The sequence below is a fragment of the Phoca vitulina genome, unplaced genomic scaffold, assembly GCF_004348235.1.
Source record: "Phoca vitulina isolate PV1807 unplaced genomic scaffold, GSC_HSeal_1.0 scaffold32, whole genome shotgun sequence".
Lineage (NCBI taxonomy): Eukaryota > Metazoa > Chordata > Mammalia > Carnivora > Phocidae > Phoca > Phoca vitulina.
Genome location: NW_022589735.1, coordinates 21,874,819 through 22,018,997, shown reverse-complemented (window position 1 = coordinate 22,018,997; position 144,179 = coordinate 21,874,819). Strand labels below are relative to the sequence as shown.

General features: G+C 39.3%; 3 protein-coding genes across 7 annotated transcripts; 1 reads left to right on the top strand and 2 right to left on the bottom strand.

Annotated features, from left to right (window-relative positions):
- Positions 1-12,482: 12,482 nt before the first annotated feature.
- On the bottom strand, positions 12,483-23,858 carry CDO1 (cysteine dioxygenase type 1). The gene is made up of 5 exons (XM_032425355.1): positions 23,154-23,858; positions 20,128-20,205; positions 18,450-18,604; positions 13,665-13,834; positions 12,483-12,700 (listed from the first exon to the last, which is right to left on the bottom strand). The coding sequence occupies exons 1-5, from the start codon at positions 23,321-23,323 to the stop codon at positions 12,671-12,673; spliced, it is 603 nt and encodes a 200-aa protein (XP_032281246.1). The 5' UTR covers positions 23,324-23,858; the 3' UTR covers positions 12,483-12,670.
- A 6,463-nt stretch (positions 23,859-30,321) lies between these two features.
- On the bottom strand, positions 30,322-43,465 carry ATG12 (autophagy related 12). The gene is made up of 4 exons (XM_032425059.1): positions 43,033-43,465; positions 39,268-39,404; positions 32,502-32,564; positions 30,322-31,694 (listed from the first exon to the last, which is right to left on the bottom strand). Exons 1-4 carry the CDS (start codon positions 43,193-43,195, stop codon positions 31,635-31,637), a joined length of 423 nt encoding a protein of 140 aa, XP_032280950.1. The 5' UTR covers positions 43,196-43,465; the 3' UTR covers positions 30,322-31,634.
- Positions 43,466-43,552: 87 nt separating this feature from the next.
- AP3S1 (adaptor related protein complex 3 subunit sigma 1) lies at positions 43,553-116,212 on the top strand. Of its 5 annotated transcripts, XR_004301902.1 has the most exons (8): positions 43,553-43,745; positions 67,633-67,724; positions 71,253-71,364; positions 91,101-91,172; positions 106,356-106,463; positions 109,578-109,618; positions 114,256-114,303; positions 115,590-115,610. XR_004301902.1 is itself a non-coding variant. In XM_032425058.1 (7 exons), exons 1-7 carry the CDS (start codon positions 43,677-43,679, stop codon positions 115,716-115,718), a joined length of 630 nt encoding a protein of 209 aa, XP_032280949.1. In that variant the 5' UTR covers positions 43,553-43,676; the 3' UTR covers positions 115,719-116,212. The 5 variants fall into 5 exon arrangements, 4 of the variants coding, with proteins under 4 accessions (XP_032280949.1, XP_032280946.1, XP_032280945.1 ...); XM_032425058.1 differs by lacking the exon at positions 109,578-109,618 and having other exon boundaries at positions 115,590-116,212; XM_032425055.1 differs by lacking the exon at positions 114,256-114,303 and having other exon boundaries at positions 115,590-115,734.
- Positions 116,213-144,179: the final 27,967 nt, after the last annotated feature.

Here is a 144,179-nt window from a genome sequence, read left to right as displayed (position 1 = left end):
ACTGTCTGAAATATTTTTCCAAGAACAAAGAGTTCGTTTTTCCCAAAAGTCATTCAGAAAGGGCTTACAACTTTATTTTTTTGTTTAAGGGTTTTATTTATTTGAGAGAGAGAGAGAGCACAAGCAGGGAGGAGGGGTAGAGGGGGAAGCAGGCTCCCTGCTGAGCAGGGAGCCCAATGCGTGGCTCAATCCCAGGACCCTGTGATCATGATCTGAGCCAAAGGCAGACGCTTAACCCACTGAGCCACCCAGGCGCCCAATGGCTTACAACTTTAAATCATACTTTTTCCCAATTTTTTTGTCATCAAAGTTCTAAAAAATCCCAGGGCACCCCGTAACATTTATTCATCTCCTACCTGAGAAAAATTGGAAGGCTTCCATGTGTCACACGTTTATAGGAAGTATTTAACCATTGTGGTTATTTGTGGATGATGATGATGTGCATTTGGAACCTCTGGCAAGTGCCTGCTGCCTGCCAAGGACCAAGAATGACTATTTTATGAGCTGCCATAATGCAAAATGCACACTTGCAGATGGAAGCCAAAGTGCATCTCTCAGCTCCACAGCTTGCAGGGGCTTACCTGATCCCTGAATGACACCATCCTCTATTCTTTTTTTTTTTTATGCTATGTTAATCACCATACAGTACATCATTAGTTTTTGATGTAGTGTTCCATGATTCATTATTTGCGTATAACACCCAGTGCTCCATGAAGAACTTGCCTTCTTTAATACCCATCACCAGACTAACCCATCCTCCCACCCCCCTCCCCTCTAGAACCCTCAGTTTGTTTTTCAGAGTCCATCGTCTCTCATGGCTCATCTCCCCCTCTGATTTCCCCCCTTCATTCTGCCCCTCCTGCTATCTTTTACTTCTTCTTCTTTTTTTTTTAACATATAATGTATTATTTGTTTCAGAGGTACAGGTCTGTGATTCAACAGTCTTACACAATTCACAGCGCTCACCATAGCACATACCCTCCCCAATGTCTATTACCCAGCCACCCCATCCCTCCCACCCCCCACCACTCCAGCAACCCTCAGTTTGTTTCCTGAGATTAAGAATTCCTCATATCAGTGAGGTCATATGATACATGTCTTTCTCTGATTGACTTATTTCACTCAGCATAATACCCTCCAGTTCCATCCACGTCGTTGCAAATGGCAAGATTTCATTCCTTTTGATGGCTGCATAATATTCCATTGTGTATATATACCACATCTTCTTTATCCATTCATCTGTCGATGGACATCTTGGCTCTTTCCACAGTTTGGCTATTGTGGACATTGCTGCTATAAACAGTGGGGTGCACGTACCCCTTCGGATCATCCTCTATTCTTATACTATCTGTCTGCACTCTTTTGCTCATGACTTGAACTTTTTCTGGATTAGAAACTGAGGTGCTCTTAGCAGATTCTTACCCTGGGGTCCAGTGCAGTGCAAGTTGATGAATCTGATCCCAGTTTAGAGAAAATTCCTTTTGATTCAGCATTCGGTTCAATAGCCAAGATCTTAGCTAACATTGAAAGCTGTATTATTTTATTTTTCTATAGATCAAATGAATTCCAACTCTTGGCCAATATCCTACCAGGCTTTTAATTTTTATTAGAGGGAGCTCTCTTCCCTCTCAGGATGACAGAAGAATTCAAGAATGTGAATGCTGACGGACTAAGTATCTCTAGGCTTCAGTTCATCTTGGTTGTCACTGATAGGCTTATTGCTTAAATCTGTATAGTCCCAGGAATGATCCTGCTTTGTGCCATGGCTGGAGACACTAGTTCCTAGAGAATGGCCTTTTTAGGTGCACCAAAGACCTACTCTTTTTTGAAGTACTTCTAGGGAATGAAGCACAGGTCCTACCCCTGTAAAGAAACCACATCTTTTTTTTTTTTTTTAATGGGAAGATATTTGCAAATGACATATCTTTTTTAAAATTTTCTTATTATTAACATATAATGTATTATTTGTTTCAGGGGTACAGGTCTGTGATTCATTAGTTTTATGCCATACACAGCGCTCACCATAGCACATACCCTCCCCAATGTCCATCACCCAGCTACCCCATCCCTCCCCTCCAGCAACCCTCAGCTCGTTTCCTGAGATTAAGAATCTCTTATGGTCTGTCTCCCTCTCTGGTTTCATCTTGTTTCATTTTTCCCTCCTGTCCCCTATGATCCTCTGCCTTGTTTCTCAAATTCCTCATATCAGTGAGATCATATGACTGTCTTTCTCTGATTGACTTATTTCACTTAGCATAATACCCTCTAGGTCTATCCACACCATTGCAAATGGAAAGATTTCATTTTTTTGATGGCTGCATAATATTCCATTGTATATATGAACCACATCTTCTTTATTCATTCATCTGTCAATGGATTTCTGGGCTCTTTCCATAGTTTGGCTATTGTGGACATTGCTGCTATAAACATTGGGGTGCAGGTGCCCCTTCGGATCACTACATTTGTATCTTTGGGGTAAATACCCAGTAGTGCAATTCCTGGGTCATAGGGTAGCTCTATTTTCAACTTTTTGAGGAACCTCCAAACTGTTTTCCAGAGAACCACATCCTTTCCATTCAGCTACCAGCCACAAAGCACTTCTAAAGAGCCTGCCTCCCCAACCTACCCTACCCCTGAACACACACCATCATCTCTTCAATTGGTTTAGGCTTTAGGGGGAGAAAAAGGCCAAGAGGAGAGGTTGTTCAGAAGCTACTTCTTTAGCCCCTGAGGCAAGAGTTTTCAAAGGCAACTGCTTTCTTGGAATGAGGGAGGGAAAATACAATCAGAAAACAAAACAAAACAAAACAGTGCCTGGTATTCTTTCTGATTTCTCTAAAGTAGCATAAGTAAGACACAAATTAATATTCTAAAAAAAAATTGTCTTGCTACAACTCAATACAAGAAGAACAAGCTGGGGTCCACTGAATAAGGCTCTGCCTTAGGGGCTGTCCAGCCCTCAGGAGCCTTTTATCTGGTAGTAGATCAAACACAAATTCCTGTAGCAGAGCTGAACGTTCAACAGCTACCAGAAAGTGAAAGTGAAATTCTATGGAATCCCAGAGATGGAGAGATTCCCTCCCATGGGGGGACCTTCTGGAAGACATGATCCTTGAACAGGGGAGTATCAACTTGGAGAGGAGTTGCTATTTCTCCCAGAAGGCAGGGTACTGGGGCAAGGTGCATTTCAGGCAAGGGACAGGAGAACAAAGCCAGTGAGGTAGGAAAGTGTGATCTGGCCAAAGCTCAGGGATGCCTGAGATCTGAATGGAAGGCTCCGTTCTATTGTGGGTGGGTGAGGGGCAAGTGTGGTCACAACAGGAGCTGGGATGTGTTTCTTCTCTTTCTTCTTCTTTCTTTTTCTTTCTTTCTTTCTTTCTTCCTTTCTTTTTAAAAGATTTTATTTATTTAACAGAGAGAGTGAGCACAAGCAGGGGAGCAGCAGAGGGAGAGGGAGAAGCAGACTCCCCACTGAGCAAGGAGCCGACGTAGGGCTTGATCCCAGGACCCTGAGATCATGGCCTGAGCTGAAGGCAGACATGTTTCTAACAGCCTTATTGCAGTCCTAGTTTGGGAATGAATATTCCCAAAGAACATTGAATATTCCAATGAACATTCCCAAGAGTGCTTTGACCAATTCACAATGGCAGTATAAAGACTCCCAGCTCCTCTGCCTTATTTTATGTAGACTGGGGAGTAGATGGGATAGGGTTGTGCTAGGACAGCAGGATCTGCCAACCCGGACAAGCTTTGAACAGAAATGCCTGACCCCAACCTCTTAGTGACTTGTGTCTGTCCTCTTTAGAATATGAAGGTACTTGATACCTTTTGTTTTCAGCCTTAAGACTTAGCCGGATTCTGGGACAATGGAAAAAAGCCCACTTACCTCCTATTACACAAGACTGTAATTCTGGTGGAATAATTTTGCTATGGGCTTGATGGAAGATATTTAGATATTGCAGCTTTCTTTGGAAAACACCCATGAGTCTATTTGCAAAGTCCTCTGTTTTGGAGCGATGGAGTGTTTTCTAAGTTTCACCAGGAAAAGAAGAGAAAGAAAAACGACTAGTCTTGCATTGTTTAAAATGGTATTATCGGGGGTAAAAAGGTGATGATGATTTAGTAGCTGTGATCTTTCATTCATTCTTACATTCATAAATTCAACACATATTTATCGAGCTCCTATGTGGTGGAAATCTGTTGATTTTCTGCCTACCATGTAGTCTCCTCTTCCTTCTTTCTTCTCATAACAGAATTCTAATTTTCTTTGGTGACCTCAACCCCCACACCAATGCATTTGATTTTGTGACTCCAGCCTTGACTCCAGAGGCAAACACATGACTCAAGCCAGGGCAGAGATCATACCCTAGCAAATGGGTCAGGGATGGGCATATGATGCAATCAGAGCCCATGTAGCTGGATCCCTTAACTACTACAGAGAGACTATGAAGAAATAACCCTTTATCCTACCGAAATTGAAATTGAAGTTGTAAGCCTGGAGATATTAATGCCACAAGGGTAGACTTAAGAGTTAAAAAATAGAGAGTGCAAAATAGAGAGTGCAAAACAGAGTCCTAAAAATCAGTTTGGATCCCTTGATCCACCCTTGCCTGAATACCCCCTGGACTTCACAGTTACATGACCTTGTTTTATTCAAGTCTGTGTGGGTTACATTTAGGAATTGCATTTGAACGAGTCTTATTTATTTATATATTTAGTCATTTATTATTATTTTTTTACTTTTTGTGTTTGAACGAGTCTTAATGGAAACAACCTGGAATCCTGATCTGGTGCCATAGGGTCTCATTATGAACATAGCCCTAAAAATTCTAACCCTAAATAAGAATAAAGCACAGCCCAGTCCCAACTTTGCTATGACATAATAACTCATTGGATCCACTTGGGACAGAGAAGACCCTTCACTGGCCCATCCAGACTAAGCACCTCAACAGCATTTTTTTTTTTTTAAACTACGACATCACAACCAGTTAACAGATTTCAGACAGGAAAGTCATAGGGTCACCATTGCGTGGGGCACCTTGTTGATTTTCTGTCCTTGCTCAATAGTTTTTCTCTTTTGCCAGAGGTCCAACGTGTCCTGAGCAGAACCGTCTGTTTTAGTTTTTCCATTACCTAGCTGTGCGTCCTTGGGCAAAATATTTCATCTCCGTTGTGCCTAAACGTCCTCATCTCTGAAATGGGGTGGGGAGAAACAATATTCCTGCCTTACCTTAAAGGATTTCTCTGAAGTGAAAATAATGTTTGATTTAAACATTTAAACGCAATTTAAAAATTTAAAAGTGCAATAAAAACAAAAAGGTGAAAATGTATACTTACATAGTCCAGGCAAAACTTGTCTTTATTCTGAATTGGCTGAACGACGTTAGATACAGTGGTATGTCAGCAAATGTTGAACAGGGTCTCTGGGGGAAGAGAACTACCCTGATTTATGGCACTGACAGATTCCCACAGTGTAAACACTCCCGTTTTGATCGGTTTTCATCTACCAATCAGCTTACAGAATTCCTGAGTCTCAGCTCCCATGTGTGGACCTGCACAAGCACGACATTGCTCGGGCATACTGGTCAACCTTAACCTCACCTGCTTGGTTTCATTTATAATAAGACTTGTTTGGACAAATGCTCACTGCAGTACATTTTATCTTCGTGATGGCACGATCTCATTATTTTATATTTATCAGTTAGATGAATCCTGCATAAACTTACAAGCATACAAGAGCCGTCTTTTTGAAAGGTGCATTGCGGTGATCTATAGCTGTAATGACACTTTTTGTCTTAGGTATGGCATGGCTGGGAGGGCTCTTGGCATTGAAGGCTGACCAGTCCTCAACTGCATTAATTTCTAGTTCTATAATATTTCGACCACTCCCGTGCAAGGAATTTTTCTGATCGCACTTTTGGGTAAACATCATACATATCACTATAGTGTATGGATACATAAATATAAATATTTTAAACAATCACTTCCTGAGCTTGTTTAAGGATGTCCCTCAGACCACTGATTTAGGCTTAAATCAGTGTTTGGAACCACATTCAGTAGATCTCAGTCTCTCACAGTTCCTTTATGTCTTTTTGTGAATTACTTGAAAAACAAACAAAATGCCCCCCATTAAGCATCTGTGAGGCATGTTTCGAAGCTACCACATCTTCTCCCATCTTCACTACCCAAAAAGCTCAGTGACAACAAGGACAACATCAGGAAAGCATCAGCTCTCCTGTGGAGCAGGAGCAGAATTCTAAATTGACCGTGACTAGATCATTCATTTTTCTCAGGAACACGTGGGTTTTCCCTGGGCTTTCTTGCATGTGATAAGTAATCTCTGTGAGCATCAAGCTTCTGGAAGCACTAGAGGCTTCCCATGAATGCATCTGACCAATGAACAGGGCGGAAACACTAAAATGAAAAGCGGTGACATCAGGTGACAGGTCCTGCACGGGAGGGTTACTCTTCAGCCAGCGCAGTTGACCCTGACCTTGTGCTGTTCCATCATTTCCGGGGGGCTGAGTTATCTTGTTGGTCTTGTAAAAACAAAATGTGTCAACTGATACTTGTGAAATGACATTCTGCACATGGTTATTCATTGGAATTGTTGGTAACTGTAGAAGTCTGGAAATCATATCAAAATCCACCAACGATGAGCTAAACTATGGTACATTCATACAATAGAAAACCATGACCCCATCAGTAGGAAAGAAAGAAGGAAGTGTTGGCATTCTTATATGGAAAGCTCTCCTTGTAAGTGCACAGCCTGGACTTCAGACTGTTACCCTACTTATAAATGATAAAAATAAATAAATAAGCAAACACAGAGAGTGGTAACATAGGTTACTTTTAGAAAGGGAAAGAGAGAGCCTGGGGGCAGGAATGGGAAGAATGGTCTTTACCATATGCTTTTTATGTTGTTTGTGTTTTCTATGACAGTATGTTTCATCTCTTCACACACACACACACACACACGTACACATCCCCCCCCCCCCCCCTTTGGTTTATTTTTTAAGATATTGGAGCTTTCAGAGAAAGACAAATACCCTATGATTTCACTCATATGTGGAATTTAAGAAACAAAACAGATGAACATAGGGAAGGGAAGGAAAAATAAAATAAGACAAAGCAGAGAGGGAGGCAAAGTATAAGAAACTCTTGATTACAGGAAACAAACTGAGGATTGCTGGAGGGGAGGGGGGTGTAGGGATGAGGTAACTGGGGGATGGGCACTAAGGAGGGCACGTGATGTGATGAGCACTGATGCAACTGATGAATTGCTCTACTCCTGAAACTAATACTCCACTGTATGTGAACTAACTTGAATTTAAATAAAATCTTGAATGAAAAAAAAATATTGCAGCTTTCCTTGGGAAACACCCATGAGTCTATCTGTAAAGTTTTCTATCTTTGAAGTGATGGGTTTTTTAAAATTCAAGAAGAGGGGCACCTGGCTGGCTTAGTCAGTAGAGCATGCGACTCGACTTTGGGGTTGTGAGTTTGAGCCCCAAGTTGGGTCTAGAGATTATTTAAAAATAAAATCTTTAAAAAAATTCAAAAAAAATTCAAGTATAAAAAATAATAAAAATAATTTAAAAATTAAAAAATCAGTATAATTAACATATAGTTCAGTATAGTCAAATATAACTAACATAGTTTCTGGTGTACAATACAATGATTGACAATTCTATACATTACTCAGTGCTCATCATGATAAGTGTAACTTTTTTTTAAAAACCCACTCCTTCATTGTCTTCTCCCCAGCAACAACCTCTCCACTGTCTGCCATGATAAGTATACTCTTTTTTGTTTGTTTCAAGTTTTTACTTAAATTCTAGTTAGTTGACATACAGTGTAGTACAGGTTTCAGGAGACTTTAGTGATTCATCACTTACATACAACATCCAGTGCTCATTGTAACAAGTGTCCTCCTTAATGCCCATCCCCCATCTAGCCCATCCCCCTACCCTCCTCCCTCCATCAACCCTCAGTTTGTTCTCTACAGTCAACACTCTCTTTTGGTTTGCCTTCCTCTCTTTTTCTGTTTTTCCCCCTTCCACTATGTTCATCTGTTCTGTTTCATGATAAGTATACTCTTACTCCCCTTCCCCTATTTCATGATGGGGCATTTTATAAGTTTTGCCAGGAAAAATATTCGGAATTATGGAAAAATATATATAATATTTATCATTTTAACCATTCACAAATGTGCAATTTAGTGACACCAGATACAACATTCACAATGTTGTATACCCATCACCACTATCTACACTCAAATCATTTTCATGACCTCCAACTCTACACCCACGGAACACTAACTCTCCCTCTCCCCTCCTCCCTTCCCCTGGGATCTCCAGTCTACTTTCTGTCTCTATGAATTGGCCTAGTCTAGGTACCTTACATAACAGTGGAATCATACAATATTTGTTGTGTGTCTGTCTTCTTTCACTATCCCGTATCCCTTTTTAATTTTTTAAAAATTTTTATTTATGTATTATTTTCCCATACACACTTTCTAAAGGACACACCTACCAACTGGATCCGTAAAGTTGTGAAAGTCTGAAGTGTCCTTTGTGTTGTTAGAAACACAGAGAACAGACCTTGTGAAATAGGTGGACATGCCTGGGACAAGGTAGCACCAGTTTCTGACGTTTCCTGGAAACCCCTTTGTAACTTTTAAAAGGTTAACTAATAGCCTAGCTTGCTAATGCCCTTCCCGCTCCAAAAATGACCTGAAATGGCCACCACTGTCCATGTGCTTTGGCTCACATAAGACAGGGTTCTTTAACCGGGGCTCCCAGGGGCCTTGGGAGGGTCCAGAAGTCTTTTCTGAAATTGTATGCCAATTTGTGGTGTGCTGGCCTTGAACTTGAGCATTCCGATTTTCAAAGTGCTCTTTGAGCCAGTAAAAAAAAAAAAAAAAAAAAGTCTTAAGCACCATTGCTAAATGGAATCATTAATGCTGCCCCCTCCCACAAAACACATATAAAAGCTCTTCCTTCATCAACTGGTCTGTCTACATACGTGATGAATGAATCCACACCAAAAGACAAGCCACTGACATGGGCCCGATGAAAGAAGTCTCTGGCTTAAAAACATGATCCTCAGAATTTCCATACTTAATATAAAATAATATGACACATGTGATTTGGTGACAAGGGAAAAGGACCACAGCACAAAGGTACATGAATGTAGAATTGTCACATGAGGAGATTGAGAGCTTTTCTCATTCACTTCATAAATCGGTACCGAGGACCTGCTCTGTTCAGGTCTAAGTGCTCAGGATAAGGCTGTGAATGAAACAATGTCTCCACCCTATGGGGCTCCCATCCTATTGGTAAGATTTAGACAACTAAGGAGTGAAAAGAGGTAGGACCCTTTTCAGATACTCCTAAATGCTTCAGTGAAATCGGATGGAGAGTGGCCGGATGTTTGCTTTTCTATAAGGTGGTTGGGGAATTCCTTTCTGGGGATAACACTTGAGCTGACTCCTGAAGGCCAAGAAGAGGCAGCCATGGAAAGAGTGGGGACAAGGGCACACTGGGCAGAGGGGACAGGCCATGCAGCACCTCAAGCTGCCAAGGAGATGGGAGGTCCTGAACGCTGAGGGTGTCCACGGGCCCAACAGCCAGCCCTGCCTTTCATGGACTCCTCACACAGGGCTTCTTCCTCTTCCTCTTCAACACTAAAGTCCTTACTGTCTTCATATCCCATCATCTTTCAGCAACCAGCACGACTCCAGCCGTCAATGTTCCTTCTCTTCCTACAAAGTCCTTTTGGGCCCTTGATGGCCTCACTGCCTCACCATCTGGGTCAACATGTCATCGAGCCAAGAGAACTTGGAGCTCCCGGAGGAGAAGCATGTCTGCTCCTTCTTAATGGTCGTGGATGACAGACAACTAGGCAAACCTCAGCGATCAGGGTGGGCAGGACGCCCACGACGGCCACAGACGCCAGAGTGGCCTTTTTGACTGAGCCTCAGATGCATAACGATCCTCAAATTTAGATGTGGCCATTATTTGCCGCACACTGTGTGTTAAAACTACTATCTATTAAACACTTATATCATATATATAAAATATTTACCACCTTTTTTCTTTTAATACAGTAGGAAACACAAAAATTGGATGTGGCCCAGATTGCTCTTACCTGAAAGACCTAAGTATAAAGAGAACGAGTTCTAAAGGAAGTTGCTTGGGGTCAAATCCTAGGTTCATTTATTCTTGGCCAGATAAATTTGGTAAGTGCTTAACAGTTCTAAATATGGGGAACAACGGTGTCTCAGATGGATTATAATAGAGCCTTACCCATACCTAACTTAAATGAGGAGACTTGAGACTTCTTGAGTTGAGATTTGGGCAAAATTTTGGACTTTCAGTTGACACTGTGGTGGAAACTTTGGGGACCTTGGGGTGGGGTCAATCTACTTTGCATATGGGATGGACCTGGCTCTCTGGGAGCAAGAGGGTAGACGGTGGTAGAATGACCCCCACAGACATCCTCATCCTGACCCCCAGAACCTACGGATATATTAGCTCACACGCCACGAGACTTTACAGATCGAAGCGTAGAGTGTAGAGACACAGATGGTTTCTAGTTGCTTGAGTCCTTCCGAGGAGCAAAGAGAAGCAAAGATCAGCTCCGAGTGCAGACATACAGGACTCAGCCTGCCATTGCTGGCTTGAAGATGGACAAGGGGATCCCGAGCCAGGAATGTGGGCAGTCTCCAGAAGCTAGGGAAAGCGCCTGGGTGGCTCAGTTGTTAAGCGTCTGCCTTCAGGTCGGGTCATGATCCCAAGGTCCTGGGATTGAGCCCCGCATCGGGCTCCCTGCTCGGCGGGAAGCCTGCTTCTCTGTCTCCCACTCCCCACCTGCTTGTGTTCCCTCTCTCACTGTCAAATAAATAAATAAAATCTTAAAAAAAAAGAAAACACCCAAAAAACCAGATTCGACACAGAACTCACAGAAAGGAAATGCAGGCCTGCCGACATCTTGATTTTAATGCTGTGAAACGGACTTCTGACCCATGGAGCTCCAGGAAAATCAATCTGTGTTGCTTTAAGCCACTAAGTCTGTGGTAAAAGGTGTTAAAGCAGCAGTATGTAAAGGAGCACCAACACATGACCTAATGCATGAAGAAATTTCCCAGAAGTTAGTACCTCTAAACAACTTGTAACAATGCCTACCATGTAGTAAGCACTCAGTAAGTGGTTAACATCCTTCTCAAAGATGAGAGGGAAACAAAGATGTCATAAAGATATAAATAATTCTACAAGATGGTGTCAACAACCAAGCAACGATCTACATAGAACCATCTTCAAAGGACTTTACTTTCTGAGTAAGTTTCTGGAAATAATCAATTCCAAGATTATGACAGGTATTCCTAAAATGACTGCCGGAAGTCGGAGCAGCAAACTCAAAATACATATGTGGTCTTTGTAGGTAACATCAACAGGACAAACCAGCAAGCTGGACGGTGGGCCAGACCGGAGCGGTAGCCCCATTGGAAGGGGCAGATCTGAGCCCAGCTGACATCAATGAAAATGCAATGCAGGGACGTCAAATTTTCAAGAAGCTAGAAATCTACACATTGTTCTATGAAATCTCTTATTTTTAAATGCTGGGAACCAATTCCCATTGAAACACAGACAGACCCACACATTATTTTCAGGCAAAACTGCTCATATTGGCCAACCACACGGGGGCCAGAGGCCCTGGACTTGGTATCTCTGGCCATTTAGTGAATGTATGTGAAGCACAAAAAGGTAAGCTGCTTTGAATGCTTTTTTTTTTTTTTTTTGGCCCTCTCAACACCTTATCTCATAAAAGCATCTTTTGCAGTGTTTTTGGTACCCCACTGAAATCTAAGAAAGTATGAATTAAATGAAATTCCAATCAAGTTAAACAGAAAGACAACTTTGAATTGTATTCAAATCCAGTTTTATTAAAATTATTTGGCAATTTTAGTGGTTATACAAAGTCTTTGACTAGGACCACTGCACACATTAGACATGAGTTTGTGTTTTTGGTTCGGCCTGGGTTTAGGGGTACAGGTACTTTCCTAAAATCTTCTGCCCTCCCTTTCATTACCAAATGGCAAAGTGCCTTGAGTTTCTCTGTCTACAATATCCTGCTACTTATCGGACGGGAATTTGTCAAGTAAGACTGAAAAAATAAAATCCATAGATTCAAAAAATTCTCTGCAAATATTAAGAACATACAAAGGATACGAAAGACACCTACATTTAGTCCTCCAAGTAACAAGGCAAGCATCTGATGTCTGTGGTTTCTTGTTTTTATTTATTGCTAATTACAATTCAGAGACCAAAGGGTTTCCAGAAGCTCTAAAAATCTTCATTGAATTGTTGACATTCATTGACATTCCCCCCATACAGTTCCACTGAATTCAGAGGATAAAACCAGGAGAGCACTTGAATTGGCCTTTAAAATTACGAGCCCGTTTTTCCTTTAGTGTGTGATTTTTCTTCTGCAGTAGCTTGGAGTACTATCTGCTTGCTCAGTGCTTGACAATTAGCATCTGCCTTGCGGGAGATCTAAGTATTGGCTTCGTAAAGTGTATTATGGACAGCAGCTGCTGGAGGCATCCCTGTCCAGGGCAAAACTTTTAGCAGACCTTAAGCTAAAACCTTAGAGGATTTGGTGCTCCTTAGTTGTTCTCCAGGGATCCTGAAGCTGTCTATAAGAGACAAAGAAAGTTGTGTAAGAATCTTTACACAAGAACTTTCAGCTGGTTCCTAAGGAGTCCTTGCTTTTCTAGCCATGTATGAAAACTTGGCTTTGGCCGGGAAGCCCTGTTGTTTTGTTCCTGTGATAAGACTATCTCTTGGGGATTGGAATGCAGACAACGAGGCTGGGCAATCACTTGAGAAAATTCTGCCCTCGCTTCCCTCCGAGGTGGTACTTTCTTAAGATTTGTGAGGATAGTTTCCAGTACTGGTTTTCAGGCATTGTCTATTTCTGGACATTCTCGTTATGAATTCCAGACCGTTCCCCTGAATGGCCAATGTATTTCACCAGCGGGAGAAGACTGTTCATACCCAATCACTGTTGGCTGCCTAATTATTTTCAGGAGGAAACACTTACTCCTCCAGGAGAACACATTACCAGAGTCTACTCTCACGGATTTGTGGCCTAAACAATAGCACTGCTCCAAGAAAAAGCAGCCTGGCACTCAAAACAGGTGAATGTATTTATATCATCAGAATAGGGCCTTGACTTTGGGAAGGTTAACTATGCGAGTGATTTGTGTTGTCCTAGTTCATAGGCCTGTGAACATTAAGTCACAGCAGAAGCAGTGAACATCAAATAATAGTTTTTATTCTTATTTCTCTAAGAAGTGAAGGAACATTTTCTTTAGGAAAGAGCATACACTTTTAAGTTTCGCCACACATAATTCTTTGCATCTAATTTATGTTTTTAAAAAAATATAAGTGGAAAATAACCTCTCCCAAATTAAAGAAAAGACTTAGGATATAAGGGTCCCCTCCCCCACATTAAAGTTCATCTCATTCTTCACTTCAAGAATACTTACCGCGAGACATTCGAATAGTATCTGGGACAAAAAAGAAAAATCAATGCATACAGGGTCACGTTGCCGACCCACAAAGCACTTAATCCCAGGAGAGAGAACTTCTACTTACAAATGGAGTCCTGATTCCAAATTTGCTATGGAATGTCATGGTGACTTTGTTTTTATGTCCTGTTCTTTGATCAAAGGCATGGCACGTATCAAACGGTGGGCTGTACAAGTGAAGGCTCACGGCGGGTTCCGTGTGGCTAATGTTCTCTACTCGATGTAAGCCAATGGAATCTACATGATACCCAAGAAGGAGAAGTGGATAAAGGAGCTGAGATGACTGACAGGTGCCGGTTAAAGTTTTGCCAACCACGTGAGATCATAAATCAATCTGATACAGACAAGCAGTCACTTCGAAGGGACTTTCCAGTTAAAGATCGTAAGCAATGTGTCCTTTACTCTTTCCCGAAACCCCCCTACAATTGTATTAGAACAATTTTAAAAAGGCATCAACCCACAAAGGCCAAAAAAAAAAAAAAAAAACCCAACACCAATGGGAAAATAGAAAACATCAATGAAAGCATAAAAGTTTGAGAGCTTGAAAGTAGATGAATGGCTTTGCCAAGGACAGAAAGCTCAATCCTTAGCTCCCTGTGAGGAGAGCCCAAAATTAACCTGACTTCCATCTTGATATCATATCTGTATCTACATATCAACAGCTCAGGGATGGCAGCTTCTGGAAATGAGGATGAAGATGGGGCGAAAAATCCAAGAACTGGTTGCAAGCCTATTAAGTAGAGGCTCAGATCCCTTTTACCACTTCTCTCCCTCATTCCCCTGAGTACAAGTCTGAGATCTATACTCTAGAAAGAGTCTAACACATGAACTCAGGACCGGTGGATACCAGGTGAAAAACAGGTGACGTTACCAGGTGACGTAAGTGATCATTTACCTACTGAATGGTACAATCCCTGCTTTCTTCCCCACCTAGCTGCCAGAATGCTGCCAGACAGGATTCCCCCCCACCCCACCACCCCTCCACCCTCCTCCCCAGCCTGACAGGAGATGGGAAGCACCTTCTCAGGGGATCTGATCGGCTCTAGAACAAAGCTCTTCAAGATATCGCTACTGGTTGTTCCTCAAGGAGAAATGTCTGCCAGATTATCCTGGAGGGAAGTCTAGTTGACACACAACATCCATGTGTTCAGAGCTACCAGTTAACTTTTTTTTTGTCCCCAGTTTCAAATATTAGCATACAGCCAAGGCCACGAGACAACTGAGCAAGGCCTCTAGTAGTAAAGACAGGGTGCAGAGCACCCCCCGCCCCCACCAAAATGCAGACCCTTGAAATAGACACTGCTCAGGAGACTTAAAAAAATTTTTATGATTAATATCCTCAGAGAGAGAAGCTCAATACCACAAAAAGGACCAGAGAACAAAAGGAGCTTTCAGAAACAAAAAGAAATAGCTGAAACAAAAACCTGAATAGAAAGGTTGGAAGAAAAACTGAGGAAGCTAGAAAAGACTCAAAGAACAGAGGAATAAAAAGAGAAAATAGGAAAGAAAAAAAAATCAGACGGCTAGTTCAGGAGGTTTCATAACTGAGCAATAAGAGGTTCAGAAACAGAACCAAAACACCAAAACCAAACAAAACCCCAAAGAAATAACTTGAGAATATTTTCTTGACTAGAAGGACACAGATTTCCAGAATGAAAGAACCCACAGACTACCCAACACAATGAATGAGCGTCATGAATCAAGGTACAGGACTGTAATACTGGGGATAGGAAAAGATACCAAAAGAGAACATTCCGAAGTTTCTAGAAAGAAAAAATAATTACACAGAAAGATTCAAGAATCAGAATGGCACCAGGCTTTCAAAAAGAAGACAGACTGGAAACGAAAAGTCAAGGGATTACCTTCATAGTTCTGAGAGAAGATCCTAGGCCCTAATTCCATATCAGGCTAACTTATCAATCAAGTTGCGAGGGTGGAATAGAGATTTTTAGATATATGAGGTCTCAAAAACTTACTTTCCATGAACCCTTTCTTTCTCATAGAGCCAATGAAGATATCTTCCACCAAAATAAGAGCACAAACCAAGAAGGAAGCAGACAAGCGATCAGGAAAAAAGGGGATCAGTAATGGGAAGGAGCACAGGGAAAGCCTGCATGATGTGAGGGGACCCCAGGATGGCAGATGAGCCCTGGCTGAGAGACTGATCAATTCACATTGAAGTAAGTCTAAGGGCCCTGGGGGAAAGGAAGGAAGGAAGGAAGGAAGGAGGGGAGGGAGGGAAGAGAGGAAAGAGAAAATACTCAAAAATATGTTGAGAAAAAATTTCTCGTTAGGAGAGAGTTTGAGGTGTAATCAAGGAAGGAATTCAGTGTTAATTAGTGTAGTTAAGGTAGGCACCAAATTATGATTTATACTTTATGATCTGGCTCCATGAGCTCGTATAAGACAAAAGCAAAGCCTAGAAGGTGAAGACTGAGGTTCTATCCCAGCTATAGTTAGACCACCTTCCAACAACTCACAACTTCTGGGATCTTTAGCCGTTTTCCTCATTTCCCAAAATGGGACGTAATTCTCGGATAAGCAGACTTTTTGGTTCTATAGCTTACTGCTCATAATAGACCGGCTTAAGCACAATTTTGAACCTAAGTTCTACATTCTTAAGAGATGGCCACCCTTACACAAATTATTGGTTTCTCCAGTTGCAAGCGCATACACTGCCCAATGCCTGCCGCACAATCCTGCAGGCACAGACCCCACAAAACCTAGTCATCGTCCTTCAGAGAAGCCCCTGAAACTCTTGTCTGGTATCTACAGTTAATAATCCCAGCATCCATCCATCCATCCACCCACCCGTCCATCCATCCATTCATCCGTCCATCCATCCGTCTTTGCCTCCTTTCCTTATGCCCGTGGTGTACCATCTCTCACGATAACCTTGGACCTTTCTTGGTGATACTTACAGATGCCAGTTTGTTTTAGGCATGTCTACCATTTGCCTTTATGTAATTTGGTCTCCTTGTCTCAACTTTCTTTTTTCTCCACCCCGTGTTGCACACTGCTACGGAATCCATCAAGATACTCCCAATAAAACTCTACTGACCAGAGCAAGCTCTTACTTTCAGCTGGTTTTGGAGGCCCCAGGCCCTCATCTCACTCTACTCTCTTCCTACTCCTGCCCAAGCCCATTCTCCCTTGTCTCTAGCAAGACCATTCCGGAACTTTTCATTCTTTGTAATGATTGTGACTTCCCTTCCCTCACATTCTTCCCTGTACTCGAAACACCCTTCCCACCATCAGTACCCATCTGCACCCCTCCCGCATCGGTAAAAATCAAGAGTTGAACTCTCGAGGCTTTTCATCTTATGGGCAATTCGTCTACAGAAATTCAGCTTTTCCCACCCAATATTTTACTGACTGGCAAAATTTCCCAGAAAAATCAGAATTTCCCACTTTGGTGGAAAAGGAATTTGAACCATGTGGCTGGAACTGAGTGGCCATCACTGTCCCCCTTAGACAGCGTGGCCTGCCCACACCAAGACCCACAGCCCTATTCTTGGCCTGTATGACTCACTTACCTTACCTGCTTGGCTCCTATAGGTTTTGCACTGAAGACCCTTGAAAAAAAGCTTACCTCCTCTTTAAGACCTAATCTAGTTTCACAAAGACTCTGGGACTCTAGCTGAAAGCAATTATTCTGAAAGGCTTTTTGGCTTCACTGGGAGGAATACAGGCAACAAAATTGTTCCAGGAGATTTGGTATGTCTTATATATACCAACCCTCAGATAAAAGCTTCCCGCCACATAAGAAATGGACCCCTTTGTGTTTTGTGAATGGGGGAGAAAATTTCCCATACTAACTGACCTTTGCAAGTGGCTTACATTCTTAAACTAATGAACAAATTCAGGCCAAGTGTCAAAACTAATATGGGACTTTAAGATACAAGAAAAAAGTTGCATGGCCAGAAAAAAATCTCTGTAATATTTTATTTTACATCAATGGGATGGCATCCCAATTAAGAGTATGGGCTTTGGAATCAAATGGCTTGAGTTCAAATCCTGACGGGCACTTAAAAGCTGAGTGACCTCAGACGAGTTATTTATTGTTCCTGTATGTTGGCAATGTCATCTATAAATGGGAATCAAAAATGATCTCCCACCACCTTTAACAGGCTTTTTGGAAAGTTACTATCTCCTTTAGAAATACAGATGTTAATCACAGCCTCTTCTGAAAAGCATCTGGCTCTCCCAGATCACATTTAGGAGAAAGAATGAATTCTTGGTAGAGATCTATAAATCATTGGTAAATAATGTGCTCTACAAAGATTCCCTTGAGAACATGCTTTTAAGTATGCTGTATGTATTTTATAAAAACAGGGACTAGCCAGCATTCTTAATCATTTCCAGAACATTTCCTTACATTTTCTAACACAAAGACTAATATTTCCAACCTGGCCTCACTCCCTTATTAAGAGAATCTACTTTTGGGGTGCCTGGCTGGCTCAGGCCACAGAGCGTGCAACTCTTGACCTCAGGGTTGTGGGTTTGAGCCCCATGTTGAGTGTAGAGATCACTCAAAAATAAAATCTTTAACAAAAATAAAAATAAAAGAATCTACTTTTGTAAATTCATATTCGATGCTAACTGTCCTCAGACTTGGCAGGAAATGACTTTTCAGTGCATCTACTGCACGTATTTTGAATAAAGTGATTCTAACTCAGATGCAAAGCTTAAAAAAACCAAAACCTACTGCTTTTAGATCATTTTCCAAGTATCTGAAACCATGACTCCATGAACCAAAGTCTGCTGGACGTGGGCAAGTAAGCAGTATTTCAGAAGGGAGTTCAAGGCTTTTCCCACTTGCCCTTAGAAAAAGGTATTCGATGTTAGTTACCGTTGATGTAGGCACACTGGTTTTCTCTCAAGATTCTTTCAGACTTCTTGATCATCTCGTTGGATTTTTTGTCAGGCCAGGCAAATAAGGTCTCCTTTAGATTTCCCTGCAGCATCTTCAGAAAGCAGTGGGAGTCGGTGTGGTCATGGATACTGCTACACATAGACACAAAAAGACAACGGACTCAGTGGATGGCCCAGCAGCACCCAGAGCCGCGTAACACTCTGCCCAGAGCTGATTCCTGCTGCATACTGTCGAGAGGACGGGTCACAAACCATTTCAGCTGGCTTTGTAAATGTCATCGATTTGTAATTAACAGCGTTCAGGGCAACACGTAACATACTATGTCTTCCGTATCAGTGCATATACGGGGTGCAATGCTGATGCACGACCGAAGTATAGAACAGTGCGTTTTTAAAAACCGGGTTGTATGACTACTTTGATAACAGAAAGACAAAACCAGCAACCTTTTATCTTCTGCAAGACACAGCTTTCAAGAACTCAATTAAGCTGGGCTACAACTCGATTATAAAACCTCAGAGAAATTTGAGAAAGGATAAAGATAATCATCTCTCATAACTGCATCACACTTGTAAGATCACTTTATAATGGGTTTTTTTGCCCCCCAGGCCTTTTCTCTTTTCTCCTGCCTTTGGGGGACAAAAGGTATGTGTATGTGTGTTAACACCCAGACGTTTTACTGCCATCATGTTAATATTTTGTAGATTTAGAGTACCCCACCTGTGATTAACTCCCAACAATGGAGGGAGAATGGAAGTATATTGGATTTGCAGAAAATATTTATTCATGTAACCTTAGGCTAATAAAAGGTATGAACCTGTATGTTATTAGCATTTATCTTCTATGTTGAATGCATAAAACCATAAGAACTCATTTCCTAAACCCACAGAGCCTAGTCCTACTCTTGACATAATCTGCTTTCAAAAAATATTGAGAGAATGAATGAAAACAATGCCATTCTGTATGAGTAAAATCCTCTATAGACCTAACTCCCCCCAAATCTCATAAATTCAGGTCTCCTCTCTCCCATCAAAAACGGGTCTGCCAGTATTGTTTTTACCATTCTCAAAAGCCCGAGAAGGATCTGTTTACAGAGATAACAATACTCACAAGTGTATGAACTAGGGACAAATTAAGGAACCAAGTTTCAAAGAAATGGTATTAGTTTAAGCTGCCTTGCCCTCTACATAAAAAAACTAAAAAGAAAGTAAAAAAAGGCAAAGACAGTAAACGACTTGAAGTAGCAAGAAATTTTCTGAATTTGTGAATTGCTCTTCTGGGTCTAAATGTGGACCCTTTGGTCTTTGGTCCCGTAACTGTTTACAGACTTCAAAGCACCACAAAGGTCAAGTTTTAGCAAAATTCCGTATACATTTAACTCTACAGGAGACACACAGAGAGAGAGAGATTAAGTTAAACTGGTTACTACCTCCTTCGATTTACTACTCATTTGGGGGGCTGGTTTTGATATACATGGTGTATGCCTAAACCCCTGATGTTAATTCCCATGAGAATTTCTGTTGGGACATTTTGAACAAATAACTGTAACATGAAATCTGTTAATGCTCCCAAGACCTGTAGCCATTCTGGTACTGGCCTTTTCTTAGGCTGGACTAGATCATCGACTAAGCATCTGCAAATGAATTAACTGTATTACCTGCCATGTCCTTCACCCCAACACAGAATCATTAGGTTGAATTTTCCATTTCCTTCATCCACAAGATTTCGAGTATACCTGAAAGGAAGGTATTCAGAAGTTTGAATCTGGTTGATGAAATATGCATTGGGAAAAAGAAGTGTGTCACAAAGTATGGCTCACTTACAAAAGTGAACATTTCTACCTCTAAACAACTTTAAATGTGGTTTTCTAATTAGAAAAATCCAGCACAAATGAAAACAAGTCATTTTTTCAGGTCATTTTGGACATTTTTGTATTTTGTATCACCACGTTTGTAACTGCTCTGTTTTAATTAATGGCACAAAAAAGGTAACGGGGGAAAAAAAGCAAATTCCTTGATTCTCCTCGTGACAGCCTCAAACTGATAAAAAGAATAAGTTTCTTACAGAGGTATTTACAAAGTACATTACCGTTCTAGGCAAGAATGTTGCTATTGTTTTTTTTTTTTTTTTCTTCCTCCCTGTAGCTAAACCAGAACGTAAGAAACAAGGTTTCATTAAATAGCTGTTTCTAGAATTCTCCTTAGTATTTGCTATAACCCAGACACAAACCACATTCAAAAGCACTCATAATGGAAAATTCCTCCACAAATAGGGTGGGGATTGACTTAAGTATACAACAAAGGACACTCCATAGGGAAGTAAATAACACTCTAAACCTTTTCCAGGAGAAACCAGTAACTGGCCACAAAAAATCCCAAATCGAAAGGACCACAAGCACACCATCAGTAAAACAAAAACCAAAACCCACTTTTAAAGTTTCTCTTGGTCGAAAAGGTACCATCCACACCATCTAATTAGCAAAGTTTGATATAAATCATGACATTCACTTAGATTTTTTAAGACAAGGAATCTTTCTCCCATATTTGGGGGAGTGTTTGATCACACAGTCATCTGTTCATTTATGTCCTGAATGCCCCTTCCTCCCTTTTCCTCCCCAGGCAGGAGGCCAGGTGCTGGCAGAGCGGGAGCACGGAGAGAAAGGTGATTAGTAAGTGCTTTTTAGATGTCAGTCATCCTTACTTGGTAGCCCTTGATGACCTCGCAAGGGGCTGTGCACACAGCCTTTAATTCCCAATAAACTCCACTTTTGGTGTCAGGATACTCTTTTTCTCCCTCTACCAGTCTTGCGGTCACCCCCCTTGCCTCTCTGGAGCTATTTCCAGAGACGTTACCATCTGGCTCACACTAGAACATTCTGTCTTGGTTTGTCTGCACTGGCTTTCCCAAGGTCAGAGATCAGAGTCCTTTGCAGTGCTGGACACCTATGCCATGCAAAAAAAATACTATCAAAATGATTTGCACTGTCCTACATCTCTCCCTCCACACTGCCCCAGCTGCCCACCCAGGACTGCATCATTATTTTAGTTGCACTTCCGGATGCCTGTGCATAGATCAACACAAATGCTTGCATTTCAAGTGACTCAGAGCTTATCAATCAAGAGGAACTGAAAGCCCCTGGAAATGCCATTGTTCTAAAGATTCAGAGCCCTTCCAGCCTACCGTGGTTGGTGAATTTCACTTGGTCAATGATCTATCTAGGCTGAGGGCAAACTCATGGTGCCACGCATCAGCTGGAAGGTTAGTGGTTGTTTGGAGTGAGGACTCGGAATAATGATGCTAATTTGACTCTCAGGGCTGCTACCTGATAGAAGTCTGACCCAGTGCAGGTAATCCAACCTTTTTATTGCCTACCATTCCTCATCTGTAAAACAGCTGGATAAGAATTGTACCTATCTCACAGAGGTGTCATGAGATAAATGAGTTAATATGGTGTATTAAACTGCCTGGAAGAGTACCTGGCCCAGAATAAGCCCTCACTTGGAGCTAGCCGCAAAATTAAAAAGTGAACTCTGCTAGCTTTACTGGTAGCCACAGAAGGATAGGAACCAAAGGAATTTCCTGGAGCCACGTACAAGTGGAAAATGGGATCTTAAGCAGGCTTCGCTGTTGTATTTCAAATCCTAAAATACAGAGGAAACAGCCCTTGCCGACAAACACACTTACCTATATTTAGGTAGGGTGACTAAAAGGAACTGCTCCCAAGGAAAACAATCTCTGCTTATTCTTATCTTTCAAGTATTTTCCTCTGCCTACCCTCAGCCCAACCAGCCATAAAGACTGAATCGCTAGCTGCCCTTCAGAACAGAAAACCCTCACCCTTCAGGGGGGGATCAGGTTTTACTTCCGGTGCTAGAGGACTGGTAGAGAGATTCATTGAAGCCAGAGCTGCAAAGGACCATCTCACTCCAGCACATCTGGGAAGCAGCGGTCTCCCATTTACATTCCAGAGCCTCAGAACTAAGGATTTGAGAAAGCATATTGCCTGGGGGCTGAAAGGGAAGCACTCCTTGAATTCACAACCCTGAGAGTGGGTGGAAATAACCCCACAGCCCGGCAAGTTAAATGGGTCTGGGAGGGTCAGCATGAGCTGAAAGCAGCTATTTTATCGTGGCAAAAATGCCTGTTGGCAGGTGCCCGGCCGCGGGCGACCGACTGATGGAGAACTGGCTCGGGGGACTGTGTCCTCCACCGCCACCCCTTTCTCGGGATGGCTGATGGAGTTCTCTCCAGGGAGCACGCTCCGTCCCCCAGGGGCGGCGGGCCGGGGAAAGCCCAAGCGCGTGGGGCCACCGCGGGGGGCGGGGGGGTCTCCCCGCACCGCCGCGCCCGAGGCGAGCGAGCAAGCCGGAGGGAAGAGCACAGCTCCCGAAGCCGAGAGAAGGAGCGGAGGTTTGGAAGCGTCCGGGTGGACCGGCGAGAAGAGGACAAAACACCTTGCAGCGGTGCAGTGGCCTCCGCGCCCGGAGCCTTCCGCAGTCTCCGGCCAGGCCGGGATGCTCCGCCTTTGGGCCAAAGCGCCGAGCGCCAGCCCTGCGGCTCGAGGGCGAGAAGGCGCAGCGCGGGGGTGCGGGAAAAAGGCTGGCGAGCGGCCGGAGGGTGGGCGCCGCGGGGCGTCGGAGACCTGCGCCCGAGCTCTCGGGGCCGGGGCTAGGGCGCGCTCACCGGTACTGGTCGAACTTGGCGTACGCCGCCCACTCGGCGGGGTCGCTCTCGTAGGCTTCCAGGACTGCCTGCACCTCCTCCACGTTGACCTCCTCGCCGGCGAAGAGCTGGTGCAGGATGCGGATCAGATCCTCCAGGGTCCGCGGCTTGAGCACCTCGGTCTGCTCCATCCCTCGCGGGGCTGGCGGCGCGCGCGGCTCTCTGCTGGGCTGAGCGCGGGGGAGCTGGGGGCGAGGGACCTCAGCTGCTGGCTGCACAGCTGCGCGCGCGGGCGCACACACACACACACACACACACAACCCCCAGACTCTCGAGCGCCACAGCTAAAGAGCCCCCCACCAAGATATCAAGAGGCACCCCCAGGTCCCCCAGCAGCGTGGCGGATCCGGGCTCGCGGTAGAAGTCGCCGCGCGCACAAATCAGGATCGAGTCGGCTGGGTCCGGCGGCCCGGCCCTTTTTAAGCTCTCGGAGTCGGCGGGACTGTACCAACGGCCCTCGGGGGGTGGGGAGAGGCGGGGAGCGACCTGGGGACCGTGGCGGAGGCGGCGGGAGCGTGCGGACAAGGTCCACGCACGCCGCCCCGGGTCCCCTCCTCCCTCCCCACCCCCCGGCACGGCGGCGCTCCCGGGGACCCCGGCTCCGCGTCCCCGCCTCCTCGGTGGGCTTCTTGCGGTCCCCCGCCCACCTCGGCGCGGCGCATTGTGTCCGCCCATCCTGGCCGCTCGGCTCCGCGGCCCCCTCCACTCCCCCGTCGCCGCCGCCCCGGGAGGCTCCCCGCAGCGCCGGTCGGCGATGCGGGGAGGTAGACCGCAGGGGGTCAGGAGAAGGCTGGGGCGGGGGGGCGCTGAGGAGAGGGGAGGGAGGGGCCCTCCCTTCCGAATAGAAGTGGGAACTGAGAATTGCTTGCGAAGGTTGACGAGGGCGTCCACTCCCTAGCTGGAGAGCTTCTGTGTCGTCGACTGAAAGTATCCAGAACATGTTCCAGGCTAGGTGGAGAAAAAAAAGTGGAAGTCTTTCTTGGAAAAAACATCTAAATGTACTGTACCGAAAATACAATTTTCACAAAGGACACTCGGGTCTCGAGCAAGACGAGGGAGACGTTGGGAGGCCAGGGACCCCCTCTTCAGTTTTAAAATCAAACATTGCCTTTAAAATAATGTATTCGGTGCAGAGACCGGATGTATCATTAATCTAAAGCAGTAATTTAAAGGGTTCTAAGGAGGCTATTAAAATCAAATCGAGGAGTGCACTTGAAAGAGCCTACTGGTTAGGGAAACGTGTTTCTATGCTGTGCAGGGCACTCAGCACGGTTTGTGAAGGACACGAAGTATGAATGAAAATAAGTATGAGGGACAGAAGAATTGCAAGTATAGATTCATTCTGTCTCATTATAAACGGACCCAGGGAATAATTCGGATTCAAGGTTATTGGAAGCCTAAATTTCTCAAAGACCAGTCTTTCCCCACTCCCCCACCCGCATTTTGCTTCAATGTATGTCTACATATCTACATTTACTTGTGCCATCCAAAGTCTTATTTTAAACATCTCTGTTTTAAACTGATTGCACTGTAAGTATTCTAATAATGTTGTTAGGGAGTAAAAATGACAGTGCAATCACCATTGTTCAAAAAGAGGTAGAGAGCGCCTCAGAAGCCAACCTTTTGTGATATAGGTTGCTGAGAGGTGGTTAACTGAAGTATTCTGGGACAGAGTACTTTGTGCACTTTTTATTGTTTACTCGAAAAAATTTATTCTTATGTTTTCTATTGAGTCTCCGAATTACTTCATTTTAGCTATCCTAATCTACTTTCACTGGCTCTTCTTGACCTTCAAAGACTTCAAGAATCCTAATATAGCTGCATTCACACATTCATATTCATTGCCTCTCTTCTCTACATCTTCCCACAAACACAGTTTCATTGGTCATTTCTATGTGGATGCCTCCCACTTCTCCTTAATTTTATATACTGAGAGCAAGTTCTATTTAACACGGTTTGGCACCTAAAATGCAACATATTTGAAACTCCTTTCAAGTGTGCTTTTCAACTCCAGGAGTTTCTATTTCTGCAGAGAGGCTACCTAGGCTCAAAAACCACATCCACCATGGTCTACCCCTTTCCTTGCTTCATTCTCAAACCCTTCTACCAAATGCCAATTTTTGTACCTCTGTATCCTTTATGATTTCCTGCTTTTCTATTCCTATTGCTACTACACATGCTCAAGCGTCTATTTTGGATAGATTATTGTAGACCTCCTAAACTGGACTCCTTGGTTCCAGCAACCCCCCACCCCCCACCGACCTTGGGGTGAATCCTTTATTCACAGCCACTAGATTCATTATCCTAAGGCAACAACTAATGATGTCATTTCATAGGTATTTTCAGTAACTCTTATTTCTAATACACAATGTCAGTCTGGCATTGGAAGTTTTCCACCTTTTGCCATTTTTTTTTTAAACAAATATTATCTTCCAGTGAATTAGTGACTCTCTCTTGTGTTTACCCAATCCATTCTTTTGCTTAAGCTTTTCCTTGTGACTAGACTCTAGAAGGCCATTTCCATATATCCAAATCTTACCTTAAGTCTTAGCTCAAATGCTTTTCTCTCAAGTGAGCTAGCTGTATCTCACCCTGAAAAGGGGCGATAATCAGTATCCTTCTTAGGGCACTTACTACGTCAGAGCATGTAATGCTGTTGCTTACGTGAATCGTAACATGACACGCACAACATTTAGGACAGGCTCTGCTTACATTTTATTTTTAGATCCCCGTCAGTGCCCGGCACACTGTGCCTTGTGTATGCATGAATGACAAAGTTAGGAAAAACAGAGGTAATTGGCTAATTTGACTGCTAGCTAGGTTTTCTTTAGGGATCCTGGGGTAGTGAGTTCAAATCCAGCAGACTTCTCTCAATTGCTTTTGGTTTCTGTGCAAAGGACACCTGAATTCTTCCCAGAACAGTTACACTGCTGAAAAGGAGGAGGAGGAGGAAGAGGAAGAAGTTAGAAGAAGAGGAAAATAATTGACATTGCAGGCTCTATTAACGTAAATAGAACACCTGGATCAGGGAAGTAGTATTTCCACAGTACTTGGCATTGCCCAGGGCAATGATTAGCACATTTTCAGACACTGACATAGGGTAGACATCCACAGCAGGGAACAAGAGTTACTAAAGGTCTGGAAGTAATGGTCTATCCATCCATTCAACACGTTTTTAAAAAAAGCATGTGCTATATGCCAAGAATTCTTCACAAAATGAAGTCTCTGCCCTTACAGGGCTTATGCTCTTAGGAGGTGTGGGGGTGGGGGTGAGGAAGGTAGACACCCAACAAATATTATAGTATGCAGGGAGAAATGGGCACGTAATGCACACAAATATATAATGGAGACAAATACAGCAGGAGAAGCTGGATGGAGAGGGTGGTGAGGAATTGTCATTTTAGGGGAGTTCAGGGGAACACTTTTCTGATGAAATATTTCAGCAGGGACTGAAGGAAGTTAGTGAGACTTGTAGGTGGGGGGGGGGGGTTTACAAGTAAACAGTTAAATGCAAAAGCCCTGGGAGGAAATACTAAGTGCTTGATGAACGTGGATGTGGGCAGCGGGGCGTGGAAGTAGGGACTACAAATCAAATACACCCTCACAGAACAATGGAAGCCACTGAGGGATTTTGGCCAGAGAGCAAGCAGATCAAGGGAAGCCAATTAGTTGGCTATTAAACAATAATCTGAGTGAGATAACAGTGGCTTTGGCCAGAGTAGGGGCAGAAGAGAGGAGAAATGGTTGCTTTTCTAACAGGTTTTGAAGGTAAAGGTGTCAGAATTTGCAGAGATTTGGAAGTGCGCTGTTAGAGAGGGATCCAGAATGAGTCACGATGGGGCGCCTGAGGGGTGGGTGGGGGGACTCAGGTCGTGATCCTGGAGTCCCAGGATAGAGCCTCCAGCCCCCTTCCTGCTCATCGGGGAGTCTGCTTCTCCCTCTCCCTTTGCCCCCCCAACCCCTCGTGTTCTCTCTCTTGCTCGCTCACTGTCTCAAATAAAGTCTTAAAAAAAAAAGGAGTCCCAACGACTGGAAGGAACAGATTTGCCATTGACTGAGAGAAGATTTAGCATGACTGGGGGTGGGGATGAGGCAAAAGATAAGCTTTAAAGATCTAGGTAGTAGAACAAACAGTAAATAGTTGGCAGAGGCGGGAGGAAGACAGGAAGACAGTTGTGTAAGGAATAGAGCCATCTCAGAACGATGGGGCCTTCTTTATGTCGATGGCCACACGCTTCCTGTGTATCCGCTGTGAGGACAGAGAAGGAACTGCGGATCTATAAGGACTCTCCTAACTTGCTCGAACATACATGTTTTGTTTTTCATTAACTTTAGATAAGAAAACAGAGGTACATCTAGTATCTGGTACCAAATCTTTTTACTTTCCATTATTTCTAAAAACTCAAGTTAAAAACATTCAAGTTCAGTTTAAATCTAAAAACCTGCCTAATTAGAGCAAAAGTGCCGAGAATAGGGATCTTGTCTTATACCAAAGCTGAGGGCATAAAAGGCACTTAGTATGTGAGTCAACAAATGGAAGGTACAAGTAAGAGTTGTTTCAAGGCTTTCGATAGGTTTGGCCTAACTGCCCCTTGAAGATGTAGTGTCCATTCATATTTCATGCACCAAGAATATGACAGTACTTATTTCCCCACAAATTTGCCAATATTGACAGTCACCGTGCTTTCCACTACTGCTACTGTGGTAGGTGACAAATAGCATCTCATATTTATTTGGGTAAGTAATGGGGTTCTGCACTTTTTGTGCTTTATTAGGCATGTTATTATAAATTTTTTTAAAATTTGAATTCCAGTATAGTTAACAGTGGTATGTTAGTTTCAGGCGTACAAAACAGTGATTCAACAATTCCATACATCCCCTGGTGCTCATCACAAGTGCTTTCCTTAAATCACCATCACTACTTCACCCATCCCCCCACCCACCTTTTTTCTTTTATGAATTGCATTTTAATATTTTTGCTCAGTTTTCAGGGTTTTTTTTTCTTTCTCCAACTGAAATGAGTTCTTCATACACACTGGGTATTAAAACCATACATACGTTGTAAATATTTTCCTTTATCTTCCACCATATAAAAATTTAAGATTTATTTCCTTTAATGTTGCTTTGCCACATTATCTTGCAAGTCACATTTAAAAAGTTCATTCAATATATAATGAATTACTGATTATATATAAGAAAATGTACTAAATATTATGTGTGGGTACCAAATAAAAAACCAAAAAGCATCCTATTTTCAGGCACATTACAATCACGAAAGGTTGTTATATGCACATTTATAATACAGTATGCAGTAGGGCTGTAATAGTGGAAGTTCGCTGTGAGTGCTCTTATGAGGGAGAGAGTATCCTGAATGATTTAGACAGGCTTTAAGGAAAAGTTAAAATCAGAATTAGGCAGAGAGGTAAGATTTGAAGCGGGGGAAGTCTACGCAAGTGAATGCATGAGCAGATGTAAGACGCCAAGCACGAGGCGCATTCAGGGAGCAGTGGATAGTCCAGCGTGGGTTGGCTAATGTTGTAGAGAAAGAGAATGACTACACCTGCTGGACTGTTCTGAATACTTTCCCATCCGTTATGTGGTCTGTAGCTGACTCCCCCAGTGCCAGAAGTGGTAATTACCCAGAATAGTAGAATGCTTGGGAAATGAAACAGAAGCTGTAGGAAGGGCGATTTTCATTTTCATACCCCTTGCACACCAAAGACCAGCCCACTTTGGGTTCTGCACAGATGAATCAGGTTGCCTAAGGCCCTATAATCTAAGGCATAGTCTGCACTTTCAGTTCTCTAAACTAAGTAGGTATTTAAGGTCCCCTGAGGGTTAAAACATCTAGGAAATCATAGATGCCACGAAGTATCAAAACTTATTTGGATCACTGATAAACATTCTCAGCTTACCTTACACCCTAAATATGGGTAACTCTTGATGAAATCCTTGGCACGGATACCGTCAAAAGCGGAAGCACAGTTCTCATTATAGATGTTCCGTGGGCTCTGGGTCACCATTGCACAGTAGGACAAAGCATGACATTGCAGACATCGATTTTCTCATAAACACTGGAAACTTAGGGCGCCTGGGTGGCTCAGTTGGTTAAGCGATTGCCTTCGGCTCAGGTCATGATCCTGGAGTCCCAGGATCGAGTCCGGCATCGGGCTTCCTGCTCAGCAGGGAGTCTGCTTCTCCCTCTGGCCCTCCCCCCTCTCATGCTCTCTCTCTCAAATAAATAAATAAAATCTTTAAAAAAACAAAAAACACAGGAAACTTAAAATATAACTGGAAGGGTTCAGTGCCCCCCAACGCCCGGGTTCAATTGCAATTAAGACAGTTTAAACCAGGTAACTGCAAAAATATATGTGAACTGTATTTTAGTTTCTAGTCACTCAATAACTTGTGAGATCCAGGCTTAAAAGTAAATGTTGCAAAGTCAGCATGGAATGATTAAATCCTTTGGGTAAGGATTTAAGAGATAATAGTGTAAATAAGATTTGAAAAAAATGTAGCGAAGTCCTATATATTCTTCAAGGTTATTAGAGATGCAAACAGGTAAGGTGTGGGGGCACCTGGCTCAGTCAGTTAGTCTCCCTTCGGCTCAGGTCATGATCCCAGGGTCCTGGGATCGAGCCCAGCATCAGGCTCCTTGATCAGTGGGGAGTCTGCTTCTCCCTCTGCCTCTGCTCATGCTCTTTTGCTCTAATAAATAAATTCAAACTCAAGCAGTTCTGATTGCTGAGGTAGTATCCTATCCCTTGAAACCTTAGTGGCAAATTTAATATAATTTAAACACATTTTTGCTACATGTTAAATATATATATGCATATAAATAAATAAATATATTCACACCCTTCAATAAACTGTAAGTGGACAAAGCTGGAGAACAGATCTTTTCTATATCCAACTTATTTGACTCAAAATATACTTCACAGCTCTCAACCTATATACAAATTTCTTACCTAGTTTTACAAGATTAATTTGCAGAATTCGACCTGTATTATTCCAGTGCTAACTACTAGCTATACTGATTTATTACACAGGGTCATCGGCATAAGGGAACTTAAGAATTCATTCTGGATACACTGTATGTTAACTAATTGAATTTAAATTAAAAAATAAAAAATTCATAAAAAAATTCATTCTTGGGCAGAAAAATGAGAACTGAACAGTGATTTCATCACTGTAAACTGAATTGTTCCTTAGCATACACTAAGGCTAATATAGGGCAGATCATTAACCATAAAGTACATTGTGGGATTAAAGGGACAAGAGTGTAGTTCAAAGTCTTTTGACAAAATCATACATTCCTATTACCTTTGAAAATAAACACTAATAATTCTTGTATACATTTTAGTTCCTGTTTGGACATTCCATTCAATTTATTGGAATGCTTTTTGAAATGCTACATTACCATTATAATAGAGAATGATACAATACAGAATCTCACTTCAAACAATTACCAGCCGAATAGTATCAGGGAAAATGGGACTTTCAGTCACAGCATGAAATACATGTAGACTCTAAGGCTATCCTATTATTCGAGTGTTTTCAAGTTAGAAAACAGATTATAAAAAACTCAAAAGAGGTCGCCAGGTTTACTGAGTGCTTCTGACACTGTAAAAGTAAGACACAAAATAACACCACAGTTACAACCATTAGGGCTCACAATCATTTAAATGATGGGACTGAAAAGAGTTTATGACTCAATTGTCCAGAAGTTGTAAAATTCCTTCTGTTTCTCAATAAAATAATTCTAAACGACACACATTCTCTAAAGCAGCTTTCCAGTGTGTCAACATGCATGCTCTCTTGGCTAGATGTTTGCCAGAAATGAGCAGGAATCTCTATTTTCCTCCATTATCATCTGGCAAAGTTGTAAAACCAAACTGCTTAACTTCTTCTGCCAGCTAGGCTGCCCCCTACTGGACTGTGTAGGACATAAAGCCAGCAGATCAACGGGACTAAGTTCCCTAACACTGTAGATCTAACTGTACACCCCATACCTCAGACAGACTGAACTTCCCTGAATACGCACAAAAAGAATCCTTTAGAAAACTGACTTTCACAGTGGGGAAAAAAAGCAGCAGAGTGTTCTGTCTACAAGTAAACAGTTTCAGTCACTGAGAACTGGTAACAAAGAAGTTTTCTACAGTCTTAGGCTCCTTTTTCAACTCCTTGGTGGCTGATCTGGAACAATAGTTCTAGTAATGGGTATACTGTAAAGCCAATCTTTTATGATGATTTGTGTATTAATACAAATCACATTTTTGTAAGTCCATCTGCTCTATGGATTTCTTTATGCATAAACATGATTCATAGTAGATACATGCTGTGTAGACCACATACACAAGTCTCTTGTCACAAGTATCAACTTTTTCCAGAGCTGTTTGCTTTGTCAAGATTCATCTGGTTAGCAAGAGCTTTCTCTGTACTTCATCCCCATGCCTGAGATTTGCAGTAATGTAGGACCAGTTTACCATCACTGCCAAAGCACTACAAAAAGGAAAAAAAAAATGCAATAAATTAAACTCCATATAATTTCTATTATTCCTAGATGAAACTAAGGAAAAAAATGTTACATATATCATAAATATCCTCATCCATGTAAGTTATCTACAAGACTCTTTCAACAGATCCAGGTTACTCTTGGACACATCAGTAACCATAAATGTTTAATAAAATCTAGCATTTTGGGGCACCTGGGTGGCTCAGTCATTAAGCGTCTGCCTTGGGCTCAGGTCATGATCCCAGGGTCCTGGGATCGAGCCCCGCGTTGGGCTCCCTGCTCCGCGGGAAGCCTGCTTCTCCCTCTCCCACTCCCCCTGCTTGTGTTCCGTCTCTCGCTGTGTCTCTGTCAAATAAATAAAATCTTTAAAACAACAACAAAAAACTAGCATTTTAGGAATGGGTGGGCTTGTCCCCTTCCTACATCTCTGATGACAAGGTATGTACTGTTTTCTAGCAGCGGTGCTAGTGTGTACACTCAAATGATTATGGCCACTAAACTGTAAGAATGTTGAATAAAGTCATTCTTATTATGTAGCCCTTCCTTTTCAACATCTTGGGAGGCAGATCTGGATTACTGTACTTCAAAGTCATCTTCTGTTGGTATTATTCATTTGTTAATTCTTCCATCACTGTAATTTGAGATCCAACTATGTTCTAAGTGTTAGATATAACAAAGTAATCTCTTCTTTCATGACAGCTAAGAATGGCATATCATCTCTTAAAATGTTGAGTTTATGATGACATAACACAGATGTGCATACTCCATTAGAAAACAAAGTACTGATGTATTACCTCATAGAGGGTTCCAACTTCCTGGTCTGGGGAGGGGGCAAAGGACTGATTCACATAAATAAACTGCAAGAAAGAAAAAAAGATGATTCATTTTTAATGGTATCCTGATTAATCTGCACTCTTCTGGGTTGTCAGCTATTTCAATTTGTCTTCAGAACTGAAAAAAAGCTTCCCCAGACTCCTTCTAATTCTAATAACTTACTCAACTAATGAGATCTCTCAAAGCTCAATCATATCTTTCCTATGGAGGACTAAAAGTAACAGAATTTCTGGTCCTAGAACAGTGGTTCCTAACTTTTTATAACTAAGAAACTTTTAAATATTGTCTTTACAAATAGCATTTGGAGGTTTATTCAAGAAAGTAATTATTGGAAATATTAATTTTTCCACTTACTCATAATAACGACAGAATTTCTCCTAATGAAATTCTACACATAGTCCAAAATCAAGAAATTTAATATTTGAGCTACTTGTGCATTTTTTTGGAGGGGGGGTGAATGACACAAATGGTTGGAGATATATATATATATATATATTTTAATCTTTATCACCTTTGGGTTTTTTGAGACTTTTATTTATTTATTTGACAGAGAGACACAGCGAGAGAGGGAACACAAGCAGGGGGAGTGGGAGAGGGAGAAGCAGGCTTCCAGTGGAGCAGGGAGCCCGATGCGGGGCTCGATCCCAGGACCCTGGGACCATGACCTGAGCCGAAGGCAGACGCTTAACTACTGAGCCACCTGGGCGCCCCTACCTTTATCACCTTTGAAAACTCTCAAAGGGACTGAACTTCAGGCAGAGTACCACTACTAAGTCACTTTCAGCCATGTGAGGTCAAAAAAAAACAAAGTAACATAAATGAAGTAAAAAAGTAACAAAGCCTTATTCTTCAAAGGATTCACTGTTCAATGTTTCAGTTTAGTCTATTTTTACTAAAACATTTCTAGTACTTAAAACATTTCTGGGGACACCTGGGTGGCTCAGTCATTAAGCGTCTGCCTTCTGCTCAGGTCATGATACCAGAGTCCTGGGATTGAGCCCCGCAATTGGGCTCCCTGCTCAGTGGGAAGCCTGCTTCTCCCTCTCCCACTCCCCCTGCTTGTGTTCCCTCTCTCGCTGTGTCTGTCAAATGAATCTTAAAAAAAAACAAAAACAAAAAAACCCCCCATATTTCTGGGGGTGCCTGGGTGGCTCAGTTGGTTAAGCATCTGCCTTTGTTTAGCTCAGGTCATGATCTTAGGGTCCTAGGATCAAGTCCCACATGGGGCTCCCTGCTCAGCGGGGAGTTAGCTTCTCCCTTTCCCTCTGCCCCTCCAACTGCTTGTGCACTCTCTCTCTCAAATAAATAAAATCTTTAAAAAACCCAAAAATCATTTCTGAAGATCCTGAAACAAAAGGCCACAGTGTCAAAGTGGCTTTTGATAATTTTCTTTTTAGAAAACAAAAAAACATTATTTGCAGGTAACATTCAATTTTCCTTTGTAATCAATTTCTAAGACTAAAATTTCCTGGGCTTAACATAGTCTTAAAAGAAAAAAAACTGTATTCCAATAGTTAGTTGAGAGATACTACGCGGGTCACCAGCTATTACAAGAATAAATATTGCTTCCATTTTTCCCCGAGGCAATACAGTGTGGTAATTAAGAATAGAAGCTCTACTGAGATAGATCTAGGTTTGAATCTTGGCTCCAAATACAAATAACCTTTCTCACTCTGTTTCCTTATTTATAAGTGTACAAAATAACAGTACCTGTGCTTCATGGGGCTGCTGGGAAAGATAAAATGAGATTACGACACGTCATGTATCAGTGCCTGGTATATGTACTCAATAGACACTAGTTATTACTTTATTTCAAAATAGTCCATGCTTAATTATCAATTCATTGTTAAGACTGAGTAATGTTCTAACACAAAAACTCAGAACAGAAATCAGTGTGCATTTTAATGTGAATTTCCTATAATACATAATAATTTGTGTTTAGTTCCTGGCACTTTGAGTGGACAGAGATTTTACTCCTGGTACATTTTAAATTAGGATGAAGACTCTCAATGACAGTTTACTTCAGCAAATAGTCAACGAGTGTCTCCTATGTGCTAGGAACTGCACAAAGTGTGGAACTATGAAAATTATTATGATCTCTTCCCTCAATGAGCTGTTGATCTAACGGAGAGGCAGACACACCAACAGAGAAGAATACAGATGGGACAAGTGCACATAACAAGGTGTACAGTACACAGAGATGTGGCATTCGTTCAGCCTAGCATAAGGGTCAGAGAAGTTTCCTGGAGGAGATACCTGAGAAATAAACAGGATTTAACTAGGTGAAGAGAGTAATAAGGGCTCTGGAGGCAAATGGGGCAAAAGTAAGGAGTGTGAGTGTAGAGTAGATGTAGAGAACTACAGGAACTCAACGTGGTTCGTGTAACAGGAGTTAGCAATTGAAAGCAACTAATAAAAAAAGCAATACACCTAATTTAAAATTCCATGAAAGTAAAATGTTCACAATGCAATCTTTTGCTGAACGCTACAACTCGGGAAGATAAAATTATTTTAAAAAATGATTTTGTTTTTAAACCGCTGGTCTTTACTTTCATCGTTATGAAGCTCTTTCTGTAGTAGCTTCCTCAGGAAAGGTTCATGGGAACAATTCCAAGTTCTTGCACATTGCTAATAGTTTATGTCTATTAAAATCAGTTTTTGGGGTGCCTGTGTGGCTCTGTCAGTTAAGCATCCAACTCTTGGTTTTGGCTCAGGTCATGATCTCAGGATCTTGCTATCAGCTCTGAGTTGGGCTCTGTGCTCCAGTGTGGAGTCTGCTTGAGATCTCTCCTTCTCCCTCCCCCTGTGCATTTCCCGGGCTCGCATGCACACGCCCTCTCTCTCTCAAATAAACTTTAAAAGTCAGCTTTGTTGAATATAAAATTCTTATCTCACAATTTCTTTCCTTATAACTTTGCTATCAACATTTGATGATAATCTAATTTTCTTTCAAAGTCATGTCCTCTTTTTTTCCCCTATATGTCCAAAGAAGTTTTTTCTTTTTATTTCAAGCCTAGTTAATCTTACCAGAGTATTTCTTGGTGCTTGTTATTCTTTGTTGATATTCTCAAGTAACTTTTCAATATGTAGTTTCAAATTTTATTAAGAAATTTCCCTTGATTTATACTTTTGTCTTGTTCCTTTGCTTTTTCAGGAACTCCTGTTATCCGTATGTTCACTTTCCTTTGTTCATACTCAATTATTTGCTTCCGTTTCTGAAATCTTTTTTTACCTTTCTTTTTGATTAAAAAAAATTGGCCTTTACTGGGCTCCTGTGTGGCTCAGTCAATTAAGTGTCTGACTCTTGATTTCATCTCAGTGTTGTGGTATCGATCCCTGTGTGGGGCTCCGCACTGGGCGTGGAGACTGCTTAAAATTCTCTCTCCCTCTCCCTCTGCCTCTCTCCTAAAAAAAAAAAAAATTAGGTTTTTTGCCTTCTATTTTTCCTAAGGCATTCTCGGTTATTTGCTCTTATGCTTCTCCTACTTGAATCTCTTTTTTTTTTTTTTTAAAGATTTTATTTATTTATTTGACAGATAGCACAAGTAGGCAGAGGGAGAGTGAGAAGCAGGCTCCCCACTGAGCAGGGAGCCTGACGTGGGGCTCGATCCCAGGACCCCGGGATCATGACCTGAGCCGAAGGCAGCCGCCTAACCGACTGAGCCACCCAGGTGCCCCTCGAATCTCCATTTCTGAAATAACTTTTATTTATAATTCCTTCCCTGAGCTCTGTCACTTCAATTGAGTTTTTCTAATGCTGATTTCTGTTGTTCTTTTACATCTTGTATCATTTTCTTACTGTCTTTTAGCTCGTTTTGAAATATTAAGTTACAGTTACTGACCTGTACCACAGGCACATCTTGCTGGCATGCCTTCATTGTCTTTAGAAATGTTATTTTTCTTTCTTGTAACATTGTATGGGATTTAACACTCTACTTCTCCATTTTTTTTTTTTTTTAAAGATTTACTTATTTATTTGAGAGACTGAGAGCACGAGTGGGAGGGTCTGAGGAAGAGAGAGGAAGAATCTCAAGCAGACTCTGTGCCAAGGGCAGAGCCTGACATGGGGCTCGATCTCACGACCCTGAGATCGGGACCCAAGCAGAAACCAAGAGTCAGACGCTTAACCAGCTGTGCTACCCTGGAGGCCCTCCGTTGCTTATTTTTATATGTAATTAGTTTTCTTCAACTTTAGCTTTCCACCCTGTTCCCCTCCACTTTATCTGGTCTTTCTCTCTCCTTCTTCTCTCATGTTCCTAACCCTGTTCAATTTTGTTTCACTTCCAGAAGTTCCTCCTCAGTGTGGGGTCTTGTCCTGCAAGGAGCCCTACTGAGTCTGTTTGGAGAACCCTCTGGGGCTAGACTGCTCCAGCCCCTTCAGTCCTCCTTGCGGCAGATGCATTGTAAACACCTGCTACCAGAGAGCAGCAAACCCTCTCATTTTCAGCTACCATACTTAAATTGGCCTGCTCTACTTCCCAGTGAATACCGGCTGGCTATATTCGGTTCTCCTTCTCTCAGTGCTGCCGGGTGCCAATCCTGTTGCTTTTTTCAGTACATTTGGTGATACCATGCATTTTAGGGTTCATGAGGATACTCCCTTATCTAGGTTTGTTATAAATACTGATCAACTGTTTTTTGGTTTTGCTGTCTAGTCAAATACATTTTTGTGGGAATCTGAAGATCCAATCATGTCTCTGACACCACTGCTATCTTCACAGAATCCCTAGCATTATATTTTCCTTAACATCCATTTTGCTTAAAATACTGTGGGGTACAGCTAGATGAAAGTCAGATGTGAGTTCTAGTTCAGTCTAGGAAAGTGACAAAATGATTCTACTTTTGTTTGTTTCTTATTGCTTAAACGGAAAGAACTAATCAGATTCACTACAAAGGTTTAAAGTTGAACCACATGAGTGACTCCTCATGTCGGTTAAGCATCTGCCTTCAGCTCAGGTCATGGTCCCAGAGTCCTGGAATCGAGCCCCGCATCGGGCTCCCTGCTCAGTGGGGAGCCTGCTTCTCCCTCTCCCTCTGCTGCTCATGCTCTCTCACTCTCTATCTCAAATAAATAAATAAAATCTTAAAAAAAAAAAATCCCATTAAAAAAATAAAGTTGAACCACATGAAATTGCTATTTTGCTATGTTATAATGGTTGACTGATGGCAATTTTACATGGTTCAACCTAATACAAATTGCTATCCATCAAGTCCTTTCAGACTACGGAATATAGGCAACACAAAGAGTCAAGGCTCTTAACATTAACAGAGGACAGACCATCGTTTCATCTTCTTTTCATAAATTTCTTACAGTACTGCCTTAATTCTGTGGTACTCTTCTGGTTTTCTGTTTCACCAACTCTTCAGGCTGCACCCTTAGTACAGATGGCCTCCACTCATTCCTCTCAAGTCTATGTCTTCAGTCCCCTAACTCTTCCATCTAGACTTGGATGCTAGTCAAGTCCTCTGCTCCTGAGCTTTTAGCTACCATATGCATCCATCTCTGGCATTTCTTTAATTAAATTCTATATGGCACACTTATAAAACATGATTTTCTCACTCTGGTTGATCACAAAGGCAACTTCCTCTGGAGCAATCTTTGGCTCTATGCGACTCCCGCCTCAAATACCTTCTAGTGATTGACCTACCAGGCACTTACTTTTGTACCTATAATCCTTTCAGGAGAGCCACTTATAGCCAAACTCTTAGGTCAGTTTCTTCCTCCTCAATGACAGAAAGAAACAAATTCCAACACATACCACTTTAATAAATTAATTCACTCATTTTATGCATTCTTACTTCTAAGTTCATAAGCAACTATATCCCTCCCCAACACTAATACATACAAATCTTAATTTGTATTTTAAAAATACTTAATGATTCTTCATTACCTAACTACTCATATACTACCCATGTTAGTACTGACCAAGATTGTGATCTGCAGATAAAGGTGTCTGATATATTACTTATAACACGTGACAAAAAAAATACCAAATACATGTAGCCATTTAAAATTCTGTAGTAAAATACCAAGATAAAAACCAGTGGCATTTAAAACATTAATCCTTACAAACACCACCACAAAGTGCTTACCATGTACTGTACTATGAAATAGGCATCTCTCTTAGTTCTTCCATGACGTTGCAAAAGATATATTGCTTACCTCAAGAATACTGGAAAGGAACACTGATAGCAAAACAAATTTTAAAAATCCCAGAACTTCTCGGGCGCCTGGGTGGCTCAGATGGTTAAGCGTCTGCTTTCGGCTCAGGTCATGATCCCGGAGTCCTGGGATCGAGTCCCGCATCCGGCTCCCTGCTGAGCTCCCTGCTTCTCCCTCTGCCTCTGCCTGTCTCTCTCTCTCTCTCCCTGTCTTTCATGAATAAATAAATAAAATCTTTAAAAAAAAAAAAAAAATCCCAGAACTTCTCTGTACCAATGTTTTATGAGAGATCTTTCTGCATGGTCAGTCAATGAGAAAAAAACAAACCAATACAGTAGGTAAAAAAGTGGTTTGCACCATAAAAGTGCATCTAAAAATCATTTCATTTCAGAGTTCCACAGAGAATTCAATAAAGTACAGAAATCCCATCAACAAAAGAAATACAGACATTACTAAAGGAACATATGTGGCCCCATACTCATTTCTGTGTACAACAATTATTCATAGTTGCCTAGGAACCACTGTGAATTTATGCAGGGAAATGATCACCGCTGCTTTCATACCAACTGTTCAGAGGCCACAAGCTTAAGGAATTTTTTGATGAAGTCAATGAGTCCTTGAATGGTTCGGGTTCGCTCTACAGCCCACTTCTTTGTTTTCATTATAGGGGTGTCTCCCACAGCCTTCAACAGGACATCAACTGTCAAAGAAAAAAACACTGGCAATTACAATGAACCATCCAAAGAAAATGTGATATAAAAGACTTCAGAAAACTTAAACCTTTAATCGATATACAGTTTATGTATTTATGATACTGGAAGCATGTCCAAGATGTAGACATGTTAGGTAATATGCTTTCTCATGCTTTTGTGGATTTTTTCCCTTGATTCTACAGTCCCACAAAGGTCTCCCCATGAAACTGACCTTTAAAATGCATTTGGACATAACAGGCAATTCCAAAGAAATAAAGATAGAAGAAGAAAAGATAGTAAAAAGAAAATAAGAAAGAAAAATACATAAGATAATGTTATGTTCTTTTTCAATGGCCAAACTAGTAAAATTACAAGGGTATAGACAGTATTACTGTTGGGAGGGGCGCCTGGGTGGCTCAGTCAGTTAAGCATCTGCCTTCAGCTCAGGTCATGATCCCAGGGTCCTGGGATCGAGCCCCATGTTGGGCTCCCTGCTCAATCGGGACCCTGCTTCTCCCTGTCCCCTCCCCCACTGCTTGTGCTCTCTCTTGTTATCCCTCTCTCTCTCAAATAAATAAAATCTTAAAAAAAAAAATATTACTGTTGGGAAAGCACAACTGTATGTATACCCTTTCTGGAGAACATTATGGTAATAGATATCCAAATACTTCAAGATATACTTTGGCTCAATAACACTTCTAGGAATCTAGTCTAAGAAAATATGAGATGTGAAGAGAAGGATTTTCACCTTTGTTGAAGATTTTATTTTTACAGGAAAAAAAACAAAGAACAAAAAAACAAAACCTTGGTAAACCTAAATACCCAGCAAGGATATTCAGAAGATTGGTTAAATAAAGGATATTACACTCTATGACAGAATTTATGTAATATAGTAAAGCACAAAATTCTAAATTCCCTGGGTTCAAAATCCTGCTTCTATCACTTGCTAGGGATATATATAGGGACAAGCTTTTAATCACCCTGTGCCAGTTTCTCCATTTGTAAAATGAGGATATCACCTACCTCACAAGGCTGTTGTGAGGATTAAATTAGTTAATACATGTAAAGTACTTAGAATAGTATCAGCTAATAACTCATACTTACTGAACCCTAAGATTATTAAGCTGCCACTAGAGAAACATACTATAAAAGCATACTTAACAGTATGACTAAGTTATCAACATGTACTAAATACAAAACATCAATGTACAATAGGATATCAATTTCATTAAAACCACCACAAACACATGTTCACAGAAATGTGGAATATGAACCAAAATGCTACTTCTCAGTAGTGACATTATAGACGATCACTTGATTTTATTTGTGCTTTTTGTAACCACCAAGTTTTCTACAATAAACTTAATATTATGTAATAAAAAGTATTAAAAAGAAAATACAACTAGGAGCCAAAAGATATCAGACAGAGAAATCAAGTTTCAATAATCCAGACAGGGATGCCTAGGTGGCTCAGGTGGTTAAGCGTCTGCCTTTGGCTCAGGTCATGATTCCAGGGTCCTGGGATCAAGTCCCACATCCGGCTCCCTGCTCAGCGGGGAGCCTGCTTCTCCCTCTGCCTGCCGCTCCCTCTGCTTGTGCTCTCTCTGACAAATAAATAAAATCTTAAAAAAAAAAAAATCAGACATCTACAATCAAAAGTAACACTGAAAGCAAAATAGTGTACTGCTGCCCCCTAAAGTTAGCTCCATGCTACTACATCTTCCTTGTTTCGTTCGTTGGTATTAAAAATTGAGATTCCCACCAGGTCAGTGCAATCAATTTATTTAAGTTTGCCCCTGGAATGAAGGTACCTAGGACACAGGACACATGCAATTTATCTTCCTGAAAGTTTATCTTCCTTTCTCCATTTAATAATTATAGCTTCAGTTATTTAAATATGAATGAACTGGGAGATAAGAGATGATTTTGGTTGACTCAGCTTCCGTACCTCCCTTAATCCCTTGGGACCTGGGTATTTCAGCAAGTGAGGCAGAAAATATTGTGAGTTATATATACACTGAGGGAGAAGAGCGGGAAGGCAAGAAGCTAGAGAAGGAAAGTTACTTACTGTAGTTATAGATGTAACTTTTTTTTTAATTCTAAAGGTGATTTGCTTAGAGTTCTCAACTACTGCTATACATCAGAATTAACATTTACAAGAATACAGGTATCCACATCAATTACATTAGAATCTTCTGGAAGTAGTGCATCGGTAAGGTCGAAAGTTCTCCCAAGGAATCCTAATTAGTTCCTAAGGACCAACAACCTGGTCAGCTTCAGGAATCTTTGTTCTTCTGTAGCTTAAACTAAAGGTGGAGCATATGAAATATTGAAGCTTCTTCCATCAGAAGAGGTCCTCAAAAAAGGACAGTAACTTCAGGGAAGAAATTCAATGGCTAGAAACTAAGTTTTTCATCACAGAGGCAAACTCAAATGCCCAAGGGCCAAAAAATGAAAATACTATTTTTCAATGGTGGTTTAAGGAAAAAGAAAACTACGCAGACCAAAGAAAACACGCCACATAACCTGAGGCCGTATCTGGGTTATGGGCCATTACTTTTTTGCCTGTTTTACTCAGCTATCTTCAGGGTCAAGTAGTAAGCTTTTGACTAAGGCTGTCAAAGCCAACCCCCCCCCCCCCCCGCCAAAAAACGAACAAACAAAAAAACCCTCAACAACAAAAAACCCTGGAAAAGTCTGTTTCTGCTTATAGTAAAATGAGGGAAAAAAGAGAGCAAGAATCTGTAAAAATCATGGAATTCTTCAGAAAGACTCTAGTGCTTCTTTACAGAAATAATCACAAGTTTCTGTTACTCTTCTAGGGCATCATGTGGAAATGGCAGAATAAGTTTCCCCCAAAGGTAGAGAGTGCCATACCCGTACTTTAAAACTCTGTACTGAGGAAAACCGAGGCCTGGGGTCAACCAATCCGAATCGTAATCGCTGATGTGAGGATCACAGAATGCCCAAGGACAAGTGACCTCCTTAGGATTCTCCATATTTTACGATGGCGAACCAATTCTCAAGCAATGAGGGATTGAGGACTAACTCCAGCAATGAAATGGCTCGCTTATAAAGGTTCCAAGTGGTTTGGGGTAGGGCGGAGAAGGCGATACCTATGCCTTTGGTTTTCTCTTACCACTCTTCATACTTGGTCAAATTTCAGGGGTTTTTTTTTGGTACAAGGAGTGAATTCACACGCAGTTCATGTCAGAAACAGCGAACTTGCCGGAAGGCGTGGATTCTAACCCAGTCTCGCTACCGACCACCCCTAACACCTTAAGTCATTAATCACATAATTACGTCCCATATTAAGTCCCTGGAGCCCCCCGAGATCCCACTCAGCTCCCACCTTCAAAGAGCCCGCAGTCGTGGAATGCAGTCTAACAAGTACTGCGGCGGCCAAGGACCCGCGCCACACCGCGAAGGTGCGTCCAGAGACGGCTCCCCTGCGAGGCTCTCAACTCAAAGGTCCCGAAAGCCGAAAACTACACTTCCTCTCTCCTCACTGGTCGAAAGCCACGACTGGGACCAGCCCTCCTCTAAATTTTGCTCCTTTATTGGCCGCCAGGGGCCTAGTCGGACGCAATCTAAACCTCCCGCCTCTGCCTAGAAAGAAACTGCTCTCAAAATTACTTTTTTTCTTGGTGTCACCGGCAGGTTCCTCTGTCCCCGGGGAGACCGCGGCGGAAGAAGGGGGCTCCGGAGTGGCTGTTTCTGGGGAGACCTCTGCAGGTCCTTCGCCATCAGCAGCAGTTGAGGGAGGTAGCTGCAACGCGGACTCCGGCTCCTCAGCCATCTTGCTCAGTGGAAGGCGAGGGCGGAAGTGGTGGCTCGGCGTGTTCAACAGTGGGCGGGCTTTACGCCGGCGGCGTCGCTAAGGAGGTGCCGGAGTGGTGGTGGGGGGAAGCCAACCCAACGGTGAAAGCTGGGAGTTGTCGGTTGGTCCTCTACGTGGAACCTGTCGCAGAGCCCTGACTGCTAATACCGCAACTACGCTTTTGCACAGCAACAATCCTCCGGAAGAAGTCTGCGAACCACGTACCCGCGCGCCGCCAAGTGCGCATGCGCCTCTCTGACTAGCGGGCTCGGGGCTGGAGATGTTTCCGCTTCCCTTCGCGCCGGCCCGGGCCCGGCCCCGCCCCGCGGCTCGGGAGCGCGCGCGCGCGCGTGCGGGAGGGGGCGGGTGGGGAAGGATCGCCGGCGAGATCCCGAGGCGAGGCTCGCGCGCCCGCCCCCGCCCTGGCCCCCAGCGCCCACCCGGTCGGCCCGGCTCAGCCATGATCAAGGCGATCCTCATCTTCAACAACCACGGGAAGCCGAGGCTCTCCAAGTTCTACCAGCCCTACGTGAGTATCCCGGCGCTGCCGATCCGCGCGAGGGGGAGTCGGTGGCGGCTGGCAGCGCCCTCAGGGCGACCCCCTCAGGCGCGCCGCGGCCCTCCGCGCGCCCCCGGCCGCCTCGCGCTCCCGGGCTGTCAGCCTCCCGCCGGGGGCAAGCGGGATGCCCACCTCCCGCCGCGCTTCTGTCCTCCGACGTGGCTCTGCCCCGGCGGCTCCTGCGCCCGTCTGTGGGCTGGGCGGCTTCCCCGCGGAGCGGGCGAGGCCCTGGGGACTTCCCGGGGCCGGGGGCCCTCGGCGGTCGGGCGGCCGCAGCCCACCTGCGCCCGCGAGCCCACCGGGCGCTCCGGCCTGCCCGCCGCCCGCGGCTCGGTGCGCGCCGAGCGGCCGGGGCTCGCCGCCCCACCTCCCCGACTCGCAGCCTCTCCCGGCCGACTTCTTTCTCTCCTGCTGTGGACAGATGGGCTGCTGTTTTTCCCGGTAGTCCTCTCGTCGCGCAGGAACTTGGGCTTCCTGCTTTCGCCTGAGCGCTCGCTCTGCACGGTCTCTCCTGGGTGCTGCCGTCACAGCCGTCGGCCGCCCAGTGTGACTTTCAGGTGTCTCCTTATTAGAGAAAAAGATCAGGGAGGACCGAACATTGTTTTATGGGGCTTTTCCCCTAGTGGCCGTGAAGGAGGTCCTGCAGTAATAACTGGCGACGTTTGACCCGTGACAGCTGCGACTGTCCCTACCTGAAAGTTAGGATGGCAGCCGCTGGTTTGGCGTTTCTCTCCCTAAGGGAATGGGGTCTCGTTTGTAGCTGTTCTTCTACTTACGAAGAATGGTCATATTCGTAAAACTCTCTGTGGAGTGTAAATGGTGTTGCAAAAAAAAAAAAAAAAATGCAGGAGGTTTTAAGAGGGGGGTAAAGATAAGTCATTTCTCAACGACTGAGGGAGGGTTACAGACACAGGTGTCTGTCTGAAGGCAAAATTCACCACTAGGTAAGACGTAAAATTGAGCTGTCGGTGTTAAGGATTCATGTAGAGGTATTAACTATTGGGTCGTATCGGGGCATTTTGCTTATAGTCAGAAATGAACTTTCAGTTAAATATTGAAATTGTGCCAAGGCTAGCACTTCTGTGCGGATGAACCCCACGTGGAAACGATGCCTGCCGTTACAAATTAAATGTGAAAATGTCACTTCGCTTAAAATGATAATGCAGTCTGTGGAGGTGTTAGCTGAAGTGAGAAATCTTGAGCTTATTCCTCATTTCCTTAATAGTTTTGCTTCTGCTGGTGATAAAGAATATTTTCTTCTGTTCCTGTTTGGTTTTAGTATAGTATAATTCAAACACTAATGCTCTTGTTTACGAACTCGATATCATTTTTTCACCCAGAATAAAATCATAGTTGATCCTTCTGAGTGGGAAAAAAAAAATGCCCTTCGCTGTACATCGTTACCCATTTGCCTAAAATACAGTATTGGTCTTTATTGGAGGAATCTTTTTCTTAAAACCGTATTCCCTAGGTCATCTGTTGGCAGTATAGAAAAGGTATTTTGCAATACTGAAACAGAAATCAAAGATGTGTTTTTTCATAGCTACACTTAATAACAGTATTCAAAATAGTAAGTTTCCTGGCTAATTCATGATATCAATGTAACCATTCAAGTAGTGTAGAATTTAAGCATCTACAGAAAGATGTATTTAATTTGGAAATCCAGGAATACATCTTTCTCTTGTCCAGAAATGGGAGTAGAAGTACCTTTTACCTTTGCTTAGAGGTAGCAGTGAAGGTTGTTGTGGGAAGGCACTGACTGGTGCCTGGCATCACTGGCAATTCTCGTGTCATTTTTGGCCATTGCGTTAGTGACAGTGTTACTGGGGACAGGGAGCTAAGAGGTGTAAAAAGAAGAATCTAGTGCTCACTGGACATGTAGAAGTGGGAATGCCAGGAACTGTATCTGTGCATTAGTCTTTCCTAAATTGGGTTTTGCCAACTATATATTTGTTTTTGTTGGTCAAGAGTACTGTAACATAACTTATTTCAGGGCAGAAATCTTTTCCATTCCTTTATGCCATCAGCCAGTTTGTCAGCATATATTCATTTCATGCTTACCATGTCCAGGCAGTGTTTTAAAAATCTAGAAATGAAAAACATAACTTCTGCTCTTTCAGCAGGGGGATGGACAAAGCTAATAAGTAAAAAATATATATACCATGTCAGATAGTAAGTAGTAAGTGCTGTGGAAAAAATAAAGTGGGGTAGGGTGACAAGGGAATGTGAGGATGACAATTTAAAATAGGATAGTCAAGTAAGTCCTCACTGAAAAGGTGACATATGAGCAAAGACTTGAAGTAGGTTAAGAAAGCTAGCCTTGCAGGGATCTGAGGGTAGATCATTCCAGGCAGAGGGAGCAGCAGATGCAAAGGCCCTGAGGATGGAATGGCTATTTGCAGATCCTGTCCTGTTTGAAGAACACCAAGAAACAGCATGGCCAAAGCAGACTATGTAAGGAAAGAGTATTTGGAAATGAGGTCTGTTTGTATAGGGCTTCAGAGTTATTCTATTCTCACTGCCTGGAATGTCCTTCCCTTGCATTGCCAAATGTCCAGATTTGACCTCTTCCACATTTAACTCAAAGATCACTTAAGCATTTCCTGAAGCTTTTTATCTTGCTGGATGACTCCTCTTGGTTCTTAGGATTTTATTTTTATCTTTATTATGGTACAGTATTCGGTTTCGTATCCTGTAATTCCTTGGGGCATCCTATAGATTCCTTGAGAGGAGGTATCAGGTTTTAGATATACTTGTGTCACCCCTCACAATCAGCATTTGAATTTTGAAGATAGAAAGCTCTCAAAAGTCTTTGCTTAATGTATTCATTAGATTCTCCTAGCCTAATTAATGGAGTTTGGGTTAAAAGTGACTTCCTAAGGCTCCTTCCACCTTTTAAAATTTTGTCCTTCATTAACTGGAGGTTTTAAGAATTCATGCCTTCAGGATAAAAGCAATGGTGGAATAGCTGTTACTTCAGCTGTTTCTGTTTTAAGTTGAAGAAGTTTCTAAGAAGTATGTATTCAACAAGACTGACAGTTTTGAATGTAATTTATTAAGCAGCCCCTAAGGGTGTGGTCCTGATAAGATGCTGAGATTTGATTCCAACAATAATGGTTTAGCACTAAGCAATTTGAAAACTGTTGAACCATTTGCCAACCAGTTGCCCTTATTGCATTGGATTTCCATTCCTCATTTATCCTTCTTTTTAAAAAAGAGTTTATTTATTATTTATTTTTTAGTAATCTCTACACCCAACATGGGGCTACAACTCACAACCTGAGATCAAGAATCATGTGGTCTTCCAACTGAGCCAGCCAGGCGCCCCGTCCTTCCTCTTAATACAACAATTTATATGTTCACCTTTACCCTTTAATAAGTGCAGATTTCTGTTAACTGCTGTAATAGATTATTAGATTTTTTAGATTTGATTGTGCCTTCCAGCTGCTGTGAGGTGTGATATATATGAAGTCACACATCTGTTTTGCTAAACTGAAGTGTTTGGTTCATTCTGCTAGAGTCAGATATTAAGAATTCAAGGGTGGACTCAGAATGTTGTCACCTCTTGTTTTTGCCCTCTATTTCCTTGAGCTATGACTGCAGAAGTTCAGGTGTTTTTTCTTGGTTTAATTGTTTCTTTAATTGTTGGTTAGCCCCAGCAACTTGGCAACAATAAACTTTAGTCTTTTAATATTTGCTTGGCAATATTTGTGTATTACAATAAAGAACTAATGAGATGTATAGTTAATAAGCCAGATTTATTTTTACATAGCCATCAAACAAAACCCTTGGGTTTTGATTCCTTTGTTATTAATAAACCATGACATGTCACTATAAATAAAGTGAACATGTTTTTCTTTTATATGAATTATAGTAGTTGTTTCCACAGATACGAAAGATTGTGCGTGTATAAAATGCACTCTTCATACATGAGTTACAAACTGTTATATATATGAATTGCCTCAATTTTCTTATAAACTAAATCTGATTATTATTGTCAATTAAATGCAAGCCCTAGAAGGGACCGAAGATTTTCTTTCCTTTTTTGAATTTGTTGACATAAAAAGCAAAATTTATAAATATATGTAAGTTTTTTTTCCTTTTTAAATTTTTAAGAAAGATGCATCCATGTATACTGATATCTTTTCTTAGTGACTCTTGAGACTGTGGCAGATGGGATAGTTAAACTTCTTTTTATGATCAAAATATAATTATAAACAGTTCTAAGCATTAAGGTGTTAACACATGTTAACATATACTATTTGAGCTGTTTTGTTAAGAAGAGAATTCCAAATGATTGATTTCTTTCCATATTAATTAGGATGCTTTTGACTGCATAAATAAGGTTTTACGTAGCCTCACTTAAATTTGCTTGAGGGGCGCCTGGGTGGCTCAGTCGGTTGGGCGACTGCCTTTGGCTCAGGTCATGATCCCAGAGTCCTGGGATCGAGCCCCGCATCAGGCTCCCTGCTCGGCGGGACGCCTCCTTCTCCCTCTCCCACTCCCCCTGCTTGTGTTCCCTCTGTCGCTGTCTCTCTCTGTGTCAAATAAATAAATAAAATCTTTAAAAAAAAAAAAATTTGCTTGAAAAGAACCATATTAGGATACATAATAGGAAGTGCAGAATAGTAGATTCCAAAATTATTTGAGTCAGCAAATTAATGACTTCATCACAGATCCAGTTTCTTTCTCTGCCTTGCTCTTCCCAAAGTTGTTATTCAGAGGCTGGTTTCCTCCTTGAAATTAGTGGTAACCAATTCAGTCTATAAGCAGGGTGTGATCTGTTCCTGCCATCCTAGAGTATATCTTCCCCTTCAGTCTGGTTAGTTCTACCCAAGATTAAATAACAGCTTACACTAATCAGGACCCACCCTTGGAGCTGAGGGTGGACACGTGAATGAATTTAGTATTCTGTTGGAAAGGTATAAGAGAGGAGTGGATGTTGGGTAGGCAAAGAGGTGTCCCTGTTCCCTCTTGAGTAGTGCACATTATTTCTTTTGAATAGATACTATTATTTCTTCTCCCATAATTTTACATTGCTTCTGAGGTGGTTAATACCAGGAAAGACATATTGATAATATGTGGTTCTGAACATGTACCACAAAAGATCTTAGTTCAAGGTATTCCTTATATCAAAGGGTCATTGAAAAATTCAAATTCTAATATAATCATAATTTTTGTAGGAAGTATCCTTGAAGTCTTGCTTTTAAAAAATTAATATTAAACCTGTTGAAAATTGTAAAGAAGGAAATAAAATGTTTGGAATTACAGTGATTTTCGATTTTCATGGAAAGGTTATAAATAAGACAATATTAGAGGTCATTCCTCTGCCTTTCAAAGAAGCAGAAGGCCTTGTGTAGGGTGGCTGTATTATGTTTCTTTAGTAAAGTTGTCGACTTTAAATTACTTAATTTTTAAATACATTTCCTTTTTTGTGATTATGTGGAAAATATTTAAGTATTAAGATTGCTAAGGTCATCTTAATTTCACCATTCATAGTTAACTATTAACATTTATTGTATTTCCTCCCATAATGCCCCAGTGAAGAATATACACCTTTTAGACATTAATAGCATAAAATTAATGCATTGAAAATATTGGTGGATTTATAGAACATTTGTGGCTTTAAGATAACCAAATATGGGGGCACCTGGGTGGCTCAGTCGGTTGGGCGTCTGCCTTTGGCTCAGGTTATGGTCCTGGAGTCCTGGGATCGCGCCCCATGTCTGGCTCCTTGCTCAGCGGGAAGCCTGCTTCTCCCTCTCTCTCTGCTCCCCTGCTCCTGCTCTCTCTCTCTGTCAAAAACAAAAACAAAACAAAACAAAACAAAACAAATATGGTAATGTCTGGCTATTCTGTTGTTAAAATGTTTAAAAATACATTAATGTAAATAGCATTTAGTAATTTGCATTCATTGTTTTCTCTGTGTATGTCTTTCTTTTTACAAAATTGAACTTATATATGTGACCTGAGTGTATGAGGGCCCTTCCGTTTTCTCATCCCGAAGGGAAATCTTTGCTAATTTTCTTTGGGAAGTCAAAGAATTCTTTCTTGTCTGGAGCACTTGGAGTTGTCTTTGTCCTTGTGAGTTGTGGATGTCTTCACCATTGCTGCTAAACCAAGGTGATTGTGAGTTGTAGTCCACCTAGACGAGCCAGTCTTCTTCCAGCCTCTTGTCACATAAAACGCTCACTTTGGGATAAATTATACTTGTTCTTTCCTTGCCCATTCTGCCTTATCAGCCTTCCCCTTACCAAATCCTTTGAACTGACGTATAGATACACAAATTTTTTTTTTACAGAAAGATCACACAACCCTCAGAAGGCTATTGCAGGGTAGGAGGAATGAAGGTCAGCATTCTGGCTAATAGATGGGAAGTTCTGAGACTTCAAGCGGAGGCACTTCTAGACAGGGCTTTGAGAGGAGGGGGGGTCTTTTTGGATACTCCCTGACCTGTCCGTTGTACTCTCCTTTCTCTCGTGCCCAGCCCGTATTTCTTCCACAAATATTTGTTGTTTGTGTGGCCCTGTTCTAAAGCACAGGTAATGTTGTGATGACTAAGACAGATAACATCCCTGCACTACAAGTTTTACATTCTAGTGATAGGACATAGACAATAAACAAACTATGTATAAATTGTGACTAGCCTGAAGAAAAATGAAACAGTGATGGGGGAGAGAAACTATTAGATAAGCACATCAAGGAAAGCCTCTTTCAGGACGTGACATTTAAGAAAAGAACCGAATGAGGTAAGGGAGTGTATGAGAACTGCTGAGGAAAGAATATTTCAGGCAGAAAATGGTGCAGGATCCCTCCAATGGGACCAAAGTAGGTGTTGAGGAATAGCAAGAAGACAAGCTGAGTGATCACAGGGCAGAGTGGTAAGAGATGAGGCTGGAGAGAAGGACAGGGCCAGCCCCTTTCTCATCTCTCTCAGTCTGATGACATCATCCCCAACATAGTTTGCACAATTGAACAGTGCTTCTGGCCTCTACAGGGTAGGCACTGGTGCTTTCTTCTGCTCAATCATTTTCTTCTCTACCCCAGTTATCGTTAGGCTCCCCAGAGTGGGAGTGCTAGCCCAGCAAATGAAGGTAAAGTGACTACCCCACTTCTGTGCAGCCTCGGTACTAAGGAGACCTGTGATCAAGCTGGTTCCATTTCCTAAGTCACCTGTGAAATCACGAAGAAAAGCATTTATTTTTCTCAGACATCTCACAACCTTAATTATAGGTGAGCACAGTTTATATGAAGCCCAGTAGACCACCTCTATTATTGTGCTGAGAAGCGTTTACATCTTTCCTGCCTTGTTTGAAGCCTGGTGTAATTCAAGAATCACTGGCTGTCAGTCATTGTTCTCTTTGTTACCCAGGAGGAAAGGGCTCTTTTTCAAGGTGTCAGACCCATTGAATTGTTTTGATTTCTGTGTGCTATCTAATTAAATGGGGAAGAGTACCAGTTCATCCCACCACACATACTTTATTTCCTGTCATTAGTATGTCTTAGTGTGACAGTTCCAGGTTTTTTAAGATGGAAAAATATACATAAAATTTAGCATTTTAAGCATACAGTTCTGTGGCATTATGTACATTCACATGGTTGTACAACTGACACCACTATCCACATCTGGAACATCTTCATCTTTACGAATTGAAACTTGGTACACATTAAACACTGACTCTCATTCTCCCCTTCTCCCACCCGGTGGTTGGCTGGCAACCACTGTTCTATTTTTTGTCTCAATTTGACGACTCTAGGAATGTCATAAAAGAGAATCATAAAAGAGGAATTATACGGTATTTGTCCTTTTGTGACTAGCTTATTTCACTTAGTAGAACGTCTTCAAGATATACCGATGTTGTAGCATGTGTCAGAATTTCCTTACTTTTTAAGACTGGATGGTTCATTATATGTATGTGTGCACTACATATTGTTTACTTGGATGGCTTTAACTTTTTGGCTGTTATGAATAATCCTGCTACGAATATGGGTCATTAGGTATACATGGGAACATAAACGTACAAGTATCTGTTTAAGCCCCTGCTTTTCCTTCTTTTTCCACCCAGCAGTGGAATTGCTGGATCTTAGGGTACTTCTGTGTTTAATTTTTTTGAGGATGTGCTGTACCATTTTCCATAGTAGCTGCACCATTTTACATTCCCACCAGCAATGCACAAGGGTTCTAATTTTTCCACATCCTTGCTGATACTTGTTATTTTCAATTTTTTTATTACAGCTGTGAAGTAGTATCTCATTGTGATTTTCTTTTACATTTGTGTAATGACAGTGATGTTGAGCATCTTTTCACGTGCTTACTGATTATATATCTTTGAGGAAATGTATATTAAGTTCTTTGTCCATTTTTTACCTGGTTGTTTTGTTGTTGTTGTTGTTGAGTTGTAGGAGTTCTTCATATATCCTTGATACCAGTCCCTTATCAGATACATGATTTGCAGATATTTTCTCCCAATCCATGGGCTGCCTTTTCACCCAAGCGATGGCATCTTTTTTCAAAGGATAATGTCCTTTGATGCATGAAAGTTTTTAATTTTGGTAAGGTCCAGCTTATCTTTTTTTTTGGTCTCTGGTGCTTTTGGTGTCATATCCAGAAAATAATTTGTAATGATTGCATAATAGTTCATTGTATAATGTATCATAATTTATCTAGCTAGCCTACTACTGTGGACTTTTATTTTGAGTAAGGTGGGTTTTTTTCCGATGACGATTAAATAAGAAAATACTTACTGACAGATAATACAGACTAATAACAAAATTAATAATAACAGTTACCTTTATTATTACTACTACTTTCTACTTCCTGCTGTTGGTTGAAAGATTATGTAGCCAAGGAATTGTAGAATATTCCAGAGATTGTTCTTAGGTATCTTTTGCATTTCTGCAGAATAAATTATCCCTTTGTAGGCTTTGTTTTGGAATGAACTTCTTTCTTATTACAGAATACAAAGTCCTCCAAAATTCTTCTGAGAACAGTTTCATAAGGAGACTTTTTAGGAGAAAGTTAGTTATAAAACTTGCCCTAGCTTTTTTTTTTTGAAGAATGACCTAGTCTTTAAAAGATACAATTCATGGGACACCTGGGTGGCTCAGTTGTTAAGCGTCTGCCTTCGGCTCCAGTCATGATCCCGGGGTCCTGGGATCGAGCCCCGCATCCGGCTCCCCGCTCTGCGGGAAGCCCGCTTCTCCCTCTCCCACTCCCCCTGCTTGTGTTCCCTCTCTCGCTGTGTCTCTCTCTGTCAAATAAATTTTAAAAATCTTTAAAAAAATAAAATAAAAGATAAAATTCACCCATTGAAAGTGTACAGTTCAGTACAGTGTATTGTATTCACAGTTGTGCATATGACCATCACCATAATCTAAATTTAGAACATTTTCATCAAACCAGTTGAAACCTAGTACCCATTAACAGTCACTCCCCAGGTCCCACTACTCCCTATTCCCTGGCAACCAGTAATCTAGTTTTCTGTGTCTAGAGGTTTGTTTATTCTGGATGTCTCATATAAATGAAATCATGAAATGTGTAGTCTTTTTTTTTTTTTAAGATTTTATTTACTTATTTGACAGAGAGAGACACAGCAAGAGAGGGAACACAAGCAGGGAGAGTGGAGAGGGAGAAGCAGGCTTCCTGCTGAGCAGGGAGCCCTATGCGGGGCTTGATCCTAGGACCCCGGGATCACGACCCGAGCCAAAGGCAGATGCTTAATGACTGAGCCACCTGGGCACCCCTGAAATATGTAGTCTTTTGTGACTTGCTTTTTTCACTTAGAACGATGCTTTTAAGATTCACTGTGTTATACAGCATGTATCAGTACTGCATTCCTTTGAATGGCCAAATAATATTCAGTTGTATAGATAGACCACCTTTTATTTATCTCTTTGTTATGTGATGGATGTTTGGGTTGTTTCCACTTTTGACTACTATGAATAATGCTGTGAACATTACATTCGTATACAAATATTTGTGTGGACATTTGTTTTCATTTCTCTTGGGCATATATCTAGGTGTGGAATTGCTATGATAACTCTATCTTTAGTTGTCTGAAGAGCTGTCAGAGTGTTTTCCAAATTGTCTGTACCATCTCACGTTCTCATCAGAAACGTATGATGGTTCCAGTTTCCCCATATCCTCATTAACTAACTCTTGTTATTGTTCCTTTTTTGATTCTGACCATCCTGGGGGATGTCAGGTGGCATCTGCTGTGATTTTGATTTGTATTTTCCTAATGATGAATGATGTTGAGCATCTTTTCATGTGATTATTGGCTATTTGCATATCTTCCTTGAAAAAAAGTCTTTTCAAATCCTTTGCCCATTTATAAGTTGGGTTGTGTTTTTATTACTGAGTTGTAAGAGTCCTTTATGTATTCTGGATGCAAGTGCCTTATCAGGTATATGATTTGCTTATATTTCTTTCTATTCTGGTTGTTGCCATTTTCCTGCTGATATCATTTGTAGCACAAAGATTCTTAATTTTGGTGTCCAGTTTATTTTCTTTACTCGTGCTTTTGGTGCTATATCTAAGAAAGGTTTGTGTAATCCAAGGTCATGAAGATTAATACCTGTGTTTCCTTCCAAGAGTTTTGTAGTTTTAGTTCTTACATTTAGGTCTATGATCCATTTTGAGTTAGTTTTATATATGACCTGAGGTAGGGGTCTAACTTCATCCTTTTGCCTGTGGCTAATTTTCCCAGCACCATTTGTTGAAAAGATGACTGTTCTTTACTCATTGAGTTGTCTTGGTCTCTTACTCTAGCTACCTGCCCCCCCCTCCAATTTTTCCTTGTTCTTGAGTTCTCAGAGCTTTCAGCTGCCACCATGGTTCAGACTCTCTCTTTAAATATTTTAAACTCTGTCACCTTCTCAGCTATGTGTTCTTTAAATTAAAAAAAAAAAATAGGGTCTTTGCCACTTAAACTGGGAGATAGTATAGTGGGTGGTAGTTTTAGAGTGTTAATAATAGCTACCATTTATTGAGCACTTTATTGTGCTAAGCGGCTTTAATACATTTTTATACATTGTGAGGGAAGATACCAGAGGGTTTTTCTCTAAAGAAATTTAATGAAGGATCTGGGCCAAGTACTAATACTCTTTCCGCCGCGTTTGGGATTTAAGGTAGCCCCATTCTCATTGCTTGTTCTTTATGCACTCCGGCTAACGTGAGGCCTACTCACAGAGCACGAAGTCTCTGTGCAGACTTCCTGCTTGGGAATCTGGCAGAAAACCCACACTTGCTGAATTTTCTTTGCTGGGACCTTTTCTTTTTCATGATTTCTAAATGTTGGGGTGTTCTGAGGCTTAGCCTTCATACCTCTCTTACTTTTAATGAAAAGTTAACTAATTGTTTCTCATATATGCACCTTGCTGTCCTGATCCCATGCTTTTGCCTAGTTTTTTTTTTCCAGCTTTGAATGCCATCCAACTTCATATTCTCTATTCTTTGAATTTGTAAATTCTACTTATTCTGTCTCTTTCTAGACAATCTGTCTCTTCTTTGAAGATGATGATCTTGCTATTGAAAATCATTGTTCCCCTTTACTTCTTGTAGTATGTTATTTGTATAATTCTTACGTCAGGAATTAATTGCTCTCTAACTTTTATTACAATGCATCTATTTCTCTTTGGGAATATTAAAAAAGGCAAGATACAGAACACTAAATAAAAGTTTTAAATGGTTATATTCATTTTATTTCTTGTTTTAAGCTCTCAGAGAAAAGGATCTGTTTCTCTTTCATCTTGGAAATCCTTGATATTCTAGCATCTAGCAGAGACAGTGAGTGCATTTTTAGAAAAAATTCTCCGAGTGTGTGTGGGAAGGAGGGAGGAGGATTATGACATATTTACTATTTGACTAGAGGGACGTTTTGGTTTTAAAGTTGCCTTTATGACATATGTATAAGAACAGGGAAGGAGGGGCACCTGGGTGGCTTCTGCCTTCGGCTCCGGTCATGATCTCAGGGTCCTGGGATTGAGCCCCCACTTCAGGGTCCGTGCTGGGCGGGAGCCTGCTTCTCCCTCTCCCACTCCCCCTGCTTGTGTTCCTACTCTCGCTCTCTCTCTCTGTCAAATAAATAAAATCTTAAAAAAAAAAAACAAACAGGAAAGGAACATAGGAAAAAAAGTTTTGTTAGTGGGTTACGGAGTGTTTAAAAAAATTAATTTTCATTAATACTTTAAGAGAAGTATTTATTCATTTATTTTTAAGAGAAGTATTTAAAACAGTAAAAGTTGTTGCCTTTATGTAACTCTAGTTGTCTTTAGACTGATGTAATCTAGGCGTTGTGACCAACTGAAATGTGTCTGTTGACTTCTGTGATGAAGCTATAGTGTTAGGAAATCGGTTCTGCCTGAAGCGAACTCCAGGCTTCTTTATGAGAGCTATTAAATTAAATTGATTAATAAAGAAAGGGAAATTGTCTTATGTCAGCAGAGACTTGATTTGTTTAATCTTAGACTTTGGATGTTTGATTAATATTGTAAGGCATTCTTTCTGATAGTGATTTTCTTAGATGAGTATTGCTGGCATTTTAAGAAGGATGATTATGAGCGGCAGTCTTGAAGTTTATGTGAGAAATTATTTTCACTGATAAAATAATAAAACATAGTTAAGGTTTAGTTTACATAATCTGTAATTTGTTTATAAACAATAACAGTGCAAAAAGGATAACTTTCCTTAAAAAAAAACTCCTTATAAGATCTTTACACCTGTCATTAGAATTCTAGAGCTTATTTTATAGACAATCCCAAAAATAGATGTTTTAAGTAAGGCATTGTTAATCCATGCTTATTATGTGCCAGGTATTGTTTTTAAGAGCTTTATGTATTTGAACTCAGTCCTCCCAACAACTGTTTGAGGTAGATATTATGTTATTCATGCTATAAATGTTATGTTATTCAGGCACAGAGAAGGTAAGTAACTTGTTCAAAGTCACAAATTTAATAAAGAGCATATCCAGGAACAGACCCATATAGTCTGGTTGCAGGTTCCATACTCTCCTCCCTTCCTTCTTTATTTTTACTTTGTTTAACAAAGTTATACAGACACATAGCTTAAAGGATCTAACAGTTTTTCTGTAAGGCTTATTATGAAAAATAACATTCTTTCATTTCCCCCTTCCCACAGGTAAGTACTTTTAGCTGATTACTCAGTATTTACATATCTCTAAATAATGTGCTTATTTTGCTGCCTGATTTATTTCAGTTGCTGGCATAATCTATTGACTTCTGCTATTGAAAATGTTTATTTAGCTCCTCACCCTCTCCCCCCCAACATCTATATCCTTCCCAGTCTTCTCACTGTTATTTCATAATATTGGTTAGAGCAGTACCTGGTGTTTTCATTAATTTCCTGTGTAAATGCTTTTCTCCCCTGAACCATGTTGTAAATTGTGCTTAGTTTTTTCTCTCCTCACGGTTTATTTTCCTTGGAAATAAACAATCGCCTTTTTCTTTGATCTAGTTTTTTATTTACTTATCACTAATTCACATCTTTGTCAGTTGTCTCAATCATCCTTCTTCCATCAGTTTCATGTTCCTGAAGAAATCTCTTCTAGAATCTTTTGACGAGGCCCAATCTAGACCTGTTGGATGGCAGATGTCTCTGTTATCTTTGGAATATCGTTAGCCTGTTTTTATATTGGACCTCTTGTTGCTTGATTGCGTGATTTATTACCTTACCGAGGTGGAACATGTCCTCCAGTAACTTCTTGAGAAAGGCCATAAGGAGGTAGATTATTTGAGACCTTGCTTGTCTGCAGAGTCTTACTGTAACTTCACGCTGTCTGTTCTATAGAATTCTAGGTTGGAAATAACTTTCCCTCAGAATTTTGATGGCATTGCTCCATTACCTTTTAGTTTCCAGTATTGCTATCAAAAAGCTTGAAGCAATTTTGATTACTTTTTCTTTGTGTATGATCTATTTATACTGTCCAGCAAGTATGTAGACTCTTGTTTTTCTGCAATTTCTAAATTGTCACAGACCCTTGTTCTGAGGCTGTTTTTATTAGTTGTGCTGAGTACTTGACGAGCTCTTTTATTCTGGAAATTCTTTTTCTCTCTGCTTGAAAAATTTCTCCATTTTCTCTCTTCTCATTTTGAATCTCTTTTTATTCAGCATTCCTCTTGATTTCTATTTTTCTTATTCCTTCTCTTCTGTTTTCTGTCATTTTGCCCTTTGGCTCTATTTTGTGGTTGACTTGTTTACCAACTTTATTTTCCAGTGTTTCCCCTGAGTTAAACAATTTCTCCTTAAATTTTTAATCTCCATGAGCTCCCTTTAAAATTTCTGAATGTTGTTATTTTATAGTATGCTGTTCTTGTTTTATAGTTGCAATTTCTTTATTACTTCTCTGATACTAATGATAAATATTTTAAAATTTTCTCTGCCCTACTTGGTTTGTTTTCTCTGAGTTACTTTCACTCTGTATTTTGTCTTAATGTCAGAGCTGTCTTCAGGTGTCCAGTAATTCATGATTGCTCCTGTCTAAGGGTAGGATTCTAAAAGCTAGTTAGAAACTCTGAATCCATGATCAGGAGTTGCCTGCATGAGCTGTACTTGAGAGTAGCAGGCTAGGCAGCTTAGCTGGTATAAAAATGGCAATTGCTGGGGTGGGAGGATGGGTTAGCCTGGTGATGGGTATTGAGGAGGGCATGTTCTGCATGGAGCACTGGGTGTTATGCACAAACAATGAATCATGGAACACTATATCTAAAACTAATGATGTAATGTATGGGGATTAACATAACAATAAAAAAATTAAAAAAAAAATGGCAATTGCTATTAACAATCCCCCAAATCTTAGTGGCTTAACACAATAAAAGTTTATTTTTCACATCAAGTCCAATATTGGTGATCCTGATGAGCTAGAACCATCTTCGTGGGCATTTGGTTGTTCTTGAGGAAGGGATCAAAGGAACTTCTACATCTAGTTAACATGGGAGATCGTGCAGGAGTTTTTATATTTTTAACAACCGGTTCACCGGGGAGGAAAGAGCTGTAATTTGTAGCATTTGCTACATGGTGTCGGTACCGCCATCCTGGCCGGTTTTCACGCTGTCAGCATGGTGTCACAGAGTGCAGAACTGGGAAGAGAGAACACAGGTGTCTTTCAGTTGTGGCAGCTCAGTTCCATTGCAACTACCAACCACATTCCACTGGCCAGAAGCTGTTTAGGTGGGTCTACGTTAATCAAGGAAAAATGAAAAATGTTGTTGAATTGTGTGTCTGGGGAGTAAAGGAACTACATTCTGGTGAACAAATAACAGATTCTGCCTTTGTTGGAACTCCCAGTGTCATTATCTGGGAGTTGATAATGACAACTAGAGCTAAAGTAATGACAGAAGTTTGTGCCAGGTTCCTGCCTAGAGGGTGAAGCAGGCCTGGCTTAGGTATTCTGGGAACTGACTGAAAAAAGGGCTAGCATCAGGTATGTGTACATTTTCCTAAATTCCCTGTTTTCAGTACAGTGTCTGTATTTGCTTTTTAAAGATTTTATTTATTTGACAGAGGCAGAGCACAAGCAAGGGGAGGGGCAGAGACGGACTGGGAGAAGCAGACTTCCCACTGAGCAGGGAGCCTGATGCGGGGCTCGATCCCAGGACCCCAGGATCATGAGCTGAGCCTGAGGCAAACACTTAACCGACTGAGCCACCCACGCGCCCCTGTATTTTCTTTTTATTGCCTAGTGGCTTAAAACAGTACAAACTTGTTATCATACAGCTCTATGAGTTAAAGTCTAATATGGGATTTACTGGTCTAAAATCAACATATCATCAACACTGCATCCGTTTCTGAAGGCTCTAGGAGAGAATCCATTTCCTTGCCTTTTCCAGCTCCCAGAGGTTGCCTGCATTCTTGAATGGCAACTCTTAGATTGAACTGCCAACTGAATGGCATCTCTTAGATTATTCTCTGGTCACGTCTTCCTCTGACCACAGCCCAGGAAAGGCTCTCTGATTTTAAGGAGCCATATGATTACCTTAGGTCCAATGAGATAATCTGGGATAATCTTCCCAACTCCATGTCATTACTTTAGTCACCCCTGGTAAAGGCCTCTTTGTCATGTAAGGGGATATATTCATAGGTTCCAGGGATTAGGATGTTGTCATCTTTGGTGAGCCATTATTCTGCCTACCATAGTACCCCTTGCTCTCCAAAGACCCTCTGTTTTATCTACTCCTTGAAATATGTTTACAGACTTTTCTTGGGGATGGCAGAGGGAATTTAGTGGTCCTTCTACTTCTGAAGCAGTCCTCCTTATTTTACACTCCCTTTTCATCTTCTCTTCCAGAAGTACCTAACAGCGCCAATTCTTGAGCCTTTGGCTATTTTGGGATACAGATTGGGTTAGTTCTTGGGCTTCCCTGTCACCAATTTGGGGTTAAGTTTTCTGAGATTTTCTTAATACTTGACCCCTCATTCAGCCACTTACTAAATTCTGTTGCCCTGTGTTCTTTCTCATTTTCCTCATCCTCGTGGTTTATGCCCTTAAAAAAAAAAGGAAAAAGGAAAAAATTTTGATACTGTTTTAGCTGGGGTTTGAGAAGGCCACAAAAATAGATGTTTTTGTGCATTTAATCTACTGTCTTAATTAGAGTAGAGCTCATACCTTTAACTACTACACCATACTGCCTTTCCTTTATTGCCCCCCCCTTTCAGAGTGTGTCATGTAACCCTGATGTTTGAAAATATAAATGAATGTGGATCCCATCTTCTACATCCGATATTCATTTATTCAGTGTACTTATATTGGCAACTCTATGCCAGCCACTCTGTTCAGCATTTCAGATTTAAAGATTTGGAAGGGGTCGGAGTCTGATAGAATTCAGTTATCTACAAAGGAAATTTGAGCACACTGTTAGAAGTATATGTTAGGAATAGAAACAGTACCATGGAAGACCTGAGGAAAAAGGAACTAATTTTTCCTGGGAAAGTAAGAAGAGACTTGACAAACCATCATGTTTGATCTGAGTCTTTTTTTTTTTTTTAAGATTTTATTTATTTATTTGACACAGAGGGAGACAGCAAGAGAGGGAACACAAGCAGGGGGAGTGGGAGAGGGAGAAGCAGGCTTCCCGCTGAGCAGGGAGCCCGATGTGGGGCTCGATCCCAGGACTCTGGATCATGACCTGAGCCGAAGGCAGACGCTTAACGACTGAGCCACCCAGGCGCCCCATGTTTGATCTGAGTCTTAAAAGGCTGTTGCTACGACATGGATGGAACTGGAGGGTGTTAACGCTGAGTGAAATAAGTCAATCAGAGAAAGACATGTATCATATGACCTCACTGATATGAGGAATTCTTAATCTCAGGAAACAAACTGAGGGTTGCTGGAGTGGTGGGGAGGGGGAGGGATGGGGTGACTGGGTGACAGACATTGGGGAGGGTATGTGCTATGGTGAGCGCTGTGAATTGTGCAAGACTGTTGAATCACAGATCTGTACCTCTGAAACAAATAATACATGTTAAAAAAAAAAAAAGAAGATAGATGAAGGGGGGGGAATTGGAGGGGGAGACGAACCATGAGAGACGATGGACCCTGAAAAACAAACTGAGGGTTCTAGAGGTGAGGGCGGTGGGAGGATGGGTTAGCCTGGTGATGGGTATTAAAGAGGGCACGCTCTGCATGGAGCACTGGGTGTTATACACAAACAATGAATCATGGAACACTACATCAAAAACTAATGATGTAATGTATGTGATTGACATAACAATAAAAAAATTTTTTAAAAAAGGCGGTTGCTAGATAATGGGGTGAGAGTAGGAAAATAGGAAGGGAGTGCATAGTGAGAGGTTCAGTGCGGTTGAAGTGGATTGTGTGGGAGAGAAGAAATAGATGATGAAAGCTCAGAGGTAGGTCAGGATTCGATTTTGGAAGGTTTTGTTTATGGCCTGGTAGGGAGTTTGGATGTTACGTCAGATGGAAACCAGAGGACTTTAAGAAAGGAAGTAACAAATACTGTTATTTAGGAAGTAATTCTGGTGACATAGGTGAGATGGTTTGGAGTGGAGAGACAGGTGGCAGAGTTAATATTTAGGTGGCTCTTACAGTATTCTGGGTAAGAATAAGAATCTGAGTTGAGATAGTATCTTTGAATCCAGGTTTACTGTTGTTTCTGCAGTTGAATTAACAGGGCTTGGTGACCCAATAGACATGGGAAGTCAAAGGAAAGAAATCAAGATTTCTGGCTTAAGAGACAGGATGAATGGTAATGCCATTAAATGAGGTTAGAAATATAGTAATAAAAATGGGTTTTGTTAAGAGGTACAAACTTCTGGTTAGAGTAAATATGTCACAGAGATGAAAAGTACAGCCTATGGAATGTAGTCAGTAACATTGTAATGATGTTGCATTGTGACGGTGACTACACTTACTGTGCTGAGTGTTGAACAATGTATGGAATTGTCATCACTTTGTACACCTGAAACTAACATAACATTGTATGTCAATTATACTTGAATTTAAAAAAGAAAGAAAAACAGTATGTTTTGGTCTTTCACATGTAAGTTTTAATATCACTTTATGGATTATAACTGGAAATGTCTGTAAGCTGGAAATACCTATTACCAACTCAGAAAAGAAGATAGGCTTCTCTTAAGCACTAGGGATATAGGAGAATGAAAGATTAGGGAGATAGCAAGGTCAAAGCCACAAGAGGAAGTAAGGTCATCCAAGGGACATTGTTTAGCTCTAGATGAAGACTAGAAGGAGGTGGTGGAGATAGATCATCAAGCAAACCTAAGAAAGGAAGAGGGTAGCTGTCTGATACAGTGCCTTTTCTTCCTTCCTCCCTTGTTCTTTTGAATATTTTTATGAAATATTGAATAGATACAAAATAAATGTATATATTGAATATCTGTAAGATATAGGAACTAATACTTTAATTGCTGTGTGTTCACTATCCCCTTTCAAAAAAAATTACCAGTACCCTTGAAGTCTTTCTGCACCTCTCATATTCTATCCTGTCCTCTCTGTATTTAAGAGAGACACCACCACCTTGAATTTTTAAAAATCATTCTCATTTTTGTTTTATCACATTTTTGTTCTCAAACAGTTCACTGTTTAGTTTTACATGTTTTTGAACTTTTAAAAAGTAGAATCATAGTATTTATATTCTTCTATGACTTGATTTAAGAAAAAATTCAACATTTCTAAGATCATTACTGGTGTTTTATATAGTTTTAGTCATTCATTTTCATTGCTCTGTGATATTCCATGCAGGAATGAAACACAGTTTATTTATACATTTTTGTATTGATGGGACATTTTACATTGTAAGTTTTTTGCTGTTACAAACAGTGCTGCTATAAGCATTCTTGTAAACATCTTTTTGAATTTCTTTAGGGTATAACTAGGAGTTGAATGGATACCTTTGTCCTTGGGTATGTTCATGTTTGGCTTTACTAGGTAGGTAATGCTTGTGTGTTTCCAGAAGTGGTTGTACCAATTTACAGTTCTAATAGTATGGGTGCTTTGTTGCTCCATATTCTTGCCAATACTTGATATTGTTAGACGTATTTATATATCTTCACTGATAGTTAAGTATATTTAATGTTGCCATCATAGTTTTTAACTAGTAGGGTTTTTTTCTTTTTTCTTTTTCTTTTTCTCCTGTATGAAGTTGAACATCTTTCATAGTTTACCATTCTAATTTCCTTTTCTTGATGACTTCCTAAGTTCTGTTTTGCCAAGTCATTTTTATTTTGAGGTGTTTATCTTTTTCTTACTGACGTCTGTTTTTTATATATACTGGATGTTATTCCTTTGCCAGTTTTTATGTACTGCAGCTATATTCTTTGTGTTTGTAGCTCTCATTTCTTTTTCTGGTGTCTTTTGAGCATTAGGAATGCTTACTTTGGTGTGATCAAATTTGCCAGTCTTTTTCTTTATGGTTAGCCTTACTTTGTGTCTCATTTAAAAGTCTAGAACTATTACAAGGTCATAAAGATATTTTCCTATCATATTTTTAAAGCTTTATAGTTTGAGCATTGACTTCATTTTAAACCAGCCTGGGAGTGATTTTTTAGTATAATGTCAGAGGCCTAAGTTTATTGTAATAAAACAGAACAAAAACAACAATTTTTATTCTGGTACTATTCACGGAAATGTCCTTCCTTTCCCTACTGTTCTATAATGCCTAGTCTGTGTTTTAAATTTAATTACCTTGTATTTGTGTGGGTGTGTTTATGGTTCAATTCCATTAGTCAGTTTCCCTATTTCTGCCTCAGTATCATGTTATCTTAATTTACTGTGGCTTTATAATAATTCTTACCTGCTCAGCAGGCCCTCTTACATTCTACTGGAGAGTGTCTTGTCATTCTTGTCTTCTGATTTAATATATATGTTTTGGAATCAGATTCAGGTTTTTAAGTTTCTCTTTCTATCTCTTGGGATTTTGAGTAGAATTACCTTGATCCTTTGGAGCATTTTAGAGAAATTGAGTCATTCAATCTATAATCCCTGCATTTTTCCATTTACTGAACTCTTCTTTAATTTTTTTCAGTAAAGTTTTGGATTTTCTCCATAGAAGTCTTGCATTTTTTGTTTCAGTTATTCCTAGGCACTGCGTGTTTTTTGATGGTATTGTATGTGGTATCTTTTAAAAATTTTATCTTCCATCTGACTGTTGGAAAAGTTTAGAATTGCAACAGTTTTGCGTGCTGGCTCTGTCTTGTTATATCCGTTAATTTTAACACATTTGTGTAAATTGTATTAGATTTTCCACATGGAAAATCTGGAGGTCTGTGAATGACAGTTTTATTTCTTTCAAATTCTTTTATCTCTTATTTATTTTTCTTGTTTTTCTTGTACTGATGACAGCTGATATGGCACTGAATAGGAAAAGCATTATCAGTTAACCTATCTTGTTTCTGATCTTAAAAGGAAGAAATTGTTTAAACATTTTGTGAATATGTTTGCAAAAGGTGTTTTTTGGATAGTCTTGATTAGAGAAAGTTCTCTCTTTTTTTTTTAATTTGCCAAGAGTTTTTTTTCTTTTTATTCAAGAATTGATGTTCAGTTTTATCAGATGCTTTTTCTGCATCTGTTGAAGTGACCTATGTTTTCTCCCTCAATCTGTTAATGTAGAGAATTACGTCAGTCTGTTTTCTAATAATAAATCAACCTGACATTACTAGAATAAACCCATTTAGGTCATGATGTATTAATTTTTTAAAATATTTTTGTATCTATGCTTTTTGGTGAGATTGGCCTGCAGTGTTCATTTCTCATACAGTCCTTGTCTGATTTTGTGTCAATGTTAGCCTCAGAAAATGAATTGAGGATGTTAATTCTTTATCTGTGCTTTGGAAGAGTTGTGTAAGATTGGAATGATCTGTTTCTTGAATCACTGGACACGCTTGGTGTTAAAGCCATCAGGGCTTGATTTATTTTTGGTGGAGAGATTTAAAATTATTCTTTATCCTCTTTGTGATAACAGGATTATTAAAGTTTTTCTCTTTCTCCTTGGGACCGTTTTATTATTATTATTATTATTATTATTATTATTATTTTATTTATTTATTTATTTATTTTTTAGGAATTTTGCCACTTCATCTTAGATTTTTAAACTTACTGGCTTATTTTCATCATATTAACTTTTTATCTGTTAGATTTCTGCAGCATCTGTGACTAGGTCTCCCTTTGGATTATTCATTGGTACTGTATAGAAATACAGCAGATTTTTGAGTGTTAATTTTGTATCTTGAACTTTGGTAGACTTGTTTATTAGCTTTAACAGTTTTTTTATGGATTCTTTAGACTTTTTTGGATATATGATCAATCTGTCACAGATGTCATCTGTGAATACAAATAGTTTTACTTCTTTCCAATTTGAATGCCTGTTTGGGATTTTTAAAAAATCCTTTTAATTATTGATTCTTTTGCCTAATTGCTGTGTGCTTAGAGAATATAGTCTTTATGAAACCAGTACTTTGAAATTTGCTAATCATTCTCTTGATTTTCTTTATAATTTTATTTTCATTACATATATGTGTATCATTAAATAATATTTACTTTTGCATGTTTTTGAAATTTATATTAGTTGAATGATTACATGTCATTTTGATACTTGATTTTCTCCCCCTGCTATAGACTGAGTTGTGTCTCCCTGTCACCCCCAAATTCATATGTTGAAGCCCTAACCCCCAGTTTGACGGTATTTGGTGCTGGGGCTTTGGAAGATACTTAGGTGTAGGTGAAGTCCTGAGGGTGGGGCCCTCATGGTACTAGCGCCCTTGTAAGAAGAGACAGCAGACAACTTGTTCTGTTCTCTCTCCCCACCATGTGAGGACACTATGAGAAGAAACTGTCTTCAAGACAGGAACAGAGCACTTGCCGGAAACCAACTATGCTGGCACTTTGTTTTTTATTTAAAAAAATTTTTTTTAATGCTGGCACTTTGATCTTGAATCTCTAGCTTCCAGAATCTTGAAAACAAATTTCTGTTAGTTAAGCCACCTAGTCTGTGGTATTTTGTTATGGTAGCCCGAGCTAAGATACCTTCTTTTTTTCATATTAAGTTTTTGAGACTCCTAAAAAAAAAAGTTTTTGTGACTCCTTCATATTTATGGATGTAATTTACTTTAGTTTTTATTTGTTATAGGATTCCATTATGTGAATATACCATAATTTATCAATTCTGTGATTGGTGGACCTTTGGGCAAGTTTAGCTTTTTTTGTTGTTACAATGCCTTGATGTACATTCTTCTACACATCTCTTGGTACACAGTTTATTAGGTATATGTAATTGCCAATATTCTGTTGTTTTTAATCTTCAAAAACAGTGGTTTTATATGGCTTAGTATAGTATCTAGGAATGGAGATGCTGGATTATAAAACTGTTTTCTCAAGTGATGATACCATTTACCCTCCCACTTGGTGGGATGAGTTTCTTTGGCTCCACATCTTTGTCTACATGTGATATTGTCAGACTTTTACGCTTTGCTAATGTGATGCATGTGGAGTTACTTCACTGTTACTTGAATTGGTAGTTCACCAGCAGGTTTAACATTTTTTCATTTTTTTAGGAGGGGAGGGACAGCTGGAGAGGGAGAGAGAGAATCTGAAGCAGGCTCCATGCTCAGCGCGGAGCCTGAGATGGGGCTCGATCTCATGACCCTGAGATCATGACCTGAGCTGAAACCAAGAGTCAGACACTTAACTGACTGAGCCACCCAGGCCCCCCATGTGTTTCATTTGTTTATGGACCATCATATTTCTTTTCCTGTGAAATTCCTATTTGTGATTGTGCCCAGTTTTCTATTGCAGTGTTTGAGAAGCTGACTCTTTTTTACTGGGATGTGAACTGCTTGGTGAATTTGATACTTATTGAGCAAACTTTTGGTTTTAGGCTATGCTTGTATGACTAATACGGATGGACTCATCTCAGTTTGTATTTAAACTTAACTGGAAGCTCTAAACTTCGGTGTTTTCCTTCCAATAAAATATGGATTAGCTACATGAATCATTTATAACTTTACCTCTCTGTTTCAGTTTACTCATGTGTAAAACAATGGCCTTTGACTAGGTAATATCTAGTGTCCCTTTTACTAGTGTCTTTAATTCATGTGTCTAATATTTTTCTTCTTGGTTTTTGAAATTTAGAAATGTTAGTTTTATTGTAGTAGCAAACTATAAAGTGTTGGTCTTTTGTTTTTGTTTTTTGTTTTTACATCAAAAAATGTTGGGTTTGTTTCTGTGAGATGTGATATGTTAGCTCTCCAAGGACCTCTCTCATTGATGAATTTCCCTGACAGATATTACTGCCTTTTACTTTTAAAATTCTTAAAATGCTGTTAAACCTAGAAATTTAATCCTAACATATATAAATTATTCTTTCTCAGAGTGAAGATACACAACAGCAAATCATCAGGGAGACATTCCATTTGGTATCTAAGAGAGATGAAAATGTTTGTAATTTCCTAGAAGGAGGATTGTAAGTAAAGCATTTCATGGACATTCTAATCTTTGACTATGTGATTAAAATATATACTGTTTAATTGGTTATGGTAAAAATTTCCTAATTTTGATGAATTAGATTAGGAGATTAATTATCACATATGTTAGCTATAAATCTAAACTTAAAGAATTTTTTTTAAGATATGCAGTCTTTTTTTTTTTTCTTAAAAAATGTTACAGAAGCATTTTATGTAAAGGTTGTATATTCATATGGCAAAAATTCAAACATTTCAGAGATGTGTAAAATTAATTATAAACTAAGTGTCCCTCTCCTGACTTTAGTCTTTCTCACTTTCTTGTGTATCCTTCTAGAAAATTAATTTTTCATTGACTAACATATAAAAATATAACCTTAAAAATTTTTACTTATGGGATCACACTAGGTATGCTGGTCTGCATGTTGCTTATTTTCACTTAATATTTTTAAAAGTTTTGCATATAAACACATTTAGAGCTACCTCATTCTTTTTAATGACTAGAGAGTATTCCTTGGGCTAAATGGACCTGTTCATAAAAATTTATATTACATTCTTTATTTTATTATTTTAAATGAGACTGAAATCTGCTTTTCAAATAAATATCTGTGTGCATGTATATATATTTATATATAGGAATATCTGTATATAGGTAGAATTCAGCTAATAGAGTTTCTATTTTTAAAATGAATAAATATAAATTAGTTATAATTAGCTTGCCAACTATTTTAAATAAATACTTTTAAATTAGTGGGTTCCATGAAAACATTTTGCTCTCAAATAGTTTTATTAATGATTTTGCTTGTGTTTATGTAATCAATTTCTTAATAAGATATTTCTTCATTGACAAGTCAAAAACTAAACTTTGGCTGAGCCCCATTATAAAAAATTACATATGAAGCAGAGAGACCTATACTTTTCTGTATTTTAATGTGTATGATGTATATTATGAAAAATAGTTTGGATAAGAGAAAATTCATTCTTACTTGACCATAAATTACTGTTTATCATGTAGAAAGTTTACATGCATTTCTTAAAGGGTGGTATCATGCTGCAGTTCAATTTGCAAATACACACTTAAAATTTATAAATTTTGCTATTAACTCCAGAACTCCCAATTTAAGAGTTGAGACAGATGTACCTGCTTTGTGTTTTGTATTTTAATTGTACTTTATTTCTGTCACACTTCTGCAGGAGTTGAGTTGTTTTGCCATTACCACTTTTCTTCATCTTAGCATTTTAACCTCTCGTAGGGAACTTGTCACCTAGCACAATGCATCATATGTGGTGGTCATGCAAGAACCTGGCTCTTCTAAGCAGGGCATTGTGTGAACTAGAAATTAGGGCTTAAATTTGTGATCATTCTTTTCCAGGCTTACAAAAAGTAGAAGGCAAACATTGCATCAGAGATGAGGCTACACATCTGATTCAGTCCTAGTTTTGTGACTAACAAGCTGGTTTTTTTGGTCAGGTCACTTCTTGTACCTAAGTTTTCCCCCCTGTAATATGAAATATTTAAAGTAAGAGGAGTTCTAAAATTCTGTGGTTTTATATGGTATATTGCGTTCCATACAAGAGTTTGAATCAGTATTTATCAGTATTGCACTATAGTTTGAAGATAAAATTACATTTTAAAAGGCAAAGTATGTACTTGTCATGTTATGTATTAAATCTGCTTTCTTTTAATGGCATTGATAGTCATTTTGAAACTTACAGTTTTCAATAGTTCGGTCTTCTTTTATTTTTTTTTTTTATTTTTTTTTTTTAAAGATTTTTTTATTTATTTATTTGAGAGAGAGAGAATGAGAGAGCAAGCACATGAGAGGGGGGAGGGTCAGAGGGAGAAGCAGACTCCCTGCCAAGCAGGGAGCCTGATGCGGGACTCGATCCAGGGACTCCAGGATCATGACCTGAGCCGAAGGCAGTCGCTTAACCAACTGAGCCACCCAGGCGCCCCGGTCTTCTTTTACATTAGAGCTGAACGAAAGTTTAAGATAATCACTAAATTGCTGATTCAGGATGAACTGAATCCTGCTGTTAGTGCTCTTTTTTGTGGCTTTCCAGGAACAATTGGAATCATAGTCTATAAAAATCATCTCAAAGATTCTTTAAATTACACATACATATTTTTAATTGAATATCTTTTCTAGAAATATGTCTAACATAGTAGTAATTTTTAATTCTTGTCAAAAATCATTTCCACTTTTGCTATAAGAAGACATGAAAGAAGTGGGTACTTACAGAAGTTGTTTCTCTGAACCTGTAAATTCAGTGTTAGTTTTACAGAGTTAAGAAATAGGTGCTATTTTCCTGTCTTGTTTGAGTCTTCACTTAACTTTGATGATATTTGGCCTTGATTCTTATTTTATATTAGTGTTAAAAGTCTTTTGAGAAGGTAAACTAATTATTGTAAATGTAACCGTGAAATAGCTAAACTAAAAAATATAAGATGTTTGGAATGAGTACTAAATTATTTTTAAAATGCTGGCATTCCAGTCAGTGTAAATAAAAATATTTGATGAAAGAATTGAGTATTTCTTATCTCAGTTTTTCGCATTTATATTTCAAAATAAAATGTATTTTTGGAGATTTTGATGGTAAATTTCTCTAAAACTTAAGAAATGTCATTCTTTTTTTTTTTTCCCTCCCTAGTTGGTCGTCAGTCTTAAGCTGTATAACTTACTGTGACTTACGGAGTTAAATCTAATAAGCACTTGAAAATGCCCTGTGACCTGGTTCCTGCCTACTTCTGTTTGTTTACTGATCTTTTCTTGTCCACGCACCCTCTTTCTCTTCCTTGGACATACATATTTTGTTCCTGATGACCTGGCCTTTTTATTAGCTGGCACCTTTGCCTGAAATGCTCTTCTCTAAATTTTTTCTTAGGCTAACTCCTTATCATTAACTCTCAGCCTAAATGTCACTCTTAAGAACCCATCTTAGGTAGCAAATCCATCAGTACAGCAGCATCCTTTTTTCAACCTCTATGTAGTGCCTTCTACCCTGATCATTCTTATTTATTTGTTTACTGTTCCTTACCCACTATCAGTACCTGGCAAATGGTAGGTACTCAGTAGATAGTTTAATGAATTAATGAACTAAAATTAAGCACCAGCTTCTTTTATTTGTTATCTCTGAAGAAAACAGCCCTGTTAATTCACTAAGTCTCTAACTTCACTTGAATGCTATACCTTTATTTATTTATTTTTTTTAAAAAAGATTTATTTATTTGAGAGAGAGTGAGAGAGAGAGAGAAAGCACGAGAGGGGGAAGGGTCAGAGGGAGAAGCAGACTCCCCGCTGATCAGGGAGCCCAATGGAGGGCTCAATCCCAGGACCCCGGGATCATGACCTGAGCTGAAGGCAGACGCTTAACTGACTGAGCCACCCAGGCGCCTGAATGCTACACCTTTAAATGCTATGCCCAAACATCTTAGGAAAGGTTTTAAACAAATTGTCAGTTTGCTTGAGGTAATGAAAATGTGTTTCATTTTATTGCTATAACGTTCCAATTTTTGTTCTGTCATTTAGGTTAATTGGAGGATCTGACAACAAACTGATTTATAGACATTATGCAACATTATATTTTGTCTTCTGTGTGGATTCTTCAGAAAGTGAACTTGGCATTTTAGATCTAATTCAAGTAAGTTAACACTGTCTTAATAACAGTTGTGGCTTTATATATTTTAAAACTTGTATATTCTAAATTTTCTAAAATGATGTTCTGTTTGGTAAGAAATAAATTGTTCCATAGTAGATATTGGATGAGTCGAACAGGGTCAAGGGAGACACTAAACACATTGGCAAATTTAATCTGATTAAGATTAATCACAGCTAATTTCATCATGCCTTTTTTTCCTGTTCATGTAAGTCATGCAAAAAGTCCAGGATTCATGGATCTCTTACCATGTGCATCCACATCTGATCCCCAAACCCACCCCTCCCTGCCTCCCAAAAATCTTTCATAATGTCCCTGGAACTCAAGGTCAATCATGAGCAAATTCCTCTTTATCTTCATCCCCTTTGTTAATATTGCCTTTACTTTTTTGCTTTAAATTGAGTCGGGCTTCCCTACTGACACTACCTATAACCATCTCAAGTAGTAGCAGTTTTCCTGCTTTCTTCATAATTGCTGAGCCTTGAGGTGTTCGCTTCTCATTGCTTTTTCCAGACCATTCTCTCTTTTAAAGTGCCTCCAAACTTTCTTTCTTATTTTTAAACTGTACCACCTTCTACCCACTCTGTTTGAGTCATCTCTCATCCCCACCTCCTATTCATTGGGGATTTTATCAAAAACTTTCAAAGGTCTGAGATTACCCTCCTTGCAGGCTACTTGCACATTAACTACCACAGTGTCATGGATTGCTGGCAGAAGACAGGAGACTTCTGGGTTGGAATCAAAGGACTTACCCCGAATAGCACAAGCAGTAGACACAGTAACAGCATTTGCTTACTGCACTGGTTCCCCAAGTCCCAATTTCCACAGTCACCCAAGGGTGACTTGAAGAGGGCCAGGTGATACCTGTACGCACAGTGGATTGAGTTGTAGGAGAGGAACTGGAATCGTTTATATTGGACACAGATCATGTCTGCCCATGTCCTGGAGGAAGAGCATAGCTTCCATGGGTGTAGATAAACCTGCCGTTTGCTTTGCAGAGAGATGCTCTATTTTTCAGGGCTGTTTGCTTATACAAGCTTGTTTGCAAAGACAGTCTGCAGTGATGACAGCCTGCACCTCTGCTCACGTGATGTGCAGAACTGGCAGACTCATGGGGAACTGGCTCCTAACAGATTATAGTCTTAGTTCACTGGCACTCACTCCATACTACTCGTGTTCTAATTCTTGGTGATTTCAACATTCAGTATTCATGGGGATAATTCTTCCAGTACCCTGGTGTCTTCAGACCTGGAATTCCTCTTCATTGTATTTTTGCCCTCTGTCCCACCTCGCTGCTCATTTCTAGACCTTGTTTTTATCCAAACTGCCATCCCTCCGTAGTCTCAATTACACAGTTTCCCCTCTGTCTACCACCTCTTATCTTTTCATATCACAATTTCTGTTACTCCACTAATTCCTTGAGCCTGTTGGGACCTTCAGTCTTTCGAATCTAGCATTTTTTCACTGTCCCTCATCCTCCTGCTGTCTTACTTTCCTTTCCCAACCTAAATTCCACCGGCAGTCATGGTAATCATAGTCTTGTATACACTCAGCTCCTTCCTTGTACCCATACTTCTTTTTTTTTTTTTTAAGATTTTATTTATTTATTTGACAGAGAGAGAGACAGTGAGAGAGGGAACACAAGCAGGGGGAGAGGGAGAGGGAGAAGCAGACTTCCCGCAGAGCAGGGAGCCCGATGCGGGGCTCGATCCCAGGACCCTGAACCGAAGGCAGACGCTTAACGACTGAGCCACCCAGGCGCCCCATCGTACCCATACTTCTAAACGTACTTAGAGGAAAAAAAAACAACCTGACTACAGGTCTCCCCTTATATTTATGATCTCTAACCTCAGTGAGTCCTTAGTGCTCCCCAGTAATCCTATTTCCCTGGTCCATCCCCCTCCCAGACTCCTAGACAGCTGCTTTCTCCTTCCTCAAAGCTCTGATGCTTCTAGTATCTTGCTTCCTCCTTCGATGAGAGAACTGAAGATGTCAGAAGAGAACTTCACCCACTTACGTACTAGTCTCTTCCTCGTGGCTCTGGCAGTTCTCCCTCTTTCTTCTGTATCCTTTTTCCTCTCGCTTCCTGGTCATTCCTCTAGCTGCTGTATGGTCTCCCATCTTAAAAGAAGAAGTCCTGTCCTTCCCTGTCCAGCCGCTGCCTCGTTTCTTTCCCTCCCTTTATGTCAAAATGCCTTTAAAAAAAAAAAAAAGTCTGTACACACTGTCTCAAATATTTCTTCTCCCATTTGCTCTTAAGCACACTCCTTTCAGGTTTTCCACTCTGTTGTTGCTGAATCCAAAGGTTCTCATCAGTCCTTCTTTATTTGATTAAGATTCTTTATTCATCTCTTCACGAAATACTTTCTTCCCCTGGCTTCTAGGATGCTGTACGTGCCTGGTTTTCTTGGACCTCTTCAGTTGCTTCGTTCCAGTTTTGTGGTCTCTCCTATCTCTTCTTCAGCAGCCTAGCGGGGGTGCAGGATCTGACCGCATGCTGCGGTCTGCACTGCCGTGACCACGTTGGTCCAAGCCACCACCAGCTCTTGCCTGGACTCTTACAGCAGTTTCCCGACTGTTCTCCCTGCATCCACTGTCTCTTCCTTTCATCTTTTCTGAGTAAAACAGCCAGTGATACTGTTGAAATAGGTCATATCTCACATTCTGAATTCTTCAGTGGCTTCCCTTCTCACTCAAAGTAAAAGCCAACGTCTTTACACAAGACCCATGAGGCCCCACAAGCTGTGAGTCCCCTCCCTACTACCCTCTGCTTATCTCACTTCATCTTCTACTCCTTGCCCTTTTGCTCCAGCCCCAGTGGCCTGCTTGCTGTTTTTCAGATACATCAGGCATGCTTCTCCCTGAGAGCCTTTGTATTTGCTGGTCTTTGTACCTAATTTGTTCTTCTGTTTGGTGTTCCCATTGTTCCTTAGCTCCATCATTCTTTCAGGTCTTGACCCGGATGTCACCTTTCAATATGGTTTTCTTTGGTCTTTTCTAAAAATGTTCCCTCTCTGACATAGTCTAACTCCTTTCTTGCTTTTAAAGTTTCTTTTCCTTAGTACCTATCACCATCTAACATACTATATACTTGACTTAGTTTATCTTGTTTATGGTCATTTACCCTTAAGAATATAAGCTCATTGAGGGCCAGGTTTTTTTATTTTGTTCACTAGTTTATCCCCAGGGCATAGAAAGGCACCTGGCATGTAGTAGGCCTTCAACATACAATTGTTGAATGAATGTATTTAGTGCCTAATATTTAGCATTCTATGTAAAATAACTGACAACAAAACCTAAAGGCTGAGTAGAAGCAGGAGAGTTAGTTAGAAAAATAAAATATAGTTGCCACATGCTAGTAATACTTTGTTTTGTGTTTTTATCTGAGCACTGGTTACATTGGTGAAAATCATGAAGCTCTGTATACACTTGAGATTTTTGTGCTTTCTGTTTGTGATATTTCCATAAAAAGTTAACAAATTAATTCTGACACAATAAACAAATGTAACTGCTACAAATAGTTGTATTGGGTTAAGATTATCATGAGGGAATGCTCTGCACTTGTTTTCTTTCTCTTTCTTGACCCCAGACAGGGCAAAAACAGGCACATGGTGTAGGCACATTGTAGCAGACTGGAGAAAGCTGCACATAAAAAGGAAGTTTTTTGTCCCAAACAAGTTTCATGGTTCTGAAATCAGCAAGAAGGGGACATGCTTTGAGATCTAGTTAGTATGATGGAGTAAATAAGGAATTAAAGCAGAAAACTTTGGTAGTAATTCTGAGTACCAAAGCATAGAAATAGTAAAAGTGGCTAGATTAAGGCTTTTGGCATCCAGTGTTGTTAATAATGAAAAGAAAAAGACAAGTGATAAATGGAGTTATCAATATGCCAGATTGCTCTCAATCTATAATTCTTAAACTAGGTTTTGAGGAGGAGGTAGGTATCTGAACTACATGAAACCACAAAGTACGAATAGATAAAGAAGATGTGCTATATATACACAATGGAATATTACTCAGCCATCAAAAAATTGAAATCTTGCCATTTGCAGCGAGGTGGATGGAACTAGAGGGTATTATGCTAAGCGAAATAAGTCAGAGAAGGACAATTGTCATATGATCTCACTGATATGTGGAATTCAGGAAACAAAATAGAGGATCATAGGGGAAGAGAAGAAAAAATAAAACAAGACAAAACCAGGGAGGGAGACAAACCATAAGAGACTTAATCGTAGGAGACAAACTGAGGGTTGCTGGAGGGGAGGAAGATGGGGGAATGGGGTAACTGGGTGATACCCATTAAGGAGGGCACGTGATGTAATGAACACTGGCCGTTATATAAGACTGATGAATCACTAACCTCTACCTCTGAAACCAATAGTACATTATATGTTAATTAATTGAATTTAAATTAAAAAAAAAAATAAATGAAAAAAAATTAAAAGGGAGAAACTCTTTACAAAAAGCTGGATCTTTATTCAGGTACTCCTGAGTTCTTAATTATTAAAACTTCCCTAAAACTGAGTCATATGGGGCACCTGTGTGGCTCAGTCGTTGGGCATCTGCCTTCGGCTCAGGTCATGACCCCAGGGTCCTGGGATCGAGCCCCACATTGGGCTCCCTGCTCAGCGGGGAGCCTGCTTCTCCCTCGCCCACTTCCCCTGTTGTGTTCTCTCTCTTGCTGTCTGTCTCTCTCAAATAAATAAATAAAATCTTAAAAAAAAAAAAAATGAGTCACATGACTGGAAATCCACATGCATGAACCCCGTGAATAAATTAAAAAAAAAAAAAAGAAACCACAAAGTAATCATGGCAGACATTCTTGCTATGTTTTTCATTGTTTAATTGGTGGTGAGAAAATAATACCTTTAAGATAAACATATATATATACTAAGATAAATATGTATTTATTATGAAGTAGAAGAGAAATTTTTATAATATTTACACCTGTAAGAGGAGCCATCAAAGAAATTTTGAGTTTGAAATGAATATGCCTCACGATCCCATGGATAGATACTCCCTTCCTGAGGCCTCCTTGAGAAACACTGCTAAGCTGTGTTTTGTTTTCCCAAAGGCTTTTCTAGTAAAAAAGAGAAGCAAACTTTTACTTAAGTATGGATTAGTAACAGTTAAGGGTTGATCAGAACCCTATATTGCATCCTTTTATCTTTGTTCATTAACACATTTCTTGGTTTATCCCATGTAAGTAGTAGTTAATTCATTGCACCGTTATTTCATAGAAGCTTTGTGTTCTTTAGAAAATGGTTTTTTATTTTTATTTTATTTTATTTTTTATTTATTTATTTGAGAGAGAGAGAATGAAAGAGAGCAAGCACATGAGAGGGGGGAGGGTCAGAGGGAGAAGCAGACTCCCTGCCGAGCAGGGAGCCCGATGCGGGACTCGATCCCGGGACTCCAGGATCATGACCTGAGCCGAAGGCAGTCGCTTAACCAGCTGAGCCACCCAGGCGCCCTAGAAAATGGTTTTTTAATATGAAACTGCTTTCTGTTTCTCTCTCAGTTATCAACTACTGAGGAGAGTGGTGGGCATATACTTTATTTTCTGAGCTAGCTACTAATGTTACAGGAGGAAAAAAGAAAAGTAATCTGTTCAAAATGCACTCTGCATTGAAGAGAAAGATTTCATTTAAGAAAGACTAAAACAAATGTGAATTTTCCTCAAGACAAATTGGCAGTATTTTATGCTTGTATCCTGGGATTTAAGCCATCGTTGATTATTTTTTGATGCTGTGGGTGATCTTAATGGTTATGATAGCAGATAGTGTAGTTGTTACATCTCGGAAGAGAATTACATGGGGAGTTGTCAAAGAACAAATATCCTACATTGTATCTGAAGTAGATTTCATCAGGTGTTTGTGGAAAGTGGAAACTAGGTCTTGTGTTTTGTAAAACGTGTTCGCCGTTGCTGTTCAAGTGTTGATAACTGGTCTTGTTGTTAGGTAAGACACAGAAAAGAGGCTTTCAGGAGAATTGTGTCATCTTCCATTACTAATGTAGGCTAGAAGTATTTTTATGAGAAGATGAAATAGAGTTATCACATGTTGATATATCATGTCATAAAGAAAGTTCTGTAATTGACCTTGCACGGACAAATTCTACCACTCTCACAAACATGTTGGAAGTTCTGTAGTTGCTGTCTCCCGTGCGACCACCGTAGATCATTCAGTACTTACAAGGGAGTGCTGAGCATGCCTGAGTCAGTCACTCTAAAAATACTGGTCGAATGAACAAAGATGGAAGGGACTAGCTCATTATTTCTGCTTTGGTTTCATGAAACAGCTAATCAGAGCTTATTTAGAACTGATTTTCTTGCTTTGTCCATCTTCTAGCTTTGAGGAAGGCAAGTATAATGTAAGAAGTAGAAATGGAAAATTATAGGGCGCCTGGGTGGCTCAGTTGGTTAAGCGACTGCCTTCGGCTCAGGTCGTGATCCTGGAGTCCTGGGATTGAGTCCCGCATCGGGCTCCCTGCTTGGCGGGGGGTCTGCCTCTCCCTCTGACCCTCTTCCCTCTCGTGCTCTCTGTCTCTCATTCTCTCTCTCTCAAATAAATAAATAAAATCTTTAAAAAAAAAAAAAAAAAAAAAGAAATGGAAAATTATAAAGCAAGAGAGTTTAGATCAAAACCTCTTGGCCTTGCATTTCTTTAAAGAATGGATCAAGAAAACTTAAACATCAGTATATAATTAATAAACATATGTTAAGTTTGCTTTTTTTGAATATTGAAATACCATTTAGATGATCATTGAAAGCATGTATTTTTATGCAAAGGTTTTGTTTCTAAGGTATGCATATGTTGTCCCAGATTTGACTTTATATCTTGTGTGAAATCTGAGAGAAGGCATCATTAGTAAATTCCATGTGGAATTTGTACCACTCTGTCACCAAAGTGAGTAATCAGCTTGTTTTCTTTTGTTTCTTTTTTTAATTCTTTGTAAGTTGGAAAAAAAAGTGATCCTTTTTTGTTTCTGATATGTACTATTTTAATGTGATATCAACTGCCATATAAGTGTATTTCAGAGCTGGTGGCTGGCTTTTTTTAGTCTTTCTGCTGTAGCATGTCTTTGTTGGAAGTGTTAAAATATTTACAGAGTGAGAACGAAAAGTTCATTAAATATTAACGTTGGTTGTTTGAGTTATTTATAAGCAGTCATATTGTCCTCCATTAATGTATTATGCCAAGCTAATAATAAAGGGAGGCATAGAAGTTCACTAGATAATTCCAAATTCTGTTACAGTTTTCTGTACCACATGTAGCAGTTACATCAGCATGTTTTGTTCAGTTGCAGTCAGGAAAAAATGGAGAGCCAACAGCTGAACTTTTCGTTAGGTTTAAAAAGATGTTTGACCATGGTGTTCCCATATGTATGTAAACTAGAGCTCCACGCATGGCATCTGTTGTTCCTACGGTCCTGAACATTAGACTGGCTTTTATGAAACTTTTACTTAATGGCTGCGAATGCTAATTTAGTATGATATTGAGCATGTCATTTAATCTTTATAGACCTTGAATTTTTTCACCTGTGTAAAGTATGCCTATTTTTTAAATTTTTTTAAAAGATTTTATTTATTTATTTGACAGAGAGAGAGAAAGCACTAGCAGGTGGTGTAGCAGGCAGAGGGAGAGGGAGAAGCAGGCTCCCTGCTGAGCAAGGAGCCCTATGTGGGGCTTGATCCCAGGACCCTGGGATCATGACCCGAGTCGAAGGCAGTCGCTTAACCAACTGAGCCAACCAGGCGCTCCAAGTTATGCCTGTTTTAATATGCTGCCTATAAACCTCATGGGGTTGTTAGATCAGTGAATCAAAGCAAGCTAGTCCTGGTTAAAACCATTCAGCCTCTGCTTTGTACTTTTGGGCAAGTTATTTTACATCTTTGTCTCTCATTTTCCTCACCTGCAAAATGGGAGTGACAGTAATAAAACCCGCTCATAGAGTAGGTGCAAGCATTAAAAAAGTTACTGTACATGAAGCTCATGGCTAAATGACTGACATGTAGTTGTCAGTGGTTTTAAGCTAACATTATCATTAAAGCATGTTATAAGGAAGGCACATAAAAGTATTACTTCATTAGTATGCAAATTGAATTGGATAAAGAAGTCCTTTTATCTTTCTTTTTCATTTTTATGAGAATTTGTTAATCTTTTTATCCTCTATGTTGTGTAATGGCTTAAGATGAATTTTGTATGATGATAGCGATATCTGCTAAGAGAGTGACCTAATTGGAGGAACTTGTAAGCCAAGAATTCGTAAGTGAAGAAAGATCCGGTGATCTTCCCTTTATTGCAGAGGAAGTTATGCTAGGTGGGTGCTGCGGGATGTGGACTGGTGCCTCACTGCCTTCCACTCTGTGTCATTGTTCTCTTTTGTTAGAAGGGTAGGCTTGAAAGTGCCTTGTTAAGTAGGGCACTGCTTAAAATTTGGGCTGTATAGGTTATTTTTAAGAATTATCTCGCTGAGGACCAGCTGACTGGCACTGGGGGACCATGGGGAATAACCCCCGGTCCCATGGGAGGGTGAGTTCTGGTGCAGTTCCTCTTGCTGGAGAAAGAGGGAGCCCTGGCCCAGTTGGCTCATTTTCCAGGCAGTCCAGGGTGAATGCTCAGGGTCATTTCAGGAAACTTCTACCTGCTACACCATACTGTTACCAGAGTATTACAACTTTCTGTTTTCAGTAAGATTCACTTCTTATATATATATGTGGGAAACCAAAAATTATTTCTACAATTTGAGTCAGACACTGTTAAGAGTGATTCAGCATTCCTAAAATTCTTTTCCTGTCTTATTTTCGTTGAGAAGTCTGTTTTCCAATAACTGCAAATTTAATATTCACTTTTCACTTATTTACATTGCTACTTCTTGATAAATCCTGGTATTGAATTTGATGATACTGTTCTAATTTACATGTTTGTTCACATCTCAGCTGCCCTCTTGGGAGGCGGCATAGAGCCCAGTTGGTGTTTGGAGTCAGATGGGGTGGGTTTGAATGCTGGCTCCGTCGCCTGATAGTTACTTTGAGAAAACTACTTACCCACGTCCATTCCCAATATCTGGTCTGTAGGTGCTGATACGCATAGCTACCTTATCAACACTGTCCTAAGAATTAGCGCTAATGTATATAGTTAGCATAGGGCCTAGAATACAGGAGACATGGTATTATTTAATTGGTAGTGGTGAAATGAAGTATTTTGGAACTCAGGTACTTAAAGTCAGAATTTTGGAGTTGGAAGTAACTTAAAATTTATTTTTTCTCCCTTTTTAAAAAAAGATTTTATTTATTTATTTTTAGAGAGAGAGCGTGCAGTGCACGTGCTTGTGGGAGTAGGGGGGAGATGGGCAGAGGGAGAGAGAGAATCTTTTTTTTCTTTTTTAAAGATTTTATTCATTTATTTGACAGAGAGAAACACAGCGAGAGAGGGAACACAAGCAGGGGGAGTGGGAGAGGGAGAAAAGCAGGCTCTCCGCTGAGCAGGGAGCCCGATGCGGGGCTCGATCCCAGGACCCTGGGATCATGACTTGAGCCGAAGGCAGGCGCTTAAGGACTGAGCCACCCAGGCGCCCCAAGGGAGAGGGAGAATCTCAAGCAGACTCCACACTGAGTGTGGAGCCCAACATGGGTCCTCATCCCACAACCCTGAGATCATGACCTGAGCTGAAAACAAGAGTCAGATGCTTAACCACCTGAGCCACCCAGGTGCCCCTGTTGTTCCTCCTTTAAAGCAGGTTTGAGAGAAAAACTCAACTTATGTTGGTATTTTTCTTTGATTTAAGACGAATTCCTTATTTCCCAGTATAGAATGATAAGTTTTTTTTTTTTTTTTAATTTTTTTTATTGTTATGTTAATCCCCATACATTACATCATTAGTTTTAGATATAGTGTTCCATGATTCATTGTTTGTGCATAACACCCAGTGCTCCATGCAGAATGTGCCCTCCTCAATACCCATCACCAGGCTAACCCATCCTCCCAACCCCCTCCCCTCTAGAACCCCCAGTTTGTTTTTCAGAGTCCATCGTCTCTCATGGTTCTTCTCCCCCTCCGATTTCCCCCCCTTCATTCTTCCCCTCCTGCTAGAATGATAAGTTTTTAGGGAGGAATTGGGCATAGAGGAGACGAGGACCCTTTGAGCTTGGTTTTTCAGATTTTCTTTTTCTTTAAATTTTTTTAAGACTTATGTTGAAATTATTTCAGACTTACAAAAGAGCAGCAATACAATACAAAGAATTCTTGCATTTCATACCTTCACCCATATTCCCTAAATTTAACTTATGTAACCACAGTACAATGATTAAAATTAGGAAATCAGCATTGATATAATACTATAATCTGCAGACCTTATTCAAAATTTGCCAGTTGTGGGGCGCCTGGGTGGCTCAGTTGGTTAAGCGACTGCCTTCGGCTCAGGACATGATCCTGGAGTCCCGGGATTGAGTCCCGCGTCGGGCTCCCTGCTCAGCGGGGAGTCTGCTTCTCCCTCTGACCCTCCTCCCTCTCATGCTGTCTGTCTCTCATTGTCTCTCTCGCAAATAAATAAAATCTTAAAAAAAAAAAAAAAATTCAAAATTTGCCAGTTGTCCCATTGATGTCGTTTTTCTTGTTGAGGGTTTAATCCAGGTCACATTTGCATTCAGTTTTCATGTCTCCTGAGTCTCCTTTACTCTGTAATAGTTCATCTTTGTCTTTCATGCATTCTATGTCCTTCAAACCATGATCCTTGAAGAGTACTAGCCAGTTATTTTGTAGAATATTCCTCTGTTTGAGTGTATCACAGGAGTGCTTTTATGTCCTTCGCAGTGCAACATATCAGGAGGGACGTGATCTCATTTTGTCTTGTTACTAGTGATATTTATTCTGATCCCTTGGTTAAGACGGTGCCTGTCAGGTCTGCATACTCTGAACTTACGTTATCTCTTTTTACTTAAAAGTATCTCATGGGGAATAATTTTTGAGGCCATGTACATATCCTTTTTCTAGTCATATTTTGGTCATTAATTTTAGCATCTCTCGATGATTCTTACCTGAAGGAATTACCATTGTGGTATTTGCCAAATGGTGATTTTCCATTATGCCCTCTGTATTGATTGGTTATAATTATGTAAGGAAAATCTTTCTGGGTTTTGCATTTATTTTCTTTTGTTTTAAGTCAGTGCTCAAAATATTAATTGTACCATATACATAGAAGAATATTTTTCAGTTACACATAGAAGAATATTTTTCAAGACCAAATGTGATTTTTAAAATTAGCTTTTGCTTGGAAGTTGAAATATAATTTTTAGCAATTTGTGTCAATACAAGTTTTTAAAAATCTCACAAGTGGCTTTTGTGCACAGAAATAATTTGGAGGCTACTTTCATTTTCAAAATTAATGTTTGATTTAGTAGCCTTGTACATTAAAAATCCTGATTCCTCCTTAGACTTCTAAATCCAAGGTACAAATCATACTAAGTCCGTTTGATGGAGGGGCTCCAACGTAATTAAATTTCTTACAGTACAAGTAGTCTGCTTTGCACAATTACTGTCTTCCTGTGGGTGGTGGAAGTATGGAAAGTTAAAATTTTTGCTTTATATCCTGTATTTTCCAAATTTCTAAATAACCACTTCTTACTACATTAAAAATCAAGTACTATTTTCTTTTGTTGGAGGCAGTGTGCCTAGTGAATAAGAATTTGGGTTCTGCAGTGAGACTTTCTCCTACCTCACTGTGTTAGTAGTTAGTTGACTTTTTGCTTTTGATTACCCTTCTGCAGGTGGTTGATAATAAAAGTACCTGCCTTATGAGATTACCATGAAGGATTAAATAAAATAATATATTTAAAGCACTTGGAACAATAGCAATGCTATAATAATATATACTCAATAGATTCTGGTATTATCATCATTGACCTTTTTTAAAAAATTAGAAATCACATAAAAAGAATCATTGATGTGAACTCTTTCTGAATCATTTTGACATGAGTATAGAAGACAGATTGTTCTCTCATCAACTCTTAGTTTCTTCATGCTGAAGTTGAAAGTTTAATGTGTGTAAAGTACCTGGTACTTGATAAATGCACAATAAATGTCTCTGTTTTTCCTAAGACTGTTATCATTGACTTGTTAGTTTCCATGTCAGGTTTTGTGGAAATTTGGTCTGGAATCCAAATTTGGTCTGGAACAATCTACATTGTTCTTCAAAGGTAGCTGATCTGATGTTAAGTTTAGTTTACCTTCCCTAGTTCTTCTGGTACATTTTTAGTGGTATTTTTTGAGTCTTGGCTTGAGCTAAACCAGTATCTCTCTAGAACATCTTGCTGCTGACTAAAAACAATTTTTTTTTAGATCTCTTGGTGTATTATTAGTGTTTTTAAATTTATGCCTTCTATTTTGGGGCTTATAATTTTTTCTATCCTAAAACATGTCAGTTTAAGGGATGCCTGGGTGGCTCAGTCAGTTAAGCATCTGCCTTCAGCTCAAGTCATGATCCCAGGGTCCTGGGATTGAGTCCCGCATCGGGCTCCCTGCTCCGCGGGAACTCTGCTTCTCCCTCTGCCTGCCACTCCCCCTGCTTGTGCTTTCTCTCTCTCTGACAAATAAATAAATAAAATCTTAAAAAAAAAAAACCATGTCAATTTAGCATGTATGTATTTCATTTAATGTTATAGATTTCCTCCTAAAATTTAATAGAAATCCCCAAACCCAGAAAAAAATTATATTTTTACATAGAAACTCTAAAGGGGGGGTGGGTCTGCCATATAGATGATACTGCTTAAGGATATTTTGTGGCATCTGTTTTACCTAGTGCATATTTTTATTTCTCCTTATAATAGTAGCCAACATATATATTATATATATATGTGGGAAACCAAAAATTATTTCTACTTATAATACTAGCTAACATATATATTTTGGGGGGGAGACATTGTTTTAAGCCCTTTATATTTATTCATTTAATCAGTAAAACAACTCTATGGTAAAGGTACCATTATTATTATGCCCAAATGAAGAAACTAAGGCTTAGAGTGGAAGAACTTGCCCTAGATTTCATAGAGGCTAAGCTGGAATTTTATAGAGATATGCTTACTAAAGCCTGTGCTCTTAAGTATTAAGCACTGTTAAATACTGAGCTGCCTCATGACACATTCCTGTTACCTTTCTGGCCCAGATGCACAGATCTGTAATTAATGATAAAGGAAACACAAGAAAGTTTTGTTGTTAGAAGGGCACTGGGAAGGGAGACTGTTTATATGTGGATGTGGCTCCCCCCCCCCCCCCGGAATATTGCTCTTTTTTATTTCTTTTTGGAAAACTAGATAATTATTGAAATAAAAGAAAACTTGGGGCACCTGGGTGGCTCAGTCGGTTAGGCGGCCACCTTCGGCTCAGGTCATGATCCCGGGGTCCTGGGATCAAGTCCCCACGTCGGGCTCACTGCTCAGAGGAGAGCCTGCTTCTCTCTCTCTCTTTGCTGTTTCCCCTGCTTGTGTGCTTGCGCTCTCTCTCTCTCTCTCAAATAAAAAAATTTAATTAATTTTTTAAGAAAGATTTTATTTATTTGACACAGAGAGAGAGACAGCTAGAGAGGGAACACAAGCAGGGGGAGTGGGAGAGAGAGAAGCAGGCTTCCTGCTGAGCAGGGAGCCTGATACGGGGCTCGATCCCAGGACCCTGGGATCATGACCTGAGCCGAAGGCAGACGCTTAACGACTGAGCCTAGGCTCCCCAATAAATTAATTAATTTAAAAAAAAAAGGAAAACTTAAAATACGATTTTCTTAGGAAATTAATTTTTTCCCATTAACTTTTGAATTTCTGGAGGCCAGAGGTTAATGAGTTGCTCCTTAGTAGATAACTGTTACATTGAAATTGACTTTAAACTTTATATCTTTCTTCTTTTAAAGATTTATTTATTTTAGAGAGACAGAGAGAGTGTGTGTGTGTGCTCATGAGTAGGGAGGAAGGGCAGAGGGAGTACAAGAGGGAGAGAATCTCAACCAGACTCCCTGCTGAGCTTGGAGCCCAATGTGGGGTTGGATCTCAGGACTCTGAGATCATGCCCTGAGTGAAATCAAGAGTCAGACACCTAATTGATTGAGCCACCCAGGTGCCCCTGAAATTTATATCATTTTTAAAGTGAAACGTAAGAGAGTGCTGTTTACCATGTCACTTTTAGTATTTTGCTCTTTTTATCTTTCTTTTTGTGAAATATAACAGCAACTTTATTATTATTATTTTTTGTTCTGGCTAGAACCCCAAAGGCCCATTAATTTGGTTTTCTTAATTTCCTTATTTCAGTTTGTAGATTATTAGTCTTGGCCTTGTCCATATGCACATCAGTGTGTGTATCTACCTACAAAGCTCTGGATTTTTAATTATATTAAGAATTTTTGCTAAATCAAAAGAAAACTAATGAAAACTTGTTTTTAAAGATTTATTTTCTATTTTTTAAGGAGTCTCTACACCAAACATGGGGCTTGAACTCATAACCCTGAGATCAAGAGTTGCATGCTCTATGACTGAGCCAGCCAGGCACCCAATGAAAACGTTTTTTGAAGAGGGTTTTTGGTTTTTTTAGGCCAAACTTAGCATTGGAATGTCTTAAATCTTAAGAATTCTTTTCCTAAATTAAGAACATGTAGTTATGACATTTTGCTACAGGACCCCCCCCTTTTTTTTAGTATTTACGTTTTCCAAAGGTATTATTGTTGTGGTTTAAATATAGGCAACATTTTAATTTATATATGTGTGTGTATGTGTGTGTGTGTGTGTGTGTGTGTAGGTAAAGATATATATATAGATTTAGATTGATATATTTATTTTAGAGTTTAATTTCTATATATATATTTTTAAAGATTTATTTATTTGAGAGAGTGTGCACATGTGCGTTAGTGGGGTGGGGGGCAGAGGGAGAGAATCTGTCAGGCAGACTCCCTGCTGAGCATGAAGCCCTACACAGCTTGCTCCCAAGACCCATGAGATCATGACCTGAGCTGAAACCCAGAGTCAGACGTTTAACCAACTGAGCCACCCAGGCACCCCCCTTTCTATATTAATGAGGACATCATGAAGGCCTGGCAGCCTCAGTAGGTAGTTACCTTGCTTTTCTATCAGTGTTTATCAGCAGAATTAGAATTTTCTATTTCTATTTTAATTTTGTAAACCTTGCATGTTTTGAACAGCCGGACAAACAATACTGGTTCCCTTTTATTAGATGTGTTTTGGGCACTTTATCTAATTTTTTTTTTTTTTTGAGAGAGAAAGAGAGGCACGCGGATGCACGTGCGAACGAGCAGAGGGAGGGGGAGTGGCAGAGAGACAAGCAGACTCCCCACTGAGCAGGTAGCCCGACTCAACTTGGGGCTCCATCCCAGGACCCTGAGATCATGACCTGAGCTGAAGGCAGACGCTTAACTTACTAAGCCACCCAGGTGCCCCTAAATTATTTAACTAAATCTGTAAGATAATCCAGAAAGGTAGGTAGTTTTATCACTGTGTTATAGTTCTAAGATTTGGAGGAGTAGATGCTCAAGTTCACATAGCTAGGTAGCAGCTGAGTAGGAATTTGAAGCTAGGTCTTTCTGGTTTCCTCACCACTAGACCATACTTTCTTTTTGGCAACCCATATTTTTTTGCCACTCCATGGTTCACCAGTGGTACACTTAAAGCTATCAAGAAAATTCTTTTTTGCTTTGCCCAGCATCATCTGCACATTGATTCAGTGGGTTCTCCTGATCTTTTATAAGTATTCATAAGTGGCAGGAAACTATTTAGACAGCATTTTCACCAAGATAGTTATCTTCTGATGGTTAAAAAAGAATGTATAGCTATCATATATGGATAATCAAACTAGTGGATTTGGAAAAAGTAAGCTTGGAAAAGTAAAGGCATACTAGAAACTTTATTCTGATGAGTAAGTATAGTAATGACTTTATTTTTTTTTTTTTAAGTAGGCTCCATGCCCACGTGGTGCTTGAACTCATGACCCCGAGAGTAAGAGTCGCGTGCCCTACCAACTGAGCCAGCTGAGCACCCCTAATAATGATTTTAAATTAAAGAAGACCAACTCACACCATACACAAAAATCCGTTCCACTAGATTCAGTCCAAACATGAGAAATAAGACAATAAAGCTTTTGTTTTCTTCTGGGAGAATATCTTCCTAGCATTGCTGTAGGCAAAGATTTCTTAAATTGGACATTAAAAAAAGATTAACCTTAAAAACGGTGTTAATTGGAAAATACTGAAAATGAAAACTTCGAAGAACATTGCTAGGAGAATAAAAAGACAAGCCACAGAGCAGGAGAAGATATCTGTAATATGTATAAATGGCAGGATTGTGTCTAGAATATGTGAAGAAGTTCTAGACGCTAGAAGGAAAAGACAGACTGGTACATAAATGAGCAGAAGTTTTGAACAGACACAGAAAGCTGTCTAAATGGCTGATAAATTTGAAACAGTGCTCAGTTTTATTAGCCATCAGGGAAAATCAAATTGATATTATAATGATATACCACCACACACAAATAAGAATGGTTAAAATGAAAAGATTGACAACATTAAGTGCTAACAAGGATGTGTAATTATGGGAATTCTCATATACTGCTGTTTGGAGTATAAAGTTTTATAATTGCTTTGAAAATCTGTTGGTAGGGGCGCCTGGGTGGCTCAGTTGGTTGGGTGTCTGACTCTTGGTTTCGGCTCAGGTCATGATCTGAGGGTCATAGGATCGTGGGATTGAGTCCTGTGTCCCCCAGCTCCCTGCTCAGCAGGGAGTCTGCTTGAGGATTCTCTCCCTCTGCCCCTCCCCCAACTCACTTGCTCTCTCTAAGGTAAATAAATAAATCTTTAAAAAAGAGAGAGAGAGAAAATCTGTTTGGTGCTTTCTACTCAGGCTGAGTATGTGCGACTCTGTGACTCCACAGTTCTCTGCGTACACTCAGTAGGTATATGTGCGTACAGTCAATAGTAGGTATGGATACGAGTGTTCTTAGCAGTGCTGATTGTAATGGCCCTGTGCTGGAAACAACCCAAACTCCTTTCAGCAGCACGTGGGTAAATACATTGTGGCATATTCATACAATAGCATACTGTAAAAGAGAATGAATCAGTTTTTGTATTATGTAATAAATGAATCTCACAAAAATAATGATGAATAAAAGATGCAACTCACAAAAGGTTATACACTGTATGATCTCATCTAATGTAGTTCAGAAATAGGTAGAACATACCTGTAGTGTTAGAAAGCAGGGTAGTGGTTACCTGTGACGGTGGTGGTGGCTCATGGAGTCTGAGGGGCTTCTTGTGTGCTGGTGACATTCCGACACTTGATTTGGGTGTTGGTTACACAGATGTGTTTACTTTGTGAAATTCATCAGATTATACGTTGTTGTGATTTGTGTACTTCTTTGTATGTAGGTTATACTTCAGTAAAAATTTTCTGAAGGGGAGGCAGAACTTAAATGGCATTATTTCCTGTAACTTATTTAACTATGATGTTATAAATTGGAAATCAGACCATGTCCAACTTAAACACCCTGTTTCAAAAGTATTTTCTTTGTTTTCAATGGGAAAGGTTTTTTCTTCTTCTCACATTCTTACTTTCCCTAAGAAGTTATTATTTGTTAAGCTTGTTCAACTCTGTGTTCAAACAGCATTATCCCATTCAGTGCTTACAACAAGAATCTTAAAACAAGAAGGAAAATGATCTGATTTAGTTTCAAGTAGACTGAATGGAGTCATTCCAGGGTCCATGTCACCAAGACCTTCAGGAGAAATAGATAAAGTTGGGAGTTTGAGTGGATATTATTTACTTTCTACCTACCTCAAAGTTGAAAAACTAGAAACTCACTTGAGGCTGACCTGTGTGTGCTCCACAGTTGGTCATCTGAAGAACTTGCCTTCTCATGAATGAAATTCTGAAGTAAAACTGTATATTCTTGGTTACTTACAGAGCTCTTATTTCTCCTAGTGATTTTGGTCTAAGCCAGGGAGCAACAGACTACGACAGCTCAAATCCAGCCTGCTACACCTTTTTGTTAAGTTTTATTGGAACAGAGCTATGCTCCTTGTTTATTATCTGTAGCTGCTTTTTGTTGCACTGTATGGCCCACAAAGCTAAAATATTTACTCTCTGGCCCTTTGCAGAGAAAGTTTGCCAACCCCTGGTCTAAGACAATATTGATTATGGCCATATAGTTCTGTGTTTACGTTGTTTCACCTTCACCTCTTCCCCAACTGCACTGGTGGAAGGAACCTTGGATTGGGGATCTGTGTAAATTGGCCTGAGGTAGGACCAGTTTAGCAAGAAGCTTGTTGTTTCCATTTTACTCTTGGTCCTGTAGGATCACCTAGAATAGAGTAAACGTATTTTCATTTTGCTAGGAACAGTCCTGCTTTGCATCTTTTGTTCCAGGCTGTTATGAAATTCTGATACCATTGCATACTATTACAATAATCACACAATTTTAGCTGCTCCCTTTTACTCTTCATGCCCCCAGTTTGTAGGATAAATTGTGGGGTCATTCTGTCTGTGACAGTTAACTTTGAGAAGGGTGGTGGGAATAGAAGAGACAGTGACAGCCTATGCAAGGTGGAATGTAAGAGATGAAGTTTTGAAAGCTTGTGTCAGGGGTCTTCAAGACGGTCTCACTGATTCACTAGGATTCAAGGGCTCAGAAGTTGCTGTGCTCATGGTTTCGGTTTATTACAGTGATAAGAAACAGTAAGAGAAGCAAAAGCACATGAGGGGATGTCTGGAGAAAACCAGGTGCAGGCTTCAAGGCGTTCCTGCCCAGTGTAGTCATACAGGAGGTATTTAATTCCCCCAGAAATGACTTGTGGAGAGATGTGCAGTGTGTTCACAATCAGGGACACTCACCCTAGCCTGCATGCCCAGGACTTTTGTTGTGGTCAGTCATATAGGCACGTAGCACCACTGTGACTGACCTTGCTTATGTACATAATCTCTAGAACCTCAGAGAAAAGGAGATGTTCATCATAAATTACATTGTTAGCATAAACTGTTTGCTCAGACTGGTATTTGGTGCCACCCAAGGACAGAACTTTGCAAGGGCTCGGAGCTAGTTCCCAGGAGCTCAGTTCTCAGGAGCTAGCCAAGGGCTAGTCTGTAAACAGGCAGTTTTGGGGGAATGTGTAGGTTTTGAGCATCCCAGGCCTGCTGAGTTAACCCTTTCCCACACAAGGCCCTACAAGGTATTGAAGCCAAAGTTTGAACCCAGGTAGGTCTGATTCCAGAGTCTTTGCTCTTTCCATAATTAATTTTGAGTGATCTTTTATACTGAATTGCTAATTAAAAATTCTGGCTGCATTAGATGTGGTACATACTTGGACTATGCCCATCTATCCTGGTAAATATTTCCAATAAGCTTTCTTTTTCCTCACGTGAAGATAAGGAGCCTGATTTGAGTATTTTTCAGTGTTTTTTAAAGTAGTGGTGCTAAGAATTTCTAGTTCTTAGTTATTTTCAGCAAAGTTTATTTTGTTTTGTATGTTAATGTATTGAAATGTAGTTATCATGAAGAATAGTCTGTAATTACTCCTGTTACACTTAATACAATATTTAATTTAAAACAGAGAAATGTGATAATAAGAGTTTAGAAAAGTGTTAGTTCACAATTAAGAATTGTCTCCTTTGTAGATGATAGGTTTGAATGAATTTATACAGTTCTCAAGAGCATTTAACCTTTTTTTCTTTTCTTTTTCTTCAGGTATTTGTGGAAACATTAGACAAGTGTTTTGAAAATGTCTGTGAACTGGATTTAATTTTCCATGTAGACAAGGTACTTTCTATATTGTCAAATCTTCTAAACTTTTTATCTGAGAAAAAATGGTAATTTGTATTTCTATTTCTCAAAGTAAAAATGGATTTAGTGAGTAAAACTATTTTTATTCCTTTATTTATTTAGTATAACTCATAGCTTATTTCCATATGAGCCAGGCACTGCCCTTGGTGAAGTTCAGACCCTGCCCAGACGACCCGCATCTAGAGGAGGAAACCATGGCATTAACACGTAGCCGTGTGTTCAATGTTAATGGGGACACAGCTGATCTGTCTGCCTTTGTCTAGGAGGCTGTGAGTGGAGGAATTACATTGAACTTGGATTTTTTAGGGATTATAGGTATCTCACTGACAGAAATGGAGAGGGATGGCTGTAGAGGCAGTGAAATAGGGTACAGGCTTTGGAGGGGGGTTGGTATAGATCCGGGCGGCCTAGGTTTAAAGTGCCTTTAGTGGCACGGATTAGTTTTAAGATTTTATTTATTTATTTATTTATTATGGTTTTTATTTCTTTGACAGAAAGATAGAGAACACAAATAGGCAGGGTGGCAGGCAGAGGGAGAGGGAGAAGCAGGCTCCAAGGAGCCCAACGTGGGACTCCATCCCAGGACCCGGAGATCAACCTGAGCCGAAGGCAGATGCTTAACCCACTGAGCCGCCCAGGCGCCCCTTATTTATTTATTTTAGAGGGGGAGAGTGAGAGAGCACATGTGAGAGCGAGCGAGCGAGTGAGCGTGCGCACACAAGTAGGGGGAGGGAGAGGGACAAGCAGACTCCACACTGGGCATGGAGCCCGATGTGGGGCTCGATCTCAGGACCCTGAGATCACGACCTGAACTGAAATCAAGAGTCAGACACTCAACCGACTGAGTCACCCAGGCGCCCAGTGCCTTGGATTTTAGACTTCGTTCTGAAGCACTTTAATATTTTTAATCAAGTGTTTATTGGCATTTATTGTTGCTTTGTTGAACACTGGTGGGTTGTTTTGGTTTTTGTTTTTTGCCAGATCATTTTTTTCTACACTACAAAGATTGTGGATTGGTAAGTAGGAGATTAAAGACAGGGATATCAATTAGGGGTCTGTTGCAGGAGTCTGGAAAGAAGTGAACTAAGGCAATACAGTAGAGATGAAAAAAAGTGAATTGGCAGGACGTGATGGTCTGCTGAAAGCTGGAGTTGAGAGGAGGGAAGGATGACTGAACTTTCCAGCCACTATTACTGGGTGCTGGTGATAAGGAATTTTGGAAGAGAGTCCACTTTTACCATATACAGATTGTTTTCTGTATTAAGTTTATATAACATAACGGATTGTTTTGGAATGATTAAGCCGTTGAATAAAATAGTCTGAAATAATATGCTGAAAATTTTAGCTGAAAATGTGATTTTTAAAAATCAGCTTTATTGAGGTGTAATTTACACACATTAAAATTCAGCAGTTTTGAGCATACAGTTAACTAAGTCTTGCAGATGTATAGAGTTATGTAACTGCTACCACAATCAAGATGCAGCACAAGGGGGCGCCTGGGTGGCTCAGTTGGTTAAGCGACTGCCTTCGGCTCAGGTCATGATCCTGGAGTCCCGGGATCGAGTCCCACATCAGGCTCCCTGCTCAGCAGGGAGTCTGCTTCTCCCTCTGACCCTCCTCCCTCTCATGCTCTCTGTCTCTCATTCTCTCTCTCGCAAATAAATAAAAAATTAAAAAAAAAAAAAAGATGCAGCACAAGGAAGGAATGCATTTTATTGTTTGTGAACCATCAAAAGAATACTTTTATTATTAGCCAATCCTCTAGATTATATTTCTCATTTACTAAATGATTTGATTTTATGTATTAACTCATTTTAGACAGAGAACTTAAACTTGATATTTTTAAGAGTCTATTTTTAGTTTTCTACTGCTTTTCTCTAATCACTGTATCTTATGCTTTTTCATACTTAGAAAAACTTCTGTTATTTTTAGGCATTAGGGTTTGCAGTATTCAAAATTATGTTTTGGTACAGGATTAAAATACTTAAAAAAGGTCTTTTTAAAATGACTGTTCAAGGCACCTGGGTGGCTCAGTCGGTTAAGTGTCTGCCTTCGGCTCAGGTCATGATCCCAGGGTCCTGGGATCGAGCCCCTCCCAGGGAACCCGCTTCTCCCTCTGCTCCTCCCCCCACTTGCGTGCTCTCTCTCTCTCTCCCCCAAGTAAATAAATGAAATCTTTAAAAAAAAAATAAAATGACTGTTCAGAGATCATTAGCTTATGTAATCATGCAATTTCTTAAGAAAATTGAGGAATCTCTTGTAAATGTTGTAGTAAGAGTAAAGTTCTCACATTTTTCCTAGAGAATAAAAGATTTCCTTAATAGAGAAATTAAGCTCCACTCATGTACAGCTTCTGTACATGACACACAGTTATTTTAAGACTTCTATTTTACATTGATATGCATTCATTTTAGAAAAATCAGAAAATGCACATAAGTGGAAAATAAATGGAAGTCATCTCAATTGTAGAGATTGCCTAATGTTAGTGGAAAAACTGAGGTATATTAAAAATTTCTATGTTTATTTGAACAGAAATTGATTCAAATCGGGCCACGCCAAACCAGAAGCAGTTAGGAGTACTTCACCAACAGGAGCTAGGGGAGAGGCTTTTATAAAAAAGATGCAGAAGCAAAGCAAGGGGATTTTCTGATTGATTACAATTTAAGCAGTTGTATTATTTGGGAAAGCTGAGTTGGCTCTGATGGGTTGTCTTTAGGTTTTGATTTCTTATAGGCATGTTCTGGTTTGCTTACTTAAGCTGCTAAGGTATTAGAACCACCTCAGTCTAACTGTTTAATTAACATTAGTGTTAACATTTTAGAGTATGTGTATTTCTAGATTTTTTTGTACAAGTAAGTGCAGAAACAAGTAAGTCTTTAAGAGAAACAGAAATGGGATCATACAGTATGAGTATGTATAGCCTGTTCCTTTTACACAATAGTGCATCATTGTTTTAAAACCTGCCAAAATTAGGGCGCCTGGTAGCTCAGTCGTTAAGCGTCTGCCTTCGGCTCAGGTCATGATCCCAGGGTCCTGGGATCGAGCCCTACATCGGGCTCCCTGCTCCGCTTCTCCCTCTCCCACTCCCCCTGCTTGTGTTCCTGCTCTCGCTGTGTCTTTCTCTGTCAAATAAATAAATAAAATCTTAAAAAAAAAATAAAAAAAAATAAAACCTGCGAAAATTAACTATATCTCTTCTTTCTGGGCTAAGTACTTGTTTTAATTTTTTCCAATGCAATGAGGCAAAAAGCTTTAGGATAGCAGGAGTCAGAGACCAGTCAAATAGACCTTCCTATGCCTACATTCTCTGTCCAGGACAATACTAGTCTTACTTTAAGCCCTTCTAGGAAAGTAGGATTATTTTCAACCCTTAAGCCGCCCTGGACCTTCCAGCAGTCAGGAATCTCTTAACTGGCTCAGCTCACTTTTCCTTAGGGTCTGGTATAGAATTTTGCCCACAACCCTCAGCCTGCTCATGGACTAGATTAGTCCCAAAGTCACCCTGAAGTAGTGGGACAGCCTACCTATGCAAAATTGGTTTGGATGTGGAGACTGAAGATGGCGCACATACACCAAGAAAATATGATCTGAAAGGTTTCTCACTCACATAAAAAGGTTTCATAAGTAATAGTAAAGTCATATTTATTTGATTAAGAGAGCAAGGAAAGAGGGGCGCCTGGGTGGCTCAGTCGTTAAGCATCTGCCTTCGGCTCAGGTCATGATCCCGGGGTCCTGGGATCGAGCCCCGCATCGGGCTCTCTGCTCCGCGGGAAGCCTGCTTCTCCCTCTCCCACTCCCCCTGCTTGTGTTCCCTCTCTCGCTGTGTCTCTCTCTGTCAAATAAATAAATAAAATCTTTAAAAAAAAAAAAAGAGCAAGGAAAGAGATCATAATCACTAATGAAATTATAAACAGTAGAATCTCTGATTTAAAAGATGGTGGATATAATATCAATAAAATTTGATCAACCAACTTCATGATGAAAAGTGAAAGTACCAGTTTAAAGTAGATCTGTTATTATTCAGGACACTAAGTGTGAATTGAATGAAACAATCTATTAAAAGACAGAGATGATGGGTTTAAAAGTACAGTTTATATAGGAAAGGCAGGATAAATTCTAGATTATTTCCTATATTGTCAGTTTTCCTAGTAGTTCAGTTCCCTAATACTCACCAAAAATGATTATTGTTGTTTTTTGGTTTGGTTTTGTTTTAGTTCCCTGTGACATAGGAATTTTAACATACTTTGATTTGTTTTGGATGCTCACATTGCCCTGTGTTTGCCAGGGGGGAGCCCCTTCAGGTTGTCTTCTGAGTCCTTTTGCCATTCCCTCCCCTCCGTGGGCTATTACAGCCGTTTTGTGTTCTGGTACAACTAGATGTTGCAGACCCACTGTCTTCATTTACTACTCTAGGCATGTTATCAGCCACTTTTTCTAAGAGCCCTGATTCCTTTTAGTGGGAAATGGTATATGGAAACCACAGTCTGGAGGTGCTTATAATTATGAGGCTGGTCATTGTTTCTAGGCCTTTTCTATGGACAGAGCATCTTACATGTTTTCTGTCCAGCCCTAAGTCAGCTATTTCTTCAAGGAACCCTGGTTCTTTTTCTCGGACAATGATGTTTAGAAATGACAATCTCAGTACCATTTTTGCTCATTGCTACCAGGGTTATATTTTTCCTGGTTCTCTGAACCAAACTGGGAAATAGATGTAGGTATGTGTGTATGTGTGTGCACACACACACCCTCTAACCTATTTCTATATCTGTATATATTTCAAAAATCATTGAGTTCTTCATAATACCTCAGAGTGTAGTGTAACACTACAGAATTTATTCTAGCCTTCTCCTTTTCCGTATTTGCAACTTGCTACTCTGACAGTGAAAGATTATTCTGATTATTCTCACTCTTACTGTTCTCATTATTCCTGATGCATTTATTTTTTTGCTCAGTTCTTCCTTTCTTTAACCAAACTCCTAGCTGGGCCATTGGAAAGCTAAACCCCAGACATGCCAGTCTCTACTTTGCCTGTCAGCACCAGTCAAAATCTTGGCCCCAGACATACCAGCCCCTGTCCCCATCAACTGAGCAAGTTGTTAGAAAGTCAATTCTGATAAAAATTTGCAATGAATAAAGTATTACAAAAAACATTCCAGATGATCTGAAAAACAACTCAGTAGGATTTCTAGAAGAGGCAAAAAAATGTCAAAATGGAAAATTTGAGTGGATGAATATATATATAAACGTAGATTACAAATATCTGAGTAAAAGGAAAGGTAGAACATGTTGTCCATAATGGAGCATAGAAAGACAAGAAAGAGTGAAAATATGGAAGATGGTTTACAGGTCACTCGGGAGGATAGAGCAAGAAAGGTCTAATGAACATTTATTCTTAGTTTCAGAAGAAGAGGAGAGAAAGAACAAGGCATATTCATAATATCTGGGTATCTAATGTCTGGGAATTTGCCAGAATTAAAGAAAGATACCAATCAGATTAAAGAATCACAAGCGAAATAAATAAAAATAAATCTACATTTAGACTAATGATAGTACAATTGAAGAGCAGAGAAAGAGCTCTTAAAATCATCCAGAAATAAAAGAAACATTACCTTCACAAGAGCAGTGATTAAATTGGGAAATGATTTCTCAACAGCAATCACAGAAATTAGAAAACCTAGTGTTGGAAGAAAATAACTGTCCAACTGTAAATCTCAAGTCAAAAAAATATCTTACAAGAATTGTCAGAGAAAAATAATGTGAGAATTTGCTACCAGCAAGCCTTTACTAAAGGAAATTCTAAAGGAAGGTACATTACACAGAAGGAAATATGAGATATAAGAAGGAATGAGTTAAAGAAGGAAGAAGAACAAATAAAGATGTAAATTTGTGGATAAGGATAAAAGAAAGTTGGAGTATTCTCGGATCTTCTAATGAGCAGCTCTGACTTTTATAATAAGCAGCTTTTAAAAGGGATTTCTTGACACTCAGCCTGGAATATAGAATAGAAAGTAGAACAGCTTTGTAATTTTTTAATCAGACTTGAATATTTTGAATTTTCAGATTTTGAGACATTCGTATTCAATGTTCGTATAAAATGCATTGTGTACCAAAATAGATTTACTCTTACTTATTACTTTGAATTACTATATCCCTGTTGCTTTTCATTGGTCAGCAATTAACAAATGACTTCATTATTATTAATATGTTATATACTTCCCCTTTCTATTTTTGTCTTGAAAATTGTATCAAAATTTTGATAGGGTAACAAAATATACTACTAATTCCTTTCAGAATTATTTTCAAAATTGTCATTCTTTAGGATTTTCTTTCATGATATATATATTATATTGATATATTGGTACATTATAATTATATGTCATTTTGACAACATACTAGGAAAGAAATCAGTAGTTTGGGGGGAATAGTACTCTTAAGCAGCAGAACCTGCTCAACTGACTCAGTCTCAAGATAATATTAACCAGATGACTCTAAAACTGATTATTTTCTTAGCAAACACTTTCTTAAGGTTAATAACATTAGCAACTCAAAGTTTTGATTTGTATAACACTTTGATATGTCAGATATCCTATTTGGAGAATAATTACAGCAAAATTTAAAAACATTTTTTGATTTAATGAAATTGTGATAAGTATCTTTTGAGAGGATATATTTCTGAAGCTAAGCTTTTTTTTTTTTACTGTTGGCAATGACACCAGTAAACCCCCCAAACATTCATTTTTTTACTAAAGTTTTTTCATTATAGCTTTTATTTTATTTAGCAACCTGTGTGGGGCTAAAAATGATGAGAAAATACCATATTTCACTGACTCTAAAATTACAGCTTTCTCTCACATTGTAACACTTTTGAGATTGGGATTCAAGTTACATTCTATAGCTTGTCATAATTTAATTGGCAGTGTTTTTCCTTTTCAGTAGTATGTAAAATAATAGTTTTTTAAATAATCAGTTTTAGTTTAGATTTGAAGAAATACCAAAATGTGAAGAGAGATCTATTTACAACAATTAGAATTATAAATACAGGTATTAATAGATTACTTTAGGTACATTGTTTAAAATTTTTATTAGCAAATATATGTATTAAAATTTTATTATCAAATTAGTAACAACAACATGACCAACAGAAGTATATAAATTGAAATTTTCTAACATAATTTAAAATAGTTGATCATTGGGGGAACTGGATGGCTCAGTCAGTTAAGTGTCCAACTCTTGATTTCGGCTCAGGTCGTGATCTCAGGGTCGTGAGATGGAGCTCCACAGCCATGCTCAGCAGAGAGTCTGCTTGAGATTCTCTCCCATCTCCCTCTCTCTCTCCCTTCACTCTGGCTCACTCACTTTCTCTCTTAAATAAATCTAAACACACACACACACACACACACACACAAAAAAAAAAACAGCCAGCAAGAACCTGTGTTCAAGAAAAGAAAATAGTTGATCATTTCATCGTAAGTGGCTATCCTTAATAATTAAAAAATGTTGTCTTAGGGGCGCCTGGGTGACTCATTCGGTTAAGCGTCTGCCTTCGGCTCGGGTCATGGTCCCGGGGTCCTGGGATCAAGTCCCGCGTCAGGCTCCCTGCTCAGCAGGAAGCCTGCTTCTCCCTCTCCCACTCCCCCTGCTTGTGTTCCTGCTCTCGCTATCTCTCTCTCTCTCTGTCAAATAAATAAATAAAATATTTTTTTTTTTAGTGGTGTCTTGGGCACCTGGATGGTGCTGTTGATTGAGCATCTCACTGTTGGTTTCGGCTGGGGTAGGATCTCAGGGTTGTGGGATCCAGCCCGGTGTGGGGCTCTGCACTCAGTGCGGAGTCTGCTTGGGATTTCTCTTCCTCTCCCTGTCCTGCTTGTGCGTGCACTCACACACACACACACACACACACACACTCTCTCTCTCTCTCTCTCTATATATATATATATATATATATATATATCCCTAAGATAAATAAATAAATCTTTTTAAAAAATCATGTCTTATGGTATCTTTTTCTGCAAGCAGAGGGGAAGGAGGTGTTCCTTGCAAAACACATTTTACAAAATATTTATTGAGTGCTTAACACTCTGCAGGGTTATATGAAGAATAGGCCCTTATCCCATTCCTCCAGAAGTTTATAGTTATTTTAGGAGGATATGTGATATCTGTGTCTCCGTCTGACAGACGTACAACCATTAAAGGACATTACACTGTTATCCATAGTAAAATATTTTATTATTTTAAAATTACAATAATAATACTTATCTTTCTTTAGAAACAGAGAAGTCAAACAATACTAAAGACTGTATGATTAAACATTAAAGTTCTTCTTACCTTGTCCCCCTCCTTATACCCACTCAGCCCCATCCTACACTGTTTCCCTAAAGTAATTTCTTTTAATAATTTCACTAGGTAGGCTTCTAGACTTTTTTCCTATATATTTTCAAAGATATGCATAGTTCTCTTGGTTTAGTGAGTGATCGAGTTTGTTTGTTTGTTTTAAAATATTTTATTTATTTTTTAGACAGCGAGAGAGGGAACACAAGCAGGGGGGAGCTGGAGAGGGAGAAGCAGGCTCCCCGCTGAGCAGGGAGCCTGACTCGGGGCTCCATCCCAGGACCCTGGGATCATGACCAGATGCTTAACGACTCAGCCACCCAGGCGAGTTTGTTTTTATTTCGTACAGTGTGCTATGCCTGGCTTTATTAACTTCATCGGTCTTTAGATGAACCATATCAATACATACATTCTAGCTTTATTCTTAGGTGAAGAATTAAACAGAATGCTATGCCATATTTTACTTGACCACCCCTATAGTCAGATATTAATATAGTCAAAGTAAAAAATACTTGGTGCAGAGAACTTCATTTCTAACATAAGTTACAGCAAAGTAACTTTTATTTTTTGCAAACAAGTGACTGTAGAAAGGAATCTGTATAATTTGACCTTTCCTTCCTTTATCCTTTTTTATATTTGCTTCAGTCTCATAGAGGGCTTGTTATTGTTAAAAGGTGAAATGTGTTTGATTTAGTCTTCCTTTTCCTCTTCAATGATTATGTTTGCTTCACTCACACCAGGATGCGGCTCTCTGTAAGCACGTTACATAAGTATTTAATAGACGCGTGCTAAGCCCCGGGTAATGTCTGAAAGTGCTGAATCACTATATTGCACCCCTGAAACTAATATTACACTGCATGTTAACTAGTTGGAATTTAAATAAAAACTTAAAAAAATATTTAATAAATATGGTTTACTAATGGGGTAGTGAAAATTGCTAAAAAAAACACATGGTTTGTTCTTTAACTTTTGAACTTTGAGATTATTGAGATAAATAATTTTGAAGAAAAAATTGCATATAATATTTATTAGATACCCACAGTGTGCAATATATTTTATAAATAATAATAAAATAATACAGAGACCATTTAATCTTAAATGTTAGAGTAGTACTAAGCAAAAGTCTCCAAGTTCTGCACTGACACGTATATGAGATAGAATTTTTACTATTTAAATGCATCAAAGTGCAGCACTCTGGAAAACAGTATGGAGGTTCCCCAAAAAGTTAAAAAAGAACTACCCTATGACCCAACAATTGCACTACTAGGTATTTACCCAAAGGATACAAGAATACTGATTCCAAGGGCCACATGTACCCCGGTGTTTATAGCAGCATTATCAACAATAGCCGAACTATGGAAAGAGCCCGTGTCCATGTGGGTAAAGAAGATGTGGTATATATATACAGTGGAATATTACTCAGCCATCAAAGAGAATGAAATCTTGCCATTTACAACGATGTGGATGCAGCTAGAGAGTATTATGCTAAGGGAAATAAGTCATTCAGAGAAAGAAAAATACCATAGGATTTCACCCATGTGTGAAATTTAAGAAACAAAACAGATGGACATAGGGGAAAGAGAAAGAGGGAGGCAAACCGTAAGAGACTCTGAACTATAGAGAACAAACAGGGTTGCTGGAGGAGAGGTGGCTGGGGGATGGGCTGAGTGGAGGATGGGCATTAAGGAGGGCACTTGTGATGAGCACTGGGTGTTACATGTAAGTGATGAACCACTAAATTCTACTCTCGAAACCAGTATTACACTGTATGTTAACCAACTAGAACTTAAATAAAAACTTGAAACATTAAAAAAAATAAAACGCCTGGGTGGCTCAGTCAGTTAAGTATCTGCCTTCGGCTCAGGTCATGATCTCAGGGTCCTGGGATCGAGCCCTGCCTCGTGCTCCATGCTCAGCCGGGAGTCTGTTTCTCCCTCTCCCTCTGCCCCTCCCGCTTGTGTGCTCTCTCTCTCTCAAATAAATAAAATCTTTAAGAAAAAAAAAGCATGAAAAAAGTGGCATGCTTGTCTTATCACTAACAAATATTCACCTTTGTGCTACCTCTTAAATAACTTCAGTATACGCATAACTATAGCCTTTAATACTATTCCTCTGAATTACTGCATGGTCACTCTTTTATTTTTACCAAGCTTTTTTTTTTTTTTTTAATATATACTCATGCTAAAAGTTTTCAAAACCTAGACAAACAAAAACTATAAAGTGAAAGACACATCTCTATTCTTCCTCAGTCCTCCAGTTCCATTCTTTAGGTAACTACTATACTTTAAAAATATTTGCAGAAAATTAAAACAACGGTGAAATACCACTCTATACCTATTAGAATGGCGAAGATCCTGAACACTGACAACATCTAGTGCTGGCAAGGAACTCTGATTCATTGCTGGTGGGAATGCAGAACGGTACAGCCACTTTGGAAGACAGTATTGTAGTTTCTGACAAAACTAAACATGTTCTTACTATACAAGCCAGCAGTCATGCTCCTTGGTGTTTACCCAAAGGAGTTGAAAACAAGTCTACAAAAAAACCTGCACACAGATGTTTATAGCAGCTTTTTTCATAATTGCACATACTTGGAGACAACCAAGATGTTCTTCAGTAGGTAAATGGCTGAAAAGTATTTGCATTTCTTTCCAGGAACTTTCTAGGTATATCTAAGTGTGTATGTGTATGTAATTCTTTTTTTTTTGTAAATCTCAGTGGGACCATATTATAGATATTATTCTGTCCCATTCATTTTTCATCTAATAATCTATGTGACTGAGGAAACTGTAGATGTCTCATTTTTAAGTGTGTGGTAATTAATAGTGTACATTCTAAGAAACACACTTTTTTCTTTTTTTTTTAAAAGATTTATTTATTTGGGGTGGGGGCAGAGGGAGAGAGAGAGGGAGAGAAGCAGACTCCCTGCTGAATGCTGAGCGAGGTGCCCCAAACAGACTCTTACCTATAAAGAACAAGCCAATGGTCACCAAAGGGGAAGTGAATGGGGGGATGGGGGAAACAGGTGATGGGGATTGGAGTACACTTGTGATGAGCACCGGCTGTTTTAAGTAAGTGTTGAATCACTATACTGTATACCAGAAACTAATATACTGTATGCTCACTGGAATTTGAATAAAAACGTAAAACAAGTAGTGTAGATTCACCATTTTACAGTTTTGTGTTTTTGTTTCTTTACTCTTACCAACAAAGTTTTGTTGATCATTCTTGTACATAGACCTGGCACCAGTATCTTTTATTATTTTCTTAACTCACACCCTTATTTTCTGCAGCCTCTTTCAGTCCATAAGTCTCTTGCAGAACTGTGACTTTATGTGTTTGTTACATGATCTCATTTGTGTAAATTAGACATACATTTACGCACACATAACAAGTATATGCGTAAGAAGTTTTCATGAAGGCTATGCAGGTTTCCCTTGCTGTCCAAAAGCAGAGTGTTCCTTTGAAACATTTTGTAAGCCAAAATGGCTTAAAGCAAAGAAGCAATTACCCTTTCATAGATGTGAAAATTCTTTTTGGATTTCTTTCAGTTGGCAAAAAGCAGGTATGAACATAGGTCTTTTTTAAAAGTGAAGGGTGTAAGGGGAACTTTTGGATAGTGGGGGAAACCTGTTTAAGATCTAATTGTGATTATCTTTGAATAGAGGGACATAGAAGAAGCTATGTGGTTGGGTAGATAGGGCATATATAGTTAAAAACAAACAAGCAAAAATACATTAATAATGTGGTATTTGCTATTTTTTAAAAAAAACACTTAAATACCTATAAAAATTCAAGAAAAGGGGATTAAAAACTCATTGAACCTTTATGTTAGGTGGACATCAAAGCAGTTTAGTAGATGAGTTATATTTCAAACATAATGTCACCCTTTTATTTCCATTAAAATCTGTTTTAGGTAAGGGGTGCCTGGGTGGCTCAGTTGGTTAAGCGTCCCGACTCCTGATTTCAGCTCAGGTCATGATCAGGGTTGTGAGATCCAGCCCCATGTTGGGCTCTGTGCTGCGTGTGGAGCCTGCTTGAGATTCTCTCTCTCCCTCTCCCTCTGCCTACCCCCCTCCTGCGTACTCTCTCTCTTAAAAAAAAAAAAAAAGTTGTTTTAGGTAAAATTTGTAAAACAAAATACTAGAACATGTCAGCCATATGTGTTAAGGCTAAGCTAAAAACAAAGCTTTTATCATCTCTCTCTTACTAAGTCTGCCGAAAATTCCTCCCAGTTCTTGGAACATGAAATTTTCTGTCACTAGACAGCTTCTAAATGATCCCTCCATACCTTATTTGAACACTATGACCTTGATAATGTTGGACTTCTCTCCCAGCTAGTAATTCTCATTCCCATACTGTTTACCTCCTGGAATTTCTACATAATGTATAGTACCTCCTCACCTAGAATATATTCTTCAGGCATTTATTATATTTCTAATGAGGTTATGCTTAAGGATTTAGCTCACAGGCTCTCATTTGTATTTTATCTTCTCAAGATTTCTGAATTTGCTTTCATAGGAGTTATTTTTACTTTGAAGACAAATTTACATCCAGGTCCTTATTAAGTTGACATATGTCCTTAGAATTTCTTGCATATCTGCAGACTACTCATATTTTAATACCTCTAACCTTGGTAGACATTTCTATAATACTGAAATCTATGTCTTCCACTAATCTGCATGTGTTTCTGAGATATTTCTGGAAAGGCAGTAGTAAATGAATAAGCCTGAGCAAAGTGGGGCTGGTGGAGTTGCTGAATTTTTATCAGCATTACAAATTGTGCTTTCTCATGAGAATTTGTTTTAAAAAGAAGAGGGGAGGTTCCATTGCTAAAACAAGTCTTAACGAATCCGTCCACTGGCCATGGCCTTTCTTTCTGAACACTTTTCCTCCATATGATACCTGTTAGCTGTTGTAGGGTAATTATATTTTATCATCCAATCACCTTCTTGACCTTTAATTGAACCTTCATAGATTATGACTAAAAATTAATTTGCTGTATCAATTTCATGTGTTGGTTTTTTTTTTTTAAAGATTTTATTTGTTTGAGAGAGTGAGAGAGAGCATGAGAGGAGAGAGGGTCAGAGAGAGAAGCAGACTCCCCGCTGAGCAGGGAGCCCAATGTGGGACTCGATCCAGGGACTCCGGGATCATGACCTGAGCCGAAGGCAGTCGCTTAACCAACTGAGCCACCCAGGCGCCCAATTTCATGTGTTGTTAACAGAAGAAAGCAAGGAATAGGACTTGGGTCACTCAGACTTAGGTTTTAATTTAATCGTTTGCTACATATTCATTTATGTGTCTTGAGCAAGCTGGTTTATTCTCTCAACTGTAACAAAGGTTAATGTGAGAATTAAATACATACCATAAGTGCAGCACCAAAACATCATTTCAATAAGTGGTGTTTAGTCACAAAAGGGATAGCAGTTAGGAGTGATGATATTTAGCACTAGTTTTTATTTATTTTTTTAGCACTAGTTTTTAAAACAGTTGTGGCTTCTGATTTTGTTTTGTTTTCTAGGAAAAGTAATTTCTATTAATCCTTTTTCTTCAAGAGTTGTAACATGAGATGTCCATCTTTCCAAAATGAAAATTTAGTAAATGATAGGATTTAAAAATCATGAATACATTTGTGTGCAGTCTTATAAAGGAATGAAAATTGAATCATATAATTACATATTTAACCAAGACCAGTTTTTGTTTAAAATAAAATTACTTGGGGTGCCTGGGTGTCTCAGTTGGTTAAGCAGCCAACTCTTGATTTTGGCTCGGGTCATGATCTCAGGGTCATGGGATGGAGCCCATGTCTGGCTCTATGCTCAGCAGGGAGTCTGCTTGGAATTCTCTCTCTCCCTCTGCTCCTACCCCCATGTTCACACACTCTTTCTCTAAAATAAATAAATCTTAAAATTACTTTATAGTATCTTTTAGGTACTATGCTACATACTTGGCATGAAATATTTAATTCTTCTGATGACCGTATGAGGTGTCTATACTGTTTTTATCTCTATTTTACAGATAAGGTAACAGGTGCGTGTGTGCTAAAGGACATACAATACGTGCTAGAGTCAGTATTCATACCTAATTTCAGAGTCTCCATTCTTTATACCACCACATTGTTTTTTTAAAAATTATAGCAAAGTATGCTATTCTGTGATACCCTAATTCAGCTTTGAGTTGGTGATTTTTGATTCAGTAACTACCTATGAAAAAAACACCTGGATTATATTTTTTCTCCCCAGTGGAAGATGCTACTTTAGTGATTGTAAGATGTATATTTGATAATTAAAAAAATCTAAGTATTACATATATGGATGTGTTTGGGACAAAAACATTATTAAAGTACCTACAATAAAAAGAAATTTTACTCTATTTCAATCAGGAGCTTGTTACAGTGCCACATAGCTTCATTAAATGCCTTGAGCATAAAACAACTTAATAATTATTGGCTAAGAATCTGTCATAAAAGGCCATTGTAGATAATTTTTTTTTAGCATTAAACTGGTTACAGTAAGAGGTAGTGTTTATTGATCATTTACTTTGTTCTGAGCACTTCCATGGATGACCTCATTTAATCTTTTCAACAGTCTAGGAAGGAGACACTATTAATACCTGTTTTACAGCCCATTAAACTAAGATTTGAAGAGGCTCTCTGTCTCAGGCTGCATTGTAATAGCAAACGTGGATTAGGGGCCCTCCAGATTATTTTTATTTTAAACTTCATACTTACGAAATAGTCACAGCAGTGTTTGAAACGAAAGCTACTGGAATGATGAAACATTTTTGTAGTGAATTTTCTTTATGGACGTGTATTATTTTTCCCTTTAGGTTCACAATATTCTTGCAGAAATGGTGATGGGGGGAATGGTATTGGAGACCAACATGAATGAGATTGTTACTCAAATTGATGCACAAAATAAACTGGAGAAATCTGAGGTAAGAATGGAAAGCGCTCTGGTTAATGGAGGTAGTAAGCATGATCATAAATTTGCATGATGTGTAGCTTTCACTGTTTGTCCTTCAGTATCACCCTTTAAGTACAGCTGATAGCTTATTCAGTTTTTTAAAAATGGAATATACATATCTTAGTATGTTCAATGTTTTGTGACTGCTATCTATCTGATAGTTTCATGTTCTCTTTTTTTAGCCATGGTTGTTAACTGCCTTGGGTAATAAAGACAATTTCAGATTCTTAACAGCTTAAAAAAGAAATTATATGTTTGAATAATGAAATCAGTATTTGCTTTACAAAACCTTAGTAATCATCAAGGAAATCTTAGACCTGATATTTTAAAGATATATAAATTTAGTGTCACAGAACTATTTCTGAAAAAGGAGAGGAGAGGAAATGGAATTCTCATGAGGAAGTAATGTTGTAAGTTATAATTGGTGCTTTGCAAGCCTGAGTGAACACTGAAAAAAGAAATTCGTTGCCTTAATCTTTTAATTCTGGATCCTTCCCAGAGGTCACTGACAAGTTGGCTAAGTCACATATTTTATACAATGATACATGAATTCATGGCTTTTTCTGCATTCTATAGGAGAAAGATTTGGTTAGTTACACATGCTTAGCTTTGTGCTGTTAGATTAGGTGCATGAGGATCAACCAGCACTTTAGCATTGTATAAAATCCTACTTTAGAATTTTCATGACTCTTTCCTCAAGTATTAGGCTGAATATCAATAACAAGCACTGTAGCTGAGCCACTGAAGTTCACATTGTTTTGGTGGTTTCTTATTACTCTGGCAGAAGTTTAGAAAGATGAATAGTTTTGACATGTCATTCAACACTATACTTGTTACCTTTGGTATTTATAGTCATAACTAAGATTAGAAAAATAAATTTTATTTATAATTGTTAATACAAGCTCAGGTGTTTGGTTGATTTAAAGTAATCATTACTATAAAAGCAGCAAAGTATTAAAAATATGCTAGCATTAATTTACAACAGGTGAGTTCTAAAGAATTTTTATCTTGTTGGCACTTTAAAGGATCGGTTTAATGGAATGCTATGCTCACTGGAATTGAATGAAACACAGGATGATGGATAAATCCAAAATCTGAGGGTTAGAAACAGTTAAAGCTTTATATAAAAGCATTTTCCAGTGTTCTATTTTAAAGTAAAATAGCCCTGCATTTCTCTATATCTCAATTTACCATCCCTATGAGTTGCCCAAAGGAGAGGCTTGTAATGGTGAAGAGCTTATAGTTATGACTCTTTTAAATAACTACTTATATTTTATGTGTTCTACAGCCAATTTTTAAAATACTGGTTTTTGAAAAGGAAAAACAAACGATTAATACAGAAGGTTTTGTTTTAGGACAAGGAAAAGAACTCAGAATATTATTTAGTATAGTTGGTTTGCCTTATATTATTTAGTATGGTAAAAGATTTACTATAACCTCTGAGCTATACAGTCTTAAGTGATAACTCAAATTTTATGTAATCTGTTAAAACTTGCTTTACAAAACTCTATGGATATAGATTCTAAATGCCAAGAGACATGACATAATCCATTAATAATATGTCAAAAATGAATGGATATGTGGTAATATGTGACTTCTGTGTAATCATGTGTAAAAAATATATTGACCTTTTGTCTGGAATGTTCATATTCCAGGTTCTTTAACTTCATTGATGGTGTCCTCTTTTTAATTTTTTTTCTTTTTGTCCTTGGTTTGCTATTTATAATACTGATAAAAGTCATGAAGGACCTATAATAATTGCATAATGGATATTTGCTTTCTGATTGTCCAGTATAACTTTGTTAATGAGGCAATTTTTCCTTATCTGTAAAGAAAGAGCAGTAAAATACAAAATTTACATTTTCAATGGAAATAGAATACTGTAACTTAAAATCTCTTCACAGAAACATTTCTATTTAAAATGGTTTTAAATACTGGTGAAAGAGGTACTGCTATTTTTCATCTGCTGATCATCTCTTAACTTGTACAGTCAGCAGTTATCTGCTACAAATTAGTTTTTCTCCTTTACTAGAAAATAGGTTTTAAATCTGGGAGTAGACCACAACATTATGTTTTTCATCAAGTGTTTCTCCATATGTGATGTCTGCTAATATTTTAGTTATAAAGTAGGATTTTGAGTCAAAATGAAGCCATTTAGTCCTGATCATATTTTAAGAAATTATGCCAAAAATGTTGACTTTGTGTAATTCTTCAGTAATTTTCATAATCTGGAAGACTACCACCTTTATTCCAGACACATTGAAATGTCAGTTTTCATATGGATTCCGTTTCCATGTTACTTAAACTGGATATATGTATCAAATATATGACTGCAGAATAATCCAAAATTATTTGAGAACACACTATAAGCTTTAATTAATCTGACTCTTCCTTAAATTTTAGTTAAAATTTATTATGCAAGCAAAAACTTGTCAAGAAATAATTAAAATCCAGAATATCATGATTGATGAAAAGACCTGGTTATCATACTTTTAAGATTAAGTGGTATTTAGAATAGCATTTATCTTTTAAAAATCAGTCTGGGTATAATGAAGATACCACTTTTAAGATATAGCATGGATATATCTAGTTGCCTTTACTTTGTCAGAAATCAAAGACTTTATTATTTTGGTTTAAAGATAGTATATTTCCAGTGACAATGGAAAGTGAACCAGTTTAATTCCCAATAACCTAGACAGGTAGAAGCAAAGATCTACCAGATCTTTAAAGAGAGGACAAACAAAGATATGCTCTGAATGTATGTCCCATCTATCCTGATTTGACAGAAAACTGGTTTGCTGTGACATGGGGGTCTGGGCAAAGGAGGGTTTAAGCTGGGTGGGAGGATGGTGGGATTTGGGGGAAGTGTAAGAGGCACTCAGGAATCTTCCAAGGAATAAAAGGACTCCCTGGGGGTGGAGGTAGAGGGGTGGGGTTGGGGAGACTTGTTAGCTTTTGTGTATGTCATGTTATTTTTAAGATGCATAAATGGGTCTGAATATAGTCACTACTTTTTTAAAAGTCAGTCTTCTTTTTTTCCGAACATCCTGATCTTTCTAGCTCTTTCCATTCTTCTCTCTTACAGACCTTTATCTTTCAATCTCCCAGACAGGACAGGTAGACAAGGTATTGCTGACTTTGAGAAAACTGTACTTTAACAAAGGGAAAGCAAAATGATGTCAAAGGCAATTAATTATTTAGGCCAGACTCAAAAATTCTTTGTGTTAATGAACCCATGTAGTCCCTGTAGCCTATTTTTCATTCTAGTTTCTCCTTGTAGTTTCTTCATCTTTTATTGGACTTAGTGTATTTTACTAGTGTTTCATTGATGTCATGTTTGTTCTGTTTTGTCTGCCTGCATTGTAAAAGGAAAGTTTAAATTTTTTGTTCTTTTTTTAAACATTGTCATTTAACTGACAAATTACATTTGTAAAAATGCAGGTTTACTTTGTATATAAAAATGTAGAGTTTATTTCAAAAATCATATGTTAGAATTAATCTTAATTTAACTCTCACAGTTCTTTTTCTGTCTTTCTAAATTAGGATTCTAACATAAAATCCCTGGTGGGTTTTGGAAGCTGTGCATTTGAAAACCAAAAGCTGAACCTTTAGAGTTTTGCATACAAAGTGAGAAACAATGAAGGCTTAGAATAGTGACTTTTAAATAGTGCTTTTTTCCCCACATAATGGTTTTCAGGTCCAAAGTCTTAACAGAGTTGCTTTTATGGTTTTAACTAACAAGGGCATATTAAAAGTGGCCAACAAAAAGTGTAAGATAACAAATCTTCTAAAATTGAATTAAAAGTTCTAAAAATTGGAATTAAATATTTTGACCAAAATAAAACGGATTTCCAGGGTAGCAACCTTCTGACATCCAAACACCATAATAAGTGAGACTCAGTAAAATATTGTTAACCTTGGACATTTTTACAAAGCATACTGCCTCTTACTGAAAATGTTTTTAATAGACTCCTAGCTTTATAAAACTAAATTTTCTCTGGCATTTCCTATGTGTTTTTTACACCCTAAGTTAATTGTGTAAATTTTTATTTAAAAATTTCAATCTAAATGGTGATGAACAGCTTTTTTTTGTACAATATTGTACCAAAATGAAAAATGAAAATGCTTATAGGCCTCCATTTAAAAATTTCAAAGTGACGCAAACAATGAGTCGTGGAACGTTACATCAAAAACTAATGATGTACTACTGTATGGTGACTAACATAACATAACAAATAAATAAATAAATAAATAAATAAATAAAATCAATAAAACAAACAAAAAATTTCAAAGTGAAAATACTTTATTGAGTCCCAAAGCGGAAAAAAAATTCTGTAAATTCAACAAGTTGGATTACCCACTTCACTAATTAGAAAAATGCCACTGAGAATTTGGCATTGCTTTTTAGCCACTAAAAGTATCTTTCTGGATGTGTTTGAGAAGTGGCAACATACAGGTGGCTTTTTAATTTCTTATCCCAAGATGGTAGGCTCTGTCATGAAGCTGGGAGTACCACTTGTGGTCCTTAGGTCTGTGTTACTTTATCCCTGGAATAGAAAATACATAATTGTTTCCTTTATTCCACTGATCCAAATCACTGCCAATTTCTGTGGTCTAGTCTTTAATTTATGTTAAATTGTCATTTTCTAGCAAAGAACCACTTGGGTCTTTAACTTCCATCACTAGAACTAGTAGTTAGCTTTCTTCTTCTTTCTTTAAATCAAATATCTATTTTCAAAGAGCAGAGAATAAGAAAAGTGGCCCTAATACAATGATGCTGGAAAGTCAGCTTGTGAATTGGTTCTGCTTCTTACCTTGACATGCTGTTTAGTCTGTTCTTCTACAAAATTATGGTGAGGACCCCTGAGTTCCACTTGTAATGGTTGGAATTAGTTACATTAAATCCATGAATTGGGCATTAATCTGCTGTATTTATTTCACACAGGCAAATGCTGTGCTAGAAATTAAAACTATAACTGAAGATTATATTAAATGGATTATATAATTTGGAAGGCTTTTAAATTTTTAAATATTCTAATTTTGATATAATTTTTTATAAAATGTTATAGTTCTTTCTCACTAGAGGGTTGTCATTAGCATTTCTAACCTTGGAATTGAAATATTAAAGCACTGCCTTTAAAGCAAAGAGCAAGCCTATTACAAATTCCCAGATTAAAAGCTATTCTACCTTACATTCATAAATTAAAATAGTGAATTTTCTATTTTGCTCAAAACATGAATTCAAAAGCTGCCATTATTTTGTTAATGATTTTGAGTCTGAAACCATTTAATACTGTGTTTATTAATGTTGATGTTCTTTCACTTTGCTGTTAGGTCAAAATTATGAATGTGCATATAGCACCTTCCAGCAGGAAGGGTGGGTAAAGTTTTAGTATGTACAAATTATTCCCACTACCATCTTACTCTGCATTTCAAGCTTGAAAAAATATTTTAAGATGGTAGGATACTAATTTATGTCTTAGATTAAATAAATATTTAGATTCTTTCCTTTTCCCCTCGAGAAAGTTAATTGCTTATTGCATGATAAGGAAAAGGGAGCCTTCCGATTCTTTGAAATATATTTTAGTAATGCTGCTTTTTCACTTTTGCTTGCACATATTTTGTTTATTTTTGGGTCTGGCAATTTAAAAACAAAATCAAAAACAAATCATATCCATCCATTATTATCTTTGTGATTCAAGTGCTTGAAATTTCTGAGAGTATGTCTGTATAAGTCTTCTATCTGTTTGGCCTCATTTTGGTATACTTGCAGACTTCATTTTGTTTTCTTTCTCTTAATTCTGTTAATTTATTTAATCTCATGGGAGAGAAAACATGACCATTCTTTTATATACTGTACTTCATTCTTTCATCCAGTTCATACTCTTAACTGCTTTGGATTCATATATTTATTTTTGTTAGTGGAGTTGCTGCAGTTTACCTGCCATGGTGGTGCTCGAGTATAACAACATAGATGGAAGCAAGTTATTTCTCCAGTAGGGTTTCATTCTTTTTATTTCTGCTTTGTGTCAGCTGTGTAATCTTAAATCTTTAAGAGCTATGTTGTACTGTCAGAAATATCTTAATTTTACATTTTAAATTGTACATAATACTAACAAGTCAGGCAAGCTTAATTTCTGTAAATTTTAGTGTTCAAAAAAATTAGTAAAAGTTATCTTGTTGCTTTGAATATATCTTACTGAAAAAAAAATCTTAACTAAGATGAAAATTATTTTATACCTTTCTGTTGGCAAACTGATCTCCTAATGGCAAATTACCTCTTTTACATTTTATTCTTTCATAAAAATGTTTCAGACTTAACTTTCATGGAAGTCTGAAAATGAAATTTGTTTTATAGCAGTTCTGGTGTTGACTACCTGAGAAGTCTTTTATTTTTAAGCCCTACGTTTTTATATAAAACTCATTTTAGCACCTAGTTACTGATCAACAGTTCTTTTTATATTTTTTTATGTTTTATATTCTGCAAAATCTGATTTCTTAAAATGTTAGTTTAGTTAAAAATTGAAGTACGCATTACAATTTTTTTATTTCCTACCATTTTAATTCATGACATACTACACAGAAGTATTGAACATGCTTGAGAAATAATTTGATTCTCTTAATTCATTTGCGTGTTCTGAATAGTGACCATCCTTTGCATGTCTATGGCTTGCTGCTTATGTTTAGAGGAATTGTAGTTTGTTGTACTTAGAAACTTCTTTTGGTTTTACGTAATAAGAACTTGGCACATAAATGCTATTTAAATCAATTGCTATATTGACTTTATGTATTCTCATTAGCAGCCAACAGTCGACACCATCTTTGGTCACAAAGAAACGACTTAATCTAAAGAAATTTAACAGGATGCACTTTTATTCTCATTTTCTTTACTCAAGTTCAGTTTAGCTGTTCATGGTACAGGGTATTATGGAAAAGAAGGCTTCTTGACAATGACATTTAATTTAATACTAAAAAAATTATTTTTACTATTTATAAAAGTAAAATCATAGCATCCAGTAAAACATACACACATATCTACCTTCTCTCTCTCTCTCTCTCTATCTCAATAATAAAAATCCTCTAATAGTTCATGCCTTTTAAAATATTTATATTCAAATATCTTATAAATACTTTTTTTATAGTCTACTCATCATTTGTACCCTGTAGAGACACATCCAAGTAAAAATCGTGGCAAATTGGTTTTTTAATTAGAAAAATTACAAAATCCTTCTATCTGGAAAACTGATACTAGCTCCAGGATGTCTATAATTTTGTAAAATAATTTTTGTTCCTTGGCCGACAACATACTTTTGGGTAAAAGGAAGAGAGCCTTGACAAGATGGTAAACCTCTTTAAACTGGATCTTTCTTTGATCCTAAACCATTCTAAATTTCGGTAGCTAGATGTTGAACTTGAAATAATCAGGTTAAAGACCCTTTTGAATATGATTCATGCTACCCTAAACAATACTTATTCGTATCTCCAACATCTTTGGGGGGTATAAAAATAACTGCATTGCTTCAGGTAGGTATAAATGTAGGGGTCAATCAAAAACAACTTACTTCCATTAAATTATAAAAATTGAATACTCCAGCCCTATTCATTCTTTAATTGGATATGGAGTGTTTCATTTATGTCATTGCCTGTGTGGACCATATCTATTATTAATAATATTTTACTGATTTTTCTATTATTTCCAATTCTGAGTTGATAATCCGTGGCTTTTATTTCATTGCTTAACAATGTTTGTATCCTTTATTCAGCAAATAGTTTACACTGGCCTATTTTGTATCAGTCAAGATTTTTCTCAGGTAACAGCTTTATTATTATTATTATTTTAATTAACAAAAGAGGTAGGATTACATAAGAGAAAAAAACCTAAAATTTCAAAAAGGGACATTAAAACTAGTAATTCTAATTACACAGACATTGTCTCATATATGTGATTTAAGCAAAGTGGAAGATTTGTTTTTGTTACCTAATTGTCTGCTTTTGTCAAGATGATGTATGCCACTGAATTCAGATGTGTTTGTTGACTTTATTATATCACCTGAATAAAAATTGATGAAATCTAAATCTAACTTAAACCGTAAAAGTATGAAGACTCTTGTAGCTATTTGAGAAAGATGATATATATCCCTTTTTCTTTTATTTTTAATCATATTTTCTTTCAAAATTGTTTCACAAAATATAAATATCCCTACTAAGATGAAAGTGAAATATTGTACACTAATGCTACTAGAAGTTTTAAAATTCATTTATTTATATAAATACTATCTTTTGCATTTATGCTGTTCTTTCTCCAAATTTGCATATTGTAAACTGAACCAATGTTGTTGGATCTACTTTATGTGACAGTATTTTTAATCATTCATTGTATTTTTTCTAACACATCGAAGGTTGGAAAGATCCTTTTGTTGCAGTTTAATTTTTAGGCAGAACTTTTCTCTTTGGACTGAGGCTTTACTTTAAAAGCCTGATTCCCGCCCCCCTCCCCGCCCACCGGTGTTTTAGAACTTCCCTAGAAAAGTTTAGAAGAGCCTCCACAATTTAAAATAATTTTAAAAATTTGTTGTTTTGAAATGTTTTAAGGGTTTGGCCCTACGTAAAGAAACTAAACAAGTATGATCTATTACTTTCAGTTTTTATTTCACAGCACATTTTGATAATCAATGCTGTTTTAAAAGCAAAAAAACCCCCCAAATCTATCATGATTGTTGCAAGAGATGTTTAAAAGGAAACTAATGTAAACTATGCTTCGTGCTTATATCATAAGTCAGTAAGTGAAGATATAGGTGAAGATCTAGTTTTTGTCATTTGAATATTGGATGTGACATCTAAGTAGTGCAGGCTAATTTGTGTCTAATTTTTACATTCTTATCATTGCATGTATTCACTGTATTTTTTAATGTGCCAACTGTTTTCTCTTTATAGATTAGAATTTCAAAGTACCCATCCCATACCAATTCAAACTACCATCTGGTCTCTAAGCTTGTTATATGAAAATCTTTTATCATTGTCCTCCATTTTTAGTGTTTTTTGATGAGCTACACCTGAGTTGTACATTTTCTTTTCTTTTATTTGCTTCTGTATACAGGCTGGCTTAGCGGGAGCTCCAGCCCGTGCTGTATCAGCTGTAAAGAATATGAATCTTCCTGAGATCCCAAGAAATATTAACATTGGTGACATCAGTATAAAAGTGCCAAACCTGCCCTCTTTTAAATAAAAAATTAAAAAGGCCACTCCCAGGTAAAATCCAGGGGGAAAAGTCATCTAAGTTTACCATGCAGTTGTTTACCAAAAATAGAGGAGGAGAGTCTTAACTTTTGCTCTTGGATTTAAGTCAAGGTACTGTATAAAAGTTGTGTAAAATCGGTATGGAAGTTCAATGTTGCTTTTCTTGCTCAGTGATTTTGAAGAAATTGGGTAGTTCCAGTGTGATATTTCTTTTTCTTTTCTAAACTGCATTTCTATGCCCACCTAAGGCATGCCTCTATGTATTGGCTGCTACAGTATTTCAAAAAGTGTTTGAGACATTTCTTTAAATTATGTACAATCCAAAATGTTGGTGTTTTGTATGGATCTCAAGTGCAGCATTCCATAATTCTTTGTTATTTGTCACAATTGTTATTTAAAGAACCAAGTATGTATTGCATGAAAACATTATGACCTTTTCCTCTTAGTTTAAATAAACTCCAAGGTAACTGGACTTCTAAAGCACCTTTCTGTTTGCCTGATATCTACTTTAGCAATAATTTTTTTACAACCCTCTGACTCAACAAAGTAAATAAAAGTATATTTTATCACTGTTAAACAGCTGTTGATGTTGATTTATTTAATTCGTACTTATGTTTTTAATATTCAAAAACTTACTAAATTATTCTAAAACTCAGTTATTTCACAAGTCAAGAGGAGTGTATCGGGTAGTGTTGTGTACAGATGTGAGGTGGGAGATGACAGATCTTTTTCTAAAATCCATATTGAGAAATTACAACGCCTACTTTACACAGATAGGTGTAAGTTTTTCATCTGGTCCCTTCTTGCTCAGTTGATGAAAAATAATTTTGGCAAATACCTAGTTGCTTTTGAACACAAAACCCTGTGGGGCTCCACCTGACTGTTCCATCCCAAAGTCAAAGCTAAAGTGTTTGCTTAAGTTTTAACAATCTCCTATTCTGATTTCCCATTATTGGCCCACATTTTCTTATTTGGTCTTACCTTCTGAACCATGAACGAGGTTCCTCTTCCAGTTAGACCAAGGTGGGTATTTCTGTTGTTGTTGTTGTGTTGTTGTTGTTGTTGTTTTACGGTTCTAGTCCTCCCCAAATGTTCTCTTTGACACATTTCCTTAGATTTGTGGCATTTATGAATTTTACTCCATGGGCTCTGGGAGGTAAGAAAAGTCACTTTATTTTTTCTAAATAATATTTATCTAACTCTGAGCTTCCTTCTGTTGAGGCCACAGAAATCCAGTCTGTGATAATTAGGATTTCCATCAGTTCAGAGATGTGTAAAAGTTCTGCAAAGCGGAGCATTCAGGGGGGTCCCTGGTCTTCAGTCATTTGACAAATGTGTTTTGAGTGCCTACTGTGGCAGCTCCCGTGGAGCTGTAAACAGTACCACACAGAGTGCCTGGCAGTATTTCTACTTTTTTTCTCTTCCCTTTGTTTTACGGGGGACAATTGTGAGAAGATTAATTTTGGGTTCGACTAGGATGTGCCAAAATTAGGAAAACTTCTGGGCCAGTTATTGGTTTTACCTCAAGAAATAATTAAAAGGTTTTTTGTCTCTCAATATATTCTAGTAAGAAAAAGAACAGTCCAGAGAAATCGAGTCAATAGGATGACTGTGTATTCGTAGATTTTCCTCAATAAACCAGTCATAAATTGAGGATATCCTAAGTCAAAAATGCATTTTATAAACCTAACCTACTGAGCATCAAAGCTTAGCTCACCCTACCTTAAATGTGCTCAGCGTGTTTACATTAGCTTACAGTTGGGCAAAATCAGCTCACACGAAGGTGATTTTATAATAAACTGTTGAATGTCTCATGTAGTTTATTGAATACTGTACTGAGTGTGAAAGACAGAATGGTTATATGGGTAGAATGGTCCTAAGTGTATTGGTTGTTTTACTTTCGTGATTGCGTGGCTGACTGGGAGCTGGGGCTCGCTGCTGCTGCCCAGCATCACAAGAGAGTATTGTACTGCCTATCACTAGCCAGGGGAAAGATAAACATTCAAAATTTGAAGTATAGTTTCTACTGAATGTATATTGCTTTTGCACCATCATAAAGTCGAAAATTTGTAAGTTGTGCCATTATAATTTGGCGACTTTCTGTATAATAAGATTAACATCCTTTAAATCAATAGGCTGAGTAAAGCAGATTGTTCTTCCTAATGTGGGTGGGCCTCGTCCAATCAGTTGAAGGCCTGAATAGAATAAAAGGGCTGATTCACATCCAAATAAGAGAGATTTCCTTCTACCTAACTGTCTTCAAATTGGAATATCAGCTTTTTCCTGCCTTCAGAAAAACTGACATCAGCTTATCCTGGGTCTCAAGCCTGCCAGCCTTTAGACTGGAATTACACCATTTGGCTCTCCTGGTTCTCAGGCCCTCAAACTTGGACTGGAACTTCATCTTCAGCTCTCTTAAATCTCAGATTGCTGACTCACTCAGAGGATCTTGGGGCTTTTGTCAGCCCTTGTAATCATATAGGCCAATTGCTTTTAATAAATCTCTTTAAATAAAATCATAGTGTTGGTGATATTTTTTAAATAACATAAGAAATGTATTATAAAAGTTTGATTCTGAAGGCAGAAAAAGCCAATGTCCCAGTTTGAAGACAGGCAGGAGGAACTCTCTCTTACTTGGATGAGGGTCAGCCTTTTTTTTGATTCATGTCTTTGGGTAAGGCCCACCCACATTGGGGAGAGCTTTCTGTTTCACTCAGTATACTGACTTAAATGTTAATTTCAACCAAAATCCCTCACAGAAGCACCCACAATGTTTAAGCAAATGTCTGGGCACCCCTGTGGCCCAGTCAAGTGGACACATAAAATTAACCATCACAATAGGCTACCAGTTACCTAAGAAAAAGAATGAGTGTGTGTGTGTATGTAGTGTGTGCATGTATTGTTTATATTTTTAAGTGGAAGGATACACTATATATTTTTAAAAATATTATCTATAGTGAGAGGGAGGAAGCAGGGCAGCAATTTGGGGATGGAAACTGGACTTCTCAGAAGGTTCTCGGGTGCATCCTTTAGGGCCGAAGCACTCATTCCCTCCACGCCTGGTGGAGTGGGTGGCTGAGCACATTCAGCAGAGTTGCCATTAGAATATCCACAAACTGAAGAGAGCTCACTCACCTAAGTCCTGACTCTTCTCCGAAGACATCCCACATCCAAGTTATAAAAGCCCAGACCCCTTGCCCAAGGCGGGACAACTCTGAAAGGCCATCCCAGCTTCAGTGCTACCCATGCAATCAGCTGAGGCCTTTGTTGTGACTGCATTGCTACTTAACTCTTTTTGTCTGCCTCATTGTACTTCCTGCAGACACTCACAGGTTTTGATCCCGGTGGCATACCGCAGTGGATGTCCTGCATGCAAATCTCCATCTCAGTCTGTTTTTTCAGGGAAGCCCATCTAAGGCAGCAATAGCCAAGAATGGTCTCAGGAAGCAGATTCTAAAATTTTGGAGCTGGATCACCCACTGGCAGGCTGGCAGTGGAGGTTCCCGTTACCGGTGGCACATGGAGCATGGATCACCATCAGCATGCCATAGCAATGTAATTGTTGAAACTTTCACTGGTGCTTAACTGGCGTGGGATACTGGGAATGCTCTGGTAGGGACAATGTCTCAGGCCTCGGAGAAGTTCAAGAGAAGTAGTAATTACAAAGAGTGTGGATTTGGATGTTGGTTGTTGGGGGCAGTCAGTGCATTCGAGAAATGCTGAGGGTGATTAATCACCAATTAAAGGCTGTGTATGAAAGCCAGAGGGCCTCCTTGACAGCATACAAAGACTCTCATCTCCTGCAGCTGGAGGATGGAAAATGCTGAGGATCAGGGCAGGACTTGAAGATTGGCAGTTTTCAAGAGAAGACTGGATTCCAGCACCATCATATCTGCTAAGCCAAGGTCAGGGACATGGTTGGAAAGAAGTAGGACCTGAAACTTGGGATGAGGACATCTGGGTTAATGCACCCGAAAATCTTGGATATGGACCTGCAGAAAGTAGCCCCCTTCTTCCTGTTAAGCTTCTACGCACTGCCTTCCTTTTCTTTGCTTGAAGAGGATGCATTAACTTCTACCTCGCAGGATAACATGTACCCTCCTCAGGATTGCCTCACCTGCTCTGACACTAAGCCAATAACTAGGGTGCAGAAGACCCAACACAAGGCTCAGTCCGGTGCTGGGCCTGCCAAAGTTGCTGTAAAACTTTGCCCAAATAAACTCAGAGGAGCCAAGAGAGAGTACATATGAGCCTGGATCCTGAGCATTCTGGGTCAAGGGGGGGGAAGGAACATAAAGTTGGATGAGAGAGAGTTTATTTATATGTAAGCACTTTCCAATTATAAAAGATTTAGCTCTGGCAGAGACCCAAGGAGACAGTGCCCATACATGGCTAGGGTAGTTCTTGGAAACTTGGAGAGAGCCTTAGCCACCTAGCTTGGCCCAGCTAAGTATCACAGAACTTCCAAGGCAGAAAAGGGAAAAAGGGATCAAGAAGCTTGAGGAGGTATGTGCATTAGACTGAATATACTGTAATGTAAGACAACACAGAGGTTCTCCATTTACCATAGCAACAAGGAATGTTCTGTTTAAAGGAACGCTATCATTTAGAAGCTCAGTACAGGCTGTCTTCTGAAGGCCAGGGCTGATGGTGGGAAATGCTGTTACAGAGTTGAGCCCTGATAGCAATGAGGATGATGAGATCCTGCAATAATAGATTCCAGGTTGTGGCACTTAACCATCAGGAGCAACGTGGGTAAATTATCTTAACTGCAAGGTCAGGGTGGCTGGCAGCCAAAGGTCCTGATTTGCAGGGAGCAGATCTACCTCTCTGTAGAGATAGTTAGCGGGGCACAGCTTCAGTAGGTACAAGATAGATGGTCAGCTTGGTAAGGGCATTGGCCAATCTATATAGCCAAAAGAAATAAAAAAAAAAAATGATCGGGAGGCCGGGAGCACCCACCACAATAAAAAGCCATGAACTCTTATCCAGGTTCTGATTCTCAGCCGGTTCTCAGACCCAGAGCTCACTCCCTGACAGAAACACCAAATCTCCAGGAGGAAAAGACCTTGATTACCATGGCATGTGCCTATGGTGTGCTTCCCCAAAGGAACTTAGTAGTAACCATACCCTGGGAAATGGAAAATAAACCCAATATTCTGAGTAGTATTGGGCACAGTTTCCAAGGTGACAGTGATAACTCGGGATCAGACATGACATGCCCTTGCCCCCATTACAATGGGGTCATATAGGGGCTAGGTAATAAATTCAGCCCTGGCCCAGGTCTAGCTCCTAGTCTACTGGGTTCAAAAATCCACCTAGCGGTCATTTTCCCAATCCCTGAATATATCTGACTGGCATCGACACAATGTTTGGGGAAAAAATGCTCCTAGTGGTTCCTTAGTCTGTGGAGTAAGAGCTACTGTAGAAAGGAAGACTAAGTGGAAGCTTTGAAATTGCCTCCATACTCTCAGCCATGACAGGAAATAGAAATATTATATCTTGGGTAGAAGAGAAAGATCTAGAAGAGAAAGACCTCAATGGGGCAAGAATGGTGGTCTCCACTGCATACCGCCTGAATTGTCTAGTCTGTTCCCTACAAATGGATCTTGGAGGATGACGAGGCCACTGCAAACTTGACCAAGTTGTCACTGCTGTACCAGATGTGGTAACTTTGTTAGGGGAGGTTAACACAGCCTCATGTTGGTGGAATATGGCCACCAATCTGGTAAATGCCTTCTTTTTCACCCCTGTTAGGAGGGACAGAAAGTTGATGTTATGGATACACAACAGTGTACCATAAATGTTAACTCACCTGCCCTCAATAATAATACAGTCACAAAGGATCTGGATCATCAGCTGACCTTATATCACATTGGTTCACATACCAATGACATTGTGTTACTTGAGCTGGATGAACAAGGAGTTGCAAGCACATTGAAGGCCTTGAAGATACATGCCCTCCCTGGTAATGAGCCCTATGAAGAATCAGGGGCCTACCATATCAGGAACATTTTTAGGGATCCAGTAATCTAGGATATTCCAGGATACCCCTTTCAAAGTAAAAAAGTATTTAACAACTCCCCCACTCTGAGGCAAGCACAGTGGTTGGTAGGCCTCTTCAGACTCTGGAGGCAGCATATTTCATATTGGAAACACTGTTCCAGCAAATTTACACAAATAACTTCTAGCTTTGAGTGAGGCCCAGAACAGAAGAGGGATCTGCCATAGGTTGCAATGCAAGTGATCCTTCCTCTTGGACCACATTGCCTTACAGACCCAATGATAGAGGAGGTGTCAGCGATGGAAAAAGATGCCGTGTGGTGTCTGTGACATGACCCAGTTGGAGAATTACAACATAAACTTCCTATGAGTCTGCAACCATACCTTGCCCCCTGCATTGGAAAATTACACATCATTTGAAACACAGTTCCTTGGGTGCTACTGGGCCCTGGTTGAGATAAGCATCTGATCTGGGAAATGATCATACATCCAGAATGGAGCTAGGATCCGCCAGACTCACAGAAGTCTGGTTAGGTGGACCCAGCAACAATGTGTAGGAAGATGCGAGTGGTACGTGGGAAAGGATGGGGTCAGAGGGCACAGATAAGCTGCACAAGTCCTGGCCCCAATTTCATTTTCCGCTATTGACCAGTGCCTCTCCATCAGCTCCAGGGAAAGATAATGGTGAGGAGAAATCCTTCCCATGCTCAAAGCTTTGGGTTGTATACATGGACATCCACTATGTGAAAAGTGGCCCAGGATTCACCGGCAGTAGCTGATGGTTTGGCTGATTAGCCAAAGGCCTGGAAAGAGAAAGCTTGGAAGATGAGGGATGAGGACGTTTGGGGAAAAGGCGTGTGAATAGCTCCATAGGAATGAGCATGAAAACACGAAGATTGTTGAATCCTGTTAGCCATCAGAGATCATCTGTCACAGAAGAGACACTGTACTACCAAACAGATTGACTCAGCAAAGTGTTGGTGTGCCTCTGTTCCTGGCCACTACAGTGTTGGTACAATGGGAGCTTGAACAGAGTAGTGGAAGGGTGGAGGTTACACATGGGTCCAACAGTGTGGGCTCCTTCTCACCAAGGCTGATTTAGCTACCGTTTGTGTCAAATTCTCTACCTGCCAGTAACAGACCAACACTGAGCCCCTGATAACAGCACCTTCCTTTGTGGAAACCAGGCAGACACTTGGTGGCAGGTAACGTTGGAACCCTTCCATCTTAGAAAAGGGAGTGAATTAATCCTGACTAGAATTGACACACATTCTGGCTATGAGTTTACCTTTCCCGGCCCCATGGCCTCCACCAACATCACTATCCAAGGACTTACAAAGGGTTTGATTGGTCCACTACATAGGATCCTACGTACCATGGTAAAGAACCCAAGAATCCACTTTACAGCAAAGGAGGCACAGCAGTTAAGCACAGAACAATGAGACGGACTGATCCTGTCATTTGCTACCAAACTCAGAAGCCACTGGACTGATAGAATGATGGAACAGCTTTTTTCAAAGGCACACAGGAGGCAACAGGTTGGAGATAATCCTGCAAAGATGGGACGACGTTCTCCAGGATGTAACATATACTCTGAATCAACGATCATTATATGGTACTCTGCTCTCAATAGGTATACCACATGGGTCCAGGTACCAAGGGGTGGAAGTAAGCATAGCACTCCCAGTGACCCACCAGGGGAATTTCTGCTTCCTCTTCTCACAACTCTAGGATCTATGGATATAGAGGTCTCGTTGGCTCCCAAAAAGGAAACCCTTCCTCCAGGGGCACAACGAGAGTCTTTTAAACTTCAATCTACAGCTGCCTCCCATTCATTCCAGGCTCCTCATATCAAACAACCAGTTGGCAAAGAAAAGAGTCCCTGTCCACCACTCCTCCACAGCTCATTGACGTCTGACCAAAAGAGTCTTTCAGAGCACCAAAAGTAATAACTGTCATGACTCAACCAGTGAAAATCACAACTATTTTGGGAGATTGTTGGATTTCATTAGGACCCGGCTGCTGGCTTTCCAGCTGCTGACAGCACAGCTCACTCAATGCAACTCCAAACCCAGATGTTAAAATATACTAGGGGGAGGGGTGTGGAGAGAGAGGGGGAGATATCAAATTGAAGAGAGAGAAATTGATTATTGCAGGTGAAGAAGAGGTGAGGGTACCTATCAGGCTCCCACCCATGCCTGATCACAGAATTTCTGTGTCAGAATTACCTTTGATAGGTTGCTCCCTAAAAATAAGTGGGGAGAGATGTCAGCATCATGGAGGGGGGTGGGATGTTCCTCCTTGTTCTCTCCCCGCCACCTCTGCCGCCACCGCCACCAACCCTTTTTTTAAACAATTAGAAAATTGTGCACGAACAAAAGTGCCTCGCTGGGTGCTATTGGACCCAGCACCCTACACCAAGAGATGACTCTCAACCTACCTATGCTTCCAAAGATGGACAAACACCTGGTAAAGGCTGTGGATCCAAGGTAGTCCTGTGGACCCCTGTTTGCCCCAGCAAGGGAAAAAACCTGGAGTGTGCTGGCCTATTCAGATACACACAGGCAAGAAAGAATTTGTAGAAATCCAGTCTGCTTGTGGGGAAATTACAGCACACCTTTGGAACAGGAAGGATGAGTTTGGACACAGCGGAGAGGGAGAAGCTCCACCAGAGCCCACATGGGGCTAAGCTGTCAAGTGTTGGCGGCCTTTCTTGTGGAGAAGACAGAAAGCTGTAAGTGCCTGACTACCCCAGTTTTGCGGGTCATGGCGCGCATTTCCCTCCAGTAGCACCCAGAGGCAGGACATCCACGAGTGGGGGGAGGGAGGAGAAAGGGAAGGAAACAGGTAAGAATATCAAAGGGCATTGAAGGAACATGGTTCCTACTGACTGCTTTGGGACTTCACCAGGAAGTTGGTCCACAACCTTTTGGAGCATCCCGCTTAACCTCCCCACCCCACCCCCACTCTGTGGCCTGATCCTTGTTAGTGCTTCCAAGTCAGGGTTGGTGAGAGCAGGTCCAGTATTCGCAGTGCTCTCAGAAAAAATGGATCTGTGGGCAAGGGCGATACCACAAACTGGAACTGTAAAGTCATCTTCTGGAAAACGAAAGAGAGGCTTGTTGAGTTATAAGCCTAAGAAACGATGCAAAAGCTTAAGAATTCTGCCACAAGAGGGAGGAAGGATAGTGGAGCCAGGTCAACCCATTCAAAAGCTGAGGAAACCCCACCTGAAACTAATAATACACTATATGTTAACTTATTTGAATTTAAATAAAACCTAAAAAAAAAAAAACTGAGGAAACCCCAGTTATAGCAACTCCAATGATCACTACCCAATCTGAAGCAATCAATAAAGATTTAAGAAGGTGTGGGTTTCAAGTGGGAAAACAGCAATGCAAAAATATAAGGAACATGAAAAATCAAGAAAATATGTCAACCCAAGAAGATATAAATAATTTCCCAACAGCTCAGTGCATAGCTGCAGAATACTGTGATTTGACTGGTAAAGGAAGAATTCAGGATAGTTATTTTGAAGAAATTCAGTGAACTACAAGAAAACTCAGTTCAATGATAATAGGGAAAAAAACAGCTAAACAACTGAACAACTAAAATGAACTCTTCACCAAAGAGATAGAAATTATAGGAAAGAATCAAAGTCTGGAGCTGGAGAATTCAATGAGTGAGACGAAGAATATAGTAGCATGGCAGCAGAGTCATGCAAATGGAAGCTAGAATTAGTGAGTTAGAGTTAGAGGATAGGAATTTAGAAATAATTCAGAAGTGAACAAAGAAAAAAGGAATAAAAAAGAGCAAAGCCTGAGTGATCTATGGGACTCAGTCAAAAGGACAAATATGAGAATAATTGGGATGCTAGAAGAAGAGAGGGAGAAGGAGACAAAATGTTTATTTAAAGAAATAATAGGGATGCCTGGGTGGCTCAGTCGGTTAAGCGTCTGCCTTCAACTCAGGTCATGATCGCAGGGTCCTGGGATCAAGTCCCACATCGGGCTCCTTGCTCAGCGGGGAGCCTGCTTCTCCCTCTCCCTCTGCCTGCTGTTCCCCCTGTTTGTGCTCTCTCTCTCTCTGACAAATAAATAAAATCCTTAAAAATATATTTTAAAAAATAAATAATAGCTGAAAACTTTCTAAACCTGGGAAAAGACTTGGGCATCCAAGTTCATGAACCTAATAGATCACCAATTTACATAACAATAACTAATTAGACATCCATCCATGAACAAAAGGTAGGCATAAACAGAGGGAAAAATAAACAATGGATAGACAAAACAACCAGAAAGCAATAGATAAGATGGCAATAGTAAGTCCTTACCTATCTATAGTTACTTTAAATGGATTGAATTTATGAATTTATGAAAAAGATATTCCATGCAAGTAGAAATCAAAAGAAAGTGGGGTAGTTATACTTATGTCAGACAAAACAGACTTTAAACCAAACATGGAAACAAGAAACAAAGTCATTATATAATGATGAAAGTGTCAATACACCAAGAAGATCTAACAATCATAAATATGTACTCACACAACATTGGTGCACCTAAATCTATCAAGCAAATACTAATAGATCTGAAGGGAGAAATAGACAACAATATAATAAGAGTTGGGGACTTCAATACCCTACTTTCAGCAATGATAAATTATTGATAAATTATTCATTCAGATAGAAAATCAACAAGGAAACATTGGAATTGAATCATACTTTAGACCAAATGGACCTAACAGTCCTATGTAGAACATTCTATCCAATATTGGCAGCAGAATACACATTCTTCTCAAGTGCACGTGGAACATTCATCATAATAGATCATATGATAAGGCAAAAGACAAGTTGTACCAAATTTAAGAAGACTGAAATCATACTAGCTATCTTTTCCAACCACAATGATATGAAACTAGACACTAGTAAATAACAAGAGGAAAGCTGGAAAATCTACAAATATGTGTAAACTAAACACGCTTCTGAACAACTAGTGGGTCAAAGAAGAAATGTCTTAAAACAAATGGAAATGGAAACACAACATACCAAAATTTATGGGATGCTGGCAAAGCAGTTCTAAGAAGGAAGTTCACAGTGTTAAATGCATCCATTAAAAAATTAGATTTCAAACAACCTAATTTACATCTCAAGGAACTAGAAAAAGAAGAATTAAGCCCAAAATTAGTAGAAAAAAGGAAATAATAAAGACCAGAGAAGGGGCGACTGGGTGGCTCAGTTGGTTAAGTGACTGCCTGCGGCTCAGGTCATGATTCGAGGTCCTGGGATTGAGCCCAGAGTCAGGCTCCCTGCTCAGCGGGGAGTCTGCTTCTCCCTCTCCCCCTGACCCTCCCCCCCCCACCATGCCCTCTCTCTCTCTCAAGTAAATAAATAAAATCTTTTTAAAAAAGACCAGAGAAGAAATAAGTGAAATAGAGAAAAGAGAAACAATAGAGAAGACCAACAAAACTGAGTTGGCTTTTTGAAAAGATAAAAATGTCCAAACTTTTAGTTAGACTAACCAAGGAAAAACATAGAACACTCAAATCAGACACAAAAGAGGGCACATTACAACTCATACTGCAAAAACATACAGAACCATAAGAGACTACTATAAACAATTATATGCCAACAAATTAAACAACCTAGATAAATTCCTAGAAACACACAACACTGAGTCAGGAAGAAACAGAAAGTATGAACAGACCAGTAAGTAAAAGAGATGGAATCAGTAATCAAAAACTTTCCAACACAGAGGACTAGACAGCTTTCCTGGTGAATAACAGCAAACATTTAAAGAAGGATGAATGCCAATCGTTCTCAAAAATCTTCCAAAAAACTGAAGAGGAGGGAACACTTACAAACCCGTTAGGCAAAGCCAGCCTTACCCTGATACCAAAGTCAGGTAAGGACACTACAAGAAAAGAGAACTATACAAACTATAGATCGGTATCCCTGATGAATGTAGATGCAAAAATTCTCAACAAAATATAAACAAACTTAATTTAGGAATATTATGCATCATGATCGAGTGGGATTTGTCCGTAGGATGTGAGGAGGGTTCAACATACACAAATCAGTAAGCGTTTTACACCACATTAATAGAATGAAAGATAAAAATCACATGCTCATCTCAATAGATGCGGAAAAAGCATTTGACAAAATACAATATTCTTTCATGAGAAAAACCCTCAATAGATTGGGTATAGAAGTAACATACATAAAGGCCATGTATGACAACCTCATAGCTAACATTATACTCAATGGAGAAAAGTTGAAAGCTGTTCCCCAAGATCGAGAACTAGAAAATGATGCCCACTCTCACCATTCTTATTCAACATAGTACCAGAAAGTCCTAGCCAGGGTAATTAGGCATAAGCAAGGGTAATCAGGCAAGACTAAATAAATAAATAAATAAATAAATAAATAAATAAATAAAAGGCATCCAAATTGAAAAGGAAGAAGTAAAATTGGTATTATTGATAAATTGATATTATTTGCAGATGATACGATTTTCCATAGAGAAAATCCCAAAGACTCAACGAAAAAACTACTGGTACTAATCAACAAATTTAGTAAGGTTGAAGGATATAAGATCAACATAGAAATCAGTTGGATTAAAATGTTTGGAAAAGCAAACAAAGAAAAATATCCCATTCACTCCAAACCAACAAAATACCTAAGAATAAATTTAACTAAGGAAGTGAAAAATCTATACAATGAAAACCATAGGACTTTGTTGAAAGAAATCAAAGAAGACTCAAACAAATGGAAAGACATTTTGTGTTCATGGATTGGAAGAATTAATATAGTTAAAATGTCCAAACTACTCAAAGTCCCATTACCCATACTACCCTATTGTTTATTTTCACCTTTGCTAGAGTATTGTGCACTTTCATTTACTTTTATATAAGTAATTAGCATCTTTTCATTTCAGCTTGAGGAACATCTTTGAGCATTTCTTGCAAGGCAGGTCTAGTGGTGGTGAACTCCCTCAGTTTTTATCTGGGAAAACCTTTATTTCTCCTTCGTGTCTGAAGGATAACTTTGCCATAAAAGTATTCTTGGCTGGCAATTTTTATTTTTCATCACATTTTGAATGTCATTCTGTTCTCTCCTGGATTGTAGCATTTCTGCTGAGAAATCTGCTGACAGTCTAATGGGGGGGTTTCTTTGTAGGTTGTTTTCTTTTTACCTATTGCTGCCTTTATGATTTTCTATCATTGATTTTTGACCATTTCATTGTAATGGAGAAGGTCTTTTCTGCATTGATATAAGGTGTTCTATTAGGTTCCTGGACTTGTATGTCCAATTCCTTCCCCAGGGTTGGGAAGTTCTCTGCTATTATTTCTCTAAATATACTCTCTGCTTCCTTTTCCCTCTCTTCTCCATCTCGTAGACCAGTTGTTGTTTTATTTGTATTTCTTATCATATCTAATAGCTCTCATAGGGTGTCTTCACTTTTTTAAACTCTTAGTTCTCTCTCCTCTTCTAACTGAATTGTTTCTAAATTCTTATCCTCCAGATCACTAATTCTTTCTTCAGTCTGATCTGCCCTATTTCTTAAGCTCTAATGCATTCTTCACTGGATTCATTGAATTCTTCAGCTCCAGAATTTCTGTCTGGTTCTTTTTAAATTTTCAGTTTCTTTGGTGCAGAACTCCTCCGAAGAACTCATTGCTTGTAATCCTGAGTTTATTTAATTGCCTGTCTGCATTTTCTTGTGAGTTGTTGGATCTCTTCATAACTGCTATTTTGAATTCTTTAACAGTTAGATTGCAATATTCTGTGTCTTTGGGTTTGGCTGCTGGAGAATTATCATTTTCTTTTTGTTATACCATACTACCGTGATTTTTCATAGTGTTTGATGAAATGTGCCTCTGCTGTTGCCTCTGATATAGCACACACTTGTCTTCGTTCACTTTGACATTCCGATTCAACAGACTAGCAGCTCGAAACTCTTGTTTTCCACGAGATGGCAGTATATCTCAAGTTTTTGGTATCTCTTTACCTGATTGGCTCTGGGGCTGCACTGAGGAGGGCACACTTAAAAAAAGCTGGTAGAGAGAAAAGTGGTGGAGGGGGGTGGGGTGGGGAAGGGTGTGGACGTAGCCGCTGGGGCTTTGTGGGTGCCCACTGCCTGAAAGGGGGATCCTCCAGCAGGGGTACTGCCAGAGTTTTATGGGTAGACCTTCTGCTGAAACCTTGAAGCAGGCAATGGGTAACTCCCTCCTTCAAAGTCTTGGTTAATCTTGTTTGTGTCTTTCCCTTTTCACTCTTCTCCTTACCCCCCAGTAATGGAGGTCCATTTTCAGAAATCTACACTGCTGGAAAGAAAGAGGTTCCTCCATCTGTGACCTACTCAGCCAGGTGGTCAGTCAGCCACACCTGTTTTGCTTTCTACTTCCTTTGTGTGGGAGGTCACTGTTGTTGCTGCTGGCAAAATCCAAGGGCACTGCAGTGTCACCCTGGGCAATCGGACTGACTCCTTGAGATCCTCCTCCTCCTCTGTCTCCAAACTCATCTCTGTTCTGCTCCGATGGCATGCCTGCTTCTCCATCAGGCTGGCTAGACCGCCACACATTTTTTATGTCCCTTGCATGTCTGCACTGTTTGGTACTCTCCATTTTTTGCTTCCCGCCCCCCCACCCCCCTTATTGTGTCAAGTGAGGATGGGGCAGACTCACTGACTCCCTTAAATCCACAGTACCCTTCAGGTTTCAGTGCTTCTACTTTCTGAATCACAGTTGGTAGAAATCTGTGTGCTCTGGTTTAAAGTGCAGAGGCACTTTTGTTTCATTATGAATGACCAATCAGTTGCAAATAAAAGGGGAAAGGAAAAAGGAATAACTCATGTTGCCATGATGCTGACATCACCCCACCCAAAGCCATCTATAGATTCAACACAATCCCTGGCGAAATTCCAATGGCATTTTTCGCAGAAAGACAAAAAAAATCCTAAAATTTGTATAGAACCACAGAAGACCCCACATATCCAAAACGATCATGAGAAAGAAAACAAAGCCAGAGGTATTACACTTTCAGGTTTCAAACTGTACTACAAAGCTATAGTAATTAAAACAGTATGGCACTGGCATAAAAATAGACACATGGACCAATGGAACAGCATAGAGAGCTCAGAATTAAACCCCTACATATATAGTCAACTGATATTTGACTAGGAGCCAAGAACCCCTAATGGGGATAGGATTGTCTTTTCAACAAATGGTGCTGGGAAAACTGGATAAATGCATGCAGAAAAATGAAATTGGACCTGTAGCTTACACCACTCACAAAAATCAACTTGAAGTGACTCTGGAAAACAGTATGGAATTTCCTCAGAAATTTTGAAAAATAGAACTACCTTATGATCCAGCAATTGCACTACTCAAAGAATACAAAAATACTAATTCAAAGGGATATATGCAACCCATTGTTTATAGAAGCATTATCTACAATAGCCAAATTATAGAAACAGCCCAAGTATCCATCAACAGATGAATAGATAAAGAAGATGTGGTGTATATATATACAATGGAATATTACTCAGCCATCAAAGAGAATGAAATCTTGCCATTTGCAATGATGTGGATGCATCTAGAGTGTATTATGCTAAGCGAAATAAGTTAGTCAGAGAAAGACAATACCATATGATTTCACTCATATGTGGAATTTAAGAAACAAAACAAATGAGCAAAGGGGAAAAAAAGAGAGCAAGGCAAGACAAGAAACAGACTCTTAACTATAGCGAACAAACTGATGGCTACCAGGGGAGAGGTCGGTGGGGGGGATGGATGAAACAGGTGATGGGATTAAGCAGTGCACTTGTGATGAGCACCCAGGACTGTATGGAAGTGTTGAGTCACTATATTGTACACCTGAAACTAATATTACACTGCATGTTAAATAACTGGAATTTACACAAAAACTTAAAAAATATTAACTTGAAGTGGATCATAGACTTAAACATATGACCTGATACCATAAAATTCCTAGAAGAAGACACAGGGATGAAGCTCCTTGACATTTACTGGCAATGATTTTTTGGATATGATTCCAAAAGCACAAACAACAAAGGTAAAAATCAACAAGTAGGACTACATGAAACTTAAAAGCTTCTCCATAGCAAAAGAAGCAATCAACAAAATGAAAAAGGCAACCTACAGAGTGAAACATTTGCAAACCGTGTGTCAGACAAGGGGCTAATATTCAAAATATATAAAGAACTCACAACTCAATAACAATAAAAAATGATTTAAAAATGGGCATTGGAACTAAATAGACATTTTTCTAAAGAAGACATCCAAATGACTAACATGAAAAGATGCTCCACATTACTAACCATTAGGGAAATGTAAATCAAAACCACAATGCGATCTCACCTTACACTTGTTAAAATGGCCATCATCAAGAAGACAGAAGATAACAAGTGTTGCTGAGGATGTAGAGAAAAAGGAAACCTGTGCACTGTTGGTGGGAATATACAATTGCCCCACCACTACAAAAAACAGTATGGAGGTTCCTCAAAACATTAAAAACAAACCTATCATATGATCTAGCAATTCCGCTTCTGGGTATATATGTAAAGGAAATGAAAACAGGATATTTAAGAAACATATGCACTACAATGTTTATTGCAGTATTACGCACCACAGCCAATATATGGAAACAACTTAAGTGCCCATAAAAGGAAGAATGGATAAGATATATATATATATATATATATATATATATATATATATATATATAGTGAAATATTTGCAGCCATGAGAAAAAGGAAATCCTGCCATTTGTGACAATATGGATGGACATTGACATTATGTTAAGTGTGATAAGTCAGAGAATTCTGTATGACATTACTTATATATGGAATCTAAAAAAGCTGAACTCATGAATACAGAGAGTAGAGTGGTGGTTATAAGGGGCTGAATGGTGAGGGAATAGGAGAGATGTTTAATGATACAAACTTGAAACTAGTAGAAAAATAAATCCCGTACAAAATTAGTACCCAGGAATCAGTGGCATTTCTATACATTAATGATGAAGTAGCAGGAAGATAAATTAAGAAAATAATTCCATTTATAATTGCACCAAAAACAATAAAATACCTAGGATTAAACCAAGGAAGTGAAAGAGCTGTACTCTGAAAACTATAAAACACTGATAAAAGAAATTGAAGACAACACAAACAAATGGAAAGATAGTCCATGTTCATGGATTGGAAGAATTTATGTCATTAAGATGTCCATACTGCTCAAAGCAATCTATAAATTCAGTGATATCCCTATCGAAGTACCAACTCACAGAACTAGAACAAATAATACTAAATTTGTACAGAATCCAAATAGCCAAAGCAATCTTGAGAAAGAAAAACAAAATTGGAGGTATCACAATTTGAGATATCAAGATACACTACAAAGCTGTAGTAATCAAAATAGTACGGTACTGGCACAAAAAAAGACACATAGATCAATGAAACAGAATAGAGCCCAGAAATAAACACATGGTCAATTAATCTATGACAAAGGAGTCAAGAATATACTATGGGGAAAACACAGTCTCTTCAGTCAATGGTGCTGGAAAAACCTGGACAGCTATGTGCAAAACAATGCAACTCTACCACTTTCTAACACCATACACAAAAATAAACTCAAAATGGATTAAAGACCTAAATGTGAAACCTAAAACCATAAAAATCCTAGAAGAGAGCACAGGTAGTAATTTCTTTAGCATTGACTATATAGCAACATTTTTCTAGACATGTCTCCTTAGGCAAGGAAGCAAAAACAAAAATAAACCATTGGGACTATATCAAAATTAAAAGTGCTTTTGCACAGTGAACGAAATCATCAACAAAACTAAAAAGCAACCTACCAAATGGGAGAAGATGTTTGCAAATGATCTATCCAATAAGGGGTTAATACCCAAAATATATAGAGAACTTATACAACTCAACACCAGGAAAACCAAACAATCCAATTAAAAAATGTGCAGTGGACGCAAATAGACATTTTTCCAAAGAAGACATATACAGATGGCCCACATACACATGAAAAGATGCTCAACATCACCCATCATCAGGGAAATGCAAATCCAAACTACAATGAGATATCACTTCATGCTTGTCAGAATGGCTAAAATAAAAAGGACAAGAAATAGCAAGTGTTGACAAGGATGTGGGAAAAAAGGAACCCTAGTGTGCTGTTGGAATGTAAATTCGTGCAGCCACCATGGAAAACAATATGCAGTTCCTCAAAATATTAAAAATAGTAATACCTTATGACCCAATAATTCCACTACTGTGTAATATGCACCCCTGTTATTGCAGCATTATTTATAGTAGCTAGATATGGAAACAACCCAACTGTATGAGTGTGTGTGTGTGTGTGTATAGACATAGATATAAATGATATAGATACATACACACTGGAATATTACACAGCCATAAAAAGGGATGAGATTTTTTTTTTTTTTTTGCCATATGTGACTACATGGATGAACATACAGGGTATTATGCTAAGTAAAAAGTCAGCCTGAGAAAGAAAGATACCATATGGCTTCACTTATATGTGGAAACTAAAAAGCAAAACAAATGAATAAACAAAAAGCAGAATCAGACCTATAAATGCAGAGATCAAGCTGACGGTTGCCAGAGAGGAGAGGCATGGGGGGATGGACAAAATGGGTGAAGGGGAGTGGCAGATACAGGCTTCCAGAATGGAATGAATAAGTCATGGAAATAAAAGGCACAGCATAGTGAATAGAGTCAGTGATCTTGTAATGGCACTGCATGGTGACAGATGGTGGCTACACTTGGGGTGAGCACAGCTTAATGTATAGAGAGGTTGACTCACGGTTGTGCACCCAAAACTAATGTAACATTTTGTCAACTTTACTTAAATTTAAAAATTAAATAAATTAATAGGAAGAAGGACACTTGGGTGGTGGAGAAAAAAAGAAAACAGAAGAAGTCCTAGAGATCTAATGTACCAGTGTAATGATTGCAGAGAACAAGGTTGTATTATAAAAATCGACCTTGCTAAGAGACAAGATTTTAGTTAATCCCACCACAGAAAACAAATGCTATGTGATGAGACAGAGGTGCTAACAGCCTTGGCAATCATATTGCATTATGTAAATGCATGAAGTCAACAAGTACACCTTAAATTTGCACAATAGCAAATATATGTCAAATATATTTCAGTTTTTAAGAAATGGATAGGGTTGGAAAAAGGAAAAAGCAACTCCCAGACCCCTCGCATTTCAACCGTCCATTATTGCAACTAGCCATTGCCTCCCCTTGGAGCCCACTGCAAAATAAACTTTGGGCAGTGCTCGAAAGAATCACATGCACTGCATGTTCCAGAATGATTAACTGCACGGCCTCTAGAGTCAAATGGTCTGATTCCTAATTCCCGCGAGGCCCCTTGTTAATCCAAATACTCACTCTCTCTAAGCCTCAGTTTTCTCTTGTGTAAGTGGGAATACCAATGGTATTTACCTCATTGAATTACCGTGATGACCACATGAACTAATCTATGAGGTGTGCCTAACACAGTGCCAAACCCAAGGTCAGCATTTAATGAAATCAAGCCTTTTTTCTTTTTTTCTTTTTTTTATTTATGTGCCCTTGCTCCAGAGGGAGCTACGTACAAATCCGGAAGGAGCCGGACTGGTTAGTCAAGAATGTTTTTCACTTGCAAGGGTTTGCTCTGCTTGGAACGTTGCCGTTCTGGAACCTTTCTCTCTCAGACAACCCTCCTTCACTCAGACAACCCTCCTTCACTCTTCAAGCTCCTGAGTTCTGGTTTTGCTAAAACCTCCTGTCACCACTACTCCAACCAAACCCCCAACCCCTGGGCTTGGGGAGGGAGTACACATTGCAACACAGAAATTAAGATCAGAGTGCTTTCCACTGTCAAGTTGTCTTAGTTTCAGGAGGCAGGAATTCTAATTATTATGTTGAAAACCTACAAAGATGTAATGTATCTTTCACTTCCTGGAGTTTATTTATAGGTGCTTTCATGTTCCTGTGAAACTAGAAGAGATAATAATACCCAAACCACAAAACCATTCATTCTGGAATTAACAATACATGTGACTTTTCTTTTCCAAACACATCCCCCCCCACCACCACCACCAAATATGGGGGCTAAACTAGATTATTTTCACACTCCACCCTTGGACACTAAGCGCACTCCGTTCCCTCAGGGAACCACCACCCACCCGTACCCTAGTCTGCTGGCCCGGTGAATGTGGCCTGGGCCTCCCTCAGAAAGTTGTCCTGTGTTGGCTTTAATTAGATGTCATTTCCTAAATATATGGTATCTTTTATACCAGTTATTTGTAGAAACAGCAGAAGCTGGTTACTGACTATTCCTTCTACCCTTAATCGGTTCTCTAGTGCCCTCCGAGGGAACACAGAGGATCAGGGACGCCGGTAACATTACCTTTAGTGTGAAGAAGGCTCCTAAGCAGCTTTATCATGTGGAAATCAACATCATTTCAGTTTTCAAAGGGACCGGTGCTACCTGCGATCGCCAAACGTCCTTCAGATCGGACTGTGGTAAACTCTGATCACCTAAAGCCGTAGATTTCAGATGACTAGAGGAGGTACTTGGTAGTTTTGGAAATTTGAAACAATCCACAGGTCTGGTTAGTTCGCTCCCTGGAAGCAGACGCTGGAGACACCGTGTGCCCAGAAGCTCTCCTGCATGCCTCCACCAGTCATCGCTCTCAGATCCATTAACAGACTTTGAAAAAGGTAGCTGTCACTAATCAGAAGCTGCTGTGGTCTGAACGTTTGTGTCCTCCCCCAAGTCCTATGTTGAAACCAAACCCCCACAGCGATGTCATTAGGAGATGTGATCCCCAAGGGGCGAGCCCTCATGCACGGGATTAGTGCTTTTATAGAAGAGACCCCAGAGAGCTTGCTAGCCTCTTCCTCCATGGGAGGACACGAGAAGTCTGCAGCCCAGAGGAGGGCCCCCACGTGCCTGCGCCCGCCAGCACCCTGATCTTGGACTTCCAGCCTCCAGAACTGTGAGAAAGAAATTTTTGTTCTTTCTAAACCACCCAATCTGTGGTATTTGTTACAGCAGCCGGAATGGACTGGAACACAAACCTAACTCACAAGAGCCTGTGAATGTTCTATGCTATGCAGGAAAAGCTTAATTCTGGACCACGGGACACAGTAAGGGAGGAAAAGCCCGGGGAAGCCGGAGAGACCGACCCAGTCAGTCTGGATATGGCTGACGAAGAGAAGATGAAGTCAGAGCTTGGTTTGTCCACCCTGGCACTGTTGACATTAGGGGCTGGATAATTGAGCATTGTAGGGATTGTCCTCTGCGTTGTAGAATGTATCTCCGGCCTCTACGCATTTGGTCTGGTCCCGGTAGCAGCCTGTGTCCCAGTTGTAACAGCAGAACTGTTTCCAGATATTGCTTAACAACCCCTGGGCTGCAAAATCACCTTCAATTGAGAACCACTGAAGTAGAAAACTCAGTTTCGGAGAAAAACTTTGCACTGTCTGTTATTTGTTTAGGTCCCTGGTGGCACTGCCACAACTATGAGCAACTAAGAAGTATTTGTCATACGCTGTCGAGAGTTTGACATTTAGGGGTGCCTGGCTGGCGCAGTCCGTTGAGCGTCTGACTCTGGGTTTTGGCTCGGGTTGTGAGATTGAGCCCCGTGTCGGGTTCTGCACTCAGTGTGGAGTCTGCTTAGGTTTCTCTCTGCACCCTCCCCACCCCCCCGACCCGGCACACGGCACACTCTCTCTCTTTGTCTCTCTCTCAAATAAAGAAATAAATCTTTAGGGGCGCCTGGGTGGCTCGGTCGGTTAAGCGTCTGCCTTTGTTTGGCTCAGGTCATGATCCCAGGGTCCTGGGATTGAGCCCAGAGTCAGGCTCCCTGCTCAGCGGGGAGTCTGCTTCTCCCTCTGCCCCTCCACCTGTTCATGCTCCCTCTCCCTCTCTCTCTCTCAAATAAATAAATAAAATCTTTTTTTAAAAAAAGAAAGAAATCTTTAAAAAAAAAAACAGTTAGACATTTAAATCCCACCTCAAATGTATCCACATCTATCCACCTTTGGGTCTAGACTCTTCCCTGAGCTCTAGTGTTTTTCAGAATACTTATTAGGAGATTATATGAAATCAATTTAGTGGGTCCTAACCAGCATTTTCTGTTTAAAAAGAAAGAATGGAATAGAACATTATAAAAAATATCACAGTATACTTTGTAAAATAAATGATTTGCAAAACTTTCAATTATGTATTCCTGTGCATACAACTGTGTATGCTTGTTCATACTGGATATTGATATAAAATGTTTTTCTTACCAAGAGTTGGCAATTAAAGAGTTTGAGAATCCCTATTCTATTTTAACATAACCTATGAACGTTTACTTCACTCCTAATGTGCAATGTATTCATTTTTCATTACTGCTGTAACAAATTACCCCAAACTTAGTGACTTAAAACACACCACTTTATTCTCTTACGGTTCTGGAGGTCAGAATCCGAAATCAGTTTCACTGCCCTGAAGTCAAAGTGTTGACAGGGCAAGGACCTCAGTCCTATAGCTAGCTGCAAGGAACTGAGTTCTACCAACAACCCATGAGCTTCCGAGAGGATCGTAAGCCTCAGAGGAGATAGCAGATGAGATGTTGATTGTGGCCTTGTGAGACTCTGAACAGGAGACTTAGTCAAGATGTGCCTCAACTCCAGACCCTTGGAAACTGTGAGTTCATTGATCGGTGTTGTCTTCAGTCCCTAAGATTGTGGTAACTTGTTATCGTATCCACAGGAAACTAATCCAGGCATTCAAGGGATTGAATCTCAATTTCTTAGATTGAGAATCTCAAATGTATTTTTGCTAAGTGACATAAGCCAGACCCAAAAGCCTGCAGACTGTGTGAGTTCACTTATATGACATTTAGGTGGCTCTCTGGGCTTGTCCTCTGAACACATCTGTCCGTCTCGTGGAGTCAGAGTCCAGTGAAAATGATGAACTCCAATATATGGCCTGGTGAATTTATTGAATTTCAAAGATAAGCAAAATTGTTAGGCAAAGTGAATTGTGTGGAGAGGGGAAAATCAGGCTGGCTTTATATTTCTCCAAAGTTGCAATATCTATAAAACGTGTGACAGTGGATTAGAATTCCGAGACTTTAGTATGAACATTTAGCTTCATAAAGATGGATGCATATAGTACTATTTATAGGCCTGTGTATACACTGGTTGGCATACCTACATACTTCTTTATCAGCCAAGAGGGTCCAGAAGAAGCAAAAGGAAAGAAGTGCCACACGCTGGTGGCAGTGAGCATACCCAGCACCCAGACCGTGGATTCTAAACACCATTCTTCAATAATGAAGAATGTTGGAGAAACGGCTGGTCCTAGGGCCATTGGAGAAATGGCTGGTCCTAGGGGTGGGGCTCCCGGAGCATCTTGTGGGGCCAGGAAGTAAGCAAGTGCTCAAAAAACAAGATGGTGGGTGTGAGTCAAGGGGACTCAAGAGCCAACTGAAATAACTCCAAATGGCCAAACCTGAAACAGCTTGAGCAACAAAATAAATAACAGAGTATTGGATTATAACCCCAAAGTATAAAATAAATATCTCTGAGTCTGTCTCCAACCCAAATGAGTGGGTACATAAATAAATAAGAATAGAGAATTCTCTGTTACCAAAGAAATTCACATAATTAACGAAGGTCCGGTACTCTTTTTTTTTTAATTTTTTTATTGTTATGTTAATCACCATACATTACATCATTAGTTTTAGATGTAGTGTTCCATGATTCATTGTTTGTGCATAACACCCAGTGCTCCATGCAGAACGTGCCCTCTTTAATACCCATCACCAGGCTAACCCATCCTCCCACCCCCCCTCCCCTCTAGAACCCTGTTTGTTTTTCAGAGTCCATCGTCTCTCATGGTTCGTCTACCCCTCCGATTTCCCCCCCTTCATTCTTCCCCTCCTGCTATCTTCTTCTTTGTTTTTTTTCCTTAACATATATTGCATTATTTGTTTCAGAGGTACAGATCTGAGATTCAACAGTCTTGCACAATTCACAGCACTTACCAGAGCACATACCCTCCCCAGTGTCTATCACCCAGTCACCCCATTCCTCCCACCCCACCCCCCACTCCAGCAACCCTCAGTTTGTTTCCTGAGATTAAGAATTCCTCATATCAGTGAGGTCATATGATACATGTCTTTCTCTGTTTGACTTATTTCACTCAGCATAATACCCTCCAGTTCCATCCACGTCGTTGCAAATGGCAAGATCTCATTCCTTTTGATGGCTGTATAATATTCCATTGTATATATATACCACATCTTCTTTATCCATTCATCTGTCGATGGACATCTTGGCTCTTTCCACAGTTTGGCTATTGTGGACATTGCTGCTATAAACATCGGGGTGCACGTACCCCTTTGGATCCCTACATTTGTATCTTTGGGGTAAATACCCAGTAGTGCAATTGCTGGATCATATGGTAGCTCTATTTTCAACTTTTTGAGGAACCTCCATACTGTTTTCCAGAGTGGTTGCACCAGCTTGCATTCCCACCAACAGTGTAGGAGGGTTCCCCTTTCTCCGCATCCCCGCCAACATCTGTCATTTCCTGACTTGTTAATTTTAGCCATTCTGACTTGTGTGAGGTGGTATCTCATTGAGGTTTTGATTTGGATTTCCCTGATGCCGAGCGATGTTGAGCACTTTTTCATGTGTCTGTTGGCCATTTGGATGTGTTCTTTGGAAAAATGTCTGTTCATGTCTTCTGCCCATTTCTTGATGGGATTCTTTGTTCTTTGGGTGTTGAGTTTGATAAGTTCTTTTTTTTTTTTTTTTTTTTTTTTTTTTATTTGTGAGTGAGAGAATGTGTGTGTGAGCACATGAGAGGGGGGAGGGTCAGAGGGAGAAGCAGACTCCCCACCGAGCAGGGAGCCCGATGCAGGACTCGATCCAGGGACTCCAGGATCATGACCTGAGCCGAAGGCAGTCGTCTAACCAACTGAGCCACCCAGGCGCCCCTGATAAGTTCTTTATAGATTTTGGATACTAGCCCTTTATCTGATATGTCATTTGTAAATATCTTCTCATTCTGTCGGTTGTCTTTTGGTTTTGCTGACTGTTTCCTTTGCTGTGCAAAAGCTTTTTATCTTGATGAAGTCCCAATAGTTCATTTTTGCCCTTGCTTCCCTTGCCTTTGGCGATGTTTCTAGGAAGAAGTTGCTGCAGCTGAGGTTGAAGAGGTTGCTGCCTGTGTTCTCCTTTAGGATTTTGATGGACTCCTGTCTCACATTGAGGTCTTTCAACCATTTGGAGTCTATTTTTGTGTGTGGTGTAAGGAAATGGTCCAGTTTCATTCTTCTGCATGTGGCTGTCCAATTTTCCCAACACCATTTGTTGAAGAGACTGTCTTTTTTCCATTGGACATTCTTTCCTGCTTTGTCGAAAATTAGTTGACCATAGAGTTGAGGGTCCATTTCTGGGCTCTCTATTCTGTTCCATTGATCTATGTGTCTGTTTTTTGTGCCAGTACCATACCGTCTTGATGATGACAGCTTTGTAATAGAGTTTGAAGTCCGGAATTGTGATGCCGCCAGCTTTGCTTTTCCCCTTCAACATTCCTCTGGCTATTCGGGGTCTTTTCTGGTTCCATACAAATTTTAGGATTCTTTGTTCCATTTCTTTGAAAAAAGTGGATGGTATTTTGATGGGGATTGCATTGAATGTGTAGATTGCTCTAGGTAGCATTGACATATTCACAATATTTGTTCTTCCAATCCATGAGCATGGAACGTTTTTCCATTTCTTTGTGTCTTCCTCAATTTCTTTCATGAGTATTTTATAGTTTTCTGAGTACAGATCCTTTGCCTCTTTGGTTAGATTTATTCCTAGGTATCTTATGGTTTCGGGTGCAATTGTAAATGGGATCAACTCCTTAATTTCTCTTTCTTCTGTCTTGTTGTTGGTGTATAGGAATGCCACTGATTTCTGTGCATTGATTTTATATCCTGCCACTTGACTGAATTCCTGAATGAGTTCTAGCAGTTTTGGGGTGGAGTCTTTTGGGTTTTCCACATAAAGTATCATATCATCTGCAAAGAGTGAGAGTTTGACTTCTTCTTTGCCGATTTGGATGCCTTTGATTTCTTTTTGTTGTCTGATTGCTGTGGCTAGGACTTCTAATGCTATGTTGAATAGCAGTGGTGATAGTGGACATCCCTGCCGCGTTCCTGACCTTAAGGGGAAAGCTCTCAGTTTTTCCCCATTGAGAATGATATTTGCTGTAGGTTTTTCATAGATGGCTTTTATGATATTGAGGTATGTACCCTCTATGCCTATACTCTGAAGAGTTTTGATCAAGAAAGGATGCTGTACTTTGTCAAATGCTTTTTCTGCATCTATTGAGAGGATCATATGATTCTTGTTCTTTCTTTTGTTAATGTATTGTATCACGTTGATTGATTTGCAGATGTTGAACCAGCCTTGCAGCCCAGGGATAAATCCCACTTGGTCGTGGTGAATAATCCTTTTAATGTACTGTTGGATCCTATTGGCTAGTATTTTGGTGAGAATTTTTGCATCCATGTTCATCAGGGATATTGGTCTGTAATTCTCCTTTTTGATGGGGTCTTTGTCTGGTTTTGGGATCAAGGTAATGGTGGCTTCATAAAATGAATTTGGAAGTTTTCCTTCCATTTCTATTTTTTGGAACAGTTTCAGAAGAATAGGTATTAATTCTTCTTTAAATGTTTGGTAGAATTCCCCTCGGAAGCCATCTGGCCCTGGGCTCTTGTTTGTTGGGAGATTTTTGATGACTGCTTCAATTTCCTTAATGGTTATAGGTCTGTTCAGGTTTTCTATTTCTTCCTGGCTCAGTTTTGGTAGATGATACATCTCTAGGAATGCATCCATTTCTTCCAGGTTATCTAATTTGCTGGCATAGAGTTGCTCATAATATGTTCTTATAATTGTTTGTATTTCTTTGGTGTTGGTTGTGATCTCTCCTCTTTCATTCATGATTTTGTTGATTTGGGTCCTTTCTCTTTTCTTTTTGATAAGTCTGGCCAGGGGTTTATCAATCTTGTTAATTCTTTCAAAGAACCAGCTCCTAGTTTCGTTGATCTGTTCTACTGTTCTTTTGGTTTCTATTTCATTGATTTCTGCTCGGATCTTTATTATTTCTCTTCTCCTGCTGGGTTTAGGCTTTATTTGCTGTTATTTCTCCACCTCCTTTAGGTGGAGGGTTAGGTTGTGTACTTGAGACCTTTCTTGTTTCTGGAGAAAGGCTTGTATTGCTATATACTTTCCTCTTAGGACTGCCTTTGCTGCATCCCAAAGATTTTGAACAGTTGTGTTTTCATTTTCATTGGTTTCCATGAATTTTTTAAATTATTCTTTAATTTCCTGTTTGACCCATTCATTCTTTAGTAGGATGCTCTTTAGCCTCCATGTATTTGAGTTCTTTCCGACTTTCCTCTTGTGATTGAGTTCTAGTTTCAAAGCATTGTGGTCTGAAAATAGGCAGGGAATGATCCCAATCTTTTGGTACCAGTTGAGACCTGATTTATGACCTAGGATGTGATCGATTCTGGAGAATGTTCCATGGGCACTAGAGAAGAATGTGTATTCCGTTGCTTTGGGATGGAATGTTCTGAATATGTCTGTGAAGTCCATTTGGTCCAGTGTGTCATTTAAAGTCTTTATTTCCTTGTTGATCTTTTGCTTAGACGATCTGTCCATTTCAGTGAGGGGGGTGTTAAAGTCCCCCACTATTATTGTATTGTTGTCAATGTGTTTCTTTGCTTTTGTTATTAATTGGCTTATATAAGTGGCTGCTCCCATGTTAGAGGCAGATATTTACAATTGTGAGATCTTCTTGTTGGATAGACCCTTTAAGTAGGATATAGTGTCCTTCCTCATCTCTTATTACAGTCTTTGGTTTAAAATCTAATTTGTCTGATATAAGGATTGCCACCCCAGCTTTCTTTTGGTGTCCATTAGCATGGTAAATGGTTTTCCACCCCCTCACTTTCAATCTGGAGGTGTCTTTTGGTCTAAAATGAGTCTCTTGCAGACAGCATATCGATGGGTCTTGTTTTTTAATTCAATCTGATAGCTTGTGTCTTTTGATTGGGGCATTTAGCCCATTTACATTCAGGGTAACTATTGAAAGATAGGAATTTAGTGCCATTGTATTGCCTGTAAGGTGACTGTTACTGTATATTGTCTGTGTTCCTTTCTGGTCTATGTTGCTTTTAGGCTCTCTCTTTGCTTAGAGGACCCCTTTCAATATTTCTTGTAGGGCTGGTTTTGTGTTTGCAAATTCCTTTAGTTTTTGTTTGTCCTGGAAGCTTTTTATCTCTCCTTCTATTTTCAATGACAGCCCAGCTGGATATAGTATTCTTGGCTGCATATTTTTCTCATTTAGTGCT

Coding starts and splice junctions, on each gene's coding strand:
- CDO1 (XM_032425355.1), bottom strand. CDS start 23,323: ATGGAGCAGACCGAGGTGCTCAAGCCGCGGACCCTGGAGGATCTGATC. Junction 18,605..20,127: donor TGGGGTGAAGGACATGGCAG/GTAATACAGTTA, acceptor GTCTATGTGTAG/CAGTATCCATGACCACACCG. Junction 12,701..13,664: donor TTGGAATCAGGACTCCATTT/GTAAGTAGAAGT, acceptor TGTCTCTTATAG/ACAGCTTCAGGATCCCTGGA.
- ATG12 (XM_032425059.1), bottom strand. CDS start 43,195: ATGGCTGAGGAGCCGGAGTCCGCGTTGCAGCTACCTCCCTCAACTGCT. Junction 39,405..43,032: donor CGGTGACACCAAGAAAAAAA/GTAATTTTGAGA, acceptor TTTCTTTGACAG/TTGATGTCCTGTTGAAGGCT. Junction 32,565..39,267: donor TTGTGGCCTCTGAACAGTTG/GTATGAAAGCAG, acceptor TCTTTCTTGCAG/TTTATTTATGTGAATCAGTC.
- AP3S1 (XM_032425058.1), top strand. CDS start 43,677: ATGATCAAGGCGATCCTCATCTTCAACAACCACGGGAAGCCGAGGCTC. Junction 71,365..91,100: donor GCATTTTAGATCTAATTCAA/GTAAGTTAACAC, acceptor CTTTTTCTTCAG/GTATTTGTGGAAACATTAGA. Junction 91,173..106,355: donor TAATTTTCCATGTAGACAAG/GTACTTTCTATA, acceptor TTTTCCCTTTAG/GTTCACAATATTCTTGCAGA.